General features: G+C 41.3%; 2 protein-coding genes across 7 annotated transcripts in view; one reads left to right on the top strand and one right to left on the bottom strand.

Moving 5' to 3' along the window:
• Nucleotides 1-75,870, top strand: part of SNX14 (sorting nexin 14) — an 82,921-nt gene extending 7,051 nt beyond the window's left edge. The window contains exons 2-29 of one of the 6 annotated variants that reach the window (XM_047760578.1): nucleotides 10,035-10,155; nucleotides 10,949-11,025; nucleotides 11,107-11,185; nucleotides 16,133-16,176; nucleotides 18,278-18,365; nucleotides 23,595-23,679; nucleotides 28,130-28,286; nucleotides 29,617-29,692; nucleotides 30,424-30,468; nucleotides 30,577-30,657; nucleotides 30,754-30,868; nucleotides 36,895-37,050; nucleotides 37,422-37,546; nucleotides 38,026-38,084; nucleotides 41,499-41,525; nucleotides 44,189-44,321; nucleotides 50,926-51,127; nucleotides 59,056-59,139; nucleotides 62,168-62,268; nucleotides 64,516-64,627; nucleotides 67,493-67,533; nucleotides 67,658-67,777; nucleotides 70,349-70,472; nucleotides 70,736-70,900; nucleotides 71,080-71,175; nucleotides 73,669-73,760; nucleotides 74,455-74,511; nucleotides 75,659-75,870. In XM_047760578.1, the coding sequence (XP_047616534.1) occupies nucleotides 10,035-10,155; nucleotides 10,949-11,025; nucleotides 11,107-11,185; nucleotides 16,133-16,176; nucleotides 18,278-18,365; nucleotides 23,595-23,679; nucleotides 28,130-28,286; nucleotides 29,617-29,692; nucleotides 30,424-30,468; nucleotides 30,577-30,657; nucleotides 30,754-30,868; nucleotides 36,895-37,050; nucleotides 37,422-37,546; nucleotides 38,026-38,084; nucleotides 41,499-41,525; nucleotides 44,189-44,321; nucleotides 50,926-51,127; nucleotides 59,056-59,139; nucleotides 62,168-62,268; nucleotides 64,516-64,627; nucleotides 67,493-67,533; nucleotides 67,658-67,777; nucleotides 70,349-70,472; nucleotides 70,736-70,900; nucleotides 71,080-71,175; nucleotides 73,669-73,760; nucleotides 74,455-74,511; nucleotides 75,659-75,697 (2,701 nt within the window). In that variant the 3' untranslated portion in view covers nucleotides 75,698-75,870. Of the gene's footprint in view, nucleotides 1-10,034; nucleotides 10,156-10,948; nucleotides 11,026-11,106; nucleotides 11,186-16,132; nucleotides 16,177-18,277; nucleotides 18,366-23,594; nucleotides 23,680-28,129; nucleotides 28,287-29,616; nucleotides 29,693-30,423; nucleotides 30,469-30,576; nucleotides 30,658-30,753; nucleotides 30,869-36,894; nucleotides 37,051-37,421; nucleotides 37,547-38,025; nucleotides 38,085-41,498; nucleotides 41,526-44,188; nucleotides 44,322-50,925; nucleotides 51,128-59,055; nucleotides 59,140-62,167; nucleotides 62,269-64,515; nucleotides 64,628-67,492; nucleotides 67,534-67,657; nucleotides 67,778-70,348; nucleotides 70,473-70,735; nucleotides 70,901-71,079; nucleotides 71,176-73,668; nucleotides 73,761-74,454; nucleotides 74,512-75,658 lie in introns of those variants that run through there. The other 5 variants (XM_047760548.1, XM_047760559.1, XM_047760587.1 and 2 more) reach the window with 5 other exon arrangements.
• A 12,304-nt stretch (nucleotides 75,871-88,174) lies between these two features.
• NT5E (5'-nucleotidase ecto) lies at nucleotides 88,175-136,540 on the bottom strand. Its single transcript, XM_047760532.1, has 9 exons — nucleotides 136,101-136,540; nucleotides 117,624-117,846; nucleotides 112,255-112,443; nucleotides 96,569-96,766; nucleotides 94,985-95,139; nucleotides 92,512-92,617; nucleotides 91,523-91,672; nucleotides 89,703-89,903; nucleotides 88,175-88,623 (listed from the first exon to the last, which is right to left on the bottom strand). Exons 1-9 carry the CDS (start codon nucleotides 136,437-136,439, stop codon nucleotides 88,460-88,462), a joined length of 1,725 nt encoding a protein of 574 aa, XP_047616488.1. The 5' UTR covers nucleotides 136,440-136,540; the 3' UTR covers nucleotides 88,175-88,459.
• Between the last annotated feature and the right edge of the window lie 7,639 nt (nucleotides 136,541-144,179).

Here is a 144,179-nt window from a genome sequence, read left to right as displayed (position 1 = left end):
CAGTATACACCATCCATAATGAATCTAACAGCTTTTCACAGTTAATCAAATGAGATCCAAGTATGGTCTTTTAATCTGAACATTGCCTTCCCTCTCCTCTCCCTTTTTTTAACCTTGTAATTTATTTGTTTAGAAAACTGGCTATTTGTTCTGTAGAGTTTTCTGCAATCTGGCTTTTACTGGTAGAATCCCTGTAGTGTTTTTGAACGTACTCCTTTCCCTCTGTGTTCCCTGTAAACTAGTAGTTAGGTCAGGAGGCTTCATTGTTTTGATTTTTCTTTTTCTCCTTTAGTTCACAATGGGTAGTTTAAAGATAATGAACTGTTTTAAAAATATGCCTTTCTTCTGGTATATTATTTATGATATTCTGCTACTTTTAGTTAACTATTTTTTAAAATTTAATTTTATTGAAATACAGGTGATTTAGTTAACTCATATTTTACTTAGTATGTAATATTTATATTCATAAGTACAATAGACTTAATGATTTACTTATGTTATTTTGATCTGGTTTGGGAATTAAAATAATATTAATGTTTTTTTTTTTTTTTTAGGACTGAACCTGCAGCATACGGGAGTTCCTAGGCTAGGGGTCGAATTGGAGCTGCAGCTGTCAGCCTATACCACAGCCACAGCAACACCAGATCTGAGCCACATCTGCATCCTACACATAGCTCACAGCAATGCCCTGTCCTTAACCCACTGAATGAGGCCAGGGATTGAATCCACATTCTCATGGATACTAGTTGGGTTTGTTTCCACTGAGTCACAACAGGAACTCCAATAATAGTCCTTTTAAGTTAACAGCTTTTTCTCATGTTCTCCCTCCTCCTAAGCAGTCTGTATAAAGTTGGGATTATCTGTTTTATGGAAATTTGGTAAAACCATTTGGACCAGTTCTTTTTTTTTTTTTTTTGTAGTCAGGTTTCTAATTATGTTTTGGTTCCTCTAATGACAATTCATCTATTCAAGTTATTTAGTTCTTCACTTACTGATTTCTAGCATTTTTGCCTTTTTCTAAAAATTTATGTCATAAGATTATCCAGTCATGAACGTATAGTTGTTTATAGTCCTCCTCTTCATTTCAGTTGTAGCTATGATTCTTTTTTATTCTTTGTTGTATATTTGTATCCTCTCTTTTTCTTTTATTCCCTGATCTGTCTTGCTTTAACTTTTGGTTCTGAAAATTTCCAAGCATGCACAGAATATAGCACAAGGCATCCATCACTTCAGTAACCATCAATATTAAAAAAAAATCAAACCTGGAATTTTCTAGTGAGCTAGCAGTTAAGGATCCAGCATTGGGTCACTGCTATGGCTTGGGTTTGATTCCTGGCTTGGGAACTTCTGCATGCCATAGGCATGGCCAAAAAAAAACCCCCCAAATCTAACCTTCCTCCCTTTAAAAAAAAATTTCTTCTACATAAAACTATAACATTACAAAATTAACAGTTGGTACAACCACTGTGGAAAACAGTGTGGAGGTACCTCAGAAAACTAAATATAGAACTGCCATTTGATCCAGCAATCCCACTCCCAGGCATATATCCAGACAAAACTTTCCTTGAAAAAGACACATGCACCCCTATGTGTATTGCAGCACTATGCACCATAGTCAAGACACAGAAACAATTTAAATGCCCGTTGACAGATGAATGGATTAAGAGGATGTGGAACATATATACAATGGAATACTACTCAGCCATAAAAAGAATTATGCCATTTGCAGCAATATGGATGGAACTAGAGGCTCTCATACTAAGTGAAGTGAGTCAGAAAGAGAAAGACAAATACCATATGATATCACTCATATCTGGAATCTGATATAGGGCACAAGTGAACCTATCTACAGAAAAGAAACGCTCATGGATATGGAGAACAGACTTGGAGGAGGGGGAGGGAGTGGGATGGACTGGGAGTTTGGGGTTGGAGTGGATAAGCAAAATGAGATCCTGTTGTATAGCATGGGCAACTATATCCAGTCACTTGTGATGGAACATGATGGAGGATAATGTGAAAAAAAGTGTGTATCTATGTATATATCTATGTATATCTATGTATGTGTATATATATATATATATATAAAAAACTGGGTAACTTTGCTGTACAGCAGAAATTGATAGAACATTGTAAATTAACTATAATAAAAATTAAAAAATAATGTAATTGTTAATGTCATCTAATAACCAGCCCATAATCAAATTTTCCTAAATCGTGTAAAAATTTGTAGTGCATTTGTTCTAATTAGGATCTGAACTAAGTCTACTCATTTTATTTGGTTGCTGCATCTCTTAAGCTTTCATAAATACCTTATAATCTAGAACAAGAGTTGGCAAACTTTTTCTGTAAAGGTGTCAGAGAGTAAATATCTTATGCTTGTGGGCTATGTCAGGTCTCTGTACCACATTCTTTTTTTTTTTTTTTTAACCATTCCCATGGCATGTGGAAATTGCTGAGCTGCTGCAGTGACAACACTGGATCCTTGACCCACTGCACCACAAAAGAACAGCTGTTCTGTATTCTTTTTTCAAAAGGACCTTTTACAAATGTAAAAAATCAGAGTTCCCATTGTGGCTCAGTGGGTTAAGAACCTGACATAAGTGTCCATGAGCACGTGGGTTCTATCCTTGGCCTCATTCAGTGGGCTAAGGATCCCTTGTTGCTGCAAGCTGCGGTGAAGGTCGCAGATGCTGCCTGGATCCTGCGTTGCTCTGGCTATGGTGTAGGCCAGCAGCTGCAGCTCCTATTTGACCCCTAGCCCAGGAATTTCCATATGCCACAAGTGCAGCCATAAAAGGAAAAAAAAAATGTAAAAATCCTTCTTAGCTTGAGGCCTGTACCATAAGGTGTAGTTGGACAACCCTAATCTAGAACATGCCTCCTCTTCTTCTCTTTTTTTCCCCTTGCTATTGACTTATTGAAGAAACTGGGTCATTTGTTCACATTTTGGATTTTGCTGATGGTTTCCTCATACTGTCTTTTTTTTCCCCCTCATCTTCATATTTTTGGTAGACAGGGAGTTAGATTTATTGGCTCAATTTGATTTATATTTTTAATTATCATTATTATTTTTTGGTGCAAGTGTCCTTCAGTGATGCTGTGTATATCCTGTTACATCCCCTCAGAGGATGACTCCACATTAGATGGAGTTGCTTCACTTTTTGTGGATTCAGGTAATGACAGGCGCCCAACAAACCTTCTCTTTGGTTTCACCATTTCTTTACTCCCTGAGAGTCACTTCATTATAGATTGCAACATGATTATTTTTCATTCTCTCTTTTCTTTTCATTTTTTTAGGGCCACACCCATGGCACATGGAGGTTCCCAGGCTAGGGGTCTAATCGGAGCTGTTGCTGCCAGCCTATGCCACAGCCACAGCAACACCAGATCCGAGCCGAGTCTGTGACCTATGTCACAGCTCACAACAATGCCAGATCCTTGACCCACTGACCGAGACCAGGGATCGAACCTAGTCAGGTTCGGTTCCACTGTGCCAAGACGGGAACTCCTCATTCTTTCATTTGAATGCTTTTGTGTGTGTATGTGTATGTGTGTGTGTGTGTGTGTGTAGAATTGCTTTACTCTATCCTCCATTAGGTCTATTTGGTTACAGTGAAGTAGCTCAAAATTGGAAAAGTAGGATAAATGCTTATACTTTTTCCTTAATTATCAGTTTTTAGAGTAATTATTGGTGCCTTAGTAACCTCCAGTTTTACTCATTTTATTAACTTTTTCAAAGAATGAGCTTATGTATTTTTTTCTCTTGTCATTGTTGTCTACTTCATTAATTTCTGTTCTTCTCTTTAGTGTTTCCTTCCTTTTTATGCATTTGGATTTGTGTTTTTCTCCCCCATTATTCTGAATGCTTAGTTTGTTAGTTTTTAGCATTTCTGTGTCTCTGGTTAATGCAGGGTTTCTAAATCTCAGCGTTAGTGATAATTTGGGTCAGATAATTCTTTGTTGTGCGAGGCTGTCGTGGGCATTGTAAGATTTTTTTTTTTCCCAAGGCTGCACCTGTGGTATATGGAAGTTCCTGGGCTAGGGATCAAATTGGAGCTGCAGCTGCTGGCCACAGCCACAGCAACTCCAGATCCGAGCCGTGTCTGCTCGGCTGTGACTTACACTGCAGCTCACAGCACCACCAGATCCTTAACCCACTGAGCAAGGCCAGGGATCAAACCCATGTCCTCATGGATACTAGTTGGGTTTATTACTGCTGGCCTACAGCGGGACCTCCCTCATTGTAAGGTATTTAGCAGAGCCTTGGCCTCTAGTTACTTGATGTAAGTACCATATTCCTGTCTTCCTTTCCCCACAGTTGGGACAATCAAAATGTCTCCAGATACTGCCAAATGTCCCCTGGTCGTGAGATCACTCCTTGTTGAGAACCACAGATTTAATGCATTTAATGCTATAGGTTTCCTTCTTAAATAATGCCGTCATTATTACTTGCCTTAGTTATAGCAATATACATATTGCATATAGTTTTTAATGTCAGTCAGTCTAAGTACAAGTCTACAATTCCTAATATGTAATTCTGGGATCAAAAAAACTCTGAATAAGTAACTTTTCCCTTAGGTTTGGCACCAGTTACATTTGGTGAAAAAACCTTACCTGAACAGACATGAGGCTACATATAGTATTTATTTCTGACTTATTTACTTATTGTTTATATGTTTTGCTGTAGAAATATTAATATCAGACTATGGAGTACTGTATCAGACCTCATATTATTTATGTTATTATGTCATGTTATTTATGAAATATATACTATGTAACTGTTCAAGAATCCTAAAAATTCTGAATTCTGAGTCATCTCTCTGGCTCAAAATAATTTTCAGTAAATGACTATGGACATGAATTTCATAATTTCCTCTGAATACCTCTATAACCCATTAAGGTATTTTCCAAATTTAAGGTTTTTTTTAAAGCTTGATGTCAATTATGCTATTGGTTGGAGTGAAGTTTGGTATAAAGGAATGGGAAGAAATAAGAGTAGAAGGGTGAGTTTGTCAGGTTCCTCTTCTCTGCACGGTCTCTCCCTCTCCCCCCCCTTTTCTAAACACAAGGATTTGGAGGTGCAGGCTGAGAAGCACTGTAGTGCTGGGATAGAGCCAGCAGGCTTCATGGCACAAGGATGGAGGCAGGCGGTCTGGTGGGAGGTTTTTGTGGGGAGGTGCTGTAGCAGCGTGGAGATAGACCCAGTGGTCTTGCCACACAGGGACAGAGGCAGGCTGTCACTCCAGGCAGGAAATATCAGCTCAGGAAGGGAGCAAGTGTGACAGCTCTGACCTGCGCTCTTTCAAGGAGCTGTTCGGGTCAGTCTGGAACTCGAAAAAGGCTCCTGCTGGTTGCCTTGGTCACAATCAAGAGTCAGGTAGCCATATACAGCAAGTTTTATTTATGCCCTCAGAGAGAACGGGCAGCCCTGGAAGTAGGAACTGGCCCTGGCTGCAACTGTGTATTTGCTTCTGTGTCCCTATATCTTGGACCTGTTTGGGGACCCCTATTCTCTTGCCCCAGGCCCACTAATTTCCTGTCCAACCCCCCTGCGCCTTGTGTTGTTTTGATCTCTGTATGGGGATCAGTTTTGATCCTCTGATTGGTTCCTTATTTGGTTAATAATTGGTTCCTTATTTGGTTAAATAAGGGGATGCCTTATTTGCATGGGAAAATGGTCATAGGGAAGTGCTCCAAAGAGCATTCCTCTGGTATCTGCAAGTGTCTTCATTGTTTGATCACAGCCCTCTTGTTTTTGGTAGTTATAAATGGCCTGTTTTGAATCACCCAAGTCCCTGTCCTATCCTTCCTAACAAGTTAGTTGGGGCCAGAATGAAAGGGACCACAAAGGTTTAAGGGGTTTGTGTTTTATTCTGCAGGCAAATTAAACCATAGCTGTTCTTTGAGTGAGTGATAACCATGTTTATATATTAAGTGTGGAGTGAGAACATTTAATAATAGGTATGTAGTGGATGTTTCTCAAGTATAGAATTGTTCTGGGATCCTGAAGACCAGGCAGTTCTGGTTGGGCAGCCTTTCTCTCACAGCTCTTGCACTTACTTGGTCACTGTCTGTAATACACCTTTAATCATCAATTTTCACCTCTTCTTACTACCCGGTACTTTAATCCCCAATCCCGAAATCCCTATCTTCACAATAACCCCTATCACTCATTCTGTTCCATGCTGCACTTAGGCAGTAGCCTCCAAAGAACTGGGATGAATATGTAACTCACTTCTGTGCTTCCCTTTTCTTAAAGGTTATGTTTCTGTATTTTCTATTGTCCGTGCCTAGAAACAGTTGACACATATGTTTTGTCTGGTTTTATAGTTGTTTATGGTGGAAAGGCAAGTCTGGTACCAGTTATTCTGTCAAGGAAGTAGAAGTCTTTTACGCCCTTGAAACATGCTGTCTGTCTGTTTTCTCATTGGTATCAAATCTCTAGGTCACTGCATTATAAGCTTCTGGATTATAGACTTTCCCTGTATTTTAAATCTTGCCATCATTCTGGGTAACTTTAATGTTTGTGTGAGTCCCATCAAATACTCTAGTCTATCTCGATGTGGCTCCTCTACAGTCTCCCACTTGGATCACCATATGGTGGCCCTTATTATCACCAGAAAGCATTCTACCTGTGCAGTCTTAAAAATCACATCCCACTTGCTGACCAATGCCTACTTCTTTCTTTTAGCCAGTTACACTGTACCTGCTTTTCTTTGCCTCCTGATTCCTCTGCTTTCTTGCTATCCGTTGTCCCTCTTCTGTTGTCACTTACTTTCCTGTGTAATTTAGAGTTAGTCTAGCCTGGATTCCCTGGACCATCACTTCTACCACTCAAATGCCGTTATCCTTAACTCTTTTTCCTTATATTCCGATCACCTGACAAAATCCAAATCTTGGGTCACTGATGCTGCTGGTTTTGTTTGTTTGTTTGTTTTTTACTGTTATATCCTGGTTACTTAATGCTGTTAGAGAAAATTCCACACCTGTGAATTTAACTGTTAAGCCTCAGTACTGCTCATCAGTTCCCTAGAATACACGTTTCTTTACTTCTCCCCAGCAACTGATTCAGAATTTCCCCAATCTTCTGGAGTTCCTGTCATGGCTCAGTGGTTAACGAACCTGACTAGTATCCATAAGGATGTGGGTTTGATCCCTGTCCTTGCTCAGTGAGTTAAGGATCTGGCGTTGCTGTGAGTTGTGGTGTAGGTCGCAGGCCCAGCTCGGATCCTTCATTGCTGTGGCTGTGGTGTAGGCCAGCAGCTGTAGCTCCGATTTGAACTCTAGCCTGGGAACCTCCATATACTGCAGGTGCAGCCCTAAAAAAGAAAAAAAGAATTTCCCCAGTCTTCTAAAACTTCCATTTGTGCTACCTTCATTCACCCTTTCTTCTCAGCATCTCCTGTTTCACTTAAAAGCTGTCACACGGCTTTGAATTTTATTACCAAATCTACAGGTTTAACTCCATTCTCATAAATCTATTCTTTCTCTCTGGTATTGGGGAGGGGTAGCTTTCCCTTTTATAACTATTTCTTCTGTTTTGGCTCTGAATCCCAGCTGTTATCTTCTCTAGGAGAAAATAATTCAATTACCTTTTTTTTCTCCTGCATCTTTCTCTATTTTCTCATATATATATATATATATATATATATATATATATTTCTCATATATATTTCTTTCTTTCTTTTTTTTTTGGTCTTTTTAGGGCTGTACCTATGGCATATGGGAGTTCCCAGGCTGGCCTACACCACAGCCACAGCAATGTGGGATCCGAGCGACGTCTACAACCTACATCACAGCTCATGGCAAGGCCAGATCCTTAATCTACCAAGCGAGGCCAGGAATTGAACTCATGTCCTCACAGATACTAGTTGGGTTCGTTACTGCTGAGTCACGATGGGAACTCCCCTCCTGTTAATATTTAAATATGATCAAGTTTTACTAGACACCTTTCCTCATTGTCCCTGTTGAAACAGTTTCTTTTTCTTTCTTTCTTTCTTTCTTTCTTTCTTTCTTTCTTTCTTTCTTTCTTTCTTTCTTTCTTTCTTTCTTTCTTTCTTTCTTTCTTTCTTTCTTTCTTTTCTTTCTTTTCTTTCTTTTCTTTCTTTTCTTTCTTTTCTTTCTTTCTTTTCTTTTCTTCCTTCCTTCCTTCCTTCCTTCCTTCCTTCCTTCCTTTCTTCCTTCCTTCCTTTCTCTTGACAGCCTTTATGACTTGACCCCTGGTTTTCTTCCCAACTCTTCTAACTACTTGTTTCCTTTATGGATTTCTCTTCTGCTTATTTCTTAAATATGTTACATTCTTTTCTTTTTTCACCCTGCAGCTTTTCCCTGGTCATGTCATTGATTCCCATGAGTTCAGTGATCTTAATGCTGATAATCCCCAAACCTCTATTCTTGGCCCATAATTCACTGCAGAAATTTAAACTACCCAGTTTTTGGCTGGTGGTGGAACATTTCTGCTTGGCATATCTTAAGATACCTGAAATTCAGCATGTCCAAAGGGGAACTGGTTTTTTACCTGTCCTTTCTTCTTATGTCTAACCAACTGCTTAGTCCTCTTAATTCTTCTTCCTAGATGTCTCAAAACAGCCAGCTTCTCTTTATTTCTAGTCTCTTCCTAGTACAAGCCATCTGTAGACTCTCCTGGATTAATTACTTCAGCACCTTTCTAATTAGTCTGCATGCTCTTAGTTTAGGCCATTACCCATATTGCAGCCAGAGTGGTTTTCTAATCAGACAATCTGATGATACTATTCTCCTTAAAACTTTAAAAAATTCTTAAAATATTTTTAAAACTCTTCATTGTCTTGTGTGTATTATTCACTAATCCTGATGGTAGGTGAAAGAAACTCAGCTCACACTGAGTTTGGCAAAGAGGGGAATCATTGGAAGGTTATGTAAGTGCAGAGAGAACTGGGGTGTGGCTGGGCCTCAGGGACATATAGGACTGGAATTTGGAATATTGCCAATACTTTGTTCCCCTCCTGGATTTTTCTCCTTCTCTCTGTAGATTGGCTTTATTCTCTTCTCACTCCATAGAGATTTGTGGACTGAAGAGCAAGCACCAAAGTTTGTACTGTATGCAGTTATTCACAGTTAATAAATATAAATGTGGTAATTAGAATTTTGAACTGTGCTGTTGGAGGGTTGGTTTTTTATAGAATGATGATAACTGAAATTTGTGTATATCAGAACTGCAGTGTGAGGACTGACTATATTGAGATGCCACAACATGACTTGTTATATGACACTGTATCATATGGTTTCTGCTTAGTTTTTTTAGATTCATCTCAAGGCCACTTCTTCCTTAGAACTATGCTCAGATCTTAGTCCACATAATTCTCTCAAGTTTGAATTTCTCTGCTTCTTATCCAGTCCCTCATTCCTCTCCCCTGTCCTCTTTTGTTGGTTTTCTCCTACTCACTCTTTAAGTTTTTCCATAAATACAACTGTCTCTGAAAAAAAAGCTTTTCTGTCCTTTCACATTGGGTTGTGTATTCTGCCTGAGGTGTCCTGGTATCATACGTCGTTTCTTGGTCATAATGTAGAACACATCATCACACTGTATTGTATTCATTTACTCACCTGTTAAACCTACCAGATTGTATTTTCCATGCAAATAGAGGCCATGGCAGTGCAGTTCCTTACTGTGTCCCCAGTACAGAATTGGCACTCAGTAAAATTTTGTTTTGATTTAATGATAATCAGAATTTTGGTGGGGTATGGATACTACATGATCATTAGAAGGTATTCTGGAAAAATGTAGTATTGGCTAGTTAAACATGACAACCTAGGTAACAATTTATGAAATATTGACAGTTTGTACCTCTTTATACTTTAAATGACATGTACATTTGATAGCATTCATTCTGTGATTCTTATAGTTAATAAATACATTACAGAAAATCATGACTGGAGAAATTGCTTCAACCTGATACAGCAGGTGCTTAACTAAATACTTAATAAATCAGTGTGAAGAGGCAAATTAGTTATTTTTTTTTTGGTTCTAATAATTATCTTCATTTATTTTTAAGGTATCTTCATGTTTTAATGATCTTCTGGTCATTTGTTGCTGGAGTTGTCACATTCTACTGTTCATTAGGACCTGATTCTCTCTTACCAAATATATTCTTCACGATAAAATATAAACCCAAGGTAAAATATGTGTTCTTACTTTCGAAAAAGTCAGTATGTGTGACCCAGTACTGTTCCATATTATTCGTGAAAGCATGTTAAAGCAGTGATTTCTAAAAAATACATCTGCTGTTATTTAATAATGGAGACATAAGAACATTTTCAAAGTGAAATTTGCATATTTGTATATTTTTAAAGTACATAGTTCTCCTAGGGGGAACTCTGAAAAGAAAATACAGAATTCTCAGAAAATTGGGATCCTCATTGAATTCAAAGTTTTTGAGAAATACAAAATAGTTTTTTTCTTACACCTTTCATTTTCAAATATAAATTGAAATTTTTTTAAATGTGAATGTAGCAGTTAATTTTATTTATTTATTTATTTATTTATTTCTGGCTACACCTGTGGCATAATGAAGTTCTTGGGCCAGGGATTGAATCTGAGCCACAGCTGTGACCCACCAGATTCTTTAAGCTACTGTGCTGGGCCAGGAATCAAACCTGCACCTCCACAGTGACCTAAGCTGTTGCAGTCAGGTTCTTAACCCACTGCGCCACAGTGGGAACTCCTAATTGGCCTTAACTTTAAGCTTGGAAATTTGGCTTAGTTATTGAAAGAGATTTCATTAGGTATTTTTTCTCTGTTCGCAGTTTGGTATAGCAAAGAATGGTTTCAGTGTTAAAGCATAAGTAATAATAATAATAAAATGTCCTCTGAATTCATACATTGATTAACAAGCTTTTGAGAAGTTGATTCTCTTTGGTAAATATGATATGTAATGTAAAGACAAATCTCCCCATTTCCCTTTTTTAGCAGTTAGGACTTCAAGAATTGTTTCCTCAAGGTCGTAGCTGTGCTGTTTGTGGTAAAGTGAAATGTAAACGACATAGGTAAGTTAAACACTTTTGATTTGTTGATCCTTCCAATTACAATTTGGATTTCAAGCAATTTAATTGTATGATTTTCTTCAGGCCTGCCTTGCTGCTTGAAAACTACCAGCCATGGCTAGACCTCAAAATTTCTTCCAAGGTTGATGCGTCTCTCTCAGAGGTAATTGATTTAATTAATATTGCCATACATACCTAAGCAGAAAATATTAAATACCTATGGAAAATTTAAACATGGAGCTTTTTAATGTATGCCACTTAATCAATTCTAGGCTGGGTAGTCGATTGTATATAACTTGAATGGTAAGCCAGAAATGTTTTTGGCTTCCATGTCAAATTTAAATGGGTATTTTAATCAAAGAACGTACTGTTTTAACTTAGTTATTGTTTACCTCTTTTAAAAACAGCCATTTTTACAAAAGGGAAATAACCATTTAGTAGAAATAACCATTTTGTAATTCTGGACCTGAGCTACCAGGAGCAAATGTATATCTTACTGAATTATGACCCCAGTTTTGACACTAACATAAGGGTAGGGCAGAGAATGGAATACATTTCACTGTTTCTGCATAATGTACAAATAGGAAGCTTTTTCTCCTGTCTTTGTTCCAGTCACATTTTATGTGTATCTTTTTGGTAACATAGCAATCTGTGATTTTGTTTTTAATTCTTAAGCCTTATGATCAGATACTTTACAAATCTGTGCTGACGGTATAGGTCGTCTATTTTAAACCTTCCAATGAGTTGGCAAAAGCACCATTACCATCATACATATTCAGTAGTTCTACAGTTGTGTTTTTGAATACCTGTTTAAAAGACAATCCTGAATTATAATAACCTGACTTTGTAAAGAATTCACAAAATTTGCTAACATATCTTATCACACTGAATTTTAAAAGCATCTGATCTTAAAGGTCATCTATAAAATGTGAGAGATGCTAAATATTCTTTATTTGATGCTGTACATAAACCACACTAAAATGCCTTTCAATATGTAAAAGAAGGTTTTTTAGATACAGAGGATTTTAATGAAATTGGCATAGTTAAGACCAAAAAGGAAAAGTGGACATTGTCAGTTTATCTTTAGCTCTTGCCTTAACAGGCTGGTGTATACAACTTGAAATCTTGCTCTGTTTTATGAGACAGTGAAGGGATCGTCTCAGTATTTAAATATATTAATATAACCAGTTATAGAAAGCTAAATATAAAACCAGTCTTCTATAGGTTTTGAGAAGATATTCACCATCTTCCTGAAAAGTTTAACATTCCGTTTTCATGTTTAATCATCTCTTTAGAAGGGGAAAACAGTGATAGTACTTGTTGAACTGAAATTACTACTGAAATTCAAAAAGCTGACCATATTCATTTAGCCACAAACCAATCTTATTTAAATCAGGACTGTCCAACAGAAACATTCCATCAGCCATACATGATCTGAATTCTAGTATATGAAATCAATTTAGATATGATACACACATAAAAGTCATGAGATATTTCGATCTTGTAATAAATAAGGCAGTGGTCAACTATTATTAGTAGCTTTTTTGAAATAAGCTACCAAGTCTTCCCTTTCTCCCTTCTTTTTTTTTTTTTTTGTCTTTTTGCCTCTTCTAGGGCTGCTCCCGCGGCATATGGAGATTCCCAGACTAGGGGTCTAATCAGGGGTCTACGCCAGAGCCACAGCAACGCGGGATCCGAGCAGAGCTGCATCTGTAACCTACACCACAGCTCACGGTAATGCTGGATTGTTAACCCCCTGAGCAAGGCCAGGGATTGAACCCACAACCTCATGGTTCCTAGTCAGGTTCGTTAACCACTGCGCCACGACAGGAACTCCCCCTTTCTCCCTTCTTAATGTCAGCAAAGATAATGTTTGTTCCAGGGATGTACTTCTTGGGATTCTCCAAGTACTCCATCAGTGTCTCCTCTCCTCAGGTGATGCCTTTGTTCTTGTTGGTATCTGTGTAAGTGAATCTAGGAGCCTGACCTGTCCTCGGTCCAAACAGACCATGGAGGTTTGGGCCAATCTTATGTTTGTCTCCCTTTTCAACAGTATGGTACTGGGCACACATCTGAACAAAAATCTTCTTGCCCATCTCAACATCACCCATTTTTAAATCGTTCTTTCATTGCACTTAATTTGGAGAATGCTGATTTGAGGTCTGCTGAAGATAAGACCTTTATGGAAAGTATTATTTGTAGTTGACATTTCATTTCTTCATTTCTTTTTAAAAATTGAAAGAAGTTATGTAAAATTCTTGGCCTAGTACCTGGCACATATTGGTGTGCAATAAATATTAGCTCTAATATTTAAAAGCATTTTTTGAGATCTTGCTGTAGGCAGGAACTAGACTAGGTCCTAGGAATAAAAAGAGAATAAGTATGGTTCTTCTAGGAACTTCAGTCTAGGAGAGGAGGTAGACATATAAACAGACTTATACAATATAATGTAATGCAGACAATAATGGAAGTAATGTACAAGGTGTATTGTTAGTACAGAGGAAGAAGTGCTTACCTGTTGAGTGGGACAATTAGGAAGTATAACTAGAAGTTTGCCAACCTGATAGTGTGGGATAGGGTATTTCAGGGTGTGGGAAGAGCTTTTGGAAGGAAAGAGAGACTTTGAAACAAGAGGGAGTGTTCAGTAAGCTGGAGGGTAAAATGTGAAGGAGGATGTGGACAATAAAGAGACCCTATTCTAGTCGCTGGTATTTATCAGTCACGTACTGTATAGCAGGTATTGTGTTAATCACTGTACTTGCATTATTCATGTAATCACACAAGCTGTGTATGAAGTAGGTGCTATTACTTGTGGTTTTACCAAAGTTAGAGTTTAGAGAGTTTTAGTAATTTTCTCAAGTATTGCAGCTGGTTGGTAGAGGGACTCAATCTAAAACCCAGGACTGCCTTAGTTCTTTATTTATTTATTTATTTATTTATTTATTTATTTAGTCTTTTCAGGGCTGCACCTGCAGCATATGGAGGTTCGTAGGCTAGCGGTCAAACTGGAGCTGTAGCTGCTGGCCTAGGCTACACCTCACGGCAATGCTGGATCCGTAACCCACTGAGCAAGGCCAGGGATCAAGTTCGCATCTTCACGAATACTAATTGGGTGCGTTAACCACTGGGCCATGACGGGAACTCCTGTTCTTAATTTTTATATGACCCTTTAGAAATTGATCATCAAAAGACTTGAAAGTCCAGGCCGAAGGACTTTAATTGATCATGGAAGGCAGTGATTTTCAAATTGTGTAACTAGAGTTTCCAGATGTGACTCACAGGATGCAGTGGGAGGTGAAAAGGAAATAGATGGTCACAGCTGCTGGCATGCAGCTTTCTCCTGCCCCTTCAAAATCAATGCAGCTCCACTTTTCTTACTTAGATATATTGTGGTTTGATATATTAAGAGTTTCATGCAAGAGAGTGATGTGGTCAGATGCATGTTTTAGATCACTTTGGCAACTTTATGGTGGATCGAGGGGAGCTTGCTTAGAGGAGGGAGACAAGTTTATTTATTTGATTTCATTTTATTTTATTTTTTGCTTTTTAGGGCTGCACCTGAGGCACATGGAAGTTCCCAGGCTAGGGGTTGAGTCAGAGCTGCAGCTGCCGGGCTACACTACAGCCACGGCAACAGCAACAGCAACAGCAACGCAGGATCTGAGCTGTGTCTGTGGGCTACACGATGGCTCATGGCAACACCAGATCCTTAATCCGTTGAGTGAGGCCAGCAATCAAACCCACATCCTCATGGATACTAGTCAAGTTCGTTTATGCTGCACCACAATGGGAACTCCCAAGAGGGAGACAAGTTTAGAGGCTACTGCTATATATAGGGGTGAGAAGATGAGAACCAGAACAATGGAACTGTAGAAAAGAGCTACTTAGGACCTAAAATCATTGGGATTTCTGATTGGATTTGGGGAATAAAGTAAGATCAAATGTTTAATGGTAAATTTTCTGGTCTTCTATCTGTGTCCTAACCCTGTCTCTATACATCTTATTTTTCTAGCTGATATCCCTAATGCTAGTTTTTGTAGTAAAAACTCCAAATCTTGTTGCCTTCATATTTAGAGAGTCCACAGTCTTTATTACTGCTGTAGAGCAGGTATATAGTCAGATTAGATTTGTTGTTTCATTCCTTCCCTAGCGCTTTTTAAAGTTAATGCCCATTGCTGCACATCCTTTTATAAATTAAACCACACTGCTACACTAAGGCTCAAGAAATGGAAGGTTTAACACCCAGGGTTTGTTTTGTTTTGTTGCTTTTTCACATACAATTTACATATTGATTTTAAATGTATAGCTGCAATTTCCACAAAGCTGGCATATCCATATAATCAGCACCCAGATCAAGAAACAAAAACGTTAGCCCCCAGAAGTCCCCCTCTATCTTCCTTTTAGAGATACTCACTGACATCTAATTTTGACCTTTTATATAAGTCTTATATATTTGTTTCTTCAATTTATTTGGGAATACTGACTTACAGAGTTAGAAGTGCAAAAGACTAGCCTATTATTATTATTATTTATTTATTTGTTTTTAGGGTAGCACCTCTGGCTTATGGACGTTCCCAGGCTAGGGGTCGAATCAGAGCTGCAGCTGCCAGCCTGTGCCACAGCCACAGCAACGCCATCAGAATGCTGAATCCTTAACCCACTGAGGGAAGCCAGGGATCGAATCTGCATCCTCATGGATAGTAGTTGGGTTTTTAACCCACTGAGCCACATTGGGATCTCCTAGCCTATTATTTTCCTTCTTTCCGTAAGACTTTTTAGGTTCAGTGAAGCTCCAGAGTCAAGAACAATTTAATTCTTTTACATTTTTCTAAAATTATGGGAATATTTAGAAATTTGTGTCATTCTAATAGTAACTTTTCTTTTTAATGGACTTTTATTTTTTTCAAAGTGTTTTCTCATATGTTCTCTTTCATCCTTAAAACCATGTAGAGTTGACATATACATTTTGTCATGTGAATGGGTGATATTAGATGTCAATATTTGGAATACTGAACTTGGTTTTTGGTAATATTATATGTTAGTAGACAGTTTATTTTCCTACAAATAGTTAATTAATTTGATTTTTCTTGAAAAAATAATTTTTATGCAGGTTCTTGAATTAGTGTTGGAAAACTTTGTTTACCCTTGGTACAGGTAAGTTTTTTCCATAAGACCCTTTTTCTTTAGTGTAGTGAATATCATTAAGTTAAGTGTACTAATGGTGCATTTTCAGGTATAGGCCAGGATTTCTCAGTTTTGGCACTATTGACATTTTAGCACAAGGTCTTTGTTTGGGGACCTGTGCTGTGCATTCATTATAGGATATTTAGCAGCACCCCTGGCTTTTTGCAGAGGATGCTAGTGACACCCCTTACTCTTCCTAGTTGTAACCACCAATAATGTCTTCAGAGAATGTTACCTGGGAGGCATAATGGTCCTAGTTAAGCACCATTGATATAGGCAGTCAATGAATAGTTTAGTGATAGCAAGGAGGAAATAAAACCCTATTCTGCTTTTTGAAAGAAAAGTGACTTGTGGCATTTCTCATAACTCGTAATTGTTGTGATTTACTACTTTGTATGCACTTTTTACACTTGAAATAGTTACGCACTTAGAGGAAAAACTTACATTCACGTATTTCATTACATTAAAAATTAATTTCAATAGAATTTTCCTACAAAATTAATGTTTTTTCAAAGTAACTTTGTTTTTGGTATGAATGTACAAGTGCTCTATGCTTAATTAGGAAGATACGGAAAATACTCTAGATCTGAAAAAAAATTTAGTTTGAAAATTAAAAATCCAGGTTATATCATTTAATAAATTCATGTTCCTTTATATAAGTATCATTATTTAATTATATATTTGAATACTTTCACCTATATGACTTATGCATGTAATATTTACTGACATCTACTCTAATTTTATATATATATTTTTCTTTTTAGGCTGCCTGCAGTATATGGAGTTCCTGGGCCAGGGTTCAGACCAGAGCCACAGCTTTGACCTAAGCCTGTGGCAATGCCATATCTGTAACCCACTGTGCCGGTCCTGGGATTGTACCTTCGTCCCTGTGCTCCCAAGACGCTGTCCATCCTATTGCACCACAGCAGAAACTCCATAATGTTATATTGATTTAGTATATTTTGAATTTCCTAATTTAAAAATGCTAGTAGTTGAATTGATCTATAGTATAGTAAAACAAATTTAATATCCAATTTTTATGTCATATTTTCCTTAAAAGCTTTTGTAAATTAATTTTTTACATTGGATTCTGTCTTAAATACGGGGCATTTGCCATTTAAGAAAGTTAAGAGTTGGAGTTCCCGTCATGGCACAGTGGTTAACAAATCCGACTAGGAACCATGAGGTTGCAGGTTCGGTCCTTGGCCTTGCTTGCGTGCGCACACACACACACACACACACACACACCCACCAACCCACACCCACACCCACACCCTTTTGTAAAATGTATCCTACTGACTCTCCCACCTGCCCTGTTATGGCTCTTCAGACGTAAAATCAGGCTGTATTTCTAAATGTTAAAGCTATATAGCTCTTGAAGCTATGATATCCCCTTCCTTGGAGTTAATGGTGGGAAGCATGGTTGCTACAGTTATCTTCCTTATTCCACCCAAGGGCTTAGCAGTTCACATTACCTTCAAGTTTGGGATATCACTATTATACATACCTTTCTTTCTTTGATTGAAAGTGTCCTAATTCGTCTAGGGACCTTAAGACTGCAGGAAAACTCAGGAGGTGGTTGTCAAATTTCTGTTTAAAAACTTTGAGTTTCAGTTTATTTTCTTTTGCAAATAGAACACATACTGTTTTTTTTTTAGCTTTTGGAATTAGTTTACATTACTAATTTGTAAATATTTTAAACTAATTTAAAATTTTGAATTTAATTCTGTTGCTTCTCAGAATTATTTTGTTCTGTTTCTTAGATATTTCTTTGATGATGTTCAGAAAATGGTCTTAAAAATCTTAAAAATATGACTATGTATGTATGAATGTCTGCAGGGAAATATATACTACAATTTCATTAATAGTAATTATGTCTTGGTACTAGAATTATGGGAGATTTTTATTTTTTTGTACATTTTAAAATTCTGTAATGTAATGCATTATTTGTTAAAAATAGCATAAGTAAAGCAAATAAAAGTAAGTTCTAGACTTTTCTTGGTTTCTAGAAGGTGAATCCATGTATTTTCTTGAACTTGTAAAAAATGCTTGCTTTTCTTCTCAATTGAAGGGATGTAACAGATGATGAGTCCTTTGTTGATGAACTGAGGATAATGTTACGGTTTTTTGCATCTGTCTTAATTCGAAGGATTCACAAGGTATATATTTTTAATGAAAAATTTGGGAATTTCAGGTTTTATCATTATTAAAGAGACTTTTTGAATCTTATTTTTACTTTATCCTATACTGTATGTATTTATTTTGTTCTTCAAAATTGTTGTTATTTTAATTTTTAAAAAAATGTTGAGCCATATTTTATGGTTGAGTCTTTTTCTATATGTACTTTACAGTATGTTAGCTGTAGATGCAAATGCTTGTCTACTGCCTTGTCAGTTCAGTAGAACTGAACATCTTGTCAAGAAATTGGTATATAATATTTCTGCCATTAGTAAAGATAAATCTTGTATTTCTATGTCTATTTGAGAAATGCATAATGCAGTTGATCTTTGTAGCAAAGATAAGAAAAAAATATGAATAAGTAGTTCACAAAAGAAAAATATAAAATGGCCAATGAATGTTTGAAAATATGTTGTCCTACTTGAAATAAATATACCCTCTTGATGAGATACTATTCTTCTGCTTATCACATTAGGAAGCATAAAAAAGAATGATAATGTATAGCAGTGGTGATTGAAGAGAAACAGGCAAAGCAAGTACAAATTCAAATTGGTGTAACTCTTACACTGGAAGGCAGTTTGGTAATCTTCACTTTTTAAAAAATTTATTTTAAAAATTTGAAAAAATTTTATGGCCATACCCACAGCATATGGAAGTTCCCGGGCCAGGGATTGGATCCGAGCTGAAGCTGCGACCTACACCACAGCTGTGACAACGCTAGATCCTTTAACCTACTGCACTAGCCGGGAGATTGAACATGGTCCTCTGCAGTGACCTGAGCCACTGCAGTTGGGTTCTTTTTTTTTTTTTTTTTTTTTTCTTCTTCTTTTAGTCCTTTTAGGGCCACACCCACAGCATATGGAAGTTCCCAGGCTAGGGGTCAAATCAGAGCTGCAGCTGCTGGCCTACACCACAGCCACAGCAACGTGGGGTCTGAGCCATGTCTGTGACCTACACCACAGCTCATTGCAATGCTGGATCCTTAACCCACTGAGTGAGGCCAGGAATAGAACCTGAGTCCTCACAGATACTAGTTGGGTTCATTACTGTTGAGCCACAATAGGAACTCCTGCAGTTGGATTCCTAACCCATTGGGCCACAGCAGGAGCTCCCTGGTAATCTTTATTAAAAGATTTAAAAGTATCTATACTCCCCAATTTTTTTTGCATTTTATGTAGTGTATTTTATTTTATTTATTTATTATTATTTTTTTAAGGGCTGCAGCTGTGGCATATGGAAGTTCCCAGGGTAGAGGTCAAATCAGAGCTGCAGCTGCCCACCCATGCCACAGACACAGCAACGTAGGATCAGAGCCGCATCTGTGACTTATGCTTCAGGCTGCAGCTATGCTGGATCCTTAACTCACTGAGCAAGGTCAGGGATTGAACCCACATCCTCATGGATACTAGTTGGGTTCTTAACCCACTGAACCACAGTGGGAACGCCTATGTAATATATTTTAAAGAAATAATCAGAGTGGTATGTAAAATTGTATATTCAAAGATTCATTGCAGTATACTTTATAATAGGGAGACTGACAGAATCCTTTCTGTAGTTTTTGTGATTGGCTGTTTTCACTTAGTACAGTGTTTTCAAGGTTCATCCATGTTGTCATGTTGTAGCATGTATCAGTACTTTTTTTAATGTCTGAATTATATTCCATTGTATGGATACAGCACTTTTTTTTTTTTGTCTTTTTGTCTTTTGTTGTTGTAGTTGTTGCTGCTGTTGCTATTTCTTGGGCTGCTCCCTCGGCATATGGAGGTTCCCAGGCTAGGGGTCCAATCGGAGCTGTAGCCACTGGCCTACGCCAGAGCCACAGCAACGCGGGATCCGAGCCGCATCTGCAACCTACACCACAGCTCACGGCAACGCCGGATCGTTAACCCACTGAGCAAGGGCAGGGACCGAACCCGCAACCTCATGGTTCCTAGTCGGATTCGTTAACCACTGCGCCACGACGGGAACTCCAGGATACAGCACATTTTGTTTATCCCTCCATCAGGTGATGGACATTTGGATTGCTTTCGCCTTTGGCTGTTATGAGTAATGCTGCCACAGCATTTGCATACAAGTTTTTTGGGGGGAGGGGTGCATGGAATATATGTTTTCATTTTTCTTGGGTTCACTTAGGAGTGTAATTATTGGGTCAGATGGTAACTCTATGTTTAAATTTTTGAGGAACTGCCAGACTATTTTCCAAAGTGACTGCACTATTTTGCATTCCCACCAGCAGTCCGAGGATTCTGATTTCTCCACATCCTTGCCAGAATCAGTTTTAAACTCCCCCGCCTCCTTTTTTTGAAGGGCTGCACTAGTGGCATATGGAGGTTCCCAGGCTAGGGATCCAATTGAAGCTGTGGCTGCCTGACTATGCCTACGCCACAGCCATGCCAGATCCAAGCTGTGTCTGTGACCTACACTATTGCTCATTGGAATGCTGGATCCTTAACCCATGATTACTAGTCAGATTCATTGCCACTGAGCCATGACAGGAACTCCCCCACTTTTTTATTCTAACCATTCTGGTGGATGTGAAGTGATATCCTGTGGCTTTGATTTGTGTTTTTGTATGACTAATGATGTTGAGTGTCTTTTCAGATAGTTATTGGCCATTTGTATATCTTTTTTTGAAGAAATGTGTTTTCAAATTTTTGCCTTTTTTAGAGTTCCCATTGTGGAAACGAATCCAACTAGGAATCGTGAGGTTGTGGGTTCAATCCCTAGCCTCACTCAGTGGGTTAAAGATCCGGTGTTGCTGTGAACTGTGGTGTAGGTCGCAGATGCGACTTGGATATGTTGTTGCTGTGGTTGTGGTCTAGGCCGGCAGCTGTACCTCTGATTAGACCCCTAGCCTGGGAACCTCCATAAGCTGCAGATGCGGCCCTAAAAAGCAAAAAGAAAAAATTAAAAAAAAAAGTTTTTTGCCTTTCTTTGTCTTTTTATTATTAGCATGTAAGGGTTCATTATCTATTCTGGATGTAGTTCCTTCATCAGAAATGTTTTGCAAATACATTTTTCCACATTTTGGATTCTTTTTATTTGCTTACTATCCTGGGATATAAATGGGTCATTACCATACTCATTTTATAGAAAGATAGCAATACTCTTTGTCAAAGTGTCAGAGGTAGTCACTGGTTAAAGGATTAGGCTTGGGTGATGTTATTCTAGTACAATGATCTGTCCTTGATACTGTTGCCTGAGCAATGTAAAATGGCAATTTGGAGATAATGAAAATAAACAAATATTTAAGGTCTACAGTGGTTTTTTGGGTTGTTTGTTTTTTTTAAAATCAAAATTTAGTGACAAACTCAGTATTTTACTGTTTTGTTTTTGCCCTGAAGTCTCTAAAATGGAACTTACAAATGAAAATTTTCATTAGTATTCTTAGAAGTTTCCATAAAACATTTGAAAACTAAAACATCTTGTTTATCTGATAAACATGAGACTATTATAATCATTGAACCAGGAGAGCAGGGATAAATGAGGAGTAATGTTATTTTTCAAAAAAGGCATACTGCTATAAAAAATATCCCCACTTACTGAGCATGTTTGATCTCATATAGCCAAAAGATAACTGCTCTGGGTTTTATTGGTAAATCACTGAAATTTGGGGGGTTTATGATCCATCAATCTTATTAGATTTATTAGCCTATGATTTTTTCCCCCTCTGCCTTAATGTGGAATTTTAAAAGAAAAGTTAACATAAAAACACTATTGATGCAGTCTTCTCATGCTTTTGATAGAGGGAGAATATAATGTGTTGAGTTTTGTGATGAAGATAAGCCTTGTTGAAGTGTAGTAACATGCTTTTTGGTGATTGACTTAATTTGCAGATTTTTTTTTTTTTTTTTGCCATTTCTAGGGCTGCACCCGCGGCATTTGGAGGTTCCCAGGCTAGGGGTCTAATCAGAGCTGTAGCTGCCAAGCCTACACCAGAGCCATAGCAACGTGGGATCTGAGCCGCATCTGCAACCTACACCACAGCTCATGGCAATGCCAGATCCTTAACCCACTGAGCAAGGCCAGGGATCAAACCCTCAACCTCATGGTTCCTAGTCAAATTCGTTAACCACTGAGCCACGACAGGAACTCCCAGATTTTTTTTTTAGTTATTTTATTTTATGCCTCTTTCATGTGTGTACTTGTAAGCCCCCATCCTCTCTCCCTAAACTGCCATAGTCACTATAGTCTCCAGCCTTTATTGTTTTTTATTTTTTCCTTTTTATTTCTGCACCTGAGGCATGTGGAAGTTCCTGAGCTAGGGTTCAGATCAGAGCTGCAGCTATTGGCCTACAACATAGCCATGGCAACATTGGATCCAAGCTGTATATCTTGTATATCTGTGACCTACACTGCAGCTTGCAGCAATGCTGGATCCTTAACCCGCAGAATGAGGCCAGGGATTGAACTTGCATCCTTATGGACCCTATGTCAGGTTACCCACTGACCCACAGTGGGAACTTCCAGTTTCTAGGCTTTCAATTGAAAAAATGTTTGTGGGGAATGATAAAACTTTAGGATGCTTCTGTATATCTTAATACCAGGATTTATCCTGTAAACTGAATGAAAAAGTTCATTTTCAAGCAACTTCAGGAAACACAAATTTGTAACTTCAAAGGGAGGATAAGTTACTTGAGGTTCTTTTTTCTTGAATACATTTAGAACAAACTCATTAAAGAAATAAGTCGAGAATAAAGATACTATTTTGTGAGAAAAATTTAGTGTATAGAGTATGCATATTAAGATAGAGTTTCATTACTATGGCAGAACAACTGTCTAAAGTTATAGTTAGTATGCTCTAGGAATGTAAAGTGCTTTTATATTATAAATATGTATGTGTGTGTATATATATATTTGCTTTTTTAGGGCCATACTCACAGCACATGGAAGGTCCTAGGCCAGGGGTCAAATCGAAGCTACAGCTTCCAGCCTATGCCACAGCCACAGAAACATGGGATCCAAACCTTGTCTGCGATCTACACCATAGCTCACTGCAACGCTGGATCCAGTAAGCGAGGCCAGGGACTGAACTTGCATCCTCTGTCCTCTGTGTACTAGTTGGATTCGTTGCCACTGAGCCACAATGGGAACTCCAATATTGCTAATTTTTAAGATCAAATATTACAATATCTTAAATATAGTGTTCCTGCTATTGAAACTTACTGATAATTATTTAAAAGTTTTATTTTAATGTTGAATTTTTTTAGGTGGATATTCCATCCATTATCACCAAGAAACTATTGAAAGCAGCAATGAAGCATATAGAAGTAATAGTTAAAGCCAGTCAGAAAGGTAATACAGTTTTCTGCTACAAAGTTTGAGGGATTCCGTTTTTATATACCAACTTTCACCTTAAATGTGTAAGTTTGAATACTGATACATTGACTGATATACTCACAAATGTTGTGATAGTATTCTTTACTTTTATTTATTTTTTATTTGCTTTATTTTTTTAGGGCTGCATGGGTGGCATATGGAGGTTCCCAGGCTAGGGCTCCAATCCAAGCTACAGCTGATGGCCTACACCATAGCCACAGCAACACCAGATCTCAGCTGCGTCTTCGACCTATAGCACAGCTCACAGCAACGCTGGATCCTTAACCCAGTGAGTGAGGCCAGGGATTGAACCCACAACCTCATGGTTTCTAGTTGGATTTGTTTCGGCTGTGCCATGATGGGAACTCCTTTTTTTCTTTTTTTAGGTTTATTTTATTTTTTTGTGAGAGTGTTCTTTATATATATATATATATATATATATATATATATATATATATTTATTTATTTATTTTTGTCTTTTCTAGGGCCACACATGCGGCATATGGAGGTTCCCAGGCTAGGGGTCTAATCGGAGCTGTAGCTGCCAGCCTATGCCAGAGCCACAGGAACACGGGATCTGAGCCACGTCTGCAACAGCTCACGGCAATGCCAGATCCTTAACCCACTGAGCAAGGCCAGGGATCAAACCTGCAACTCATAGTTCCTAGTCGGATTCGTTAACCATGGAGCCATGATGGGAACTCCTGTGAGAGTGTTCTTTTAAACTGAAATCCTTTTCAATAGTTTTTAACCATATAAGTGATTGTGAGAACTCAAGAATCTATTAAAATTAAAATACAGTTAGCTAATTTTTAAATATATTTTTGATTAGTCTTATTTTTTTTTTTTTCTTTTTGTCTTTTTAGGGCCACACCTGTGGCATATGGAAGTTCCCAGGTTAGGGGTTGAATCAGAGCTGTAGCTGCCCGCCTACACCACAGCCATAGCAACACAGGATCCAAGCCATGTTTGTGATCTCACCACAGCTCACAGCAATGCCGGATTCCTAACCCACTGAGTGAGGTCAGGGATCAAACCTTTGTCCTCATGGATGCTAGTCAGTTTCTGCTGAGTCATGATGGGAACTCTTTCTCTTTTTTTGAATGGTAGTCTGTTACCTTCATTACTTCCTCTGAGTTATCTTTCACATCTCTTCTCCCCCTTTTCCTTAATGATTTCAACAGTTTTAGCCTATCCTAGCCTAACATATATGTGCCACAATGTTATTTTCACAATGCTACAATTCTCGTGTTACCTTCCTACTAAAAAACATTAGTGACTCTGCTATAGAGTCAAAACTGTATTACATTTAAACCCTTTCCTATTTAGTCAAGTATTTTGGTCTATTCTCGTCCTTCATTATGTGTTACGTTTTAGCCAGGATGACCTTTTTGCAGTTTTTCATATGTGTCCTGGCCTCTATACTGTTACGAAACCCATTAGTATCCATGAGGATGTGGGTTTGATCCCTGGCCTTGCTCAGTGGGTTAAGGATCTGGCATTGCCGTGAGCTGTGGTGAGGACGCAGACATGGCTTGGATCTTGCGTTGCTATGGCTGTGGCATAGGCCGGCAGCTACAGCTCTGATTCGATCCCTAGCCTGGGACCTCCATAGGCCGTGGGTGGGGCCCTAAAAAGACGGAAAAAAAAAAAGGAAAAGGTCAGTAGTTGCTAAGGGTTCATGAATGAAAGAGAGAGAGATAAACAAGTGAAACACAAGGGACTCAGGAGGCAGTGAAACTATTCATTCTAGTACTGTGATGGTGGATACATGGCATCATGCATTTGTCAAAACGTATAGAATGCATAACACAAAGAGTAAAACTCTAATGAAAGTTATAGACTCTAGTTAATAATAATGTATCAGTATTGGCATATTGGAGTTCCTTGGTGACGCAGCAGGCTAAAGATCTGCCAGTGGCACTATAGTGGCTCAGGTCGCCAGTCTGGTGTGGGTTCAATCCCTAGCCTGGGAATGCTGCATGAGGCAGGTGAGGCCCCCTGCCCCCCCAAAAAAAGGAGTTCCCGTCATGGCTCAGTGGTTAACGAACCTGACTAGCATCCATGAGGGCTTGGGTTCAATCCCTGGCCTTGCTCAGTGGGTTAAGGATCTGGTGTTGCTGTGAGCTGTGATGTAGGTTGCAGACAAGGCTCAGATCCCATGTTGCTGTGGCTGTGGCGAAGGCTGGTGGCTACATCTCCAGTTCGACTCCTAGCCTGGGAACTTCCATATGCCAACGGTGCAGCCCTAAAAGAAAAAAAGACAACAACAACAAAAAAAGTGTATCAGTTGTAACAAATGTACCAAACCATGTAAGGTGTTAATAGTATGGAAACTGTATACTTTCCTTTCAGTTTTTCTGGAAACTTAAAACTGCTCCTACGTAATATTTACTGGAGTCCCTGTGGTGCAGTGCGTTAAGAATCCAACCAGAGGGGCTCCCGTTGCTGCAAAAGCACATGTTCTCTCCCTGACCTGGTGCAGTGGGGTAAAGGATCTGGTATTGCCACAGCTCCAGTGTAGGTCACGGCTGTGGCTTGGATTCAATCCTAGGCCCAAACATTTCAAAATGCCATGGATGCAGCCATAAAAAAGCAGAATTTACTAATAAAAAAATCCCACTTTTCCTTTTTTTTTATGACAGTAAAGTAGACATAACAAAATGGCTACAACATAGTTACTACCTACTTTCTGGTGTGTTTTTACTAATGACAAGACAATGATTTTGAAAGTTAATTTTTTTTATTTAACAATTTAATTACATATATTTAAACTCTTCCACTTTTTAACTATGTTGAAGGTGAAACTATTTTGTTATGATACTGTAAGATGAACACACAAAAAAATGTTAAATAAATTATATGACATCCTTCTCATTCCTGAGGAATTTTTCATACCAAAGGGCAAATTAACTTATAATTTAACTTCCACTCTACCTAGAACACAGTTTCCCCAAATATGCTCTAATTATATGAACTGAAATAAATGCCATTGAAATAGGGTAAAGATTCTCTTCACAGACTCCATGATTTTAAAATCTGGCCTAGCATGCTGATAGGGGAAAACATGCTTTATTTTTCTCCTACTCTTTTGAGGTCTATAAAAAGGACTGGCAATATTAATACTTTTAAGTTTTAAAATATTAGTTTAGTGCTTGGCCTTTTGAGAAAACTTTGTTAATATAACTTTTTTTTTTTTTTTGCTTTTTTGGGCTACGCCTGTGGCATATGGAAGTTCCTAGGCTAGGAGTCCAATTAGAGCTGCTGGCCTACGCCATAGCCACAGCCACAGCAGCATCTGAGCCATGTCTACGACCTACACCACAGCTCATGGCAATATGGGATCCTTAACCCACTGAGTGATGCCAGGGATTGAACCTGCATCCTCAAGGATACTAGTCAGGTTTGTAACCTACTAAGTCACAACAGGAACGCCTCTGTTAGTATAACTTCTGTCATCAGTTAATATTTATTAAGTAATCTAACTTCATGGACTTACACTGTAATACAATTCTGTACCACTTGTGTCCTATACCCTGGAGAGAAGATACTAAACTTAACCAAGGAAACCAGTTTCTATACTGTAATTACTTTAAAAGGTTACCTGAATGATTTTGATTGGAAAGAAGAGATAATAAAGTACTTTAAGAAGGATTTTATGTTTTGGCCATGCCTGTAACAGTTTGAAATTCCTGTGCCAGAGATTAAATCCACAGCAGTGACAACGCTGGGTCTAAGCAGGATTTTTTTTTATATTTGCAGAGGATGTAAATTAAATGTTACAAATGTAACATTTAAAAACAAAAGCTTTGTGTATGCTAGAAGATGTTTGCCATAGTTTTTACCACTTAAAACTTTTTGCTTTTATTTAACGTGTAATGATACGAGTTTAAATTTTTGTTTCCCCAGGGGTAGAGGGCCCTTTTATTATTTATTTCGAATAATTTAAAAACTTTTGGAAGTTCCCGTCCTGGCGCAGCGGAAATGAATCCGACTGGGAACCATGAGGTTTTGAGTTCAGTCCCTGGCCTCTCTCAGTGGGTTAAGGATCCCGCTTTGCTGTGAGCTGTGGTATAGGTTGCAGACATGGCTCGGATCTGGCATTGCTGTGGCTCCGGTGTAGGCTGGCGGCTACAGCTCTGATTAGACCCCTAGCCTGGGAGCCTCCTTATGCTGCGGATGCGGCCCTAAAAAGACAAAAAAAACCCCAAAAAACCCAAAACCAAAAACAAAACTTTCAGCAAAGAGGAAAATTACTTTCTTTATATCCCATTTGTGAAAAATTTCTCAGTAGAATGTGTACTGGAAAGAAAGGAAGGGTAAGAAAGGAGTGGTTATGTTAAATTATTTTCTATTTGTTTGTGGAATGGCTGAAGTTATTAAATGTTGCTTAACTTCTTCCAATATTTATTTCTTATCTTTATAGTAGAAAATACAGAGTTTTTACAGCAAGCTGCTTTAGAAGAATATGGGCCAGAACTTCATGTGGCTTTGAGGAGTCGAAGAGATGAATTACATTATTTAAGGAAACTTACTGAACTACTTTTCCCTTATATTTTGCCTCCTAAAGCAACAGACTGCAGGTATAAATAGATTGGAAAATGTCATAGCAGTATTTACATATCATGCCATATGTATATTTCTATTCTTTTTTTTTTTTTTTTTTTATGGTTGCACCTGAGGCATGTGGAATTTCCCCGGGCCAGGGATTGAATATGAGCTGTAGCTGTGACCCATGCTGCAGCTGTGGTCACACGAGATCCCTTACCCAACTGTGCCCAGCCAAGGAATGAACCTGTGCCTCCACAGTGATCCATGCCACTGCAGTTGGATTCTTGACTCACTGTGCCACAGCAAGAACTCCTATGTATTGCTACTCTTTTTTTGTTTTTTTTGGTCTTTTTTAGGGCTGCCCCAGCAGCATATGGAAGTTCCCAGGCTAGGGGTCGAATCAGAACTGCAGCTGCCGGTCTACACCCCATAGCCAAAGCAGTCCCAGATCCGAGCCTTGTCTTTGACTACACCGTAGCTCACCTCAGCTCAGGTTCCTTAACCCACTGAACGAGGACAGGGATTGAACCTTTGTCCTCATGGACACTAGTTGGGTTTGCTACTGCTGAGCCACAGCAGGAACTTCGTGGGTTATTTTTTAAAATAAATAAATGTATTTATTATTGAAGTATAGCTAGTTTACAATATATTAGCTTCAGGTGTACAACATAGTGATTCAGTTTTTTATAGATTATAGTCCATTTAAAGTTGTTACAAAATAATGACTGTATTTCCCTGTGCTGTGCAATATATTCAACTATGGCTTATTTTTAGTGATGCACTTTTTTTTTTTTGGCTGTGTCTGTGGCATGTGGATTCCCAGGCCAGGGATCAAAACCACACCACAGGAGTGACCTGAGCCACTGCAGTGACAATGTCAGGTCCTTAACCTGCTAAGCCACAAGAGAACTCCTTTAGTGATGTACTTTAAACATTACTTTATTTAAAATGTTTAATTTTAAAAATTTTAATATTTTAAATGTTTTAATTAAATATTTTAAACAAATTGTTTTATATTAAAATATTTATAATGAAGTAATTACACTGTTACAAGTATTATTTTTACATATTTATTTTATTTAAATTTTAATATTCTGAGACCTTGTTTTCTAATGCTTACTCAAGTTCCTCCTGCTGAAGAAATGCTTTTTCCATCTTAAATAGTATTCTCTTTTAGCCAATTAAAGGCTTCAAGTGTGGTCTTTGAACCAGTAACATGAGCATTACTTGGGGGCTTGTTAGAGATGGCAGAATCTCAGGGCTCACCTCAGACCTATTGAATCATAGTCTACATGTTAAAAAGATTTCCAGGTAAGGACTGAGGTAAATCACTAAATATATACATTATTGTTCCTTTTCCAGATCCCTGACCTTACTTTTAAGAGAGATCCTCTCTGGTTCAGTGTTCCTTCCTTCTTTGGATTTCCTAGCTGATCCAGTAAGACTTAAAAAAATTTTTTTCTTTAGTTGTGATAAAATACATCTAAAATTTACCACCTTAAATATTTTTTATGTACAATTCAGTGGTATTAAGTACAGTCATATTGTTGAGCAACCATCACTATTATCTATCTCCAGAACTCTTTATCTTCAAAACTGAAACTTCACCCATATAAACTAATTTTCTATTCTTCCTAGCCCCTGGTAACATTCCTTCCTAATTGTACTTTCTATGAATTTGACTACTCTGAGAACCTCACCTTAGTGGGATGATGCAACATTTGCTATATTTGGCTTATTTTATTTAGCGTAATGTCCTCAAGTTTCATCCATGTTGTAGCATATGTTAGAATTCTCTTTTCCAAGCTGAGTAATATTCCATTGTAGGTATATATCGCATTCTGTTCATTCATTCATCCATTGATAGATACTTGAGTTGCTTTTACTTTTGATCCAGTAAGATTTTGAAGAAATATAAATAATTTATAAATGTTTTAAATGCCAAAGTCAGAATAACTTTTCCCATTTTCACCTTTAAAGGTTGAGAACCCTGTATTACAGATTTTTTTAAAAAGTCCGTCTGTATTACATAAATGCAGATGCTTTACCACTGCTCCATTTGTTTCTTCATTTTTCTAGAAACTTTCATGATATGATAAAAGCTTTGAGAATTCTGGGCAGAATACAATAATGGAATTGTCTTGATGTCTGTTTATTATTTTCCATTAGGATGTTGTGAATCATTTGCTTATCATCTTCATAGATGACAGTCCAGTGAGTATCGAACATATTAGAAAATACTTTAGATTGCATTGAATTTTTATTCATATCTGTAAAACCAAATGACATGTTAATGACTTAATTAATTCTCTTTCTTTAAAGCCTGAAAAAGCAACTGAACCACCTTCCCCTTTGGTTCCATTCTTGCAGAAATTTGCAGAACCTAGAAATAAAAAACCATCTGTAAGTATTTTCAGGAATAACATTAATTTTGATATAAGCAATTTTATCACGTATTTATATAGCCTTAACTTATTCCTCCTCCTATATTGTATCAAGGTGCTGAAGTTAGAATTGAAGCAAATCCGAGAGCAACAAGATCTCTTATTTCGCTTTATGAACTTCCTGAAACAAGAAGGAGCGGTGCATGTGTTGCAGATTTGTCTGACTGTGGGTGAGGTTTACCTGTGTACTTTACTAAAGTCATTGTTAAAATTGTTCATTTATTTGAATATTTAGATCAGATCTGATGTTGTAGTTGTCATCTCTCATTGTACTAAGTTTCATTTACCAGATATTCTAAGAATACCTATAAATTGTCTCTCAAGTGTCCACTCCTTTCCACACTGGGATATAATCTGTAACTGACTTCAGCCAAATCCTATTAGCAGAAAAAACCTACTAAAAATTCAGAATAATGAAAATACATTAAAGACCCTTTCATTAGTGTTTTGTCACAGTTTTTGTTAAGTATTATTTTGATTAAATAATAAAATAGAAAATGTTTTACTTTATGATTTCTATAGCATCTTTTTTTTTTTTTTTTGTCTTTGTGCCTTTTCTAGGGCTGCTGCCGCGGCATTTGAAAGTTCCCAGGCTAGGGGTCTAATTGGAGCTGTTGCTGCAGGCCTGCACCACAGCCACAGCAACGCGGGATCCGAGCTGTGTCTGCAACCTATACCACAGCTTATGGCAATGCTGAATCCTCAACCCACTGAGCAAGGCCAGGGATTGAACCCGCAACCTCATGTTTCCTAGTCAGATTCATCAACCACTGAGCCATGAAGGGAACTCCTCTATAACATCTTATATGATTGGACTTAGAGACACTGGTATGGACTATCTGTGAAAAAATTAATTTTTATGCACCTAATTTCTTTTTAAAATATACATTTAAAAAAATTGAGGTATAATTTGCACTGTGAAACTCATGGAACTTAAATGTATATAGATTGATCAGTTTCAACAAATCTGCACATCTCTGTAACCTACACCTTTATTAAGATAAAGAACATTTCCATAACCCTAGGAAGTTCCATTAGGGCCCTTCCCAAAAGATCCACCCCTGCTTCCACTCCTGCCAGAGCACTCACTGGTCTCATTTCTCTTAGCACAGTTTTTTGCCGGTACAATTTCCTTATATGAATGGAATCTCATAGTATGTACTCTTCTGTGCCTGGCTTCATTGATTCAGGATAATGCATTTTAAGATTGATTCGTGTTGTTGTATAGATGAGTAGTTTGCTCTTTTTTACTGCTAAGTAGTAGTCTTTTGTTTGAGGGTACCACACTTTATATTATTCATTCTCTTTGTAGATGGATATCTGGACTGCTGTCACTTTTGGGTTATTATGAATTAAGCTACTGTGCACATTCTTGTACAGGGCTTTCTGTTGGGCATATATTTAATAACTGGAAGTAGAATTGGTGGGTCACAGAGTAGATACATGGTTAATTTTATAAGAAGCTGCCAAATTATTTTCCAAAGTGATTGTACTGTTTTATTCCCTGTGCAATGAGAGAGTGCCACATACTTACCAAAATTTGATAGTGTTTATTTTTTAATTTTAGCCATTTTAGGTGGTGTATGGTGGTATCTTGTTGTGCTTTTAATTTGCATTTCTCTAATAACTAACGGAGTTGAACACTTTATCATGTGCTTATTGGATTTAAATGTCTTTCTGTGGAATTGTCTTTTGTCTATTTTTTATTGAATTGTTTTTCTTTTTGTCATTAAATTATAGTAGTTCTTTATATATTCTATATACATGTCTTTTTGTCATAGATATAGATTATGAATATGAATTATGAAAAGTATTATGAATATTTTCTTCCAGATTATGTCTTGTCTTTTCATTTTCTGAGTAGTGTCTTTTGATGAACAGAACTGTTAAATTTTGATGAGCTTTAGTGTACCCATTTTTTGTTTGTTTTTTAGGGCTGCACCCATGGCATATGTAGGTTCCCAGGCTAGGGGTCTAATTGGAGCTATAGCTGCTGGCCTACGCTCCAGCCACAGCAATGCCAGACCTGAGCCTACACCACAGCTCATAGCAACGCTGGATCCTTAACCCTCTGAGCAAGGCTATGGATCGAACCTGCAGCCTCATGGTTCCTAGTTGGATTCGTTTCCACTGCACCATGATGGGAACTCCTAGTGTATTAATTTTTAATTTTATGGTTAGTGCTTTCTGAGACTTCCCTAATAAATCTTTGCCTATCCTAAGTCAAAGTGATATTTGCCTGTTTTTCTCTAGATGCATTGTAATATTATACCTTATATCCAGGTTTGTGATCTATTTTGAAATAATTTTTGAGTTGGTGTTAGGTAGGGTGAAAGTTCCTTTTTCCCCCATGTGGATATCCACTTTTTCCAATATTTTTGAGGAGACCTTTCCTTCCTATCTTGACAAAAGCATTTGACTATATATGCATGTGTCTATCTCTGGATTCTGTCCTTTTCCATTGATCTGTATGTCTGCTGTTTTTGGCCAATACCACAATCTTGATTACTTTGGCTATTAGTAAGTCTTGAAGTTAGGTGGTTTAAAGCCTCCCACTTCATTCTTTTTTAAGATTGTTTTAACTATTTTAGGTTCTTTGCACTTCCATATAAATTTTAGAATCATATTGCCAATGCCTTCTCCCTCCCTCAGCCTGCTTGATGTTTTGATTGGGGTTACATTGAACCTGTAGATCAACTTGGGGAGTAATGAGATTTTAACAGTGTTTAGGTTTCCAGTGCATGTACACAGTATATTTTTTTCATTCATTTCACCATTATTTAATTTCCATAAAAATGGTTTGTAGTTTTCAATGGGGCGTCTTTGTTTTTGGATTTATTTGCATGTGGCATTTAAAGTAATTTTTCGGGAGTTCCCGTCGTGGCGCAGTGGTTAACAAATCCAACTAGGAACCATGAGGTTGCGGGTTCGATCCCTGCACTTGCTCAGTGGGTTAACGATCCGGCGTTGCCGTGAGCTGTGGCGTAGGTTGCAGACGCGGCTCGGATCCCGCGTTGCTGTGGCTCTGGCGTAGGCCGGTGGCTACAGCTCCGATTTGACCCCTAGCCTGGGAATCTCCATATGCCGCGGGAGCGGCCCAAGAAATAGCAAAAAGACCAAAAAAATAAATAAATAAATAAAGTAATTTTTCGAATTGTTTGTTGCTAATATACAGAAATAGAATTAATTTCTTGCATCTTGACTTTGTATTCTATGATGTTGCTAAATTTACTTGTTAGTTCTAGTAGCTTTTTTGTAGATTTCCTTAGGGTTTCTACATGCACAGTCATGACATTTGCAAATACATAGTTTTATTTTTTCCTTTGTAATGTTTGTATCTTTTATTTCTTTTTCTTGCCTATTATAATGGCTAATACCTTCACTACAATGCTATATTGTGGCAGTGAGACTGACATTCTTGCTTTAGGGGGAAATCATTTAGTGTTATATCATTATGTATAATATTAGTCTGGGTTTTTTTTTGTTTGTTTGTTTGTTTGTTTTTATTTTGTAGATCCCCTTTATTAGATTGAGAATATTTCTTTCTGGCCATAATTGGCTGGCAATTTTTATCATGAATGGACAGTGGATTTTTGAAATGCTTCTTGTCTGTCTTTTTCAGCAAGTTATTCCTAATGTTCTCTTATTATGGAGCCTGTAGTGATGTCCCCTCTTTTTTTTTTTTTTTTTGTATTTTCCTAGGGCTGCACCCACGGTATATGGAGGTTCCCAGGCTAGGGGTCTAATCAGAGCTGTAGCCACCGGCCTACACCAGAGCCACAGCAACATGGGATCTGAGCCTTGTCTGCAGCCTACACCACAGCTCACAGCAATGCCAGATCCTTAGCCCACTGAGCGAGGCCAGGGATCGAACCTACAACGTCATGGTTCCTAGTCGCATTTGTTAACCACTAAGCCACGATGGGAACTCTGATGTCCCCTGTTTATTGGTAATTTGTACTTTCTTTTTTCTTAATCTATATTGATAGTGGTTTGTGAAATTTTGAAATACTTTTGATTTTCTAATTTTTAGCTTTCATCTTTTCAAATTTCTATTCTTTTGCTTACCTTGAGTTTAGTTCGCACCACTTTTGGTTTCTTAAGTTGGAAGCACTTAGGATTAATCTGTACGCATTTCTTCTTTCCTAATATAGGAACCTAAAACTATAAATTTCTCTCCATGAATTGCTATAACTGAATTCTAGGGTTTTTGGTAATGTTGTGTTTTTTATAGTCATTCAGTTTGAAATGGTTTTAGATTTCCTCGTGGCTTATTCTTTGACCCTTGGGTTATTTTGAAGTGTATTGTTAAATTTACAAAAACTTGGGGATTTTTGAGGTATCTTATGGTGATTGATTTCTAATTTAATACAGTTTTGATCAGACAGTATATTCTGTGTGATTTCAGTCCTTCGAAGTTTATTGAAACTTATGGCCTGTCCGCATAGTCTCCTCTATTGACTTTTTATTTATGTCTCCTCTTTTTTTTTTTCTGGTGATTATTCAATAATCATGATTACCTTCATCACAATCTTCATTTAAGAATTTCTTACTGTTTTAGGAACAATATAGGAGCTTCAGTGTGCCTCAGTTTACCTCCTTCTTGCCTGTCATGCATGTTATCATGTAGTTTAACTAGACTATGAAACCCACAGTACATTGTTATTTCTCCCTAAGTAATCAGCAGTCTACACACACACACACAAACATACACATACACATGCATGTACATTTTGGCATATTTGTTTTTCTGGTAGTCTTCATTTTTTTCTGTGGAACCAGTTTCTGTTATCTTTGTCCCTCTACTGAAATACAGCTTTTTTGCATTTCTTACAGTACTAATCTGCTGGAAGTAACTTCTTTTAGCTTTTGTCTGTCTGAAAAGATGTTTATTTTATATTCATTTAAAAAGGATATTTTCACCAAATATAGGGTTTTAGGTTGATAGGTTTTTTCTTTTAGCATTTTAAGTCTTTATTCCACTGTTTCTTGAATAGTGCCATGGTTTCTAAAGAGAATTTAGCTTCCATTCTTATGTTTGTTCCCCTGTATATATGTCCCTTTTCTCCCTAATTGGTTGTTCAATTTCCTCTTTATTTTTGGAGTTTTAGCAATTTGACTGTAATGTGTAGTTTTTTTAATTTTCTTTTTATTTATTCTGCTTGGACTTTGCTAAGAGTCTTGGATATGTTGAGTTGGTGTCTTTCATCATTTTTGAAAATTCTTGGCTGTTATCCCTTCAGATATTCTGCCTTATTTTCTCTCTCTCTCTCTCTCTTTTTTAAGATCCCAATTATATGAATTTACTGTCATCCCAAAGATATTATATATTCTGTTCAAGTTTTTTCTTTATTTAAAAAACTCCTTTCTTTCTTCTCTGTGTTTTGGTTTGGATAATTAAGAATTAAGGGGTAAGCTCCATGTTATCTCTTATAATGAAGAAAAGGCAGTCAGTATTTCTTTCCTATTGTCTGTCATTTTAGAAAAAAAGATTAATCTGATCTCATCTGTAACCTCCATGATGGATAGAAATATTGTTTAAAAATATTAATTGGGGAGTTCCCATCGTGGCTCAGTGGTTAATGAATCCGACTAGGAACCATGAGGTTGCGGGTTTGATCCCTGGCCTTGCTCAGCGGGTTAAAGATCTGGCATTGCCGTGAGCTGTGGTGTAGGCTGCAGACTCGGCTCGGATCCTGCGTTGCTGTGGCTCTGGTGTAGGCTGGTGGCTACAGCTCCGATTCAACCCCTAGCCTGGGAACCTCCATATGCTGCAGGAGCGGCCCAAGAAATAGCAAAAAAAAAAGACAAAAAAAAATATTGATTGGGACTTAAAAAAGCCTAGTTTTCACTGTTATTTAGTGAATCAGATTTCAAAATATTAAAGACCCTTGGTATAATAAATTAATTTTATGTTCTTTATAGGAAATTCTACAAATATCTTTACTAGTTTAAATTTTAGAAAATTTGTATGGCTATGCCAAGTTCTTACATATTTTATATTAGTATATAAAATATTTAATTGAGCTTCTCTTTCATCTGAATTCTATTCCCAATTCTTTTTAAAAAACTTAAAATGATGAGTAGATTGATGCTTTTAATATTGATTACAATTAGACTTGGAACATGAAGTTTTCATTGCATAGTTTTATTCATTGAAAATAATTCTTTTTTTTACTCTTTGTGAATTTGCTAGAGGAATTCAATGACAGGATTTTGCGGCCAGAGTTATCGAATGATGAAATGCTGTCTCTCCATGAGGAGTTGCAAAAGATTTATAAAACATATTGTTTGGATGAAAGTATTGACAAAATTCGATTTGATCCCTTCATTGTAGAAGAAATTCAAAAAAGTAAGTAAAAGATGACGATGAGAATGAATTTTTTAGCTCTTTTACTGTTTTCAGAGTTTTCTTATGTATTCTCTGCTTATTATTGCTACAGCTGTGTGAGATACACAGGCTGGCATTATCCTATTTTACTAACAAGATGAAAGCTTAAATGGAGGAACTTATTCACAATTCACATAACTAATACTTGCCAGAACTGGAGCTTGGTTGTTCTAATTCCTCATTCTAGTGTGATTTCTACACCTTAACAGTGGATTTTCTGCCAAATAGTTTTAGTATTGTTTGAATGTTCTTTCACTGTAATGAATTTTAAACTAGTATATAATGTATTTTTGCTTTTCATAAATAATTTTTACAATATAATTTTTTAACAGTTGCTGAAGGTCCATATATAGATGTTGTGAAACTTCAAACTATGAGATGTCTTTTTGAAGCATATGAACATGTACTTTCTCTCTTGGAAAATGTGTTTACTCCTATGTTCTGCCACAGTGATGAAGTAAGTCAAAATATTAATCTTATTTCAAAATTTATTAATGACTTTGCTATCATTAGATGAATAATTCAGATAACAAACAGAAAAATAAAGCATAGCTAATTAAGAAAATGAGTACAATTTTCCACTACATAACTTACTGGAGATGGAATTTGAGTATAAAAAAAGTTCTCAATACCAAAACCATGTTTGTGTATATGTGACTAGTAAATTCTGACTAAATTGATCTATCTGATTTGCCATATGCCTGAGTGGTTTTATAGTGGTAGTGCAGAGATCTCATTCTTCTTATATATATGTTATTTACAGACTTGTGCAAATCAGATAGCTTGAATATTTCCACTTACCGTATCTTAATCCTTACCATATTTTACTGATTGTATTTACGTAATTTAAGTAATTTACATAATTTAAGGTAGTAAGGGAAAATAGCATGTTTCAATATCAAATATTAGTTTAATAAATCATAATTATCTTTGAAGTATTTCAGACAACTTTTACGAGGTGCAGAATCACCAACACGCAATTCAAAATTCAACAGGTAGGTATATTCAGTCGTATATATGTTTCTTTTTTTTGCTTCTTGTTGATTCTTATTCATTGATAGCATCATTATCTTTATTAGCTTTTTTCTTTCAATATATGGTTTCATTTCCACATGAGTACACAAGACATTTTACTAAGGAATTGTAGAGCTCTACTACATATAATAATGTGAAAATGGCTGAAATTCTTTTTTTTTTTGTCTGAAATTCTTTTAGAAAAACTTAAGATACATACCATTGCCTTGTTGATCTGTAATTAATACATATTAGTGCTTGACCACCTGCTTTATTGGAGGTTGTGGACTGCATGAGTAAATTGAAATCCATAGACAACTCAGTTTTACGTAATTTTAATTTTAGTTTTTGCTTTTTAGAGCCGTACTTGCGGCATATGGAAGTTCCCAGGCTAAGGGTCCAATTGGAGCTGCAGCTGCTGGCCTATGCCACAGCCACAGCAACACAGGTTCCAAGCTGCCTCAGTGACCTATACCACAGCTCACTGCAACGCTGGATCCTTAACCCACCGAGCGAGGCCAGGGATTAAACCTGCATCCTATGGATACTCTTTGGGTTTGTAACCTACTGAGCCACAGTGGAACTCCTGTATTGCATTTTTTGGCATAATCTAGGGTTGTAGAAATAAGATTTGAATTTTTTTGAATGTTTAATATTAATTTTTACATAATGCCGCAATATAAGTTGTATACATACAGTAAGTTTTCTGAAAAGTGGAATATATCTTTACGATTCTTGGTTAAAATGTCACTCCTTTACTTTTTCCTAAGATTTTGTGTACCGCAGCCATGAAACAGTTAATTTACTGAACAAAAATTCCATTCATGCTATCTAAAATAGTACTCTTTATCCGATCCACATGCCTTCTTTCATTTGAATACTTTTTCAAGGCTTTTATCAAGTTTCCCAGCATCATTTGAGAAGCAGTGATGTAATTTATCTCTGCTATGGACTTAGGATGTTTGGAGTCTCATACTGATACTGAGCTGAGTCAGAATTCTTATATAGGACTTTTAAGAGGAAGTGGTTCTTTATTTTACAAGTATGCTGAGTAGCTAAATGTAAGTCACGGTCATAACCTCAGAGATAGAAAGCTTTCTTTGCTACTTTGAGAGCACTTAGCTATCTTCAACATATTAAGACACTAATTCTGCTAATTTTAAGATATGATATTAACAGGAAGAAAATATGGGTTGTTTTCATTTTAGGTACTGACTATGGTCTTTTAAAGTATGTTTTTCTTTATATTGACCTGACTCTAACATTAATTATCAGTCTTGTTAGGGCTCTGCTTCTGTGATACTTAACAATTCATTTATCTATTTGGAATAAGTAGAAGACTTTCTTAATATTCTTTCATTGAAAATTTAGAGTAGCATTGCTAAATTGCTGTTAGATGACCTAAATATGTAAAATATTTATTCCTACATTTTATGTCAACATTCTATTTAAATTGTATTTTAGAAGTAAATTTGTTTATTATTATGATGATGATTAAAGTATAGCTGATTTACAGTGTTTCATCAAGTTCTCTTGTACAACAAAGTGACCCAATCACATACATTTCCCTGTGCTATACAGTAGGATCCCATTGCCCATCCATTCCAAATATGACAGTTTGCATCCCTAAACCCCCAAAATGTCCATCCATCCCACTCCCCACCCAGCCCCAAGTCTGCTCTTTTTGACCATGATCTGTTTCTGTTTATTGTTTGTTTGTTATTTTTAGGTAGGATTATCTGTTCCATATTTTAGATTCCATAAATAAGTGATATCATATGGTATTTGTTTCTTTAAAAGTAGAACTTTAATGCATATAATTTAATATACTATTTTGTTTCATTCTATTCTTAAGGCATAACTTTAAAAACCTATTAGGGATCTTTTGTTAACTTTGCTTCCTAGCTTAAAACAGTAACTTTTAAAAATACTCAAACTGAAAACGTGGAGCATGCACAATTATATCTAATACAGGCATGAATTCCATGTTAGCAAATACAAGTATGTTTTCTGTGCCAAGTTTTTGGTTGCTTAGTCTCTGAATACTTTCCACTGTATCAAACAAACATTCTAAATGAGGGCAAAAATACAGAATTATTTCCTGACATACTGAGTTTTAAAGAACTTTAAAAGAAAATGATGTACAAAAAAGGCAACAACCCAATGGAAAAATGAGCAAAAGATCATTCAGGATATACAACCCCATGGAAGAATGAGCAAAAGACCATTCAGGATATACAGACCATTCTGTATATACAGAAGATATACAGGTGGCCAACAAGCTCATGAAAAAATGCTTAACATCACTGATTATTAGAGAAATGCAAATCAAAACTACAGTGAGGTACCACGTCACACCAGTCAGAATGGCCATCATTAATAAGTCCACAAATAACAAATGCTGAAGAGGGTATGGAGAAAAGGGACCCCTCCCGCACTGTTGGTGGGAATGTAAATTGGTACAACCACTATGGAAAACAGTATGGTGGTACCTTCAAAAACTATATGTAGAACTACCATATGACCCAGCAATCCCACTCCTGGGCATATATCCAGACAAAACTCTCCTTGAAAAAGCCACATGCGCCTGTATGTTCATTGCAGCACTATTCACAATAGCCAAGTCATGCAAACAGCTTAAATGTCCATCGACAGATGATTGGCTTAAGAAGATTTGGTATATATACACAATGGAATACTGCCCAGCCTTAAAAAAGAACAGCATAATGCCATTTGCAGCAACATGGATGGAACTAGAGAATCTCATCCTGAGTGAAATGAGCCAGAAAGACAAAGACAAATACCATAAGATATCACTTATAACTGAAATCTAATATCCAGCACAAATGAACATCTCCTCAGAAAAGAAACTCATGGACATGGAGAACAGACTTGTGAATGCCAAGGGGAGGAGGAGGGAGTGGGAGGGACTGGGAATCTGGGGTTAATAGATGCAACCTATTGCCTTTGGAATGGATAACCAGTGAGATCCTGCTTTATAGCACTGGGAGCTATATCTAGTCACTTATGATGTAGCATGATAATGTGAGAAAAAGAATGTATATATGCATGTGTGACTGGGTCACCCTGCTGTACAGTATAAAATTGACAGAACACTGTAAACCAGATATGATGGAAAAAATAAAAATCGTTAAAAAAAATGATGTAGAATACAGACCCCAACCCCGCCCAGAACAGCCATTGTGTTTTGTTTCTCTTTCCTTTATTATGTTATTCATGAGAACTCCTTTCCTTTGTGAAGGTGAATGCTATCCATCTGCGTAACTTTTAAAGCTTTTAAATTTTGTTTTATGTTCTGAAGTGAAACTTGTTTAATATCTGGGCTTTTTCTCTTTCTCTTTTCCTTATATAATTTCATATATCTGTTATTGCAGAGGTAGCCTAAGTTTGGATGATTTTCGGTAAGTCTTGAGACAGCATGTGATTCTTTCCTGTATAAATTATCTGTTTAACTCCAAAAAGTTTACCTAAAACAACCTAAGTACAACTAAAAATGAAAAAAATGAGGCATTGTGCTCTTACTGCCTTTGTGCCTATTTGGGATATTCCAAAGTTAACCTCTACTTCGATTCTAGATGTCTCCTTTTTGAAATACCATGATATATATCATCATAAAATAAAAATGTCAGTATAAAATTAAAAGGAAAAAACCAATATTTTGCTTTTCAAGTGCTCTTGACTTTTTTTTTTGATTTTGCTGAATTACTTTTTAGAATTATTTGTGATTAAAGAACTTTTTCTTTTTCTTTCTTTTTCTTTTCTTTTTTTTTTTTTTTTGTCTTTTCAAGGGCCGCACCTGCAGCATATGGAGGTTCCCAGGCTAGGGGTCTAATCGGAGCTGTTGCTGCCAGCCTGCACCAGAGCCACAGCAATGGCCAGATCTGAGCCTCATCTGTGACCTACACCTCAGCTCATGGCAACGCCGGATCCTTAACCCACTGAGCAAGGCCAGGGATGGCACCTGCAACCTCATGGTTCCTAGTTGGATTCATAACCACTGAGCCACGAAGGGAACTCCAAAGAACTTTTTTTAAAAGCAAGAAGTACAGTTCAACATTCCTGGGCATAATCACAAGTGAGATATTTTAAAAATACATCATATTTCAAAAAGCCCAATTGTTTTATAATCTATCTAGTTCCTAGAGACTAGAATAATCTATCTAGATTCTAGAGATTTTAATTTTCGTCAACATTTTCATATTTCTTTCTGGAAACATTTTTTATGTCAGAGAGAGCAGTGTTTACAATGCTGGATTTAAAAGAACTAATTGCATGCTTCTTTAAAGTATTCTATTTAAGTACCATTTTTACTCCTTACTACTTATTAATAGAGTTTTTCCAGTTTCGAAATACGTTTTACTCGCTCCTTGAACACGTATAAAATATATGTCACATACATCTGGTACATTTGAAACTTATCAGCTAACTTTTATTTCTGTAATTGTTGCATTATTTTAACAATGCATTTTCTTGTAGGAATAATAGCTATTCATTTGGGCATTCAGACAAACTTTCTTGGTGTTTTTTTTTTTTTTTGTCTTTTTAGAGCTGCACCCACGGTATATGGAGGTTCCCAGGTTAGGGGTCAAATCAGAGGCACAGCTGCCGGCCTACACCACAGCCACAGCAACGCCAGATCTGAGCTGCATCTGCAACTTAAATCACAGTTCACCGCAACTCAGGATCCTTAACCCACCAAGTGAGGCCAGGGATCAAACCTGTGTCCTCATGCGTCTGTGACCTACACCACAGCTCATGACAATGCCAGATCTTTAACCCACTGAGCAAAGCCAGGGATCAAACCTGCGACCTCAAGGTTCCTAGTTGGATTTGTTAACCACTGAGCCATTACGGGAACTTCCAAAATAGTCGTTTTTATTTGGGCATCTGTTGTGAGGGTAGTATTACCTAGTGAGCATGAGGATTTTTTTTTTTTTTTTTAATTTGGTTACTCCTGTGGCATGTGGAAATTCCTGAGCAAGGGATCAAACCCATGCCACAGCCATGACAGCCACAGCAATGACGAGAATCCTTAACTACTAGGTTACCAGGGAACTCTGAGCATGTGTTGGATAAAAGTTATGTTTTTATTTCTTGAAACATGAGGCAGTAGGCTTGTAATGGAGGAAATTTTTTGCTGCTTTTTGGCATATTTTTGTTGTTGCTTTCAGCTGTTTCTGCCTTTAGAAATTCACTTTTGAAAAAAGTGTAAAACCCTTATTTAATATATATATATATATGGCAAAACAGGCTTCTTCCTTTAGGCTGCATTAGCTTTTATCCTTATGTTCATTGCTAACTCTTCCCTTTGATATTTTATCTTTTCTTGTTATTACTTTGAAGTTATGTAAGGTGCATTTTATACCTTAGTCATTTGAGTATTTATATATGATTATAAAGTTGAAGTTTGCTTAAAAATTTTCAGACATTTTTGTTGTTAAATTCCACCTGAAAATGAAGTACTGAGGTCATAGTTTTTTTTTTTTTTCTTCTGTCACATTGTGAATCTGTTTTAAACATTAGTTTTTACCACATTTTAAATCTTATTTCAAAAAACATGTGGCAGGAGTTACCTGGTAGCCTAAGAGGTTAAGGATTCAGTGCTGTCATTGCTGTGGCTCAGGTTTGATCCCTGGCCCAGGAACTTCCACACGCTGTGGATACAGCTGAAAAACAGGGCTTTTTAAAAATTCAGAAAATGTTTACAAAAAACCCCTCAAAACAAAAAAAGTATGGCAGTAAGAAGGATATACCATTAGGGGGCTCTCATCTTTTATACTTAGTTAAATGTTTTAAAGTTAAATAGAAGGTGAATTTCAAATGTTTGTTAATAAATATGTCTCATTTATTCATCCTCCCAAATTTAAACTTTAAATGTTCTGTTACTTTTGGCTTTTGAGATGTTGAGACTTAATCAGTGACTGGAAAATTCCAAAAAGTTTTGTTTAGCTATACCTTCAGTTTACTCTTTTCAAAACTACTTTTTATTATTATTTACAGAAAACTGGACTGTTTGATAATTTAATAATTTACTGTGTTCTTGGTACTTTTTTTTAATGTTTAGGAGCACACAGAAAAGAGGAGAATCATTTGGAATCAGCAGAATAGGTAGCAAAATTAAAGGAGTATTCAAGAGCACAACAATGGAGGGAGCTATGTTGCCTAATTATGGTTTAGCTGAAGGTGAAGATGACTTTGTAAGTAAAAATTCTTCAATTTTATATATGTATAACTTCAGACTTAAATGGCATAGGAAATTGAATATGCTTACTTGCTATTTTCTCTTTTTTATCTTACTTCACACTTGCTCTGTATTTCCCTTTCTTTCATTAGTTATTACTAATGTTATAAGGTTCATGGTGCTAATCTAACTTAAAATACCTTCCATCATCTCACTTTCAATTTGTGTGTGTCCCTAGAAGTGATGTGGGTCTCTTGAAGACAGCATATATATGGATCTTGTTTTTGTATCCATTCAGCTAGTCTGTGTCTTTTGGTTGGGGCGTTTAGTCCATTAACATTTAAGGTACTTATTGATATGTATGTTCTTAATGCCATTTTATTAATTGCTTTGGGTTTGTTTTTGTTGCTCTTTTTTCTTTCCTTCTTCTCTTGTTCTCTCCTCTTGTGGTTTGATGACTCTCTTTGGTGTTGTATTTGAGTTGATTTTTTTATTTGTTTGTGTATCAATTGTACATATTTGGTTTTCAGTTACTCTGAAGTTTTGATATGAGTCTATATATATATATACGAGATTGTTTTAAGTTGTTGGTCTCTTAATTGCAAGTGCATCTCCAGTGTCCTGCATTTGTACTCTCGTCTTCTCATGATTTCTGATTTTGGTGGCATAATTTATGTGGATGATTTCGTATCTTTACGAAATACCTTTGCTGGTGAGCCTTGTCATTTGTGGTATTTTTGTTTCCGGTTGCAGCCTTTTCTTTTCTGCCTAGAGAAGTTCCTTTAGTATTTGTTGTAAGGCTGGTTTAGTGTTGCTGAATTCTCTCAGCTTTTACTTATCTGTGAAGCTTTTGATTTCTCCTTCAAATCTGAATGAGAGCCTTGCTGGGTAAAGTAATCTTGGTTGGAGGTTTTGTCCTTTCATCACATTAAGTATATCATGCCACTCCCTCCTGGCCTGCAGAGTTTCTGCTGAAAAATCTGCTGATAACCTTATTGGGGTTTCCTTGTATGTCATTTGTTTCTTTTCCCTAGCCACTTTCAGGATTTTCTCTGTCTTTAATTTTGGTTAGTTTGATTAATATGTGTCTCAGTGTATTCCTCCTTGGGTTTATTTTATATGGTACTCATTGTGCTTCCTGGATTTGAGTGAGTGGTTCCTTTCCCGTGTTAGGGACATTTTCAGCTATTATCTCTTGGAATATTTTTTCTGTCCCCTTCTCTCTCTCTTCTCCTTCTGGCACCCCTATAATACAGATGTTGTTGTGTTTCACGTTGTCCCAGAGTTCTCTGAGACTCTCTTCATTCGTTTTCAATCTTTTTTCTCTTTCCTGTTCTGCATCTGCAATTTCTACTAATCTGTCCTCCACCTCGCTTATTCGTTCTTCTACCTCCTGTATTCTTCTGTTAGTTGCTTCTAGTGAATTTTTTATTTCAGTTATTGTATTTTGCATCTCTTCTTGTTTAGGTTTTATATCTTGTATCTCTTTGGTCAGTGTTTCCTGTAAGTTATCCATCTTTGCCTCCAGTTTATTTCCAATGTTTTGCATCATCTTCAGCATCAACAGTGTAACGTCTTTTTCCTGGAGACTGAGAATCTCCTGATCGCTTAGCTGATTTTCTGGGGTTTTTTCTTTCTCCCTCATCTGAGTTATAGTTCTCTGTCTTTTCATTTTTATAGGTTTTTGGTGTGGTGATCTTTTTACAGATAATAGGGTTGTAGCCTCTCTTACTTCTGGTGTCTGCCCCCCTTGTGGCTGAAGATGGTAGCGGGGCTTGCTATAGGCTTCCTAATGGGAGGGACCGATGCCTACCCACTGGTAGGTGGGTCTGATTCCTACCCCTCTGGTGGGTGGGGCTTAGTCTCTGGATGAGATTAGAGGCAGCTGTGTGACTGGGGGTCTTTAGGCAGCCTGAGGGGCAGGGCTGTGATCCCACCTGGCTTGTTGTTTGGCCTGGGGCTTCTCAGGTCTGATGGGTGAGGCCAGATTTTCCCAAAATGGCCACCTCCAGAGAAATGGCCATGCTGATGAATACTCCAGAGAGCTTTGCTTCCAATGCCTTCTATTTCTTCCAAGTCCTTTTATTCTGCCATCTTAATCCCATCTCTCTAACTTTTAAAGTTCTTGAGCACAATGTTACTGCTTACTAAGGCCAGAAGGGTTTCTGTTAAGTTGATATACTTCTAATAGTCAAATAATTTACCATGTTTTGATTAAGTTTTTATTTCATATCTCTTTCCAGACATATGGGCAGGCATATGGAGTTGTGTTAGTAGATGCCCTACCTAATCCCTTGATATTCAAACCGTGATCTATGGATCAACAGCATAGGCATAACCTAGGAGCTTGTTATCATAGAATCTCAGACTTCATCCTAAACCTTTGAATCATAAGTGACATTTTATGAGGATCCCTAATTGATTTATAAGAGTATTACACCCTGCATGCTATTTTATTTCTCTTTATCTTTTCACATGATGTTTTGCTTGAAATGCCTTTTTTTCCCCCTTTATTTATCTAGAAAATTCATACTTACCATGCATAATCTAGTGGATTCCTGTAAGACCTTATCACGATCCCCAAGCAGAACTTTCGTTGCTCCTATTAGATCATATGTTAAAACACGTACCATATTGTGTTTGAAATTATGGTTTAATTTATGTATTTGAAAATATGTTCATGATTGTCTTCCCTACCAATTAGTGAGTTGCATAAAGGCAGATGTTGTCTCATTTGTATTTTGTATTTGGTTAACAAATCTTTTTTTTTTTTTGCTTTTTACAGTCACATTTGTGGCATATGGAAATTTCCAGGCTAGGGTTTGGATTGGAGTTGTACCAGCCAGCCAGCCTACACCATAGCCACAGCAATGCCAGATCCTTAACCTACTGAGCAGGGCCACGGATTGAACCTGTGTCCTCATGGATACTATTTGGGTTTGTTACCACGGAGTCATGACAGGAACTCCTACTTAACAAATGTTTATTGAACAGAGATCTTGAATCTTCATTTGTCTTTTAATATCTGTGCACACTGGAGATAAAAAGGTGATTAGGACTTAGATTTTGGTGGAGGGAGGGGGATGGACTGGGAGTTTGGGGTTAGTAGATATAAATTGTTACATTTAAAATGGATAAGCAGTGGAACCTACTGTATAGCACAGGGAACTCTATCCAATCTTTTGGGATAGAACATGATGGAAAATAATATGAGAAAAAGAATGTATATATAAGTATACATATATATATGTACAACTGGATAACTTTGCTTTTAGCAGAAAACGGTACAACATTGTAAATCACCTGTACCTTAATAATAATTTTAAAAAAAATCTGGATTTTGCTCTTAAGAAATTCACTTACCTGAGTAGATAAGAGATGAATGTTAGTGATTGGATTGGTAATGATCAAGAAGGAACTTGGGAGCGAAGGGTAAATAAACCCATTTTTCCTGTTTCCCCCTTCCTTTCAACCTTTGTCGCATCGCATCATGACTTGTTAAACAGATTCACTGTTTCTTCACAATAATTTGAATGGAAGAAAATCTTACTTAATTCTTTTTTTCTTTTTAGATAATCCAAATACAGCATTTTTTTCTCCTACGCTTTAAAAGTATGTGTAGAAGAAAGATGGTAGACCAGAGAAGGGAGTCTTAAAAAAATAATGTTTGTTATGTTTTTAGATTTTAAGCATATTATAGTCTCGATTTCTTAATAATATTGAAATGTAGAAAAAAATTTAAAATAACACCATAATTCTACTCCCCAATAAACACGTCAATGAACATTTTGGTGATTCTGTTTTTAACAATACCTTTCCTTTCTCACCTGCATAAACTAGGCTGTATTATTCATAAAATTTGCTATCCTACTCTCTCTGCATTTAAGATTGTAACAAAAACATTTACCCATGTTATTGGGAACTTTTGGAAATATAACTTTTTTTTTTTTGTCTTTTTGCCATTTCTTGGGCCCCTCCCACGGCATATGGAGGTTCCCAGGCTAGGGGTCGAATCGGAGCCGCACCCGCCGGCTTAGGCCAGAGCCACAGCAACACAGGATCTGAGCCGCATCTGTGACCTACATCACAGCTTACGGCAGCACCGGATCTTTTAACCCACTGAGCAAGGCCAGGGATCGAACCCGCAACCTCATGGTTCCTAGTCGGATTCTCTAACCACTGAGCCACGACAGGAACTCTGGAAACATATATTTTTTTTTTTTTCTTTTTGCTATTTCTTTGGGCCGCTCCCTCGGCATATGGAGGTTCCCAGGCTAGGGGTTGAATCGGAGCTGTAGCCACCGGCCTACGCCAGAGCCACAGCAATGCGGGATCCGAGCCGCGTCTGCAACCTACACCACAGCTCACGGCAACGCTGGATCGTTAACCCACTGAGCAAGGACAGGGACTGAACCCGTAACCTCATGGTTCCTAGTCGGATTCGTTAACCACTGCGCCACGACAGGAACTCCTGGAAACATAATTTTTATAGGGGAAGATGTACTGTTTATTTTTTTGTTCTCAGTTACTTGAAATACAAGCTGTGTTTTTGCTTCAGGAATAGGAAGCTATCTTTACAAAGCTGAGAATGTTTGTTCTTTTTCATATTGGACCAGGAGAATGGAAATTCTTGATTGGAAGCAAAGATAATAATAATAGAAGTAGGAGAAGAGGACAAACTAATCACTAATAATCTGAAGAGAGGAGGAAGTGGTAGATAGGATGTTAACCCTATATGCAGACCAATACAGTGTTACTTACGATTTACCATGTAGATAGTGCTAGTTCTAAACTGTGAGGCCTCAGGGAAATCTTCTTTGCCTTGTTTAGGAAGATTGGGGAAAGGGGAATTGCCAGTCTCACTGCCAGGGCTAAAATTGGGCTGGCAGCTACAGCTGTGATATGACCCCTACCCTGGGAACTTGCTGGGGGATCATTTTGGTGGCAGTGCCTCTTTGCTATATGACCTTGGGTAAATTGCTTAATTTTATTTTGATTTAATTTCCTCACATGTGAAATGGGGATAATAGTATCTAGCTTATATAGCAGTATTGTGGGGATTGAACAAGTAATATACATGAAGCGCTTAGAACAGTGTCTAGCACATAATAAGCACAGTGAGTACTATACAATGTTATAATACCATCAGATTATCGATTAAGTTGGCATATGTATTCTGACCTGGGAACCAGAGTCTGCTGTGTGAGATTGCGTCTATCTGAAAATACATATCTGTCCAAGTTCAGAACTGGTTTACAAATAAACTTCTGGTATATAATATGCCCATTGGTATATTGGTAGTTATCTCTACATAGGAAAAGGTAATAATGAGTAAAATTAGTATTTCTCAAGGAAATAGGGGAACATCTCTTTGCCTTTTATTCTCTCTTTGCTTTATTCTCCATCTTCTTTATAGAGGGAACAACTGTTTGAAAATGAAAATCTTGGTTATTTCAAATAATATTGAAGGGATTCCTGCAAATTCTTAGGGAAGTATTGCCCTATAGATTTTTCATCTGACTTTTTTGAAATAAACACCATATGGTAACAGTAATATGACATGAAACTTTGTCCTTTATCTTTTGTATATATTTTTATGTTGCTGAGAATTTCGTTCTGTTTTCTTAGACTGATTTCGTGGAACTTCTTTTTATTTAAGAATATTCATTTTTTGGCTTTTTAGTCTTCTTGTTAAACAACTTTTCTGTCATTTTAGGAATCATTTTTACCATCTCTTCTTAGAAGCCAAATCCATTAACAAAGTTACAGTTATAATAACCATGGAAAATGCTGCCCTGTACCCCTCAGGCTCTAAGCAGTGGAGTGGATGTTTCCCTCACACATGCTTCTCTGTTTTTCTTTCAGGTATATAAGGAGATAGCCTTGTCCCAAAAAGTTAAAAGCAAACACCTATTGTCTGTTTTTATTTTTTAGGCCTAGAAGACTTTTGTTTTCAATAGAGCATTAAAGAAGTCCTCCAAGGAGGTCCCATTGTGAACCCAGCTAGTATCCCTGAGGATTTTTATTTTATTTTATTTTTTGCTTTTTAGGGCCGTTCCTGTGGCACATGGAGGTTCCCAGGCTAGGGTCGAATCAGAGCTGTGGCCGAGGGCCCATACCACAGCCACAGCAACGCAGGATCTAAGCCGCCTCTGCGACCTGCACCACAGCTCACGGCAATGCCGGATCCTTAACCCAATGAGCAAGGCCAGGAATCGAACCTGCAACCTCATGGTTCCTAGTCAGATTCGTTAACCACTGAGCCACGACAGGAACTCCAAAATTTTACATTCCTAAATTAAAAATATCAGTATAGTAATCTCTGCTTGTTATTTCTGTATTTGTATATTTTTAATGTCTTTTCTAGTAATTCCTGAAGTGTCTATTTTCTATTGAATTTTCGTATATAGGTAATGTAACATAACCTGGAGTTGATGCTAGTAACTTGTTAGTTTTAGTTTTTTATATTTCATTTTCAGTATAAAATTTGATACACCTTATTTAAAAAGTATTAAAACAATTATAGACTTTACATGGTCATATTACTTTCTATTGTATCTCATATGCTAAGGCATAAAGTTCCTGGAAATTTTAAATGTTTTCTGATGATTTTTTTCCAGATTGAAGAAGGTATTGTTGTAATGGAAGATGATTCTCCAATGGAAGCTGTGAACACACCTAATACTCCCCGAAACCTTGCTGCATGGAAAATTAGTATTCCTTATGTAGACTTTTTTGAAGATACATCCTCTGAAAGAAAGGAGAAAAAGGAGAGAATACCTGTGTTTTGTATTGATGTTGAAAGAAATGATAGAAGAGCAGGTGGGAAACCCTATATAAGTTCCTTTCTTTCTTTCTTTTTTTTTTTTTGTCTTTTGTCTTTTGTCTTTTTTGTTGTCGTTGTTGTTGCTATTTCTTGGGCCGCTCCTGCGGCTTATGGAGGTTCCCAGGCTAGGGGTCGAATCGGAGCTGTAGCCACTGGCCTACGCCAGAGCCACAGCAATGCAGGATCCGAGCCGCATCTGCAACCTACACCACAGCTCACGGCAATGCCGGATCGTCAACCCACCGAGCAAGGGCAGGGACCGAACCCGCAACCTCATGGTTCCTAGTTGGATTCGTTAACCACTGCGCCACGACGGGAACTCCAAGTTCCTTTCTTAAAAGATGCCCATTAGCAAACTTTCCAATCAAAAAAAAAAGATGCCCATTAATTAGTCTGTATTTATCAGAAATGATAAAAATTTTGCCAGTTCTAACTATTGAATATGATTGCAGATATAGAAGATAAGTGTAAAGAACATAAAATTGAACAAACGCTAAGGATATTCTATGTTACCTCTATTACTAGTTAATTAATTTACTTATTGAGTAGATGCCTGTGAGACACCTGACAGTCTGGCAGGGCATTTTATATTATGTTCTTTTAATTGTTTTGCTGCTATCATCATTTGCCATAATACTTAATTGATTATTATTAATGCATAGAACACTATGTCAAGTGTAAAACCAGTTTAATTAAGATAGCATTTCTCCTCCTCCATTGTTGTGGGTTAAATACGATTGATAAAAGTATGATCAAACACAGTTGTACATTTTTTTTGGTGTGTGTGTGTGTGTGTGTGTGTGTGTGTGTTTTGCTGTGTTTTTGCTTTTGCTTATTTCAGCTGTGAGTTGTCGTAGAGATAAGGTTACAGTATCCACAGAGGGATAGTCAGCATCCTGGGCTTTGTCCAAGAGAGGGGACAGTCTCTATAAGTGAAAGTACATCAAAGTTGTGTACATTTGGGGAATGATGAGAGAAAAATAAAGTCAACCTCAGGAAGAGGGAACTATCTGTGAGAAAGAAGGACAAAAGTGGCAGTGTTAGAAAATGTTTTCGAGAGAGGAGTTGCTAAGTGACTGTATAAAGGTCAGGTTTGTTAATTCCCCTTATTTATTTTTCAAGAAGTATTAGGTATTTGAATTTTCTCAGAAGCAGTGGCTCGGGTCATTGCTGTAATGTGGGTTTGATCTCTGGCCTGGAAACTTCCATATACCATGAGTGTGTCCAAAAAAAGAAGAGTCTTGGGGAGTTCCCTGGTGGCTCTGAAGTCAAGGACACTTGATTCCCCTAGCTCTGTTCTTTCTCAAGATTGTTTTCGCTATTTGGGGGTCTCTTGATTTCTCCCTTTAGGTCTGTTAATATTTACTTTATACATTTTGGTGTACTTGTGTTGAGGCATTTATATTTATAAATGTTATATATCTTCTTGCTGGATCGACTTCTTTTTTTTTTTTTTTTGGCTACACCTGCAGCATATTAAAGTTCATGGACCAGGGATTGAACCCATGCCACAGCAGTTACCTGAGCCACAGCAGTAACAACACTGGATCCTTAACCCACTAGGCGACCAGAGAACTCCCTGCATTGACTTCTTTATCAGTGTGGAATATCCCTGTCTTGTATGACAGTCTTTGTTTTAAAGTCCATTTTTTCTGATATGAGTATAGCTACACCAGCTTTCCTTCATTTCCATTTGTGTGGGATGTCTTTTTCTATCCTTTCACTCACAGTCTATGTGTGTCCTTATTTGTGAGGTCCTTATTCTTGTAGGCAGTATATAGATGTATCTTATTTTTTAAATTTGTTCAACCTCTCTGTCTTTAATTGTAGAGTTTTTTTTTTTTTTTTTTGTCTTTTTGCTATTTCTTTGGGCCGCTCCCTCGGCATATGGAGGTTCCCAGGCTAGGGGTCGAATTGGAGCTGTAGCCACCGGCTTACGCCAGAGCCACAGCAACTTGGGATCCGAGCCGAGTCTGCAACCTACACCACAGCTCACTGCAACGCCGGATCGTTAACCCACTGAGTAAGGGCAGGGACCGAACCCGCAACCTCATGGTTCCCAGTCGGATTCGTTAACCACTGTGCCACGACGGGAACTCCTAATTGTAGAGTTTAATCTATTTACACTTAAAGTAGTTATTGATAGGTGTGTATTTATTGCCATTTTGTTGTTTTCTGGCTGTTTTTGTAGTTCCTCTTCATTTCTTTCTTTTCTTTCTCTCGTGATTTGATGACTTTCTGTAGTGTTTAGATTTCTTTCTCATTTTCTTCTGTGTAGTTACTATTAGTTTTACTTTGTCGTTACCTTGAGATTTACATATCTCATCCTATGTATATAACAGTCTTATTTTACTGTGATAAACCATAATGGAAAAGAATATTTAGAAAAGGATATATATATATATATCGGAATCATTTTGCTGTACAACAGAAATTAACACATTATAAATCAACTGTACTTCAATAAAAAGCAAAACAAAAAACACCAAAACAACCTATTTTAAGTTAATATCAACTTAAATTAGAACACATTAAAAAATTCTACATTTTTACCCCCTTCCCCACATGTTATGTTTTTGCTTTATATTTTACCTCTTTTATTTTATGGAAATTAACAAATATTATAGCATTAGCTAATTTTACTACTTTTATCTTTTAACCTTCATAATTTGTTATATAAGTGATTAATCCACCACCTTTAGTAAATAGTTATCTTTTCCAGCGAAATTTTTACTTTGATATATTTTCCTGTTATTAATTAGGCCTTTTTTTTTTGTTTTCAATCTTAAAGAATTCTCATTTTTTTGGAAGGTCAGTTTATTATTATTATTTTTTTTTTGTCTTTTTGCTATTTCTTGGGCCACTCCTGCGGCAAGGAAGGTCAGTTTAGTAGTGTATGAATTATTTAGTTTTTACATGTCTGGAAAACCTTTAGCTCCTTCGAATATAAATAATAACTTTGCTGGGTAGAATTTCTTGGTTGGAAATTTTTTCCTTTTAGCACTTTGAATATGCAGTACCATTCATTTCTGGTCTGCAGAATTTATGCTGAGAAATCTGTTGATAGTCTGTCTTATGGGGTTTCCCTTGCATATAACAATTTTTCTCTCGATGCTTTTAATATTCTCTATCTTTAGCTTTTGACATTTTAATTATATATGTGTCCTAGTGTGAATCTCTTTGGGTTCATCTTATTTGGAACTCTCCGGGATTTCTGGACCTGGATGTCTGTTTCTTTCCCACAGTTAAGGAAGTTTTCAGCTATTATTTCTTCAGATAACTTTTATACCTCTTTTCCTCTCTTCTTCTTTTGGGACCCCTTGAATACAAGTGTTATTTCAGTTGATGTTATCCCTATAGGTCCCACAAGTTATCTTCATTTTTTAAAATTCCTTTTTCTTTTTGTTGCTCTTTTGGGGTGAATTTCATTGCTTTGCCTTCCTATTTGCTGATCAGTTCTTTCCTTCATCCATTCTGCTGTTGAATCCCTCTAGGATATCTCAGTTTAGATGTTGTATTCTTCAGCTCTCTGACTTCTCTTTGCTACTTTCTTAAATTTTTCTGTTTCTGTGTTGAAGTTCTCATTGTGTTTATCTGTTCTTCTCTCAAGTTTGGTTAACATTTTTATGACCATTAATTTTTTTATCCATAGACCACATATCTCTCTATCAATCTGAGATTTTTGTCTTGTGCTTTTATTTCAAATTTATTTCTCTGTTTCCTCATTTTATATGACTGTTCATTCTGTGTGAGTGGAAGAAAAACTTACGTCTCTCAGTCTTGAAGAGTGGCCTGGGGGCAATTAGCTTTCTCATTCAAGCTTACCCCTAGGTCTTGTTTGTCTCTTGGACCTTTGTGATTGTGTAAACTGCCTGATTTATTACTTTTTGGTCTTTTTAGGGCTGCACCTGCAGCATATAGAGGTTCCCAGGCTACGGGTTGAATCATAACTGTAGCTGCCAGTCTACACCATAGCCACAGCAGTGCCAGATCTGAGCTGCTTCTGCAACCTACACCACAGCTCATGGCAATGCCGGATCCTTAACCCACTGAGCGAGGCCAGGGATTGATCCTGCATCCTCATGGATACCAGTCAGATTCGTTTCTGCTGAGCCACGATGGGAAGCCCTGATTTATTCTTAATATGTACCTGTTATTGAAGGTGTGCCAAGACCTGTCAGTGTTCCAGAGGAAGGAATCTCATTTAGCACATAGTTTCAGGCTGATTGGAAGACGGACGCTTAGGCAGCAGCTTTTAAAGTGTGTAGATATATATAGTCCCATGGGGCCACAATCATAATCCCTTCCTGGCTCCATTCCAGGAGATCTGGAGGTGTTCCCTGGGCATACACCTGCAAAATTTGGGGCTCTAGATGAGTGTGTGAGCCTCTTTCTGAGAGTTCTCGTTGAGCTGCAGCACAGCCATGGGGATACACAGGAATGCTGTCTCCCTACTTATGTTTCCTGGGAGTACCTCCTTAGTGCCTAGATGTGTGGGAAATCTGAAGCCTTTGCCTCTGTCTGAAGCTCTAGGCTAAGTCACTAGGTCTTTTTCACAGGAAGTCTGGGGTTGTATTTAGTTGGCTGTCTGTGAAGGGCCTGGGGTGGGGGATGTGTCTTTCCAAGAACTGTCTTTCTAATTGTTACAGTCCCATGGAGCTCAGTATTGACAGCCCCCTTAGCCATCAGGGCCAGATGATCAAGGGGGTGTCCTCTCTGTGGACTGGGCACACATGCTGGCTTTAACAAAGAGGAGGCAGGGCATTCTGGCCAGCGTCAGAAAGACAACAGGAAAATATCTTGACTGTGTGTGTGCCTGCAGATTTCAGCAGTGCCGTGGGAGAGTGCCTTGCCTGTATGAGTGAGCTGGCTATAGGCTGGGAGTCAACGAATGCTGCTGCTCATGCTTGCCAGCCCCAGCCAGGGAATAGGGAGTGCTGCATCTGCCGTGTTCTCTGGCCTTTGTAAGGCAGCAGGATAGTGCTGTGACTACTTACCTGTGCCTGTCTTAGCAAGGGTGTGGGTGGGTACCATTTATCATGTCTGCCTGTGCTCGCAGAGTAAGTGGGGAATGCAGTGCCGGCGCCTTGTCTCAGGGATAGTTTCAGCTGTCTCCTGACCTTCCAGCACATGCTTTTGGATTAGCAAAAATTTGAGTTGTCTTACATACAGACTAGGCACTTTTCAAACTGCTATTTTCCGCTTGGGTTTGGGACAAGTAAGACCCCACAGGAGCCATTTAAAATGAGAATCTCAGTTTCCTATAGCATATTAGGCCCCTTGAACATCAATCCCATTGGTTTTCTAAGCCAGATGTTTTGGGGGCTCATTTCCCTGGTGCACATCCCAGGGATTGGGGTGGCTGTAGTAGGGCACCAACCCCTTACTTTTCTGGAAGAAATGCCTGACTGTGAGATCCCTCACTGAGGATAAGGTTTTTACCAAGGTCGTGACTCTGCCTTTCTTACCTGGCTTGATGCGGTCCTTTTATCCTTTGTTGTGGAGAAGCAGTGCATTTAGCTTTTACATCATTTACAGAGGGAAATTGATCTTGGAGTAGGGGTGCCACAGAGCGTGGTGGCTTGAAGTGGGGATCTTAATTCCCCAAATGGGAATCGTACCTTGGCCACAGTGGTGAAAGCACTGAATCCTAGCCATAGGACTATGAGGGCCGGTGGGCTTGATGCAGAACTTCAGTTTTTGTCTTCTTTATAATTCAGCAAGGAGATAAAGGATAGTGAAGCAGGTACAACTTTTATTAGGAGAAAAGTACATGTGGAAAGACACGGTTAGACTTGCAGCGTGAGTCCCACTCTTTTGGGGTGGCTTAAATTGTTTATATGGGGGCAGTTTTATGGGTTCCCTTTCCAATTATCGTGCTTCATCTTGCTTCGTACCCATATTTGATCTGATCCAGGGCCCTCTGTATGTTTGCATTCATCTTTTAGCCAAGGTAAGTTGTAGTGTGAGTATTTCTGGGAGGTTGGCAGGACATATTGTGGGCTAACACATCCTCACTTTTTTGACCCCTGAGGAACTTTTTTGTGCATGTATAGTCAGGGAGGTCTCCTTGACCTCAAGAATAAAAAATGTGGTCATCTTATCTTTTTACTCAAGAGCTCAGCTCTTCTGTGCTCCTGCTTTATCTTTACCGTGAGGTGCCAGCAAGAGACATGCTCCAGCTGTTCAGCCTGGGTTCCACCTGTCTCGGCTCAAAAGGATCCATTTTTGATTTTGGTGTGTTGATTTTGTAGATTTGGTGTGTCTGTTGGAGGTACTGAGTCTAGCATCTGCGTTCATTGACATCTTGGACTCATCCCTGAATATAAGTAAATTTATGTAGATACGTAGAAACCTTTATCTCCTTTTGACAGTTTTACATATGATGTAATTTAAAATATTTTGAGAGTATACTTTTGTTTTGCCTTTTGGACAACCAACTTTAATTTTTCTGCTTTATTTTTAAAAGTTCGGCTTAATTTAATGTAAAGTTAAAATGAAAATTTTTATTAATTTATTTGCTTTTTAGGGCTGCACCCATGGCACGTGGAGGTTCCCAGGCTAGGGGTCTAATTGGAGCTATAGCTGTTGGCCTACACCACAGCCACAGCAATGAAGGATCTGAGCCATGTTTGCAACCTGCACCACAGTTCACGGCAATGCCAGGTCCTTAACCCACTGAGCGAGGCCAGAAATGGAACCCACAACCTCATGGTTCCTAGTCTAATTTGTCTCTGCTGCACCACAATTGGGACTTCATAAAATGAAAATATTTTAAAACTTATTTTCTAAGGTAATTTTTGTCAGCAGTGCTGCAGACTTGTCCTGTCAGTGTAATGTGCTCTTAGGAAGCCATGCCCTGTGAGGGAAAAAAAAAGTGTATCATTTAAATGCTACAGTTAATTTCATATGTATAGCAAAGTAGCAATTTTAGGATTTTAAAAACTAAAACCAAATGTAATATAGATCTTTTAAGGTAAGTAACTAAGAAAGAAGAAAAATAGGATTTGCTTTATAGGTTGTAACTATATTAGGTTGGTTTTTCTGAAAACAAGTGTTATTTTTGAGTTGTGCATTTAGTTCACTTGATCCATTGCATTTCCAAATTTCTGCTAGAATGGCATGAGATGCTAATGATAGCTGTTAACATTTTGGGGGTGCTTACTCTGTGTTATGCACCATACAAAAAGTGGTGGAGGTGGATTATTTAATGTAATAGGTATAATTATTTTTATTATAAGCAAACTTAAAGCACAGTGAGGTTGTGTTTGTTCAAGTTCACATAGTTGCTAAATGGGGGAACTGGGATTGAAATAGGCAATGTGACCCTACTCATTCTTTAAATCATTACTTTGTGCTGTCCAATTTTGTAGTCATTAGCCACTTGTGGCAATTAATGTTAAAGTAATACTTTAATTTTAGTTCCTTAAACGAGCCACATTTCAGGAGATCAATAGGAATATGTGGCTAATAGCTACTGTGTTAGTATAGATACTATAGAACATTTTTACAGTTGTAGAAAGTTCTGTTGGATAGTGCTGTCCTGTACTGGACTAGATTAGGGCAATTGTTAAGTATTTGAGAACTCTTAAATTGATTATAAATTTTTATTAAGTGCATAATTTTTGTGATGTTTAAAAATTAAGCATAATGGCATAATTTTTGAAGTTTCTGTAAACTTTCTGATTCTGTTGTGGGAAAATATATGTATTATTGCAATAACTTCATAAAGAGGTAAAACTTATCAATTTCTTTTAAGTAACTTAAATATGGGATAAAATAATGATGTGATTCCAAGAAATAATAAATTACTAAGACTGGAACAGTTTCTAGCTTTGTATACCTAATGTTTTGAATAGTGTATCCTTTTAGTAGTAGTTTGTAAAATTATTTATTTCTCAGTGTGTATTCATTCATTTTGCAGTTGGGCATGAGCCTGAACATTGGTCTGTATATAGAAGATATCTTGAATTCTATGTACTTGAATCAAAACTAACAGAATTTCATGGTATGTTGTCCTTTTTGTATACAACATTGCATTTCAACGTTAGCCTTCTTGAAAACTGTTGAATCAGATTAATTTCCTAATTTTAAGTAATTGTACTAAGGATATGTAACAGTAACACTTGTATGCACTATTGATAATAGGAATGTACTGTTTTTTATCTTATTTTTGCATATTTATATTTTAAAAGTTTTTATAATGTATTTCTTTTTATGTAATAATGATGTTGAAATGTAAAAGACAGCAATTCTTTAAGTATTAGAACCTTAGGAAGAGTTCTCTTTCTAGTTTATTTATTTATTTATTTACTTTTGCTGAACCTGTGGCATATGGAGATGCCTGGGCCAGGGATTGAATTTGAGCCATAGCTGTGACCTGTGCTACAGTTGCAGCAATGCCAGATCCTTATTAACCTGTGGCCTCAGGCCAGGGTTCAAACCCATGCCTCAGCAGTGACCTGGGCCACTGGATCCTTAACCTACTGCATTATAGCGGGAACTCCTCTCCAGTTTAATTTTTATTTATGTTGATATGCAGAGAATTTAAACCAGGCATTTCAGAGTTGCTCTGTTCTTTTGCCATCAACTTCTGTGGTAAACACGTTTTTCATACAACATGGCAAATGTTTTGATTTAGCTCTTAGATTTAGATATGGGAAAAAACCCTGTTATAGTTGAATGCTCCTTTTAAGGATAGATAATCAGAAAAGGAAAACACTCTAGTTTTTTCTCTCACTTCTCAGTCTCTCTTAACTGTCCACTTATTTTAGTTAATATTAGGTTTATAGTCATGAAGTATTTCTAGTTATTTTGTGTGTAGAGTGTTGAGTTTGAATTGCGTTTTTTTGTTGTTGTTGTTGTTGTCTTTTTGCCATTTCTTGGGCTGCTCCTGTGGCATATGGAGGTTCCCAGGCTAGGGGTCTAAGCAGAGCTATAGCCACCAGTCTACACCAGAGCCACAGCAACTCGGGATCTGAGCCGCGTCTGCAACCTACACGTCTGCAACCTACACCACAGCTCACAGCAATGCCAGATCCTTAACTCACTGAGCAAGGCCAGGGATCGAATCCACAACCTCATGGTTCCTAGTCAGATTCGTTAACCACTGAGCCACTATGGGAACTCCTGAATTGTGTATTTTGGAAAAGCTCTGTGCAATGTTCCCTGATCCAAATACAGGTTGGTCCTGAATTAGAATAGCAGGGAAACTTCCTTACCCTACTATAAGAACAAGACCCACAATAAGGAGATTTTAGAAAGATAAGACAGGGTCTCACTCCATACTTTATTACCTAGATTTTGAGATCATACTTGTCCTTAAATAGTTTTGTCTTTGTCTTTGCTAATCTGGTGCAATACCATTTTTACCTTAATCCTTCCTTGAGACTTTTCCTTTTGGTTTAGAGCTAGAGAATATCATTTTTCTCCATAACTTAAAATCCTGGATCAACCAAAGTTGGTTGGATTCCTAACAATATTTGTCCTTTTTGGTACTAAAATTTCCAAAGTCGGCCGTATCTGAGAAAATGTGTCTGTGTTTTTTTTTTTTTTTTTTTTGTCTTTTCGCCTTTTCCTGGGCTGCTCCCCGAGGCTAGGGGTTGAATCGGAGCTGTAGCCACCGGCCTATGCCAGAGCCACAGCAACTCGGGATCCGAGCCACGTCTGCAACCCACACCACAGCTCATGGCAACACCGGATCGTTAACCCACTGATCAAGGCCAGGGAGCAAATCCGCAACCTCATGGTTCTTAAGTTGGATTCGTTAACCACTGTGCCACAACGGGAACTCCTGTGGTTTTTAAATTAATTTTTAAACTTACATAGTATTGGCAAAATGCTCCCTTTTTTTTTTTTTCCTGTGAGAGAATAGGTATTTCTTTTTGTTTGTTTGTTTTTTTGTTTTTTTTGTCTTTTTGTCTTTTGTTGTTGTAGTTGTTGTTGTTGATATTTCTTGGGCCGCTCCCGCGGCATATGGAGGTTCCCAGGCTAGGGGTTGAATCGGAGCTGTAGCCACTGGCCTACGCCAGAGCCACAGCAACTCGGGATCTGAGCCGCGTCTGCAACCTACACCACAGCTCACGGCAACGCCGGATCGTTAACCCACTGAGCAAGGGCAGGGACCGAACCCGCAACCTCATGGTTCCTAGTCGGATTCGTTAACCACTGCGCCACGACGGGAACTCCGAGAATAGGTATTTCTTAGTAATATTTTGTCTAATAGAATCACACCGATTTCAATATAATCTCATGATAACTTTTTTTTCTTTTTGTCTTTTTGCCTTTTCTAGGGCCGCTCCCACGGCGTATGGAGGTTCCCAGGCTGGGGGTCTAATCGGAGCTGTTGCTGCTGGCCTGCTCCAGAGCCACAGCAACGTGGGATCCAAGCCGTGTCTGTGACCTACACCACAGCTCACGGCAATGCCGGATCCTTAACCCACTGAGCAAGGCCAGGGATCGAATCCGAAACCTCATGGTTCCTAGTCGGATTCATTAACCACTGCACCATGACGGGAACTCCACCTTTTTTTTTTTTAACCTATATAGAAGGCTAAATACATCTGTGTCAGTGAAGGGTGGTGATATTTTGGGTATCAGTAGATTCAAGTTCTTTGGTCTTCTGACTTGAAGCTCTCTTATTTTGTCAAGATTATTTAAAGAATAATGCCACATCTCTACAAGACAGCATTGTGAATCTGAATTGCTATGGTAAATTATAAGTAAGGTTTTTTAAACAGTAGCAGAACATAGTAATTGCTTTCTTTTTTTCTTTTTACGGCTGCACTTGCATATGGAAGTTCTTGGGCCAGGGGTCAAAATGGAGCCATAGCTCCAGCCCTTTGCCACACCCACAGAAATACCAGATCTGAACTGCATCTGTGACCTACACTGCAGCTTGCAGCAATGCTAGATCCTTAACCTATTGAGTGGAGCCAGGGATCAAGCCTGCATCCTCACAGGAACTACCTTGGGTTCTTAAACCCTTTGAGCCACAATGGGAACTCCTAGTAATTACCTTCATATATTAATTTCAGGCACATTTCCTGATGCCCAGCTTCCTTCCAAGAGGATCATTGGCCCCAAAAATTATGAATTCTTAAAGTCTAAGAGAGAAGAGTTTCAGGAGTACTTACAGGTATAGTACTAATGTCATTTAAAAATCCACTAATTTGTCTCTTTTTTTCTTGTACATATATATGTATTTTGCCTTACAAATACTTGTCAATGTGGATTTCTAGAATTATTTCATTAAAATTTTTTTCCCAATGTGGAAATGCATTATTATCATTATTATTTTTTGTCTTTTTAGGGCTGCATCTGCAGCATGTGGAAGTTCCCAGGCTAGAGACTGAATCAGAGCTGCAGCTGCTGGCCTACACCATAGCCACTGCAATGCAGGATCTGAGCCACGTCTGTGACCTATACCACAGCTCACAGCAATGCCAGATCCTTAATCCACTGAGTGAGGCCAAGGATCAAACCTGTGTCCTCATGGTGGATACTAGTTGGGTTCATTACCACTGAGCCACGACAGAAACTCCAGAAATGAGTTATTATCAAGAGTGTACTTTTAAAAAAGAATTGATAACCAATGAAATACCAGATAATTTCTTAGATTAAAACTTTTGGTGTGAGGGAGTTCCCGTTGTGGCTCAGTGGTTAATGAATCCAACTAGGAACCATGAGGTTTTGGGTTTGATCCTCGCTCAGTGGGTTAAGGATCTGGTGTTGCCATGAGCTGTGGTGTAGGTTGCAGACACGGCTCAGATCCCATGTTGCTGTGGCTCTGGCAAAGGCTGGCAGTTACAGCTCCGACTCGACCCCTGGCCTGGGAACCTCCATGTGCTGCGGGTGCGGCCCTAGAAAAGACAAAAAAAAAAAAACCAAAAAGAAACCAAAAAACTTTAGGTGGGAGAAGTTAGAAAAAAGGGAGAGTGAAAGAAAAACTTGTGGTGTAAAAGGTTAGATGTGTTCTAAGAATACGGAGTAGTTTTTGTTATTTTTGTCTTATTTTTTTGTTTGATTTTGTGATTAGCACTTTCTGAACTCTGGAATTTCCCCTCTTGTTTTATTTCTCTAAAAAATTAATTTTTTTTTGCAATTGTGGATGTTTTTCCAATTTCTTGGGATCGCCTGACTCTCTACCATTCACCACTTGGAAGTAAATTCTGATTTTCTTTGTGCACATTGTGTTATGAAAACAGTGTAATTGATGTATTATCCATTGTTTGGTATAGTCTACTTAAAAGTTGCTTACTGGAGACTTCCTTAAAATTAATGACTGTTTTTCTTTAATCAAGTGAATAAGACCGAAGAGTGAGTGGATAATTTTGTTTTATTAAAAAAAAGTCATTTATTTGGACATGAGGTTTTATACTTTGAATTGTTAATTCAGTTAAATTTGGATGCCTTTTAGCCAACAATAAGTACTTTTTAATATTAAAAATATTTTATTTGTTGAAATAAAGGGGTGTTTACATTTTATTTTCTATATTTTAGCCAGTGAATACCTCAACTCAGAAAGTATTTTTTGTATAATTTTTTGGTGGTGTGAAAATTGAAATGTGTGAAATAACTATTACAAGGCTATTTGAACACAGCATATGCTAGTGTTGATCTGTGTCTTTGTTATCATTAACCTATTATTTGAACCAACTAATTCTAAGAACTGGAGAATCTCATTCTAGAAGAAATATTATCTGGTAATATGGAGTTAAATGTTGTAATACTGATATTTTATTTATATAGATTTCTGCTTATAGAGTTTTGTAACTGTTTCATAGTTACAGAACTGAATATTAGCTAAGACTGGGTTAAATTTGGCATTAAAACGTCAGTTTATCTTGTAAGAAAATAGTGTTGCAAGAACAGATAATAGCGTCTCCAAGTTATTTCACATTTCCATGTTTAATTCTCTGCAAAACCCTTTGTAGAAACTTCCTTCATCAAGAAAGTTGTATGATATTGTAATACTTATTTTACAGTTGAGAAACAGAAATAATATTAACTAATGTTTAATCTTCCTTCCTGTGTATCAGATTCTGTGCTAAATGCCTTGTCTAACAACACTATAATTAGGTAGTGTTATCTTTCTTCTACACATGAGGAAACTGACTCTTGGGCAACATAGGAACTTTTCTAGGGACACTTAGCTAGCAAATGGAAGAGCAGAATTCAGACTCATTCAGCTCTCATTATAGAGGTCTTACCTGTTATGTGATACTGTTCTTTCCATAAATGTGTTTTGTTTTTATTATGAATATAAAAGAGCTTTTAAGGATTTAAAATTTTCTTGGTTAAAACAAATTTTAATGTAGTTTTCATCACTCTTAGATTTTTAAAACTCCCTGCCACTTTTTTTTTTCTGTTTTTATTCTTCCAGAAACTTCTGCAGCATCCAGAATTAAGTAATAGTCAACTTCTGGCAGATTTTCTCTCCCCAAATGGTGGGGAAACACAATTTCTTGATAAGATACTACCAGACGTAAACCTTGGTAAGTCAGTTTAAAGAACTATAGAGAAGATAAACTGAAAAGAAAAGCAGCATTTTCAGATTAATTTAGAAAAATAGTTTATATAGTGAAGCCATGTATCAAAACTCCAGACTTCTTATACACTGTTGTGGAAACCACTTATAACTTTGAATGGAGTGTATATAATCTATAAAAATATTGAATTGTACACCTGAAAGTAATATAATATTGTAAATTAATTGTATTTGAATTTAAGAAAAGTTGGAAAACCACTTGGAAAAACAGTGTGATAGAAAATTGAATCACCGGAGTTCCCATCGTGGCTCAGTGGAAACAAACCCGACTGATATCCATGAGATCACGGGTTTGATCCCTGGCCTAACTCAGTGGGTTAAGGATCTGGTGTTGCTGTGAGCTGCGGTGTAGGATGTAGATATGGCTCAGATCTTGTGTTGCTGTGGCTGTGGTGTAGGCTGGCAGCTATATCTTTGATTCGACCCCTAGCCTGGGAACTTACATATGCTGTGGGTGAGGCCCTAAACAGACAAAATAAATAAATAAATAAAAGAAGATAAAATAAAATAAAATAGAATGACCCAGCAGTTCCTCTCTGTGAGATATATACTTGAGAGAATCTTGTATTCATATTTAAGAATGTTATTAGCAGCATTGTCAAAAGTTGAAATAAGGCACATTTTCATGAGCAATAGAGTAGACAGGTAAATTGCAGAAGAGTCACAAAATGAATACTTAGAGTAATGAATACCTATAGCATGAACTGTTTGGAAAATGGGTGCTGATAGCTTAAAAATATGATGTTGAATGAAAGAAGGAAGGCATAAAAGAATAGATATAGCATAATTCCGTTTATATAAAGTTCAGTACAGACTAAGCAATACATTAAACCGAAAAAGTTTGAATAAAATTGTTAAAGATTTTATGGAAGAAAAGCTGTATTTCTAAATATATTTTATGTAATCTAATCTTAAATATATAGAACTAAGTGAATGAATTAAATATTACAAGTGGGCATTTGACTTTCATCTGTATCTCTCCAAATTAATATATATATAGTTGGAGGTAGAATATTTTGTGTTTGTGGGTCTTCTTATCAAGGGAAAATGAGAACATTTTATTTGTGATTATATAAAACATTTCAGAGATAGAACCTCTTTACTGACTAGGTTTGACTAAAGGAGAAGAAATGATCAAAGATGATCCTTGTTTCTGTTTAAACAACTAGATGAATACTGTCACTTGCTGAGATAGAGAATAGATTTAAAGTAGTTATGAACTTTTTGAGTTTGTAGAATCCGGTTAAAGACGTTTCATAAGGAGAAGAAGTCATAAGACAGGCATGGAGTAGGAATTTGAATGTTATTTGAAATCAGAACAAGCAAGTAATTTCCCTCAGGAAGAACATGTAGAAGAGAGAAGCAAAGGATGAGAGGGCTGGAGGTTTGCATGTTGTAAAACAATCTCTGTTTTTATTTTTCATTATATCTTTGCCATTGCCATTTGAGTATCCTTTTTTCCCTAAACTGGACTGAGAGAAATTTAAGTTACATTTATCAATCTGACTAATTTTTGCAGTCGTTTCTAAATGCTTGAGAAAATCTCATGGTGTTTTATTTTTATATTTTATTTCTTGGAAATAAGATCAAGAAAAAATTCTGGAAAATAGGGTTAGAATATATATTCTTAAACTAAAATTCAGAATATAAACTAATCCGATAGCCAATTTATTTTTTTCTTTCTTTCTTTCTTTCTTTTTTTTTTCTTTTCTTTTCTTTTTTTTTTCTTTTTAGGGCCATACCCGCGGCATATGAAGTTCCCAGGCTAGGGGTCAAATCAGAGCTGCAGGCGCAGGCCTATGTCACAGCCACAGCAATGCTAGATCCAAGCCACATCTGCAACCTTCGCTGTAGCTTGGGACAGCATTGGATCCTTAAGCCACTGAGCAAGGTTTGGGATTGAATTTGCATTGTCATAGATACTAGTTGAGTTCTTAACCGATGAGCCAGGATGGGAACTCCTAGATTACGGTTTTAAATGTGGCAACAATTTAGAACGTTTTTGACTTACTTTTGCATACTTTTTAGATATCTTTATATATTCACTATTGCTTAAAGTCTTTTTAAAAACAAAGTTTAAATTTATTTTTTTTTAATCTTTTGTTTTTTTCTTTTTTGGCCACCCTGAGGTATATGGAGTTTCCTGGGCCAGGGATCAGATCTGAGCTGCAGTTGCGACCTATGCCACAGCGGCCAGATCCTTTAACACTGTGTCTGACTGGAGATTGAACCTGCATCCCAACGCTGCAGAGATGTTGCCAGTCCCATTGTGCCATAATGGGAACTCCTGCCTAAGATCTTTTGAAAATATTTCTTATGGAAAATTTCAAATATACATGAAAGTAGTGAAATTTATGTTATGAACTCCTTACACCTTTAACAGTTATCAACACTAGGCTTGTTCCAAACCTTCCCTTACCTCCCACCCTACTGGATGATGATGATGATGATGATGATGATTTTGGGCTGTGCCCAAGGCATGTGGAAGTTCCCAGGCCACAGATAGAACCTGTACCATAGCAGTGACCCAAGCTATAGCAGTGACAATATTGGATCCTTTAAATGCTAGGCCACTATGGAGCTCTCCGTGGGATTATTTGAAAGTATCTGACATGTTTTATCTATATACCATTTAGAATACCATATTTATTGTAAACTTCTATTATGTGAGATGGTCAGTTACAAACATTTCTTATCATTTTACTTTTTACTTGGCTCTTTAATATTTAAGATCACCTAGTATATTATTTGTATGAGCAATTATGAGATACAGTATGCCTTCATAAGATTAATATTTTACTTTTAATTGCAGGGAAAATTATAAAGTCTGTTCCTGGAAAACTAATGAAAGAGGTATATAACTAATTTAAGTGCATTCTCTAAAATGATACTTATAAGCATATTTAAAATATCAATACATTTTAATGGCTGAAAATCATAATTTTGATTTTTGATTTTTATACCATTATCTCCACAGAAAGGTCAGCATTTGGAACCTTTCATCATGAATTTCATTAATTCTTGTGAATCTCCGAAGCCTAAACCAAGTAAACCAGAACTGACCATTCTCAGCCCTACTTCAGAAAACAATAAGAAGGTATTGTGCATTGGCTCGAAGGGCCTTTAAGTTTGAAGTTGTCCTACTTGAGATGACTTTTCCATCATAGGGAGAATCCTATGTTAATTAAATGGATGGGACTTTATATTTTATATTCTTTATATGGAAATCAACTGTACAGTATAAGGAGGGTATTGTATGTAGTTGCTTGGTTCTTTGCTTTAGTGGAGTAGGAATTTCTTTAGAAACTATATTTGCAAACTTGGACCATTTCTGTATTTTAGGAAATTTTTTAAAGAGGTTTTTTCCTTAGATTGTAAAGCACCAACCTCCAGTAGTCAAGGAATTAATTGTTGTAATGTATTTGTTTTTATTTGATGATAGTATATAATTTTAACGGCTTATAAAATATTCATCCATTCATTAAACAAGTATTTTATTATTGCCTATTTATTATTATTTCCTACTATTTATTATTATTGCCTTTATTATTACCTACTGTTGCTTGCTGGACACTGGGAATATAAATATATATTCCATGTCTGCAGGAAGGACAATTTAGTTTCAGAATTAGTACCCAGCATGTGGAGCTATGTGAGCTCAAAGAACAGTCCTCCCCATCTCCCTCAAAAAAACCCCAAAGACTTTTTTTTAAAAATGTCTGTAAATGGTATCTTTAATTTTTTTTTGCTTTTTAAGTTTATTGTTGGTAAATAGAAATGCATTGATTGTGTATTGATTTTTAATTAAATAATCTTGCTAGACTTGTATTAATTTTAGTAGTATATTTGTTAATTCTTTTAAATTTACATACTTATCTGCAAATGGTGGCAATAGTTTTTCATTCATGGCTAGGACCTATTATAGAGGGAATGATTGCAGTGTTTCACCATTAAATAGTAGAGTGTAGCTTTTTTTGAAGACATCCTTTATGTGGTTAAGGAAATTTACATCCATGTTTGTGGGTGCACCTGCTTATAATTTTTCTTTCTCATTATATCCTTCCTTATAAGGTTATATTAACTTTTTTCTCTTTGCTGGCAGAGTTATAATTGGAATGATTAGTGCTTTAAGAAAGTGATAACTTGTTGGTAAAGTTATCAGGGCCTCAAGTTTTGTTTGTAGGAAAGCTTTTTTTTAAACAACCAATTTAATTTATTTTATGACTATAATATTTTGATTTATTTTTTTGTGAGTTAGATTTTGTTAGGTTATATTTTTAAGCAAATTCTCTATCTTATCTAAATTTGAAAACTTTTTGGGCTGAAGATGTCAATAATATCCTCTTTTCATTTTCTCTCACACTTGTAGTTATGTCCCCTTTTATTCTTGACATTCTCTGTGTCTTCTTTTTCTTTCCTTTTTCTTTTTTGCTTAATCTTGTCAAAGTTTTTGTCCATTTTATCATTGGTTTTGTTCTTCTCTATCAGTTTTTTTTTAAGTTCATTAATTTCTGTTATTTGATTATTATAAATGATAATAAATTCTTTTTTGCATATTATTTGGGATAAATAAGGCTGAAATTTAGTTGTATTTTGTCATTTTTTGCTGTAAGTAATTCTTCATATCTTTTTTTTTTTTTTTTCACATGTATTAGGCCTTTCTGAGCTTTGGCTGTTATTGTCCAAATAAGCTTTCTTTAAAGCTTAATGTTCCCCTCTAAAGATTCTTTGATTAAATAGTAATTTATAGGAGTTCCCCAGTGATGCAGAGGGTTAAGGATCTGGCATTGTCACTGTTCTGGCTCAGGTTGCTGCTGTGGTGTGGGTTTGATCCCTGGCCTCAGATATTTGTATAATCTTTAAAATCATGTTAGATTTTTTTTGTTTAGTTTTTTATTTATTTTTCTTTTCTGGCCATGCCTGTGGCATGTGTAAGCTCTTGGGCTAGGGATTGAACTAGAGCCACAACAGTGACAACGAGTCATAGGAACAACACCAAGTCCTTAACCACTAGGCCACCAGGAAACTTGTATTAGACTTCAATTTAGCTAGTATTAATGTTTTTATACATCTTTATATGTTCATTTGCTCCTTTTGTGTAAAAAATCAGAGAAGTTCTTTATGCATAATGAATTATCTGTTGTGTCTAAAATAAATGTAGACTTTTATGTAATACTTCGGTGCCCCCAAATATTGTATTTTTAAATTCAGTTTTGAATATAAATGTGGACTTTTGGAAGCAGATCTTAACCTTTCTGATGTTTTTTTAAAAACTTTTCTTTCTTTTTTTTTTTTTTGGTCTTTTTGCCTTTTCTAGGGCTGCTCCTGCGGCATATGGAGATTCCCTGGCTAGGGGTCTAATCTGAGCTGTAGCTGCTGACCTACGCCAGAGCCACAGCAACGTGGGATCCAAGCCGTGTCTGTGACCTACACCACAGCTCATGGCAACACCGGATCCTTAACTCACTGAGCAAGTCCAGGAATTGAACCCGCAGCCTCATGGGTCCTAGTGAGATTTGTTAACCACTGAACCACGACGTGAACTCCTAAAAACTGTTTTGATTGGAAAAAGTTTAAATTCCTTTGCTCTGTATCACCTTACCTTAAGTAATTATTATCAGCCGGTATAATAAACTGTGTGTTTTTATTATTTCAATTTTTACTTTAGCTTTTCAATGATCTGTTTAAGAATAATGCAAACCGTGCTGAGAATACAGAAAGAAAGCAAAATCAGAATTATTTTATGGAGATGATGACTGTAGAAGGAGTCTATGATTACCTGATGTATGTAGGTAAGATCTCTGTGGTTACTGTTAAAACTTGGTATTGCATTTCTGCTGTGATGAACATTAATGCTCTTGAGTTTTGTCACACTGTAAATTTTTTAAAAATTGAAGGTACTTTTTAAGTAAGAATTCAATATTTATAATTGGTCTTGAGCATATTAAAGTTATTAGTGCTTATAAATAAAATATTGACCATTCGTGTTTTTTATGTTAGAAAATGTTTAAATATCTTTTTGCCTTATCAAAGTGTTTCATGTGCTCCTTCTCAGGACGGGTGGTTTTCCAAGTTCCTGACTGGCTTCATCATCTTTTAATGGGAACTCGAATCCTCTTTAAAAACACCCTGGAAATGTATACTGACTATTATATTAATTGTAAACTAGAACAGCTATTTCAGGAGCACCGTTTGGTTTCACTCATAACGCTTCTCAGAGGTTTGTATTTTCCTTGTGTGTTTGTTTCATGTTTTGTGTACTCTCAAAGGCTTCAATTGGATCTAAAAGAGCGAGCAGTCTTGTTTTTCTTTGGTTTATTAGTATTTCTACCATGGGGAAATATTTGTATATAATAGGTGAAAATTCCAGCAAATGTTTCTTTTTGTCTCTTTTTTTAGATGCTGTGTTCTGTGAAAACACAGAACCTCGTTCTCTCCAAGATAAGCAAAAACGAGCAAAACAGACTTTTGAAGAAATGATGAATTACATTCCAGGTATAATATTTAAAAAGTAGTTTAATATAGATTAGGATTCCTTTGAGGTCACAATATTACTATTCCTTTAAGGCTAATTTTTACCATTAGTTTTTATTTTAGAAACAGTTATAAGAACCAATTAGAATTAACTCATTAGTGAAATAAAATTTGGTTTTTATGATGTTAGCAGTGACAAGGCTGTTTCTCCTCACACAATGATCAGATTTGTTCAGTAATGACTTAGCATCCAACTGATCAAAGTGATGTGTTTTGTGGGACAGTTGGAGTCCTACTGCTCACTTCACCATGAGAAGAGCTTCACTAGGGTGTGTAAGATCAGAATTTATCCATTCATTCCAAGTTTATTGGGCACCGTCCATGTGCCAGGACTGTGTAGAGCGCAAGGCATATAAAGAGACATGTAAAAATAGTACTTGGGTAGCTCAGTCTGGAAGGAAGAGCTCAGTCATACAAACAAAACATTTGCATGGTAGTAGAGACATGTTCAAGTTACATAGTATCTCACAGGAGGAGGGCGACCACCTCTCCTATAAAGGAGGTAGACTTGGGGCACTAAGTGAATGTCAGTAACTTCTTAAGGTGGGAAATATGAGGAAAAAACATCAAAGAGTCAAAGCAGAGAAGACTTAGTTAACGACATTTTGAATGTGAAATGTCTATACATTATTCAGGAGGAAATGTGTAGTAAGTGATTAAATATCTAGGTTTGGAAATTGGAGGAGTGATGGTATAGGATGGAGATGCAGTGGTCATGTAGGAGTGGGTATTAATGCCCAGGTTGAAAATATAGAGTAAGAATTGAAGAGGGTGTAGGACTGGACCTTAGGAAATTCTCATCATTGAAAAATGAGTCCTAGAATGGTCCTGCAGCTCTATGTGAAGACAGTTAAGTTCAATCTGTGATCTGCATGTGAAAATGAACTAAAGCTATTTTTGAGTAAATCTTCTGTAGGTACATGGTAAAGAAATTTCTTACTGTTTTGTAATATGGTGACCTTGAGCATTCATGGTTTTAACAGTCCTAGGTTTTTTTTTGGAGGGGGGGGTCTTTTAGGACCACACCTGCAGCATACGGAAGTTCCCAGGCTAGGGGTTTTAATTGGAGTGGCAGCAGCCGGCCTACACCACAGCCACAGCAACACAGGATCCTTAACCCACTGAGCCAGACTAGGGGTCTAACCTGAGTCCTCATGGATACTGTTGGGTTCATTACTGTTGAGCCACAATGGGAACTCCAACAGTCCCAGTTCTGATATTCAGGAACAACATGGAAAGCCAGTAATCATTTGTTATTTTGCCAGGCACAAATTTGAATCCCATTTATTTGAGGACTTCTATTTGGAAGAAGTAACTTAGCTAGTGAGGAAGCTTAGCCTTTCTGTTGTCCTCTACTCATTTCTCCCTTAGTGACTCCAAAGGTTCTGAAAAGATTGCTTATTTTTGTCCATTATGCTTCATGCATGCTAATTGGAAAATTCTGTGTAACATTGGTGAATTAGAGGATTCACAGAGATACATATTGAGCCATATATCTTGAAAGTACCAAGGATCTACTGTGCTTATTCTAAATTGAATTTGGCTTTGACCTCTTAGGGCTTAGACTTATCCCATATAAGCAGACATAAAAGGAGAGTTTTCCATGATCAACATTAAGAGTTTCATGATTGGGGGAAGAAAGGGCACATATTTGGGCATCTTGTTTACTTAAGAATAATTTTCCTATTTGAAGGAAAAGATTCTGCAGAGATTTTAGTAAGGACTGACTCTGTGGTAACAGGAATGATATATGACAGCTGTGTGGTCAAACATGAATTGGAACTTTTGGGACCCTAAATTTGTGTTTAAATATTTTTTCCAAAAGAGTTTTCTGTAAGATGGTTAATACTAATTATGCAAAAAGCACAGAAATAAATTAAAGGGGTCATATTCATTGAAGGGAGTCTGTGTTCACCATAAAATCAAATTAAACTTTTAAAAATATTAGCATGTTCAAACATTATGAAAAAATAGAGAGTAAAGCAGAAGCCATCCTGTCCCTACTGTGCAGAAGTAGCCATGTGCTCTCACTTGGTTAATCCTCACAGATGGTTTTTATCTGTCTCTGTACATGTATGTACAAATATGTGTACATCATTTTATGGTTTTATTTTGTTTGTTTTACTTGATTGGGATAATAAAATAGATACTGTTTTCCAACTATCTTTTATCACCTAGTAGTATAAGCAGATTTCTTCACTGTAACATTCCCCAGAGCTTGCAGTATGCTTTGTGTGTTGTTAATCTCCAAAAGAAGGATACACGATACTACATTTCTTAGCTTGACCACAGAACTCTTTTGTTCAAGAGCCTCTTGCAGGAACACTGGTTTAGGAAATCTGATTTACAGTTTTTGCATAATACCCTGAAACAGGGTGGGGATTTTGCTTTATGATCCAGTAAATGATGAATCATATAATGTAAAATTGTTTCACATGTAGCTTTCTTGTTTAGATCTGATAGTCAAGTGTATTGGTGAAGAAGCCAAGTACAAAAGCATCAGACTTCTATTTGATGGTTTACAGCAGCCAGTTCTCAACAAGCAGGTAAAAATTCATTAAAGCAGGTTATCTAGTCTTGGCTAAGCTTGATAAATGACACAGTAGAGTGTCTGCTATATTATTACCTGGGAAGTGATACTGTACTAAATTGAGGCAATGGATAGAAAAAAGCATGTTTTGTTCTCTTTTTTGCTGATTATTTTTTTCTTTATAACGTGAATTATTTTGATTTAAAATATATATTCATTGTAGAAAATTTGGAGTATACTGAGAATTCATGAAATAAAGTAAAAATTTAAATATCAAGAATTACATAATTCAGGAGTTCCCATTGTGGCTCAGTGGAAATGAATCTGACTAGTATCCATGAGGACGCAGGTTCGATCCTTGGCCTTGATCCAGTGGGTTAAGGATCTGGTATTGCCGAAAGCTGCTGCGTAGGTCACAGATGAGGATTATATCCTACATTGCTGTGGCTGTAGGCCTTAAGTACAGCTCCAGCTCCAATTCGACCCCTAGCCCGGGAACTTCCATATGCCACAAGAGTGGTCCTAAAAAGGGAAAAAAAAAAAAGAATGGAACATTATGGATACTATTAAAGCTATTTTTATGCTTGTTTTGTATTGTCAGTTTTATTCCCTGCCTTCTCTATAGAGGTAACCATAGTCCTGAATTTTGTGTATATTGTTTTTATGATTTTTTTGTTTAATGCCTTAAATTTTTTTTTTTGATGTTTTAGCTGACTTATGTTTTGTTGGACATTGTGATACAAGAACTGTTTCCAGAGCTTAATAAGGTACCTAAAAAGCAGCTATTTTATTATTTATTTTTTAATGCTATGCTGAAATTTATTTTAATTAGGGACACAGAAATTAAGGAAATCCTTATGTTTCTGATCATCTTAAAAATGAACAGTCTTGGGATTCTCTCTGTGGCACAGTGGGTTAAAAATCTGACTGAAGCAGCTCAAATAACTTCAGAGGTTCAATCCCCGGTCTGGCGCAGTGGGTTAAAGGATCTGGCATTGCCACAGTTGCAGTATATCATAGTTGCAGCTCAGATTCAATCCCTGGCCCAGGAATTTCCATATGCTATTGGTGTGGCCATAAAATAATAATGATAAAAAGAACAATCTTAACAAATGGCTCTTTATATTTTCTTCATTTAGCAAACTCAAACATAGAGTGGATTTTGGGAGATAGTAGCTGAGTAGCCTTTGCCTTGACTTCCTCCCTTCCTGATCACAATCAGATAGGGACATTATATCCCATAGATTCTTTTCAGGGGAAGGTGAGTTTACATGCTAGCACTAGAATGAGTCAAGCTCTGCAGGCTGCCATCTGCAACAATGAATGCTGTATAAATCAGACTTGAGCAATTTTCAAGCAGTTGAGTTTATATGAACCCAAGAGTACAAAATGAATTGAAATTGAAGGATGGTAATATTATTATTATTATATTGAATCTTCAGGGCCTTGAGTTTTGAGTATTGCTTTTTGCTGTTTTTATTTTTTGGTGGGATGAAATAAGCTACTCTTTAAGATTGTGGTAGAGCAATGAAATGTCAAGTTTTTTAGAGAAAACCAGATTAGGTCTGTTTACCTATTGAATACAAGTTTTCAAGTCATAGCAATACTAAATGTATATTACATGTGTATAAAACAGGATGGCATTTGTGGACATCTTGTGTTCACTTTACCTAGGATTTAGTACCAGCTCTCTGTTTGAGAATTTATAAGGTCTGTCACTATATCATAACCATTTTTCTCATCTCTGAAACAAATATTATCTGTGGCATGTTCCAGCTAATTTCTTGTGTGTTTTAATAAAAAAAATATAAATATGCCTTGTGTATGAATTTTAATGCACTGGAACTAGGCAGTTCATAAATGAACCCTGTTTTGTTTTTTGTCTTCTATTAAATAGATTTATTTTTACTTTAGGTACAAAAGGAAGTTACCTCTGTGACATCTTGGATATAAATATTTGAGTTTGGGATAGCATAACCAGCTGAAATTTTTGCTGTGCTAGTATAGTAGATATGTATTGTTTTTTTCGTTTACTTTTGTATATTTCTTGTATATATCATGTAATTCAGTGTCTGAAATTTTGATTTTTTTTGTTTTAATAAAGACTAACACAGACTTAATAATGATTGGGTCTCATAGCCTTTCATTTTACATCTGTTATCCAAATTTTTTTTTTTAATTTTTTGTCTTTTTGCCTTTTTCTAGGGCCACACCTGCAGCATGTGGAGGTTCCCAGGTTAGGGGTCTAATCGGAGCTGTAGCCGCTGGCCTACGCCAGAGCCATAGCAACTCGGGATCCGAGCTGCGTCTGCGACCTACACCACAGCTCACGGCAATGCCGTGTCCTCAACCCACTGAGCAAGGGCAGGGATCGAACCCGCAACCTCATGGTTCCTAGTTGGATTCGTTAACCACTGCGCCACGACGGGAACTCCTGTTATCCAAATTTTATTAGACATGTATCATTTGTTATTGCTGTTTTTCTTTTTTTTTCTCTTTTTACGGCTGTACCTGCAGCATATGAAAGTTCCTAGGCTAGGGGTTGGATAGGAGCTGTAGCTGCTAGCCCACACTACAGCCATGGCAACACCAGATCTGAGCTGCATCTGTGACCTATGCTGCAGCATGCAGCAGTGCTGAATCCTTAACCCACTGAGTGAGTCAAGGGATTGTACCCTCATTCTCACAGATACTATGTCAGGTTCTTAAGCCGTTGAGCCACAACGGGGACTCCGTATTGCTGTTTTTTAAAGAGATAATTCATAATCTTCTTGGGGCAAATAGCTAAGACTGATAACCTCTTGTATTATATCACTTTGAAAATAATTTTAGTGTGGAGAAACAGGAGTAAGATCTGGCTTACTTTCTTATTTAGAGTTAATACATTTTAGTAGATTTATTTTCCTCTTTTTTCATTTTCTACATAGTTAGCTGTGTGTCTATAAAGAAGACATTCTTTATGAGTTTTTTAGATAGCAAACAAGAGACTTCTTACTCTTGCTGAATGATTGACAGGTTACCTTTTGGATGTGATATTTGTGATTGTGTGGTTACGAATACATTTCATTGAATGTATGTAGCTATAGACCCAAAGTTTGTATAAACAATTTAGTCAGGTAGATTTTTGGTTTATGTTGTCTCTCCAAAGGAAAAAATATGCATTAACTGTATTCCTTGAGGAAAGTTAACCTAAATGATTATTTTTAAAGATTCATTATTTAGAATTCTACTTATAATTTCTTCTCGTGCTATGCTTTTCTCCTTGAAACACATTTCTTTCAAAATTAGACATTTTGTGTTTGCTTCTTGACTGCAGTGTTCACTCAGAATATACTTATTGAGTTCCAACCATGTATCAGGCACTGATAATGTGGGAACTCTAAATGTAATTTGGAAAACTAGCCCATTTAATAATACTATTCACTTATTTTTTCCAAGGTTTTAAAAAAATGGTCATTGGGTATTACAATTTTTTGTTTTGACAGTTTTATTATCTTTTTAATTGCTTAAAAACTCTAGAATACATGTCAGTTTCTGTAAATCAGTGCTTTAATAATAAGCCCTAAACATATCCTAATTTTAATTTCTCAGGGACAGGTGGAAATAATCAGGCTAACTTTTCACATTTAAATCCGTGGCATTTTGAAAATTACTATTTAAAATATCGTGGTGGGGAGTTCCGTCGTGGCGCAGCAGAAACGAATCCGACTAGGAACCATGAGGTTGCAGGTTCAATCCCTGGCTCGTGAACTGGTGTTGCCGTGAACTGTGGCGTATGTGGCAGATGCGGCTCAGATCTGGCGTTGCTGTGGCTGTGGCGTAGGCTGGCAGCTGCAGCTCCGATTTGACCCCTAGCCTAGGACTCTCCATATGCCGCAGGTGCAGCCCTCAAAGGACAAAAAAATAAATAAATAAATAAATAAAATTTCATGGCGAACAGGAAAAATAAAATATTTTTTAGATTCTTTTATACCATTCTTACCCACTTTCCTAAAAATTGTGGTATTTTGCTTATTTAAATGAGAGAAATTGTTATGGATTTATCAGTTGGCTTGGGCTACCATGATAAAATACCATAGATGGGGTGACTAAGCCCATTTTTTTAACCTCTTAATTTGGTTCTCACAATTTTGGGGGCTAGTTAGTCCAAAATCAAGGTGCCTGCAAGTAGGTTTCATTCTGAGACCGCTTCTCTTGGTGTGTAGATGGCTGCCTTTTTCCATGTGCTCACACGAACTCTTTGTGTGGGTACGCAGGAAGAAAAAGATCTTTCTCTCTCTTTTTCTTCTTATAAAGCCATTAAAGCTTTTAGGTTGAGCCTTATGACTTGATTTAACCTTCATTACCTCCTGAAGGCCTCATCTCCAAATATAGTCACACTGAGGTTTAGGGTTTCAACATATGACTTTTAGGAGGACATATTTAACTCCACAGAAGTGGGTAAGCTCTGTTTCAAGAAAATGTGATGTGTAAAAATCTACACATACAAAATTAACCACTTGCATTATAAAAGGAAAGGAACTAGATGTAGTCTCTCTTGGCCAGGCATTCTGTATCATCAGCTGTAACTGTCAGGTGGAATTTTCCTCTTTTTATTTATTTATTTATTTTACTTTATTTATTTATTTATTTATTTATTTATTTATTTATTTATTTATTGTCTTTCTGCCATTTCTAGGGCTGCGCCCTCGGCACGTGGAGGTTCTCAAGCTAGGGGTCTAATTGGAGCTGTATCCACCAGTCTACACCAGAGTCACAGCAACACGGGATGTGAGCTGCACCTGCAACCTACACCGCAGCTCACGGCAACATTGGATCCTTCCACCGAGGAAGGCCAGGGATCAAACCCACAACCTCATCGTTCCTAGTCGGATTCATTAACCACTGAGCCATGATGGGAACTCCTCGTCTGCTCCCTTAGCAGGGCTTTGAAAGTTGTAAAGAACATTTTAACTTTGTGTTGTAAATATAACCATTTAGCCATAGATATCAGAAGATTTTGAGAAATGGTTGAAAGCAAACACTTAAGTTATCATTTATTGACTTACCAAAAACCATTAGACATTACAGTAGGAGTACTAACAGAAGTCTCATTTGCCACTGTTCTCTGCAGAGTTTTGTAATACTATATATACAAATTATAATTTCAGATATGGTCAACATTAGAATAAAAATGACTGAATGAACAAACCAATAGCTCTTGCTGGTCCACTCCACTTCCATTTCAAAGAATATGTTCTCTTTTATGTATCCAGTAAGCGCTTCAACAATGCCAGATACATGAGGAGAAATCTTTAACCTGAGGCCTTTGGGCCCCTTGAAGATTGTTAAAGCCATTGTGATAACTCACTTTTATTTGAGGTGTGATGGGAAGATATTGAACAAGTTAGCGACATGATCTTGCTAATACTGTGATAGAATCACTTTGGTTACTGTATTGAGATCATTGAGAACAGGCTAAAGTGGAGCAAAATTTGAGACAAGGAGCTCATTTAGGAGGTCGTTAATGTGATTCAGTTGAAATCTCAGTGATTTGAATCAGGGTAGAGTTTTCGAGAAGTTAGTCTTTTTTTTTTTTTTTGTCCTTTTTTCCAAAGTTAGACAACAGAATTTACCAATGTGAGTTTGAGGAAAAGGGAGCAGCTAAGGATGACCCCAAGCTTCAGTCTAAGCATAGGAATGATGAAGGGCCCATTAAATGAGATGGAGACTGTGACTGGAACACGTTTTGAGGGAAAGACCAGGAATTGACTTTTGAACACGTTCAATTTGGGATGCATCTTAACCATCTCAACTAGGAATGTCAAGTAGGCAGTTGTGTTGATGAGTCCTGAATCCATGGGAGAAATCTAGGCTACAGATATAGATTTGAGAGTCACCAGCATCAAGATGTAAAACTGGAGGGAGTTCCTGTCCTGGTTCAGTGGTTAACGAATCTGACTAGTAACCATGAGGTTGCGGGTTCGATCCCTGGCCTCGTTCAGTGGGTTAAGGATCCGGCTGTGGTGTATGTGGCAGATGCGGCTCAGATCTGGCGTTGCTGTGGCTGTGGCGTAGGCTGGCAGCTGCAGCTCCTATTAGACCCCTAGCCTGGGAACCTCCGTATGCCACAGGTACGGCCCTAGAAAAAAAAGGCCCCCCCCCCCCGCAAAAAAAAAGGTGTAAAACTGGATAAGAGCACCAAAAGATTAAGTGTCAATAGAGGAGAAAAGCCATCTGGGGACTGTGTCTAGGGGTCTCCAGTGCTTAACAGTAAGGGAGCTGAAGAGGAATCTCCAAAAGGACTCCCAAGTGATTGGCTTGGTTGATGCTTCTTCTTCTTCCTTTTTTTTTGTCTTAGTGCTGCACCTACGACACATGGAGGTTCCCAGGCTAGGGGTCAAATTGGAGCTGTAGCCGCTGGCCTACGCCACAGCCACAGCAACGCGGGATCCGAGCCATGTCTGTGACCTGCGCCAGAGCTCACGGCAATGCCGGATCCTTAACCCACTGAGTGAGGCCAGGGATTGAACCCACATCCTCATGGATACGGGTTCATTAACCACCGAGCCACAACGGGGACTCCTGGTCGATCCTTCTGAGGAGCATTGATATCTCACCTTGAGTTGTAAGTTTTCTTCTTCATTGTAGTACCTCCACTTAGGCCCACTTACTAAAGCTTTGTTTTAACACTTCATCATAACGTTAGCTGCTCTTGGGAGTGAAGGGAATGTTGTATTTTTGGACAATATAAGGTGGAGAAAACTGGTCCAGCAAGGAGAGGTGATACTGTGGTTACCTGAAGAAATTGAGAACCCTTGAGCAGCCTAGAGCAATATTTAGCAACTGGGACATGTAATCAGGTTCTAGGAACTTTCACAAGTAGGGAGGAGGTTGCCATGTTATTTTACTTGGAGACTTAATTTTTTATAAGTGGCTCAAAATCTGAAAAAGTGGGCGACATTGAAATTTCTTTATAAGGAAATGTGTGTTAGGTAATTTTCTAAAGTTTGTTACATCCATTTTAGTAGTGCAAGAATGAAAACTGCGTAATTTTCCCTGAGGGATTTTACACATGTTACTTAATGTCTGGACTGTTCTTATTTAACCTCACTTCCTCCTCACCACATGCACAGGTGCTCAGGGAAGCATTTTGACATTTTCTCCCAGTGTGGGCTACTTTAAGCTCTTGATTGCAAATGACAGGACTCAAAGTCAACTTTGCTTTAGAAAAAAGAGAAATAAACATATCTGATCACGTGCCCCAAGTACAGAAAGGGAGTAATGGAGTTGTCCTCAGTATGATTCACCCAGCACTTGAACAGAATCAGGACTCTGTGGACATATGTTCATTTCTTGTTTCTGTCTGTTCTCTTAGTTGTCATCCTTGTGGATGCCTTCATGTGGGGGAGGATATTTAAACAAACTATGGAACTGCATGATCCAGAGGGGCAAAATGCGAGTTTGACTCTCTCTACATCTATACAATAAAAACTTGTGGAAGGATTCTTATTGTCTTGGCTTGCCTATCCCTGGACCAGCAACTCAACCCAAGGTGATTGAATTGGGAGGCCTAGGTCGTATTCTTCTACCAGGGCTAGGAGATTACTTCTCTAATTAACCATCCCTACCAGAACTACCTGGGACAGGAGAGGTGTAGTGTCTTCCAAAGAGTGAGGGATCTTCCCAGGAGTAGGGAGAGATGCTCTTTGATTAGGTTTCATTTGTTTATTTTTCTGTTTGTTTCTGTTGCCTTGGGAGACCGATCTAAGAAACATTTGTATGGCTTATGTCAGAGAATGTTTTGCCTATGTTCTCTTCTAGGAGTTTTATGGTGTCATGCCTCATGTTTAAGTCTTTAAGCCATTTTGAGTTTATTTTTGTACGTGGTGTGAGGGTGTGTTCTAATTTCATTGATTTACATGCGGCTGTCCAGTTTCCCAGCACCACTTGCCAAAGAGACTTTTTCCCATTTTATAGTCTTGCCTCCTTTGTTGAAGATTGACCATAGGTGTGTGGGTTTACTTCTGGGATCTCTCCTGTTTCATTGACCCACATACCTGTTTTTATGAAGAAGGTGATGGTTACATAAAGGCTAGTTTGTGAGGGGTGGTGAGGTAAGTTGAAGTAGAATCTACGTGAAGGATGTTATGAGGCCGAGATGTGGCTTGTGATCTAGGTTCCTCACCTCTTTTATGACTGTTCCCAGAGTGACAGATGTGTTGAAATCAGGGCAAATGCCTCTCCATCTGTGACCCTGAACCATTGCCACAGGTAAGGTAGTCATGTCAGCTAACCTCAGGGTACTGGTGACTTGCACGCCAACTCCCAGATTTCTGAATCAGGTAAATAAAGAAGTATTTCAAGAGAAGAAGGAAGCAGAGAGAGGTGATGGAGAGAAAGAGCTGTTGTAGAGGTCTAATTGCTGAGCAGTTACAAAGGAGCATGAAGACTGATGTTGGTTTTTAACCCAAATAACCACAAGAACAAGAAAAGTTATACTGAACACAGCCAAAATATTGAATAATTAAAAGAAGTTAAGTATCTAAATGGTAAAGCTGTGTGGACACCAACAGATACAGCTAAGTTGAGGGTGGCGCGTGAGTTGACCACCAGAGGGAAGAAAAATGGTCCTGCCAAAACATTGCAGTCTGTTGAGTTGCACCAAGTACTCAGTTACTTTTTAAATTTTCTATATTGATGAAGAGTTTAAAGATATTCATGTGGTCTCATAATAAATAGATTAGTGATCTTTCATAAATGATGTGAGCTTGTGTTAATTTTTACAATCTGTTAATATTTCTAATAGTTGTACACTCTTCTCCCTCTGTTAAGGGTCCTCTGGCATTAAGCTTATGGGTGGTATCTGGTGAAGATTATTAGCATTTTGTCTCAGCTCTAGTATAGAGCCCACTGGTGTCTCTCAATTAGTTTTGAAGGGAATGACTAGTAATTTATTAGAGTGAGTAGAATTTAAGTACTAAAGTTACTGTGTGATTTTTTTTTCTCTATTTATATTTTAAATGTGAATTATATTGGCCCCCGTGTTAGCTCTGTCATGCCATATCATTCACTTGCATTGTGGGCTTTCCTGATTGGGATAGGGAGGGGTAGGTTAAGCAGTGATCAGATAGTTAAGAAGCCAGCAGCCTACTTATCTGTGTGTCCTTCTAGAGAACAGTAATGACTGAGGTGACATTATGACTTGTTCTGTAGTATTGTCTGGGACCTCTGATCTTACAGTCCCATCTTTTCACTTCTACCTAAAGATAGCTATTCAGTAAGGAATAATGCAAGGCTCCATGAAGAAAATTTGAGTAAAATAGTAATGCGTCTGTTGTAGATAAGCGGGTATGATACTGTAACCATTTCTTAATTATGACACGAGTTAACACAGAATCAGCTCCACAAGATGATATGTCAGTGAAATTTTTAGAAACTATACATATCAATGGTAATATATAAAGTCAATACATTGTGATTTTACTAGTAAAATAAGATGTGTTTATTTTTTAAATGCATGCATTTCCTTCATCTGTATAGGTCTGGAAAAAATCAACATCACATTAAAAACTTCAAGCTCAATTAGAAATTTGATGAGCCATATTTATTTTCCTTTATAAAATAACATCAACACATCTTAGGGGCTGCTTTCATTACTGGTATGCTTACCAATTATTTAGTGATTATCTTATTGAAAACAAGTTGTAGCGGGAAGTTCCCATATGGCTCAGTGGGTTAAGGATCTGGCATTGTCATTGCAATGGCTTGGGTCAACTGCTCTTGTGTGCGTTTGATCCCTGGCCTGGGAGCTTCCACATGCCATGGGCATGGAAAAAAAATGTTGTAAAGTTGTAGGTTGTTTACTTTTAGAATGTTTTTGGCTTTCACAAAAATCTGGATATCACACTTGTGAATGTACATTATTGGAGAGGAAGTTAGGAACTTAGTATAGGGGAGTTCCCATTGTGGTGCATCTGAAACGAATCCAACTAGTATCCATGAGGTTGCAGGTTTGATCCCTGGCCTTTCTCAGTGAGTCGGTGATCTGGCGTTGCTGTGAGCTATGGTGTAGGTTGTAGATTTGGCTCAGATCCTGCATTGCTGTGGCTGTGATTTAGACCGGAGTCTGTAGCTCCGATTTGATCCCTCGCATCTATAAGCCTGGGAACTTCCATGTGCCTTGGGTGTGGCCTTTAAAAAAAAGGAACCCAGTATAGTTTTCAAGACGGACTTAGAAGGTGTATATTAGGAAATTCCCAAGTGTATTCATAGAAGCTCTTTCTCATTTTTGGTTGTCCAGAATTGGAACATCTTTTTTTTGGGGGGGGGGGACGGGGGCTGTGCCTATGGCATGTAGAAGTTCCCAGGCAAGGGATTGAACTCATGCCACTACAGTAACTAGAGCCACTGCAGTGACAGCACTGGATCCTTAACCCACTGAGCCACAAGGAAACTCCTTATGCTGAGAAAGGGTGTTGAGGTCTTAGAGTGAAAGATATCAGCATGCGTTTGAAGCATCTCTTTTTTCTTTTTTGTCTTTTCTAGGGCTGCACCCACAGCATATGGAGGTTCCCAGGCTAGGGGTCTAATCGGAGCTGTAGCCGCCGGCCTATGCCAGAGCCACAGCAACACGGGATCCGAGCCAAGTCTGCGGCCTACAGCACAGCTCAGGGCACCACCAGATCCTTGACCCACTGAGCGAGGCCAGGGATTGAACCTCAACCCCATGGTTCCTAGTCGGATTTGTTAACCACTGAGCCATGACGGGAACTCCTGAAGCATCTCTTTGCTCACAGTTTTAGTTCCCCTCTTTTGTATATAGGGAGAAAAAGCTACAATTATTTTGGTGCTCACCAAGATATAAATTATTATGAGCAGTAGTGTTAATCCTATTCTCTTAAGGTCACTTCTTGGAACTGTGCTGCTCCAGTACTGCTCCAGATGGAGCAGTTTATGCCATGGCTACAGTCTGGTCTTCACACACTTAGCTTTTTCCCTCTGGTGGCAGTTAGAGTATCAAAACAATTCAGGAATGTACATCAGACACAGTCTGTGGTTGTGTCCTAATCTTTAACTACTTGAGCCTGCCTTTTGTGATTCAGGGAGGCCTGGGAGATTTCAGCTTTTCTACAAACAAGAGGCAGGGGACATGGAGGGAGCCTTTGTACGTTGGGAGGATGTGGGAGCAGGGGAAGACAGGATTCTGATCAATTGCACCGGACCCTGTGAATATGACCTTATTTGGAAATAGATTTCTTGTAGATGATTAAAATGAAGTCATTAAAGTGGGCCCTATCCAGTATGACTGTGTCTTTATAAAAGGGGAAATTTGGACCCAGAGACAAACATGTAGAGGGAAAAGGATGTGAAAACCTAGGGAGAATACATCTATAAGCAAGGAATGCCTGAGGCTCCCAGAGCTGAGAGAGGCCTGGAAAATATTCTCCCTCCCAGCCCTCAGAAGGAACCAGCCCTGCCGACTTGACTTCAGACTTTAAGATTCCAGAACTGGTAGTTCCTGTTGTGGCTCAACGGGTTGAGAACCAGACTAGTATCCATGAAGATGCGGGTTCCATCCCTGGCCTCACTGAGCTGTGGTGTAGGTTGCAGATTTGGCTCAGATCCTATATTGCTGTGGCTGTGGTGTAGGCTGGCAGCTGCAGCTCCAATTCAACCCCTAGCCTAGGAACTTCCATGTGCTGCAGGTGTGGCTCTGGGTTAAAAAAAAAAAAAAAAAAAAAGATTCCACAACTGAGGTGATGAATTTCTGTTGTTTAAGCCCCCCAGTTTGTGGCACTTTGTAACAGCAGCCCCAGGGAGCTAAATCAGGGACCTATTAAATTTGGGCAAGCCTGGTCATATATCCACATTGCTACTTTACTCCCTGAAGGAGCTTATTTACTCTTTGTTACAAACTGCTGAAGGCAGCTCTGCCACAAAGTGGATTTAGTGTGTCTGATTGATCAAGGCGTAACAGCTCTGCCACAAAGTGGATTTAGTGTGTCTGATTGATCAAGGCATAACAACTGGTCTGTTGTGTTACCCTTATTAATGGAGGAAGATTCTGAGATGCACAACAATTAGATAAATTAATAAAAATCCTTAACTCTGTATAACTTGAACAGTTATTTCAATGGTTATTTTCAGTAGTTTCATTTTTAGGAAACCAATACTGGCCTCAAAAAAGATTTCTGTACATAAAAGTCATAAAATTTACTAGTCCAACTTTAAATACACTTTACCGTTTTCCTACCTTAAAGTTGCATGCATTTTTCTTATTTTTTGGGTGAGAAAGGGGCTAGAGAGGGTTATCAGATGGCAAGGGGCTTATAATCAAGGGAAATGATAACTAGTGATAAATTGTCAGAATTTTCCTTCAGTCATACTGTTTTAGATTATAGGCGTTTGCTTGAGAAGAGAAATAACTATCAATGACAAGAAGCATATCTTCAGTTTATTGTTTGGAACTTATAACTGCAGTGTTTTTAGGTCATTTCTTAAACCACTAAATAATACATGCATGCATGTTTAGAAGACTTACAAAAATGTTCTATAAAAATGTAGTCTCCAATAGGATTTACCCAGTTGTATTGGCCAAGCATAAAAAATATACCCCAAATGCACCTTTCTTCAGTTTTAGTCTTACTGACATTTGTTTATTTCTAGCCAATCTGTATATACGTAGAACCTAAGGCATTATTTTACTGCAACAACCTTCATAAAGTTGAAATTTAAAAGTGTATTTTGTATCAAGAATACATACTATTTGTAAACATTAAGAAACAATCATACTCTCTCTTCAAACCTTTAGCTGTTTGCTCACTCTTTTTTTAAGCTGAAGTTTCCCATTTCTTGTTGAACCATTTATACAATGATGAGCAGGCTCACATGGTTTCATTATCCCTTTTTAGTATTAGTCCTTTGTACGTAAATCATTGATTTCACCAGCTGGGTATTTCTTTCTTTCTTTTTCTTTTTTTTTGTCTTTTTGCCATTTCTTGGGCTGCTTCTGTGGCACATGGAGGTTCCCAGGCTAGGGGTTGAATTGGAGCTGTAGCCACCGACCTACGCCAGAGCCACAGAAACATGGGATCCGAACTGCGTCTGCAACCTACACCACGGCAATGCCGGATCCTTAACCCACTGAGCAAGGCCAGGGATCGAACCCGCAACCTCATGGTTCCTAGTTGGATTTGTTAACCATTGCGCCATGATGGGAACTCCACCAGCTGGGTATTTCTTGAGCACCCACTTAGAGGGGCCCACTCTCAGGCAGAAGATCTCATATCTGTGCTTGAGAATGACTTAGAGTAACTGTTCAGATTGAGAGGCAGAGTTGACCTCAAAGTTATGTATAGAACTTTAAGAAGGCAGCCTTGTCCCCCTGCTGGATTTTTCCATGCCTGGGGGAGGGGGTGGAGTGTGCATGTGTGTGTGTGTGTTTGAAGGGAGGGGGGCTGGAAGGAGAGAGACTAGAATAACAGAGCTGGTATCTTGCTGGGGAGAGACAGGTACGGGTTTAGAATTACACCTTTTCTTAGAAGAGTCTCTTCTTACAACACCTTCACATTGGGAAGAAGGGAGGAAGGAACACAGTGGGAGACCTGATAGAATCTCATAAAATTACTAGCTAACACCATGTGTCAGGCTATCTGCTGCTGCTCCTTGGCAGACATCTATTTAACAAGTATAAATGCTCTTTAGCTCTTTCTCTTCTAGAATATAAATCGGTCCTGGACATCCTGGTCTTTCCTTCTCTTTCTCCCTGTCCCTTGACTGCCTTTTGCAGCTCCTGGCCTTTTGCATTATCTGCTGTACCGTTTGTCCCCTGACTCCTCAAACAGAGGCACACAGGTGGTGTAAGAGAGAACACCACCCTTTGTTTAGTTTCTTAAACTCACTAAAATAACATGAGCTAAAAAGGAAAAGAAAAAAAGAGACCAGTAATAAAACAGAGACTTGTTCATCCATCAGTTTGGGGCTATTGGTAATTACAAGACCATTAAGTATCATCCTGAACAGCAAATGGATACAGTTGAAAGAGTGCTGGACCAAGGTCAGAAGGCCTGGTTGTGGGTCTAGGATCTGTCACTTTTAGCTCTGTGGCCTCAACCTAGTCAATTCTTTTTGAGCTTTAATTTCCTTATCTGTAATTTGGGAAAAACAACACCTGTCTTACCCACCAAAGAAAGTTATGGGCATCAAGTAAGATAACGTGCTTAAGGAGTTCTCTTGTGGCGCAGCAGATCAAAGATGCTGAGTTGTCATCGCAGCGGCTTGGGTCCCTGCTGAAGTATTCCATCTGTGGCCCAGGAACTTCCACATGCCATGGGCATGGCCAAAAAAATGAAGATAATGTGCTGAAAACGCTCTTGTAGATGATAGAGTTCTATGTAAACATAAGTTGTTTGATGGATTAGAGTGGACATAAAGGAGAAAAATGATGGCTTAAAATTAATAAAATTTTATTATTAAAATTTGCACCTGTAGACTAAGAGCGGCTGGCCTTCTCCTCACAGGGACCATTTTCATTTCTTTTCCTGTGTGTTCCGTAAGTTGCCGATCCGGAGCGATGATGTTCGTGTCTTCATTTATGACCCTCTAAGCTCAGCTTCTAGGAGACGCCAAGAATGGTCTGAACTGTCGCAGAGCCAGTTCCTGAAAGTCAGGCTTAAATCTCACTTGAGAAAAAAAAAAAAATGCAGTTCCATCAATGGCAAGGACAGTTTTTGGCTAATGGTATAAAGCAATGGTCACTGCCAAAAGTGAAAGAAATAGTAGAGAAAAACTTCCATGGCATTGACTTCCTGCAGAAAATTGGATCCGACCTTCAACTGCTGGATAAATGACTCTCATTTTTAAGATGTATCCAGAAACCACGTTGATATCTTGGTCACCTAGAAAAATGTATACATTATTTTAACTTCAGAAAAAATATTTATGTGTTAATAGTTACAGGGGGAAAACCAATGTATTTCCCTTTGTAATTATAAAAGGGAAGATACTCCTTTCATAAGTGGTGACAGGAGTTTCCATCGTGGCTCAGCAGAAACGAATCTGACTAGCATCCATGAGGACGCAGGTTCGATCCCTGGCCTCAGTGGGTTAAGGATCTGGCGCTGGCATGAGCTGTAGCGTAGGTTGCAGATGCGGCTCGAACCTGGTGTTGCTGTGGCTGTGGTGTAGGCTGGCGGCTGTAGCTCTGATTCAACCCCCAGCCTGGGACCCTCCATATGCTTTGGGTGCAGCACTAAAAAGAGGAAAAAAAAATTAAGTGGTGATAAAGTGTCACAGAAGACAAGAACCATGGTGATCCTAAGTGCAAAGAATTTGATTGCTTTGTCATGTTTCAGATAGGAAATGTGCCCACTGTCCAGTATTGGAAAATTAGGGGGAACAGAGTCGGGTCTGCTCTGAGATGGCTCAAGAGAGAGGCTGTTGGCATCAATGCCTCCGAACCACTCTGGAACAAGGGCATCAGGGAACTGGGTCAAGATCAGTTAGTTGAGACATAAAAGTGGCTTGTTTTCTTCTGGCCTGCCCAGGAATCTTTTTCACATAATTGATGGGGAGACAATGGAGGCTTCATTTCCAAAAGAGAGAATTGCCAAAGCAATTACCTGTAACTACAAACCTACAGGGTCCTGACAGAATTTTATTTTAAAAATACTCGTTTATATTTCACAGTTTAAACAGCTGTTTCTATGCACTTAAAAGACTTTTAAAACATTTTTTATGTAAAAATGGTATTTCCCCCCCGGGGCTTGGATGGATGGATACGTGTGTTGTGCTGGGGACAGGACAGGATTCCCCCAGGCTGCGCTGCTGTTTGCCAACAAAGCAGGAAGGAGTCAGCAGTGTGGGAGCAAGTCTGGTTTCTGGCTCTGCCCTCTTGGCATCATCAGCAGAGCTCCCCTCTCTGGACAAGTTCTTTCTGTATCTTTGGGATGGGAGGGGAAGAGACACTTGCACTTACCAGAGTCATGTTTTAATGCCTCTTCTTTTATCATCCGGAATCCATCCCCACCACTGGCGAGGAAGCTGGGGAGGATCACCTTGTACACCTCATCCGTCCTGAGGGGCTCATAACTGGGCACGCGACACTGGGTGCAAAGAACATCTAATTTGACCACTCTGTCCCCGGGATTTCGGGAGAGATCGTACGTCACGTGAATTCCTAGAAAACAAACCAGTCTATGTTTTCACTGGATCCAAAGGGAAATTTCTGTTTTCTAAGAAAGAGTTTTTGCCCCAGATCTGGAATTAGGGCACTGGGTTTAGTTTTCACTGAGCTTAAGTGAAATTTCAGCAAGAGAGTTGAGTGACATCACAGCTACCCTATCTTGGTTAGCTTTATCTGTGAGTCCTGGGAGGTCTGAGAACTCCTGGCAGGAAAATTGGCCCTGGCCCAGAAAGGCCCAGGGGTGACTCTGCAGGGAGAAACCATGCCTTTTAAATGTCCTGAATTAACTGGTCCAGCAACTTGGTTTAGTGGCTTTGGAAAATGAGAAACAGGTGAGAGGTGCAGAACGTTTGTTACCATTATAATGACATTATAATAAATGTGAATAATTTGGGCTTGGGCCAGTGTCACAAAGCATACAACTACTGGGCACTGTGCTGGAGCATCAAAGTTCTGCTCTTCCTTGCACTCTCTCCTGGAAGATGCAGAGTATCTGGGCTACCCCACAGGCAGCTGGCTCAGGCCCCACCACCCTCTGCAGCCCCTCCATCCCAACAGCAGGTGCTCTGCAGAGGGAAGACCTGACAAAGCAGTCACGCCCTTCACACAGGGCCACCACCTACAGTCCAAACCACAGGGCCACCACCTACAGTCCAAACAGGGCCAGAATATGGTGTAAGAATCAAATAAGATCATTCATATTAATTTAAAGATTCAGGAGTTCCCTTCGTAGCTCAGTGGCTAATGAATCTGACAAGGAACCATGAGGTTGCGGGTTTGATCCCTGGCCTCGCTCAGTGGGTTAAGGAGCAGGCATTGCCATGAGCTGTGGTGTAGGTCGCAGACACAGTTCAGATCCCACGTTGCTGTGGCTCTAGTGTAGGCTTGGCAGCTACATCTCCGATTGGACCCCTAGCCTGGGAACCTCCATATGCCGTGGGTACGGCCCTAAAAAGAAAAAAAAAAAAAAATTAAAGACTCATTCCTTGCACTGTGGAATTAATTACTGATGAAAGCATTTTCTAAGCTCTTGGCAACTTGGGAAGCATTTATTTTTCTTCTGTTTTGACTGCAATCTGTCAGATACACAGGGAGGTTTTCACACCATGCTCTGAGAGGTTGAAGACTTGCCCTAGGTCATGGTGGAACCAGAAGCAGGTTTCCGGGTCTCGTCCAGGCTTCCCCTCCCAGAAATTGTCCTTGTTAATACTTACTGGACACTGCATTCAACTGAACCTCTATGCAGTTCCCAGGCGATTATGAATAGAGCAGAAAAAGGTGTCTTTTTTTTTTTTTTTTAATAAAGAATGTTGAATGTTAAACCACTAAGACTTTAATAGAAACTAGACCTCTAGGCAGCTGACCTGCTTGAGTTTGGAGGGCCAGCTTCCGCAGAGAATCATCTGGTGTCCAAATCAGACTTGGCAAATGCTGCTGCTTTTAAGGACCTGGGGTCTTTGACCCTGACAGTGGTCTGGGAGTCCATGGCCATTGGAAGACTATGCATTGGTGGTGGGTGTGGGAAAAGCCAAACAAGCCTGGCCAGGAGGGCTCGGTAAGGAGGGCGCTATTCCAACCAGCTCGGCCCCACCTCCCCTTGGAAGGTGACTTACCGCCCACCTGCAGGAACTCCCCAGTGGACTGGCCATAGCGGTACACGCTGTGCTCAAAGGCCTTCTTCAGGGTGGAGCCTTTTAACTGGACCAGGTCGAAGGTGCCTCCAAAGGGCAACACGGCAGCCAGGTTCTCCCAGGTTATCGTGCCTGAGGGCAGTCAGAGGAAGGAAGAAGGAAAACAGCTTGAGAAGAAGCCCACCCTAAGACCAGTGTCTTTTAGGGGGAAGTGAAGAGGCAGGGCCCCCAGGGGGCTGTTAGGACAGCACAGCTGCATCTCAGTGGTCCTGACACAGGGACAGAAGGGAATCAGGAGGCCTCCGGCCGGGCTCTCCACCACAGCAGGATGGCGGGAGCTTCTAACTAGCCGTGGCTCCCTTGTGCTCTGCTCTGGAGCATCTGGCTTGGGGCTGGGTCTTCAGTGGGTGTGAGCTCTGCTCAGCTTCTCCAGACAGGCGGTGTGTCCCTGTCACCTGATTCTGTTTGACAGCGAGGCCAGCTTGGGGCTCACCCTGAGACTGACCAGTTTCCGCAGAACATCTGGGAGAACTGCAAGAATGCTTGCCTATCTGTCTGGTTGGTTTTGTTTTACCATATGCTATATTCCTGTCTATCTGTAAATGCACTAAAAGGATTTATCCAGTGGCATGTTTTTCCCAGTGAATAAGGTGGGCAATTTGGTCCTCCTCTTTCAGAGAGCAAGGTGGAAGCTGTCAATATTTGGCATAAATCAGAAACAATGAGTGTTTTGCTTTGGGAGTCAGAGGTTTAGTTACATTAGCTTGGTTCTGCTAACCCTAGCTACGGCCTCTGTGTGCAAATGCATCTGAGAACGCACAGCGTGTGTGGCTCGTTGGGTGGGGCACGGTCTTGAGTGGTGAAGGGTCTAGCACGGAGGGTCAGGGCTGCTGGCAGAGATGGGCTGAGGCTGCCTGGGGGTTTGGTCAGAAAGACACACACTGAGCTGAGGCCCCTCAGCAGGAACATACCATTGTTCCGCTCGTCAATGGGTGACCGAATGCCACCTCCGTTTAAAATGCACATGGACACGTGGTTCCAGGACATCTCATCCGGGTGTCTGAGGTTGTTGTTGATCTGCCAAAGGAGATGCATTTACACTTATTATTCTGGGTCTTCTTCCTCAGGGTCAGTTCCAGGAATTTGGTTAGCACCACAGAGGAAACAGCTGTGTCTCTCCTGCTCCTGTGCGCCCAGAGCTCTCAAGTGTAATTCGTCAGAACTAGTTTTATGCTTTAAGAAGCAAAAGTAAGATATTATGACCCCCGTCATATGTCAGACTCTAGGTAGCCAGTAACTCTGAGCACCACCCTGGCCCCTGCCTCTGCCCCCTGCACTCCTCAGGCCATGGGCCTTAGCAAAGCCAGCCCTAACCCACGACCCCTGACCCCAGGGCAGGTCCCACGCTTGCTTTTGAGGCCAGAACCCCAAAGCCCTTCAATCTGGACCAGAGACCATCAAGAACTCTGGCTCCCATGTCTAGGTCCGCAGCCAGTTCCCAGGTTGGCAGTTTTAGAGACACAGAGACAGCCCCTGCACCAGGGAGGGAATCGGTTTCATTCTTATTTTTCTTTTTATGACATCTGTGTTTAGTAACAAGAAATAGAATGAACACATTCTCATTTGGAAAAAAAATACATGCAAAAGATGGATGGAACTAGAGATTCTCATACGAAGTGAAGTCAGAAAGACAAATACCATATGATATCACTTCTATGTGGAATCTAATATAGGGCACAAATGAGCCTATCTACAGAAAATAAACTAACTCGTGCACATGGAGAACAGACTTGTGGTTGCCAAGGGGGAGTGGAGAGGGAGTGGGATGAACTGGGAGTTTGGGGTTAGTAGATGCAAACTATTGCATTCGGACTGGATAAGCAATGAGATCCTGCTGTTCAGCACAGGGAACTATATCCAATCACTTGTGATGGAACATGATGGAGGAGAATGTGAGAAAAAGAATGTACATATATGTATAACTGGGTCACTCCGCTGTACAGCAGAAATTGACAGAACACTTTAAATTAACTGTAATGAAAAATTTTAAAAAACAGTGCAAAAGCAAAAGTTTTCTTTCCTTCGCTCCAGCCTCTGCCTGTGAAGTAAGTACTGCTAAGAGCCTGGGCTGTTTCCTTCCAGACCTTCTTCTATTCATTCCCACTCTGGCTTCCCTTGAGCTGCTTTTCCTGCACTGACTGTGTGGTGCTGAGGAGCCAGCCCTGGCCCCGCCTTGGAAAGCGTGAATGTTGTCATTTCCTTGGCAGACATTCATTGAGTGTGGCTACATCCCAGGCACCGGGTGCCTGGCGCCAAGCCGAGCACCAACGAAGAAATGGCCCCCTGGGTGCCCATGGGTGCAGTGAGTCAGACTTGAGACCTTGGCTCAGCATGGTCCTGGAGGGCTGCCACAGCCAGTCTGCCCGCAGACAGGTGCACAGAAGGCGCTCATCGCGTGTGATCCTGCTCAGCCACAGGGTGACTGTTTTCACTACAGCTGCGTGTCGTCATCCTCTGCTCGAGAAGGCGGTTCACACAAATGCCCTGGGGCCGAGAGGACAGATCAAGGAAACACAGTCCCACCTCCTTAAGCCCAGGTGGATGTGTTCTGTCTACTGTGTGCCGCTTCAGGGTAGCAGAGTTTGTGGATGCAGATCCTCATACAAAAGGAAAGCCACATCCAAGATTCAGACACCTAAGATGAGCCCCATGAAATAAAGGCTTCTGTCCTTGTTAAGCAATAAAGTGATGATGGTCTGCTGGTCTGGTTCGGGCCCCTTCCCCAGGTGTGAATCCACGCCAAGCTTTTATCTGGATGCTCATTTTTATTTAAAATTTTTCTTTATTTTAGTTTTTTGCTTTTTAGGGCCGTACCTATGGCATATGGAAGTTTCCAGGCTATGGGTCCAATTGGAGCTATAGCTGCCAGCCTACAGCAGAGCCACAGTCCCAGCAATGCTGGATCCGGAGTTCCCGTTGTCGCTCAGTGGTTAACGAATCTCACTAGGAACCATGAGGTTGCGGGTTTGATCCCTGGCCTTGCTCAGTGGGTTAAGGATCCGGCGTTGCCGTGAGCTGTGGTGTAGGTCACAGACTCGGCTCGGATCCCACGTTGCCCCAATTAGATCCCTAGTCTGGGAACTTCCAAATGCTGCAGGTGCAGCCCTAGAAAAGACAAAAAAACAAAAACAAAAAAACCCCCCACAACCCAGCAATGCTGGATCCGAGCTGCAGCTCACGGCAACACCAGATCCCCAGCCCACTGAGCCGTGAGGCCAGGAATCAAACCCGCATCCTCATGGATACTAGTAGGATTGTTTCCACTGCACCACAACAGGAACACCTTTCTTTATTTGCTTTTAAAAGTTCTCAGCTCTATCAGGTGGTCTCTCCATCCCTCTTTCCATCTCCCCCGCCCCAGGCGTGACTCTGGGAACCACTTACCATAGCATCGCAGATCAGGTTGCCCATGTTGCATTCCCGAAAGCGGCAGGACTGAGTGGTGCCATCCAGGTAGACGATTGTTTTCCCCAGCTCCTGGGTCGAATAATTATCCAATTTTACCCTCCAGTTGTTGATGTCCGCTTTTATGGTTGGATCTAGAAGAAAACAAGCAAACAAACAAATCAGCCTGTACTTAAAGCAGATCTCACACTGGCTGAAACGTTGGAGAAAGATTCAAACGTATTCAGCTTCCCTGGTATAAGCATGCATTTCTTTACCATATTTGTGTAGATTTTGGTTTTGACAGGGAAATTCTGTAGGAACCTCTATTTTGTTTCCCGGAATAAGACCCAGGATGGATTGTTTTTTCTTTTTAGGGCTGCACCTATGGCGTATGGAGGTTCCCAGGCTAGGGGCTGAATCAGAGCTGCAGGTGCTGGGCTCTGCCACAGCCATGGCAACACCAGATCCAAGCTACACCTGTGACCTATGAAGTAGCTTGCGGCAATGCTGGATCCTCAACCCACTGAACGAGGCCAGGGATTGAACCTGAATCCTCATGGATACCATGTCAGGTTCTCAACCCAATGAGCCACAACGGGAACTTAACCAGGATGCATCTTAAAAATGTGCCAGGTAAACCAGCATCAACTCATCACATCTGAATGAGTACCAGCTGGCCCACCTGGAACTGCATTGTTGGGCCGGTACAAAAGGCCGAGAGGTCCTGCTGTGGAGTCCTGGCCCCTCCCTCTGGCTGTCAGGGACTCTGTGCTGTGAGCTGGGCTCTTCTGGGCCCCTTGCTACCCGTCCTTCCCTCTCTGATCACGGTAAGTAGGAAAGGACAGGTGAGAGAGCAGCACAGGAGTGTGTTCCCCAATGGATGACACCAAATATATTACTACTTTGGTGCCCAGACAAAAAAGTAAGAAAGACACATGCTCATTTGATCAACTGAGGCCCGTGGAGACCAGGCAACTTGCCCCCTGCACACTTCTGTTGGTGGTGGGGCCAGGGTGGAGCCCTGCTCTCCTGCTTTGAACGCCCTTTGCTCCCATAATCAGCTCACCCCTGGCCAGGGGCTGAGAGAGGCTTTCCCAAGCCAGGGTAAAGCCGGAGAAGGCACAGAAGCAGCAACACAGTGTCTGATGCTGAGAGGGCCTGGACAAGCAAATGGGGTGTGTGTGTGCTTTCTTTTTAGGCACCCATGGCATATGGAAGTTCCCGGGCTAGGGGTCAAATTGGAGCTGCAGCTCAGGTCATAGGCATGGCAACACTGGATCTGAGCCACCTCTGCGACCTACACCATAGTCTGTGGCAACACCAGATCCTTAACCCACTGAATGAGGCCAGGGATCGAACCAACATCTTCAGAGAGACAGCATCAGGTTCTTAACCCACTGAGCCACAATGGGAACTCCTGGGGTGTATTTTAAATCTTATCCTTGAAGGGGGTAGGGTAAACTCGAGGGAGCAGCTTAATTCTTCAATTTTTGTTCTGAAACATTAACCAAAGAGAGAGAGAAGAGAAATCCAGCTATCTAATCTCTAAATTGGTGGATCACTGCCCTGAATTTCACGTACCTTCAGGAATGCTGCTGTTGAGAAGAATGGGATTTCCATGTGAAGTGATGACATTTCCTTTTTCATCAAACTCCACCTTCAAGTAGCCCAGGTATTTGCCAAAAGCATAGGCCTGGACCACAGGAACCTTCCGGCCGTCATCAGAGGTGACTATGAATGGGTACTGCCCCTCTGGCACCTCTTTGGAAGGTGGGTTGCCTGCAAGGAAAGATCCAAAGCTGATCAAGTTGGCCCCTGTTCCCGGCTGGCTGTGGGCCCGTGGGCTCTGGCGGTGACAGCAAGTTCTGAATGGATGATGCGCCAGCTGCTGCTTCACATAGCTGGTCTTTCAGAGCCTTGCTGGGCATCTGCCCCTATTTCCGAATGTGCCCTTTTGGCACATAAATCCTTCCATTCTCAACTCAGCAGACACTTGCAAGGCTCTTTCTAAGTCCGGGGCCCTGTGCCCAGTCCTGTGCAGCAGAGAGATGCAACCCTGCTCAGCTATCCTCCTCCATCCGGACCCGGCTCCATCCTCAGCCAGGGAGGATCCTCAAGCCACTTCCCTTCCCTGTACTTGGGGCTTCCTCACTTGCAAAATGGGCAAAAAGCAGTTCCTCCTTCACAGGGCTGTTGAGAGGGTTACACGTCCAAGCTCCCTCACATAGTGCCTGGCACATAGTAGATATTCAATAAATGTGTATGCCTTTCCCTTATGAGGGGATGGTAACCTCCAGAAACCCTAGACACATGCTCCAGAGCTTAGACTCTAAAGTTCCTGGGCCAGGGATCGAACCTGTTTTACAGCAGTGATGCAAGCCACAGCAGTGACAACGCTGGATCCTTAGCCCACTGAGCTACAAGAGAACGTTCAGAGCTTAGCCTCTTTAACGGAAAATGAGCAGAAATGACAAATTACTGTTGTTAGTCTTGGCTGCTGAGTTCTCATGGAAGAGCCACATTCATCCTGGTGGCCAACTCGCCCACACACCACCTGCCTTGTCCAGACCGCACACCCCCCAGGTTCTGCCGAGTTCTGTCTCCAAGGGGGGTGCCTGGGGAGAGCTTGGGGGCTACTCAGCAGCCAGAAGCTGAGACCCACCCCTCCACGGTCTCCTGCTTATATGAGCCCTGGGCTCTGATCACCTGGCACATTTCAGTTCTGTAGCTGCACCCCCTCTCCCCAGGAACATTGCACTTTGTATCTCACCTCCACAGAGACCGCCTGTGACCTGTTTGGGCTGTTCTGGGTCGAAGACTATAGAACAGATGGCTTTGACTCACTACTGTTTTTGTTACCTCCCTTGCCACACACCCACCACCAGTGCTTCCTATTAGATATTTACAGAGGGCCCAGGGAAACTCAAGCCTGTGTTGGATGCTCACTGGACCAGTTACAAGAGTCGACTGGGAGCTAGGCCCTGGGCTACATCTCTCTTAATCCTCCAGGCATCCCATGAGGTAGCTCCTATTATTATTGGCTGTACCTGCAGCATGCAGAAGTTCCCAGGCTAGGGATCGAACCTCTGCCACAGCAGTGAGAACATTAGATCCTTAACTGCTGTGCCACCAGGGAACTCCAAGGCAGCTCCTATTACTATCCGCATTGTACAGACTAGAACACTGATTGTCCCGGCAAGGTGCCCCAGGTCATGCAGCTGGTGTGTAAAGGAGGGTGGGTTGAAAAGCAGGGCTGCGGAGGCTTATGTTCTCTCCACTCCCCAGCACAGCCTCCACTGTGCTGTTCTCAGCCTGCAAGAGCTGGTTTCCCAAGGTCACTCAGCAAAGCAGGTGCAAGCCCAGGAGCTGCACCTTTGTGCCCCACGCTGTGTCTGGGGTTCCCTTTTCACCAAAGGCAAACTGAATGTTATGAAAAAGCCAATCCTGCCTTGCTCCAAAGCCAAGAGCAGCCCCTTCAGCTCAGTAACCACAGAGCAGAAGTGTTGCAAATACCAACACTTCACAAGCAGGAAACTATTGCCAACCTTACGTTCCCACTTTCTTGCTCCCTCTGGAAAAAGAAAAAAGAAAGCTTTGGAACTTTATCTTTACAAAAGCACCTGACTTGAGATCCAGAACAGGCCCTGTCCACCTGCAGTGCACAGCCTCACAGGCGATAGGTGGATAGTGACTATGACTGTTGTAGGTGGTTGATGCATTCATTGCTCGGTAGCAGGGAAGGCGAATGCTTGCATCCTCCTCATTGCGTTCTGTGGTGGTCCTTCTTTGGGCAAGCTTGGAGCCTGGTCTTTACTTCAGGGGACCAGAGTGTGGCAGCCCCCGCCCCGCCCCGCTTCTCAGCTGGGAAGGGTTTGAGAAGGTGGTTCCTCCTCTGAGCCCCAAGAAACTTGGCAAGTTGCAGTTCTCACTATGTCCACCAGGTGGCGCAGAACGCCCCATCCAGGAGGAAAAGGTACTAAGTCTATTTTAGGAAAGAGGCTGCCTTTATTTTCCTGCCTTCCATAAATATATTTGAATTTAAATAGATTGTAAAACAATTAAAAAATAAAAAGGGAGTTCCCATTGTGGCACAGCAGAAACGAATCCAACTAGTATCCATGAGGATGCAGGTTCGATTTCTGGCCTTGCTCCGTGGGTTAAGGATCCCGCATTGCCCTGAGCTGTAGGTTGCAGATATGGCTCTGATCTTGGGTTGCTGTGGCTGTGGTGTAGGCCAGCAGCTGTAGCTCTGATTTGACCCCTAGTCTAGGAACTTCCATATGCCAAGGGTGCGGCCCTAAAAATCGAAAAAAGTAAAAGAATGTAAAAGTTAGGAATCTATCTGGACAAATGCCTCATCAGATCAGCTTGCTCTTTACAAACAGGAGTTACTAACCCCAGCTCCTGCAGGCTGACGATTTTCTCCAGCTCTGAAAGGCCTTGATATTCCTTTCGTTAGAACAAATGACGTGTCATCTGTATTTTAAACAGACTTAATTAGGAACAACGAGGAGGCTTCCCCGTGGCTGAGGCAATGCTGGTTCAGTTTGGCTTAGGTCTGCCTCCTCCACAGCTCAGCCCTCTCTGCTTCCCCTCCACGCGGCAACCCCAGAAAACCACTGGCAGGGAAAGCAGGTCAGGGCTTCACATTTTCCACAGCACTCTTCAGCCAAAGATGCTCATGCCCTAAAAATTCTCTCCAGACCGAGCCACACATCTGCCTTTAGAAACCCAGATGGTCCTCTCAGCAGGGGAGAAACTGTTTACCAGAACTCAGCTCCAGCCATCTAGCACCGAAATAGTCTTGGCACCAAGCCTGGCGGAGCCCTGAGTTGTGGCTGCCACTTTGAGTTGGTAACCTGGCATTTCCTTACACAGCAAGGGTGTCCAACGTAACCTAACAGCAGCCCCAGTGACAGCCCCTCAGGACGGTGGGGGTTCCCTGTGCGTGTCGGGACATGTGCCTGTCCAGTGGCCAGAAGGCGGAGAGGATGGATCCCATGGTGACCAAGAGGTGCCAGAAAGTGAGCCTGAACATGATCACTTGGCTGAATGAATTACAGACTGTTTTAAGGCAGTCCACGTGATGATACTTAATGTCTCATGGAACAGGTTTAAGAACTTCAGAACTTCCTTTAAAGGGACTGCATGGGAGTTCCCGTCGTGGCTCAGTGGTTAACGAATCTGACTAGGAACCATGAGGTTCCGGGTTCGATCCCTCGCCTTGCTCAGTGGGTTAAGGATCTGGCGTTGCTGTGAGCTGTGGTGTAGGTTGCAGACGTGGCTTGGATCCCGTGTTGCTGTGGCTCTGGAGTAGGCTGGAGGCTACAGCTCCGATTTGACCCCTAGCCTGGGAACTTCCATAAGCTGCAGGAGCAGCCCTAGAAAAGGCAAAAAAGGACCAAAAAAATAAATAAATAAATAAATAAATAAAGAGACTGCATGAAAGTATTTGGCGATTCATCTACTGCACATCAAGACTTTGAAGGGACTTGAGTTTCTCATTTATCTATTCACTTCTTTTTTTTTTTTTTTGTCTTTTTGCTATTTCTTTGGGCCGCACCCGCGGCATATGGAGGTTCCCAGGCTAGGGGTCGAATCAGAGCTGTAGCCACTGGCCTACGCCAGAGCCACAGCAACGCGGGATCCGAGCCACGTCTGCGACCTACACCACAGCTCACGGCAACGCCGGATCGTTAACCCACTGAGCAAGGGCAGGGACCGAACCCGAAACCTCATGGTTCCTAGTCAGATTCGTTAACCACTGCACCATGACGGGAACTCTCTATTTATTCACTTCTTTATTGTCTTTTTAGGGCTGCACCTGTGGCATATGGAAGTTCCTAGGCTAGGGGTTGAATCTGAATTACAGCCGCCAGCCTACACCACAGCTACAGCAGCATGGGATCCGAGTCTTGCCGGCCACCTCACCACAGCTTGTGGCAATGCCAATCCCTGACCCGCTGATCAAGGCTAGGGATTGAACCTGCATCCTCATGGATACTAGTCAGATTCGTTTCTGCTGTGCCACAACAGGAACTCCTTGGATGTATTTCTGATTTTAACCCAATGCCAATTCCTCAGGAGAACACTCTCTGCTGATCTTCCAGGCTGGCTCAGGTCCTCCTGAATCTGCTCTCCTAGCATTATATGCTTCTCTTTTTGTAGCACTCTCTGTAATTATATATAATAGGACTGATTTCTCTGCATACTTCAAAAAATATGATCAGGGTTAATATCCCTTTCAAGACAGTAAATTCCATGAGTGCATGGGCTGCTGTGTCTCTGGGGTTGGCCTAGGACATAGTAGGCAGTCGATAAATGTTTGTTGAATGACTAAGCTTAAGTGGGTTAGCCAACACTCTCCACAGATGAGTAGATGCTTTTCCTGTGGAGGAACCCCTAGGTCCAAGGGAGCCAGGCCCCATCCTCCAGCTCCCCTCAATTCAATTTCCTCAACTGATAGGCTGGGTGGAGCTCTTAAAGCAGAACTTGAGACACCAACATCAAATGCTATCACTTATATGTGGAATCTGAAAAAAGGACACAATCAACTTCTTTGCAGAACAGATATTGACTCACAGACTTTGAAAAACTTATGGTTTCCAAAGGAGACAGGTTGGGGGGTGGGGGATAGGCTGGGGGTTTGGGATAGAAATGCTATAAAATTAGGTTGTGATGATCATTGTACAACTATAAATATAATAAATTCATTGAGTAATATAAAAAATAAAAAAATAAAAATCAAATTAAATTAAAAAAAAAAAAGAACTTGAGCTGCTTGTCCAGGGAATGGGTTTTGGTGCCAGCTCACTTTCAGTCTGGTGTCATGACCTTGGCAGTGACTTTTAGCTCCTGAGACCAAAATTTATTTCCTGTATTTGTAAAACAAGAGATCTGATTAGTGGTTTAAACTAAAAGTGGTTTAACCTTTTCCCTAAGCTACAAGCATCTTGCGCATGCATGAAGTCTGGCATTGAGTCATGAAGCAGGCTGGCCACGATACCCTCCACACCCGGGCAGTCAGGCCAGCAGATGTTGAGAGGTGATCAGCAATCAGAGGTACAGGTCACTGTCTCCTCAGCCATCTCTGTACCAACCCTGCCCACTCGCCATCATGTCTCCTCCAGGGAGCTTACGGCCCCAACAGTCTCCATATTGGGACTGTGTCCCTGTTTTGTACACACTTCAATCTGCTGCCCAAATTCTTGCTCTTGGACACACGGTGACAACTGGGAGGTCTAAAAGAGATGGTGCGTCTCTGAGTAGGACCTGGAGTGGGCACAAACCTCCGTGAGTCTGGCCCTGACTGGCTGGGGCAAATAAGGGGGCCCTGCAGGGTGGGAAAGGGCTCACACATTCACTCACTCCACAAACATCCCCCAGCTGCAACACGTGCCCAGTGTGCTGGACTCCACTGCCCGCGGGGCCAGGCCTGAGGGCTTGGCTCCATCCTTCTGAGGCTCAGAGAGGCTACTCCGTAGGGATGGGGCAGGGGATGCAGTGATACCCGCTGTCCATCGCCCTCTTCTCTTCACAGAGGACCTAAGCCATGGCTGAGCATCCTTCCAGATGCCAGGGTTCCCATTCACTTTTGTCACAAGAGAACAGGGTTTCACCTAAAAATAAAAAGCCTGGAGTTCCTGTCGTGGCTCAGTGGTTAATGAACCCAACTAGCATCCATGAGGATGCAGGTTTGGTCCCTGGCCCCGCTCTGGCGTTGCCGTGAGATATGGTGTAGGTTGTAGCCATGGCTCAGCTCCTGCGTTGCTGTGGCTGTGGTGTAGGCTGGCAGCTACAGCTCTGATTGGACCCCTAGCCTGGAAACCTCCAATATGCTGAGGGTTTGGCCCCAAAAAGAAAAAGAAAAAAAAAAGAAAAGAAAAGCCCCACTCTGGTTCTATCACTACTGCCTGTTACAAAGCAGAGTCCAGAGGAATGGGAAGGGGAGGGACTGATGTTCATCCTAACAGGCCTTGTAGTTCTGCTTACCAACAGTGCTTGGTAAAAAGGAGGTACACGTGACCATGAATTGATCTAAACCTGATGTACCATTTCAGAGAAAACCAGCACTCAGCTGGAGAAGGCCTTCCAGGTAGTTCTGCTCACTGGGAAATGCTGGGTGTTTGGATTTCTTGGGGGTCCGAGGAGCAGATCACCACAAATCATTAGCTTCTGCCACACACTGAGCAGTGGACACAGGATGCACAACTCAAATGAACTCATCTCGGAACCTGGGGGACTCCTTGCGGACGCCCCAAACTCTACTTCCACAGCATGACAGAGGGTTTGGTAGTTTCCTAACAGATGAGCCATCAAAATGGACAATATGAGTTCTAGGCTTGGGGTAAATTTTTAACTGAGGACCAGAGATCTGAGTGAAACACAGCCAGGCTGCTTGGGACAAAGCACCACACTTCCAGTGTCTTATCTTTTAAAGGTAAGAAGACACATTTGTATATTTAGCTCAGATTCTCCAATTGAGTCTATCTCTCTCTCTCTTTTTTTAATGGGCTCATCCATGGCCTACGGAAATTCCCTGGCCAGGTATTGAATCTGAGCTACAGCTGTGACCTATGCTGCAACTGCGGCAGCGCTGGATCCTTTAACCCACAGCACTTGGCCAGGGGTCAAACCTCACCTTGGCAGTGACCTGAGCCACTGCAGTCAGATTCTATCAGATTCTTAACCCACTGCGCCACAGACGGAACTCCCTGTATCAATCCCCCCCTTTTATTTTTTTGCTTTTTAGAGCCGCACCCTCGGCGTATGAAGTTCCCAAGCTAGAGGTCGAATAGGAGCTGCTGGCCTACACCATAGCCACAGCAACTTGGGATCCGAGCCATGTCTGCGACCTACACACCACAGCTCGTGGCAACGCCAGCTCCCCAACCCACTGAAAGAAGCCAGGGATCAAACCCACATCCTCATGGATACTAGTGAGATTCACTTCCGCTGAGCTACAATGGAAACTCCCTATGTCTCCTTTTTTAAAACAACATTTAACACAAATACTTCTGTAAACGTTCCACTTGTTAAAGTAACCAGATCAGGCCCAAGAAGGAGCTACTAAGCTAAGCTCACCATCAGCAAATCAGAATTCCACTATGCTTCTGCATGCTCCCCCAGAAAACGGCAGGCCCGGGCCCCCCAGTCAGTGCTGCCCGAACAGCACACATTCCAAGACCCCCCTTCGCTCCAGGAAGGCAGGGCGCCCTGCTTTAACCTCCAGAAATGCCAGGGCAACTTCCTTGTTCCTGCTCCTTCCCTAGGCCCCTTTCTCTCTGCCAGACAGGATGCTGCTCTATCCATGAATCACTGCGGAAAAGCCTATGGAGCAGTCAATTGTCTGTGGAAAGTTTTCTTTTAACAAACTTTGGGATTAATGGCTCAGTGTATAGGGTTCAGAGAGGTTAAAAAGTCCATTTTTCCCCCAAAAAGTAAAACTAGCAAGACAGAGTGTTTGGCACACAGAGAAGGAAAAAACATGCAGTCCCATCACCACTGGTGGCATCTCTGCAGCGCTGGGATGCAGGTTCGATCCCTGCCCTGACACAGTGGGTTAAAGGATCCTACATTGCCACAGCTGCGGTGCAGGTCGTAACTGCGGCTTGGATCTAGTCACTGGCCTGGGAATTCCATATGCTGTGGGGCATCCAAAGGAAAAAAGATATTCTACAGAGTTCCCTGGTGGCTCAAGTGGGTCCAGAATCTTGGTGTTGTTTCTGCTGTGGCTTAGGTCACTGCTGTGGTGCAGGAACTTCTGCATGCTGCGTGCATGGCCAAAAAAAATTGTATGTATGGATAACAGTGGATGGCAGAATCCATTCAAAGGAGAAACCATTTTCTGTTTAGTAAACACCTGTGAGAGGACAAGGGTCTGACAGGGACACAGGGGAGCAGACTCCTCTAATGATAGTCTCAGCTGTTCCTGTCTTCTTCCCCAGAAGGAGGTGAGGCAGACATTTGGGTCTGGTTGTTTGCATAAAAATAGTGGAAGAAAAACTATTTCAGGGGTAGCCTTGGATAAAGGGGGTGTGGACAGGAAGGAGAGTGGGCTGAGGAAAAAGTCAGCCTGGGAGTGGGGTGGGGAGGTGGGGGGTTGTTGGAAGGCAGAGTCATTCCTTGTCACAGGTGTGCTGCACAGCGGTGGTCCCCTGCCATGCTGGGCAGACCGAAAAGGAAGCTGCCTTTTGTGGATGGAATCCTGGGAGATCCAGAAGAAATGTCACTTCCATATTTGGGTCTGTGCTGTGTGAATGAGACTAATGATTTGAAAGCGGCAAGAACAGAAGTGACTGAGAATTCAACATGAGTAAGAATTAGGACCAAGAGGATCAGGAAAAATATAGGCACCCCAAAGAATGATCAGACTTGGGGGGAAGTGGGTGAGAAGAGCTCTAGTGTTTCCCAAATTTTGTAAGATAAAGAGTCTTTTCATTTATTAAAGGGAGGAGTGAGTGACCCATTGAATTCGCTTGGATTTGTGAGTGTCAAGTGACTACAATCTGGATAAAATATGTTTGTATAACTGTCAAAGAAAACATTTTGTATCTTCCTCTTTTTCATTTCAAATTATATGCATTATTTTCCCATGTTGCAGAATATTAGAGAATTCATGTATTTTTTTGTTTGTTTGTTTGTCTTTTTAGGACTGCACCTGTGGCATATGGAAGTTCCCAGGCTAGGGGTCGAATCGGAGCTGCAGCTGCCCCCGTATGCCACAGCTTCAGCAACGCAGGATCTGAGCCATGTCTGAGACCTACACCACAGCCACAGCAACGTGGATCCTTAACCCACTGAGCGAGGCCAGGGATCCTCATGGATACTAGGCAGGTTAGTTACCACAGAGCCACGATGGGAACTCCAAGAATTGATGTATTTTTCTTGGACCTATGATGCTCCAGGGCCGAGTTCTGTTCACATATCACCCCACTGAATTCCTATAACACTCTCTGAGGTATCGTATCATTGTGATCATTTGTTAAAATAAAAAGCTGAAGCTCAGAGGAGTTGAGTAATGTGTCCGAAGTTGGACAGCCAACAGTGACCAACCCTGGGGGGGAAGTCATGTCTGTCACAGTGCAAAGCCCTCTCCACGACCCTGTGCTACTTCCTGGTGAGGTCGGAGGAATGGGAACCTTCTCAAAGACCATCGGGGGCAAAATCAGGGCAACGCAAACCGTGGTCCTGGGAAGACAGGAATGGGCTTTCAATTTCACCATACGGAGCTGGCCATCCGCCTTCCTGACAGCTCAACCCTGCCAAATGACTCGATCGTGTTTTACAGCTGTTCTTTTCACATTTGGGGTTTGGCTCGTCCCACTTTGCCTGGGAAAGCAGTTTCATGAGACGTAACTAACGAGGATCAGTGTTACATGGCTGCAGAAATGGTTAACCAGGGGGCTCTGGCTTTGCTCCATGCAGGAAGCCAGTGCTGAGGCTGGGCTATGACTGGAAGCTGACGGAGAGGTCCCGAGTTGTGACCTCTGGAATGAGGGAGTCCCTGGACCACCCGGGACAGCATCTTTGCAGCTGCCAGCCACGCCTCTGCCCTTTGGCTGAGTCTCCCAGCGCATTCAAAACCCCCACGTCAGCAGTCCTACTGATGCCCAAAGGAAGTGGCTGTTTGTTGGAGAGAAGTTCCCTGTCCTGTGGATGCAGTAAACAATGAGACCATTTTCTTGTTTTAAAAGACAAGATTATTTCAACAAGAGTGAAAATCCCTGAGACACCTGCACGCCCTTTACCACTTTTTTTCTCCAAGGGCAACAGCAATGGACCAGTTCATAACTCTAGGAATTTAATGCCTTTAGAGAAGACACCTGCCTCCTAGTCCTCTTCCTTACAGCTTTCCAAGCCTGGTGGGGGAAGTCTGCTCCTCTTTATTTCCATGTGAGAATGTCAGGCAATGCCAGGGTTGTCTGCACGTGCACAGCAGCTGTAATCCAGAGGACCTGCCATGGCTTCAATATTTGGAGGGGAAACATTCATGCCATGCTTTGGTCATGCCTCGTTTAAAACTGAGTTTTTAAAAATATGGACTGGCTACAAGATGATGAAGCTTATTCAACAGGGGGTCACTAGCATCTAAAAAAAAAAAATTAAATAACAGAAAATATCAGGTGCAGCCAGATGCTTTGTGACATTTTCTTTCAGGTGAGTGTGTATGTGTGTGTGTGTGTGTTGGGTCCTGTGTTTGTGCTGAAATGGTTCTCAGCAAGACTGAAGATTCTAAAAGATGTATTCTTTTAACTCTCATTTTATTAATCAATCATATTTAACTTCGTGTTAATTCCAAACGCAATTCAGGAGAAGGTTGTTTGTTGTTTGTTTTGTTTTTTAAGGCTGGGAAAATTTATTTAAACAAGAAAATATGCCTGGTACATGGAAAGGAACCTTAAAAAATTGTATAAAAATAAATTTTAGAAAAAGCCTCACTCCCCACTGTGTCCTGAAATTACCTTTTTTGGGGGAATTATCTTTAATTGCTAATTTCATTCCTCAAAATAATGAGTATTAAAATTGAATATTTTCATGCAAACAAGTTTAATCCTGGTCAGCAATCATGAAATGTGAGATAAATGATGGATAGTCTGCAGGGAGTTTTTTCCAGAAACTGTAATTATCTACTGCAAGGTTTATGGATAAGTAAGTTTAATTTTCATCCCCAAATCTTCCTTCCATCCAGTCATTCATCATTCACTAAACCCATCTCCTTAGCAAAAGGCACATTCTGTTTAGCAGGATTTCATTGGCTGGAACCAAAGTGACAGGAACAAATGCACAGGCTGCAGAATTCATGGGAGGTTGGGCACAGCCACTGAGCCTCTTCAGGCCCCGCATGGCGCACTGACCGATGGCGAGGGCCACACACCAAGGCTGCACAGGGCAGCGGGGAGCTGTGAGGAGGGCATCAACTCAGAGGGTGTAAAGACAAGTCAGCATCTGAGAGGAGGTGTTGGTCCTTTAATTGTTCAGGCACTGTTTTGGACATGGGTCATGAAAGCTGAGCTGTGCAATGAGATCCCGCTGTGTAGCCCTGGAAACTATGTCTGGTCACTTATGATGGAGCATGATAACATGAGAAAAAAGAATGCATACATGTATGTGTAACTGGGTCACCATGCTGTACAGCAGAAAATTGACAGAACATTGTAAACCAGCTATAATGGAAAAAAATAAAAATCATAAAAAAATATATGGCCTGGCTAACATATGAGGAAATTGATTGAGTGATAAAGGGGCACTTAAAAAATGAAACAGTAGAGCAGAAAATATCAGGGTGCATCTCAGGTGCTTTAGGAGACATTTCATTTAGTGTGTGTGTGTGTGTGTGTGTGTGTGTGTGTGTGTGTGTGTGTGTCCCCGTCCGCACTTGTATTGGGCCCTCATGAACAACGCCTTACTATTCATCACAGTTTGAAACCACTGCTCTCAAGGACTAGGATGCAGACACCTCACTGCTACTGTGTGTCCTGGGTTCTGACGCTGTCTTGGAGGAAAGCGAAGAAAAAGCCCGGGAGGGTGTCTTATCCGCAGAGCTGGGACATACCTGAAGTTAAGACAGGCTATCGTTCCAGGCCCTTCACTCCATCCACTCATCGCACACAGGGAGTCACAATGATGCTTTCTGACAAACCCTCATTCTACAGATGAGGGAGATCCGGCCGGGACACCCTAGTGGCCCAGCCTGTCCACACCAGAGTCTGAACCTCCACCCAGAGCTGCCTGCTAACATGCTCCAGTCTTGGTGCCCTCAGTCCAGCGATTCCCCCGAGTTCTGTCAGCAGCTCTCAGATTCTTGATGGCCATGTCACCTGCACCAAGGAAGTTCACATCCTCAACATCCTTGGGGTTCCCACCATTTTGCACCCACCCACTTCATAAATCAATACATATATATCCCCATACGAGGAATGTCAGGGCCGCATCTATTTTAATCTGGTCTGTTAAAAACCAAACCTGTTTTTTTAAACCACTATATTGATTTTGCAACCATGCATGGATGTAATCCAGTTTGATATTAGTCTCTAGCCTGTGTATACTAAGAGGGAAAATACTTCGAAGGGATTGAATCCCTAAGGAACTGAATGCAGATACTGAAGTGAAGGGCAGCCCCACCCTGTGGCGGCGTCCCCAACATCCCTGCTTTGTTGGCACATCTGCTGGCGGGCAGCCCCACTCCACTACACACCAGACATGGTTACGTACAGTCCATCAGGGTCTTTGACAGACACCATCTCATGTAATTTTCATGACAATGAGGCACTTGGAACATTGTCATCCCCATTCTGAAGAGAAGCTAAGAGGTCCAGAGGCGATGAAGGACCTACAAGGTCCTTCAGGTGAGTCAGGAATGAGAACTCTGACCCAATACTGCGTGTGTTTCTTTCTTCTTTTCTCCCATCCTTCTTTTTGCTTTTTAGGGCCGCATCGACAGCATATGGAAGTTCCCAGGCTAGGGGGCGAATCCAAGCAGTAGCTGCCGGCCTAGTCACAGGCACAGGAATGCAGGATCTGAGCTGTGTCTGCAACCTACACCACTGTTCACAGCAACACTGGATCCCTAACTCACTGATCGAGGCCTGGGATCAAACCCGCATCCTCGTGGATACTAGTCGGACTCATTTCCGATGAGCCACAATGGGAACTCCCTGTGTTTCTTTTCTTTTTATAATTTGTGTGTCTTTGTGATTGCAAAAGTAACACGCAGGAGTTCCTGTCGTAGCTCAGTGGTTAACGAATCCAACTAGGAACCATGAGGTTGCGGGTTCGATCCCTGGCCTTGCTCAGTGGGTTAAGGATCCAGCATTGCCGTGAGCTGTGGTGTAGATGGCAGACATGGCTCAGATCCCACGTTGCTGTGGCTCTGGCGTAGGCCGGCGGCTACAGCTCCGATTTGACCCCTAGCCTGGGAACCTCCATATGCCGTGGGAGCGGCCCAAGAAAATGGCAAAAATAGACCAAAAAAAAAAAAAAGTAACATGCATTTATTTGAAAATACTCAAAGGTGCTAACAAGAAAGTAAAAATTACCCATATGCTCTTCTTAGTGATAACTCCTTTTAACATGTTTGGGCAATTCTTACTGTTTGGGGTGTTTTTTATTTTTGCTTTTATAAATTAGGATCACCTTAGCTAGCTCAAATAGACATGGGTGAAGCATCAACCGGTCCAAGGGGGGCTGGTCCCCAGCAAAGCTTGCCTTCCCACTGCTGCTAAAAGTCAGTTCCAGCCAGGCCCACCTCCTCACCTTCCTTTTCTTAAATAAACTGCACAGAGTTACCGTCGTGGCACAGTGGAAGTGAATCCAACTAGGAACCATGAGGTTGTGGGTTTGAAACCCAGCCTCATTCAGTGGGTTAAGGATCCGGCATTGCCGTGAGCTGTGGTGTAGGTCGAAGATGAGGCTTGGATCTGGTGTTGCTGTGGCTGTGGTGTAGGCCAGCAGCTGTATCTCGGATTAGACCCCTAGCCTGGGAACCTCCATATGCCCAGGTGCGCCCCTAAAAAGCAAAAAAAAAAAAAAAATTCTGCGAAGCTCCATGAAGCGGTGGTGGGTGGGGGGAACAAGGTTGGGAAGACTCATTGAGGCAAACCCAGAAGTTTTGGAACATTATAGGTTCAAATGGAAAAAGAAGTTAAGAGTTTTTCTAGCTAAAACTACCTAAGACCAAAGACAGGGAAAGAGAGGGAGGACAGAAGAGAGACAGTGCTCTCAAGAGGGCGGGGGCCTGTGGCTCCAGGACACTCTAGTCCTAGGATGCAGCAGGGTCAGGACTTGAGCCCAGAGTTCCAACTTCTGGCACCTGTGAACCTACCAATCAAGTTTGCCCCCTTGAGCTGTGACGGCCTTATTTACATTATTTTGTTTATGCTTAAAATTTTTATATGACATGCTGTTTTTGTTTTTTTTTTCCTTTTCGACCACACCTGTGGCATATGGAAGTTTCCAGGGCCAGGACTCGAATCTGAGCCACAGCTGCAACCTGCGCCATAGCTGCTGCAATGCTGGATCCCTAACCCACTCTGCCTGGCTGGAGATTGAACCTGCACCGCATCAGAGACTATGCCGGATTCTTAACCCACAGCACCACAGTGGGAACTCCAACACGCTGCTTTTTGACATACACTGACTTTTGCTTGGGACTCAGTAAATTTACTGTTATACACATATATTTTTATGCATATGTTATATATATATATATATTTATAATGTACATAAATGAATAGAACTGACATAACTATGAAACCATTTAATTATTCTCAGTAATTTGTCTTTGCATGGAAGCAACCAAAGTGTCTATTGACATATGAATGGATAAAGCAGATGTGCTACCTATACTCAATGGAATACTACTCAGCCATAAAAAAGAATGAAATAATGCCATTTGCAGCAACATAGATGGACCTAGAGATTATCATATTAGGTGAAAGTAAGCTAGACAGAGAAAGACAAACACCATATGATATCACTTATAATGTGGAATCTAAAAAAATGATACGAATGAACTTATTTACTAAATGGAAAGACTCACAGACATAGGAAACAAACTTATGGTTACCAAAGGGGAAGGGAGGGAGGCATAAATTAGGAGTTTGGGATTAGCGGATATATACTGCTATGTATAAAATAGATAATCAACATGGAACTACTGTATAGCACAAGGAATTATGCTCCATATCTTGTAAAACCTATAATGGAAAAGACTCTAAAACAAAAAAATATATATACATAAAACATTCCTTTATATTATATTCTTTTTTTTTTTTTGTCTTCTTGCCTTTTCTAGGCCCACTCCTGCAGCATACGGAGGTTCCCAGGCTAGGGGTCTAATAGGAGCTATAGCCACTGGCCTACGCCAGAGCCACAGCAACCCAGAATTTGAGCCGCATCTGCAACCTACACCACAGCTCATGGCAACGCCGGATCCCTAACCCACTGAGTGAGGCCAGGGATCGAACCCACAACCTCATAGTTCCTAGTTGGATTCGTTAACCACTGAGCCACGACGGGAACTCCAATATACATATACTCTTATATTCTTCTGTAATATATATGTATAACTGAATTACTGCACTATGTACCTGAAACTAATACAACATGGTAAATCAACCGCATTGCAATAAAACTTCTAAAGAAATGTCTCTTCGAGCAAAATTTACATGTTAGCCCTTAGTGTGTGCATCATATATATACATGACTGCCTGTATAGGTTATAATGTATCTGCAACATACATCACCCAACCCTCCTCAGCTTTTACCTGTGTAAAGAAACGTGTTGGAGTGTCCTCCCACCACCACGTCCACGCCCTTCACCTTCTGAGCGATGAGTTTATCCATTTCAAAACCAGAATGTCCCAGTGCAATAATTTTGTTCACATTTAGAGTTTTTAGCTTGTCGACTTCGGGTTGCAGTGCAGCGATTTCATCTTCAAATACTAAATTTGTTCCTAAGGAAGAAAATAAATATAGACATTTACTAACAGTCATTTTTATGGTATGGCTTATTATAGAGGCATACCAAGTAAAAACACCTTAACCTCCTACAGCTCTTAAATTACTGAGACCAAAACTTATTTATAAATTCAATATAAAATCCTTACAAAGCCAATACAAACTCTCATCAATATCCTCAGTCAATATATTTGCTTAATATGTTGCATTGGTTTAAGGTTACGGATATTATGTTGCTTAAATTCAATCTGAAACTATGAGGAGGCTCCAACATGGAATCTATTTACTTTTTAAGTCTATTTTTACATTTAGACTACCGTCATGCCCATGCAGAGTGTGCCTGACCATGTAAGCATGATGTTGTGGATGCCAAGTCATTGCGTTGCTGGATGTCAACCAGATCTCAGGAAAACTGACACAAAACCAAACAAACCAGAAAACAAAACAAAACAGACAGATTAGCTACTCTACACCTTCGTTTGCAACTTCAGCATAATCAGTCTTCAAACTTGAAATTCTTGGCAGCCACTTGTCGTTGCATGCCACTCTGAGGACGCTGCTGACCACTTTGTTCCGTCCACTTGATAAGTCAGCGCTGGAGCATCACCCGGCTGCGTTCAGAATCTGATCTCATCCGAGGACTGGTTCTGAGGGCATGTGCATCCTTTGGTTGCTCACTGCCCCCATGCAGTGGTGATCGAAGCTGGTCTACTGGTGCGGTTAATGAGTGCGCGTGTGGCTGCACAGCCCGGACGCTCCATGCGCTGTGGGCACCTGGAACCCAGTGTGGCAAGGCTGCCAGGCTCTCTCTCTGTCCCTGTGGCCAAACCCCAGCTGACTGGCGCAGAGGTGACTACAAACACAGATGCACTGCCCTGAAGTCACGTCCAGCAGTCTGTGACTTGGGATCCTCTAGATAGTCCAGATTCCCTTATGCTAATATCCCAGAACCATCACTAAAATGAAAATGCCAAAGCATGATCTCGATCTTGTAAAGACCTTTCAAAACCCAGGAGTCTGCCATCTCTAGTCCGCAAAGTATTCATCTTTCTTTCTTTTTTTTTTTCTTTTGTCTTTTTGTCTTTTCTAGGGCCGCACCCACGGCATATGGAGGTTCCCAGGCTAGGGGTCTAATCGGAGCTGTACCCACTGACCTATGCCAGAGCCACAGCAACTGGGGATCCGAGCCGTGTGTGCAACTTACACCACAGCTCACAGCAACGCCGGATCCTTAACCCACTGAGTGAGGCCAAGGATCGAACCTGCAACCTCATGGTTCCTAGTTGGATTCGTTAATCACCGAGCCACTATGGGAACTCCATTTTTTTTTTTTTTTGGTATTCATCTTTCTAAGGAGCTACAAGACTGTTAGAAACTTCCCTTGTGATGCTGTGGTGTTTGGGAGTCTCTGCTCCAGGTAGGGGAGCTCTGGAGTCCCCTGCAGTAGTTAACCCAACATGTGCAAAAGAAGGGTGAAAAATGAACAGCTCCACTGACTGCAAAGCCCTGGGGGGAACTCAGATGGAGAGCCTGAAAACCAGCGGCTCGAAGATGTGTTAGCTGGGACCCGCAGTGCTGTCCCAGTAACTCACAGGTAACATTTAAAAATCAGCAGTTGTAACAGTTTGGCCACCACTATCTGCCATGAGGACATCACAAATAATCTGCTTTTTTTTTTTTTTTTTGCCAGTCATCCCAAGAATCCCAGAGCTCCTGGGTCACCCTCAGCACCATGTCATCATCTCTGTGAGCCTCTCCTTGAATCTCCCCTTAAGATGATTAGATGCTCCCTCCCCCATGACACGCATGCCTCTCCCCCCACTGCTTAATTTCTCTCTATGCCATTTACCACCTTCTGATGCACCAAACACTTTACTCATTTATTTGTTCTCTCACTAACTGTGTTAGCTCCAGCGGGCAGGGCTTTTTGGGGTTAGTATCCCTGGGACCTAGAACAGCACCTGGCACATAGGCACATAGGCAGGAAGCCTGAATGAATGAAACCGAATGAACGTTTGCTGATTCTTTCAAAGAAGACTACCATCCTCTGCTTCAGTGTGGCTGGCAAGAAGGAGCAAAAAGTTCAGAGAAAGGTCTCTGAGGACAAAGGAATGTATTCATCTAACACATCAGAAATCTCACGGGCTCATCATCCCACAGAGAGAAAGCATGGGCTGTATCTCAGGATCTCATGGGGGAGCTAGAAGTATTTCATCATCTAGTGAAAATAAATGTGCTACAAACACAAACTATACCTGTGGGCACCCAGGCCACCAGGATTGGAGGAATAAGGCTGGATATGGGGCCAGAGATCCTCCGGATGAACCAGGCTTCTGGACCTGTGGTCTTGGGAGAAGCAAGTGTCCCCAGATTCACTGCTCCATCCCTGCCCAGCTCGGCACTGTCCCTGCAGGCAGGGTCCAGCCTTCTCTCCAGGGAGCTGCTGGAAAGAGCATGGCCTCTTGAGACCCCCCGTCTTTTATAACCTGGTAAAGAACTCTAACGGGGTGCTGTCAGAGTCCCAGCAAGGGTGGTCTGATTTCTGGAGTCCCCGTCTCTTTACTGCCCCCTTTTATCTTTTTTTTTTTTTTTGCTTTTTAGGGCCAAACTTGCAGCATATGGAAGTTCCCAGGCTAGGGGTCGAATCAGAGCTACCGCTGCCAGTCTACGCCACAGCCATGCGGGATCCGAGCCATGTCTGTGAGCTAAACCACAGCTCATGGCAATGCTGGAACTCCAACCCACTGAGGGAGGCCAGGGATCGAACTCACATCCTCATGGATACTAGTCTGGATTTGTTTCCACTACTCCACGAAGGGAACTCCCCTTTTATCTTTTTATTGGTGACTGTTAAAGAAATGGTAATGCTTTTCTCCAAATCATGCTGAAGTCCTCAGCCTAACTGTGCAATCCTCACCCCACTTTCTAGCTTTCCCTATTTAGAACCCTTCTTCCGGGACAGTGAACACCCTGGCCCCACACCTCCCTGCTCTCTCAGGTTCATTCCAGCAATACTCACTGAGAACCTTCCGTGCTGACACCAAGCAGGTCCTAGACCTCAGGAGCCTGTGTCCTGGCAGGTGCCTCAGACTTCACTTCTGGAATATCCTTTGCCCCAGGATGCTCTGCACACCCCTGAAGGGGCCAAGTCTACCCAACCCCCCCACCCAGCCTGCCATCATGCCTTTCACTCACCGGACCTCCTCCCCCCTCTCTGACTTTGTTTATGACTGTTTCATGGCATTTCATTACATTCTACTCTAAGGGAACTCAAAACTCCCCTAGATGGAATGGAAATTACAGAGACACATAATTATTCAGTTATTCAACATGTCCACATCTTCATCCAAAGATCCTCAGCTCTGTTAGGTTCCAGATATTCCTCAGAGGAGACCCAGCTCTGTCCTTAGGCTGCTCCGGTTATGTAAGAGGCCGGCATCAAGGGCAAATGTGATAAAGGGGAGGTGTTTTTTGGGGCTGCTAGGCTGAGGGGGACCTGCGGCCAGCCTGGGCCATGTCACCCCAGCTCTATTCTCGTCAGTGACTGGTTTGCTCTGTAATCTCCACCCTCTTCTGGGCAGCAAAGCCCAAGGTGGCCCAGAGGGGCAGCATCCCCTGAGCCCTGGGGAAGATCTGAGCAGGCTGAGCAGCGCTGTCTGCAGGGCTGGGGAAGGACTGAGGTCTGGCCGGGCCGTAGAAAGCAGCCTGAGGCATCAAAAAGTCCCTCTGGTGGGACCACATCCCTTTTAGTCAGAAGAGCATTCTTAAAACACTTCAAAAGCTCATCACATCCACAACCGCCCTTTGTGGTTTCACAGTGAGCTCAGTCACAGCTATTGACTGTGTGCAGAGGCTTGGTCACCGTGGGGCAGATGCCCAACTGCTGCCTGGGTTGCTGACAGGCCCCACATCTCCACCAGCAAAGAGTGACCAAGCCCTGCTGCCAAGCCCTGTAGGATCCTCTCCCCGCTGGGGCTGCTCAGGGTCAAGTTGACCTTTTTGTTGTTTCTGATGGCCTGCACCTATTTTAACAACAATATATATGACTTTTCCAACTGTTAAATAATTAGATGTACTTAATTGGGTAATTCTAAATGAAAACCTTGTTTCTGTTAGCTACTAGTTTCTTTTTTTTTTCTTCAAATGTGGAAAGAAAATTGATTTGGATAATTTAGAAAAAAATGTATTTTTGGTCTCACTGCCAAACTGTTCTGCAAAAGTGGCTCCAAAATGTTTCCTGAATGGCCTCAGGGTCATATATGTGTGTATGTATATATAAAGCATATATCGGAAGGAGTTCTGGTCGTGGCTCAGGGGAAATGAATCTGACTAGTATCCATGAGGACACAGGTTTGATCCCTGGCCTCACATAGTGAGTTAAGGAGCTGGTGTTGCTATGAGCTGTGGTGTAGGTCGCAGATGCAGCCTGGATCTGGCGTGGCTGTGGCTATGTTGTAGGCCAGCAGCTACAGCTCTGATTTGACTCTTAGCCTGGGAACCTCCATACATGCCAAGGGGGCGGCCCTAAAAAGACAAAAAAAAAGCACATATATACATAATATATTATCTATCTATCTATATATATATATCTATATCTATCTATATATCTATCTATATATATAAGACTATTCAGGAATATATATATATTTTTTTTTCCCAGAAAGCCAGATATAACAGAGTCATTAAAACTACAAGAGATAAACAATGAAGAAGGGAGAGAGGAGCGTTGACTAGACATGGAAAGGAAAGGAAAAGATGAAGGAAAGAGACTAGAAAAGGAAAGATGAAGGAAATTGAGGTAAAACCCTGGCTCTGGGCTCCCTGGCTCCAGAGGGCATGAGTCACATGGCTCTCATTCTCCAGTGAGGGACTTTGTCATGTTTAGCACTGGATAGAAACGGCCTTCTCATCCAATTCTGAATGCACTCAATTAAACAAAGATATTGATTGTGTCAACAAAGAAGTTCGCCGAGCAGGAAGGAGAGTGAGTATCTTTCAGAAGTAGCTCAGGACAACTGGAAGCCACTGGATTGGTTTTTATCAACATCATCTAAGTCCCCACGCGTCCAACACTACACATTGTTCCTACTTTAACCAACGGTCCCTAAAAATAAGCCCAAGTTCCCATTTAGTGCATCTATTTTCAAGCAGTGAGGGCTATAAAAGAAGAAAATACCTGGATTTGAGAGAAAAGGGGTTTCTTTTGAAGTGTATCCGACAATTCCCACGACTTCATTACCAACAGGAAGAATTTTATAGGGCGAATAAAGTCCTGAAATCTGAGATGCTAGCGGCCCCTTGGCTTTAATGTTTGCACTCAGAATTGGAAATTTGGCCTCTTTGAGGAGTGGATCAATCAGTCCTTCTACACCATTATCAAATTCATGATTTCCCAGGGCCTAGTAGAAAAGGAAAAGAAAAAAAGAATTAGGTACTCCGGAATTGCCAATAAAAGCATACTTTAAAGAATATTACCTTAGCCTGGGGGCCCCCAGACCTGGCAGAGCCCTACGAAGCCAACTGCATGACCACTATCCTCCTCACGCCCAGAGGTTTTACTCCAGGGCCCCGGGGTTGGGTCCAGGAGCAGCCAGGTCATCTGGCTTAAGTGCTCCCCAGACCCCGCTGCACCTGCTGAGGGTGACATCAATGCGTGCAGGAGTCATGTGGAGACCCTGCTGGACATCCACTGTCCTGCCATTGCCAGGTCTGAGAGCCTGCATTTACCAGGCTCTGCCCAGCCATTTCATGCTGTTCTCTCTCACGAGCCCATCTTTCACTCCAGCAGCCCAATCCTTCCAACCCCATTTGACGGGGGGAACAACACGACTTCAGCCAAAGGGTCTGGGAACATGTTGCAGACATCAGGGGCGTCCCCTCCCCACTGCAGCTCAGCATCTCCTGGACCATGATGTCATTATGTTCTCATAGCCCTTTCTTCCCAAGGACTCTGTGGTCCTCTTGTCTTCTGGAACACGAGGCTCCCCAAGGGTAAGGCAACGATCGTACTTGACAGTGGGCCATTGGTTTCTGCCTCCAGTTAGCATGGGGCCACCCTGTGTTTCATTCCCAGCAGCTTCACCTCTGAGAATGAGGAAGAGCAGGGTGGCGAAACCATCACGGGCCCTTGGGGTTCTGGACTGGTCCCAGAGCCAGGGCTTGGGGAGGAGCTGGCACAGTTTAATGCAACCCCTGCTCCCAGCTTCTCTACTCACCTGAGTTCCTCTCTGCTCTGGGACTGGCTATGAGGCAGGGGACGGGGGAGCAAAGCAACCACTCTGATGTCTGGCTGCTTCCCCTGAGGTGATGCTGACAAAAATGCCATGTGCCAGCCACTTCCCAGAAAGCTTCCCCGCCCTTCTCCACAGGCCTCTTGGAAGAAGCCCATTTCCTCTCGGCACCCACCACCTGCTCTGGCTGCCAAGGCCAACTTGCTAGCTTAGTATGTGAACCCGTGAGTCTCAAACTTTCTAAACACTGCACCCAATTTCGCTTCGCTCTGAGGGTCATCCTGGAACAGGCCTGGAGTGTTGGCCTGTGACTCCTCCACCTAAATTAGATTCCCCCCCCACCTCATTCTCTCACTGTCCCCGTCCTCCTCCTTCCTACACCCACCACTGCTCAGCATCTTATTCTGCATGTTCCTGGAGTCCTCCTACTCGAGTGCTCCCTGAGCCACTGCATCTGCCACCTCCGCCCTGCTGGGCGCCAGAGCCCCTCGCCTCCCCTGAGCACCTGCGCTCAGAGGGCCACGTGCATCGTGTTCTCCAGTGCAGGTGTTTACACAGAGAGAGCAGCAGTGTCTTCATGTTCCCATCTGTCTCCCCGATTCAACTCAGAATTGCTGAACGTGCCTTTCCTCCCATCTCTGAGTATCCACTCATTTGTACTTCTTTCTCTTACCTAATGCTTCCTTCCTAAAGGCTGACCTAGTTAAAGGTTCTCCCAGTCTTGGGCAATTGTGTTTTTCTCTCTTCTCTTAGAACATCATGGTTTCTTCCTGTGGTGAAATAAGTCTGCTTTATGAGATTACAATAACTATCTTGCTTAACTGTAAAGTTTGTGTTTTTTTTTGGTGGTGCCCACGGCATGCAGAAGTTCTGGGGCCAGGGATTGAACCTGCAGTGACAAGGCCAGATCTTTAACTTGCTGAACCACCAGAGAACTAAAGGTTTTTTTTTTTTTTTAAAGGAATGTTTCTACAGCTCTTAATGAAGGATTATTCAATGTGGTGGCTGTCTTGCACTTTACCAACAGCATTTTACTGCTCGCACTCAGCCACAGCTGGAGTTGCTGCTTTATTTGTTTTGCTTGCTGTCTCCTCCCTGGACTTAAGTGTAATGTTCCAAAAGTGGGGACGTTGGTTGCCTTTTCACCTCTCTGCCTGGCGGGTGGCTGGGCGTGGAGCCCTGATGTGGGTGTGGGGTGCTGGACATGGCTTGCCTGAACGATCTCACTTGCACCCATACCTTCAAGTCCAAACTGAGCATCTGCATCCTTGACTTTCCTCCTGACTCTGCTTCAGTATGTCTGACTACAATGTGGACACTGCCCCCCAGCATCTCCTAAGCATCTCAAGCTTATCATGATTAAAGCCCCTGCCTCTGGGATTCCTGTTTTGTTCCAAGGTGGCCAGTCAGTGAAGCCAGGAGCCCCGGAGCAGATTTATCTCTCACCCCGATTGCTCCCTTTCCCTCATCTCCCAGAAGCATCCCTTGCTTTTGCCCAAATGCTCTTGTTCAGCCCACCCCGTTGCTACCACCTGCATGTGGTCCTGCCCATTCTCTCCACAACAGCTTCCTAACTGGCTTCCAACCCCCTTTCCTCACTCTCCTCCCCCTGCCATTCCCTTATCTAAATCATCCTGTATATTGCTGCCAGAATCATCTTTCTAAAATGCAAATCTGAACTTGTCCGTCTGGACCTTAAGGTCCCACAGAGGCTCCTCCCATCTCTGTGATCAAGTTCAATATCTTGAGCTCTTTGACATCTGGTCTGGCCTTGCCCTCCAGCTCCCTCTGACACCCACCCCCAGGCAGTGGGCAGCGGGCAGGCCTGGCTCCATCACTCATAAGCAATGACCTGGGCACATTTCTAAACTCCAACTTCCTCTTGAAGGGCAGTCAATGAATAAAACAAAAGTTGTAATGAAGGTGAGCCAGCACTTGCTAATGTGATGATGCCACAGGCCAGCATCAGGCAAGGTGCTTGTGTGGAGAAAACCTGCTTTCCTGCTGTGATGTTGGTATTATTACTACACTCATGTTACAGAGGAGAAAAACTGAGATCTAGAGACATTAAATGAACCATTCAAGGTCACACCATGACGAAGTGGTACAGCTGGGACCAGAGATACTTCTGTTTGACTCCAACCTTCTTCTTTTTTTAGAGTTTTATTTTTTATCAATTTTTTTTATTATAGTTGATTTACAATGTTCTGTCAATTTCTGCTGTAGAGCAAAGGGACCCAGTTACACATTTATATACACTCTTTTTCTCACATTCTCCTCCATTATGTCCCATCACAAGTGGTTGGATATAGTTCCCTGTGCTGAACAGCAGGATCTCATTGCTTATCCAGTCCAAATGCAATAGTTTGCATCTGCTAACCCCAAACTCCCAGTTCATCCCACTCCCTCTCCACTCCCCCTTGGCAACCACAAGTCTGTTCTCCATGTGCATGAGTTAGTTTCTTTTCTGTAGATAGGCTCATTTGTGCCCTATATTAGATTCCACATAGAAGTGATATCATATGGTATTTGTCTTTCTCTTTCTGACTTACTTCACTTAGTATGAGAGTCTCTAGTTCCATCCATGGTGCTGCAAATGGGCTCCAACCTTCTTAATCTCTATGCTTGGACATAACAGGGTTTGCAGAAGGCCTAGTACAGAGTGAGCACTCTAAATAAAATCCTGACTACTTGCAGTTCTTTGTATTCTCATGTATCTTTGTCCCTCTGCATAAGATAGACATCTGGTGATCAACCTATTAATGCATAAATAGGGAGACAGACCAGTCCTTTCTCATGCCAGGCCTTTCTGACCTTATTTAACTAATGGCTTCAGCTTCTGAAGGCTGATGGTCCTTCCAGAAGAGAGATATCCCTAAACCCTCATGGCCCTCCCAGAGTAAGCTGTCCCTCCTCTGCTCTGACGGTTCCCTGGTGCAGCCCTGGCAGACTATGCGCCTGCCCACCGAGTCCCTGTATTGCCCAGCACAGTCCCTGGAGCACAGTAAGATGTTGTATAGGATGAATAAATGAGTAAGCAGAAAAATTTCAATCAAATTTCTTTCTTCTACACACACTCTTCCTACAAAAATCAGTCCCCAACAACCCCCTTGTAAACACATATTTAGAAGCTCATGTTCCATTTCTTCACCTTGACCTTCCCCTGGGTTCTCCTCTTCCCTTGCACTTATCAGAGCACCACCACTCCTCTGCTCTGCAGAAGGACAGACAGTGCAGGCTCACCCTCGCTCCCACCCTCCCTGCTGGTGCAGCAGGCACTCAAGACATTTTCTTTTTTTTTTTTTTGTCATTCTGCCATTTCTTGGGCTGTTCCTGCAGCATATGGAGGTTCCCAGGCTAGGGATCTAATTGGAGCTGTAGCCACCGGCCTATGCCAGATCCAAGCCGTGTCTGCAGCCTACACCACAGCTCACGGCAAAGCCAGATCCTTAACCCACTGAGCAAGGGCAGGGGTTGAACCCGCAACCTCATGGTTCCTAGTCGGATTCATTAGCCACTGAGCCACGACGGGAACTCCAAGAAATGTGTTAAATACGTTACTTATTCATTCATTTCTACTGTTTTTATAAATAAAGTGAGGTATTTATTAATACCTCAGGAAGAGTTTGGTGCAATAAAAGAGAGCCAAGCATCTTTCCCTGTTCCTTTAACCCTACACAGCATTTGTAGCACAACTGTAGACTGACATTTGAGATGAACTTGTTTTCATGCCTGCACTAATAATTACAAGGGTGGAATCTATGGGCCTGTAATAGCAGTAAGATACGTTTGCAGGGAGCAACTCATGCTGAAGGCAATACTTTCAAACCCCTTCTGACTTTTCGCTATTATGCTTATTCCACAAAGTGTGTGGATGGAATCTGCAACCAAATTCAGTCATGCCGCACCCTGACCTCACTGTCCTCTGAGCCCTCATGCCCATGTCCAGGTTTTTTTCTTTCCCAAAGCTTTTCCTAGGAGGAGCTGCCATTTCTTCATAGCCTCCCTTCACCCATAAACACACACTCCCAGTGATATCAGTGAATGAATGGACAGAATAAATAATAAGAATACCCCTCAGGGTGACAGTGAAATAAAAGCACTTGGCCTGAGTGGGTGGGCACTGGGGGCTGACACAGGGGGCTTAAGTCCAAGGCCTGAGTCTTGATGCTTCTATTTCTTGCTCTGCAGGAGGGGACACAAGCCATCTGCTGGCCTTCTATGAAGACCTCTCATTATGCTGGAGTATTTTGTTTTTATGGAGAAATCCTCCACTTTCTGGATTCTCTAGTTACAGCAGATTAAGCAAAGCCATTTCTTCCTTGTTATTAAAGAATATGCATTAATCGGCTCCCACAATCCATTTAAAATATACTTAACACAGAAGAAATGCTTGGGAAATATTTACTGGATGAATGAACAATAAATAATTGGTGAGAGGGAGGAAAAAAAGAAACAGAGAGTGAGTTCCCAAGGCTGAGGTCCTTAGCCCCTGGGCCCTGCAGCCTCTTCCCTGTAATCTGGAATTCTGTGCCAGTGTCAGCCTGTCCACTGTGCTGTGATGGGAACAAGGTTCAGACACAGTTGCTCTGGCCTCTGGCACAAAACTGATAAAGAGATCTGTTCTGAAAGCCTCTGATGGGTGGACACAGCAGTCACAGAGTGATAATTTCAGCAGGAAATGGGGCCACCAAAAGCAAGCGTGCAGCAAAAGTCCCGAGAGATGAAAGAGCCTCACAGGTCAAGAACCTTCTAGGTTTCCCCAAATAAATCAAGCTGTGAGGCGGTCACGCTGGCCCAGCGCCTCACGCAGCAACCTTGGCTGGTTTGCCTCTACCTACAGCAGAGTTTCATTCCAAGTGTCATCAGAAAATTTAGGGGTTTTTTACAAGTTTGAAATGACCACCCATCCTTCCATTTCAGGCCTGCGCGCCTTGATCCCAGGCAAGGGGGTTACCGTTACTGAAAATGGGCCTGCTCGGGAGGGGACCAATGGGCAGAGACCTGGGCCTCCTGCCTGTTGCAGGAGATGCTAGGTGCAGTTGCCTGGGAATGAGCTGGTCCTCACGGCCCTCTCCTCCACCCTCCCCGCTCCCTCCAGCTGTTGGCCAGGGAGTCCCCGGCCATCGACCACCAGCAGAAGGACACCAGGGCTCAGTAACCCAGGGAATGAGACACCTGGAAGGAGCACGTGGTACCAGGTGTTGGGAAAGAGTCTCAACCCCAGAGAAACACCCAGAAAAGCAGTGCTGTACTCGGCCAGCCCTTGCCTCCCCCTCGGGCCTCCACTCATGGCCAACCAGCCTCATCCTGTTGCTTCTGCACTATCCCCTCCTGGGGTCCCCACCTCCGCACGCTCCCTCTGCCCCACTCTGCCTCATCGCTTTCTCACCCTGACCTTTCCAGAGTCTTCTAGCCGATCTCTGGGTCATGAGGTGCACACGGCTCCTGTCCACTCACCACGGGCCACTGGAATGCACTTCCCCAAACACCTGACCCACTGCTCCTGGCCCTGCTGTGTCTCTGCAAAGGCCTCCCACTTCCTGCTGAAATCCCAGTCCTGACCCCCCTGCCCCACGCTGCCTGCCAGAGCCCCTCCCTCATCCACTTCACTTTTCCTGCCAGACCAGGGGCCCTCGGTTCCAGGAACACGAAACCACCCACATGCAATGAGCTGCCTTAGATACAGCTCAGGTGTGACTTCCGTGGCGCCTCCATTGCCAACAGCCCTCCTGCTGCAACTGTCATACTTGCTGCCGCTCTTGATGTGTCTTTCTCTTTGAGGCATGAACGGTGATGATCTTCCCAGTGTCCTCAGTGACACCAGCGAGCACCTGGCACCAGTGCCCAGCAGAGGTTTATTGAATGAATAATAACACCACCCACTCCACCTGCTCCTTTCTCTCTCTCTCTCTCTTTTTTTGCTTTTTAGGGCAGCACCTGCGGCATATGGATGTTCCCAGGAGAGGGGTCAAATGGGAGCTATAGCCGCTGGCCTAGGTCACAGCCATAGCAATACCAGATCCGCATGTGGGGAGCTGCATCTGCGACCTACGCCACAGCTCACAGCAATGCTGGATTCCTGACCCACTGAGCGAGGCCAGGGATCGAACCCACATCCTTATGGATACTAGTTGGATTCGTTTCCACTGTGCCACAACAGGAACTCGCATCTGCTCCTTTCAAATGGCTCCATTTCACTCTATGATTTGGCATGTGAGCTATTAAAACTTTTCAGAGAAGGCAAGATAGAAACACACACCTGTAAACAGTAGTTAAGCAATACTTTAGCTGTAAAACAAGAGACGTCAAAGGAAGCAGGTGAACCTGCCAGTAAGCTTAGCCAAATGCATCACAACTCATGGCCTGGTTTTCTTATTCCATTGCCTGTGTTGTAATTAGTATTGCTATTAATATCTTATTTGCACTTGTTTGTGAATAAAACAAATTTTTTAAAAAAGTGTTCTGAACTCTTCTGGTCTTGGGTGTATACACCTGAACATTATATAGATTTCATGACGGTACTTAGTGAGAAAATGGGACTTTCTGAGGTTTCTTTCTATTGGAAATCTGCTAAGGAGACCAACTCTTTGGTCTGTCAAAGGATAACTATACAGTATCTGAATTAGAAAGGAGATATTTCATAGCCTCGGCTTTGTCACAAAGGACTGTGAAAATGACCAGTGAAGCTGACATAAGGGAATTTTAAAAAAGAGAGAAAATTAATTAATTTTTGTCTTTTGTCTTTTGAGGGCCACACCCGTGGCATATGGAGATTCCCAGGCCAGGGGTCCAATCGAAGCTGTAGCTGCTGGCCTACACGACAGCCACGGCAACGCCAGATCCGAGCTGCGTCTGTGACCTACACCACAGCTCATGGCAATGCCAGGTCCTTAACCCACTGAGTGAGGCCAGGGATCGAACCTGCAACCTCCTGATTCCTAGTCAGATTCATTTCCGCTGTGCCATGACGGGAGCTCTGAAGAAAGAGAAAAAATTTAAAAGACAAAAAACTTGATAAAAAGAAATATTAGTTAAGACTTTCATGCTACATGGCCAAGCTCTGGTCACATATTAACTTGTTCAGTCCTTACAACGCTATGAGGCAGGTGCTATTATCTGTCCTTTACACAGATGGGGAAATCAAGGCCTGGGGCTTCCATAACTAGCAGGTGGCAGAGCTGGGATTTGAACAAAGTGAGGCTTTAGCATCTGGGACTTAGCTACTCTGCCAAGCTGCCACTAATGCAAGCACCTGGAAGGGATGAGCGTCATTCAGCAACCCACTAGTTTCTTCCAGGGGTCTAGAGTGCCAAGTGCCAAGGCCCTGGTCTTTGTCCTCAGGAAGGGTGGGGCAGCCAGGGAGAGAGTGGGACATGAGCTCATGCATCCATGCAGCAAGTGGGAATCACAGAGAGGGACGTGTGTGGCAAAGATGCAGGCACACCCTGCCAGTTAAGGATGGTCGGGGATCCAGGTGTGAGCTTGGATGTATCCCCTGGGCAGGTACATCCACCCCAATGTTCACTGCAGCACTATTCACAATAGCCAAGACATGAAAGCAACCTAAGTGTCCATCAACAGAGGAATGTCCAGGCAAAGGACATCAGCTGTATTAACAAATGAGGGGATGAAGACGTGACAGCTGAGACAGTCAAACCTGTCCCAAGTGAAGATGGGAGGCTTAGACCCAAGTAGAAGAAAAACAAAGGAAGAAGTAAGAGCAGTGTGGCATGCATGATACGGAAGAAAAGAATTTCTGTTTTAATCCACAGAAAGCAACGTCAAAAAGTCATATATCAGAAACGTGGAACACAAGAATTTAGTCATTTAGACACTAGCTCATGCCACAAAGGATTGGAGGCTGCAGGACATGCTATAATTTGAGGGGAGGAACCTGGTCTATGACACAATGGGGCTCAGATGCCAATCACTCCAGGAAGCAGCAACAACTGTAATAGGGGAGGATTACAAGTTAGGTTTGGTTTGGTCGGTACATGTCTGGCATTGAGGCCACTTGTGATGTTGGGTTGTGCTCCACAACCTCAGTCTTAGGCTCTGGCAGGTGTATTTTGGCATCTGATTGAATGGCAGAAAAGATCCCCAGGCTCAACCCAGCTCACCTGTACCTCAGTGTTTGTTGAATGAATGAATGACCAAGAACTGAACAGACAGCATTTCACATTTGCCATATAAGCTCTCTACATGCAAAATACCCATATCGATGTTACATTTAGAATTATCTGCTCAACTAACTGGGTCCCAGGAAGGTTTATCTCTATCTCTGAGGAGGTAGAAGACCGTAGCTAATGCTTGGATTCTACATAGGACCAATTATTCCGGTGAGGGAAAAGAAGTGTCAAGAGGATTTTCAGGTTCTCTTACATAGTTGAAGAACACAGACAGGGAAGGGGTTTACACACCATCCAGACGTATTTGTGAGTGAAGTATGGAAAGCTGCCTATCTGCTGTGTAATTTGTTTAGTTCTTTCCCATTTCCAGTTAAGAAATCACAGATGCTAGGACAAAATGAGCTAAGAAGTTGTCTCTGCTTCTTTCCCTCCATACCTGAGGCTGGTCTTACCCAGCTTAGCCCTGATGTGGAATCCAGCCTGAAAGAGAGGAAGCAGAGGTCCAGGACCTTAGCCACAGGATGGGGTGGGAACTGCTTTCAACACTGAGGTCCGAGGACCCACAACCCACCAGACACGTACAACTTCCAAAGTCTGAGCTCTAGAAGTGACTACCAACTTTCTTTGCTTAAAAATAAATACCACTGGCTACATATCACATATACAATGGAATACTACTCAACCATAAATAATGAATAATGCTGTTTGTAGCAGCATGGATGCAACTAGAGATTCTCATACTAAGTGAAGTAAGTCAGAAAGAGAAAGACAATATCGTATGAGATCACTTATATATGGAATCTAAAATATGGTACAAATGAACCTACATACAGAAGAGAAACAGACTCACAGACACAGAGAATAGACCTGTGGTTGCCGAGGTGGGGGGTAGTGGGACAGACAGGGAGCAGGAAAATAAGGTCCAACTGCATAGCACAAGGAGCTATATATATCTAATCTCCTGGGATAGACCGCAGTGGAAAATAATATTAAAAAAAGAATATATATATATATATATATATGAGCAGGTTACTTTGCTGTATAGCAGAAATTGGCACAACATTGTGAATCAACTATACTTTGATAAAAAAAAAATACCACTGCCATCAGGTATCACTTTCAAGCTTCCCAAACCAGCACTGCTGATCTGTCTTCCCGGAACATCACTGCTTTTTATTAAAGATAATGTGATTAAAAGTTTCTGGGAACCATCTTACACCCTTGGTGGAAATGTTAATTGGTGCAACCACTATGGAAAACAGCATGGAGGTTCCTCAGAAAACTAAAAATAGAACTACCATGATCCAGCAATCCCACCCCTGGGCATCTATCTGGAGAAAACCATAATTTGAAAAGCTATATCCACCCCAATATTCACTGCAGCACTATTCACAATAGTGAGGACATGGAAGCAACCTAAGGGTCCATCAACAGAGGAATGGATAAAGCCCTAAAAAAGAATGAAATAATGCTATTTGTGGCAACATGGATGGACCTAGAAACTATCATACTAAGTGAATTAATCAAGACAGTGAAAGATAAACATCATATGGTATCACTTATATGTGAAATCTAAAAAAAAGGATAAAAATGAACCTTTTTGGAGAAGAGAAAGACTCACGGACTTTGAAAAACTTATGAATACGAAAGGGGACAGGTGATGGTGGGGGAAGGGATGGACTGGGGGCTTGGGATTGGCATATGCACACTGAGGTATATGGAATGATAGGCCAACAGGGACCTGCAGTATAGCACAGAGAACTCTACCCAATATTCTGTGATAATCCATGTGGGAAAAGAATCTGAAAGAGAATGGATGTGTGTACATGTATAACTGAATTGCTTGGTTGTGCAGTAGAAATTGTCACAACCTTGTAAATCAACTATACTTCAATACAACTTTTAAAAATTAAAAAAAAAGTTTCCTGGATATGAGAGACTTTTTAAGCACTTCTCTTTGCTTAGGGAGAGGGGAAACTGCCCACTGTCAATTTGGCACACACGGTACCTGGCCATTGTCTTCTGCAGACCAGATCTTTAGCTGGAGAATCCCTTAGCACAGATGTTAGAATTTCAGTCATTTTTACTTTACTTCACTTCTCCCCCTGACCCCCTGCATAGGTCTTACCCCGCCTCTAGATGTGGTTAAAAAGGGCTCAAAAGGTCACGGTCCCATCTACTGAAGAATAATTTCATCCTGGCAGGTCTTGGTCATGTCCAAAGCACTGAGCACAGAGCTGGGCACAGGCTCGTGCCCAGTCAAGATTGGTGGGCTGATGGAGTTCCCGTCGTGGCTCAGTGGTTAATGAATCCGACTAGGAACCTTGAGGTTGCCTGCCCTTGCTCAGTGGGTTAAAGATCCAGCGTTGCCGTGAGCTGTGGTGTAGGTTGCAGACTTGGCTCAGATCCCGTGTTGCTGTGGCTCTGGCGTAGGCCTGTGACTACAGCTCCGATTTTGACCCCTAGCCTGGGAACTTCCATAGGCCATGGGAGTGACCCAAGAAAATGGCAAAAAGGCCAAAAAAAAAAAAAAAAAGATTGGTGGGCTGAGCGAATACATGCACCTCACAGACAACAGGCGTGAAACTAGGCTCTTCATCCTCCTGTTTGGCCACTGTTTTCTATTGCTATTTATATTATTAGAGTTACTAAGAGAGTAACTCCCCATTCAAAACCCTGGGAGCCTCCTTGTCTGGAAGCACTGACCCACTGGAGGTTCCTGGAAGAAGACCCAGGAAGCCATCTCCCTATAAGGAAAGAGCTGCCACGAAAGGAACTATGAAGGAGAAAGAGGAGCTGTTAGGCAAACTTAGACTTATGTGTAAAATTAAGTCCCGGGACAAACCAAGCTATGTTGGCAGATGAGAAGCAAGACAGAGGGCTAAGCAGAAGCCGAGGACCTGAGAAGCCACATGGACAGACCACCTTCTCCAATGTCTTACAGATGAGGATTCCGCTGCCTGAGCTCATACAGCTGAGCTGGAAAAGCCAAGAAGTAAAACCTGCGTGCCTTGAGAGCCTGTCCAAATCTCTTTCCACTGCTCCTGTCTGCCACAAACCCACAGGGTACAATCATGTCCAGTAAGTCCAGGAAAAGCCTTTAGATGGCATTTCTGTGCTGGAAATAGTAGGCTTCAGCTGTCAGGGGTGGGTGGGTAAACTTAGGTAGAAGAGTCTGCACGCCTGAGGTGCTGTGTCAAACACTGCTGACTCTCTCTGTGTCCCTGGCTTGAACCCTCTTAGTCATCTTTTGATAATACCCTCTCCTGAGCCACCCCTGCTCAGAAGGTGAGCACGGCCAGTGCTTACTGACCCTGACTGTGGCCAGCACCGTGCAAAGCACTTTTACCTGCATTATCATCTCCTTTCCACCCTACAACCACCCACAGCGGGGGCAGGGGGTGGGGTGGGGAGAAGATTGCCACTGTACCCACATTACACAAGATTCAAGAATCTGCTCATGGTCCACAGATTTTAAGTGGCTGAGAGGGGACCTGATCCCCGACAGTCACCTTGAGCTCACCCTTAAGCCCTGTGCCAGGTGCTTGCCTACCGAAACTGGTCTCATAGATTCAGCCTGTCTTTCCCTGTCATCACAGTTCTGAAACAGAGTCCCCCTGAAACTGAGTTCCCTGACCAAGTTTACGATTAATCTCTACTCAAAACTTTATTCTCTGTCTTGTCCTCTCTGTCCTCAACCACGTGCTAACTGAACAGTAATCAACCAGAGTCAGAGGCGGCTGTAGGAGCGATCATCATTAACCTACAAACTCAGCTTGTTCTCCTAACAGACCCCTGAGCCATGGACCACTTGGCCAGAGAATGGAAAACTGGAGACATCCTGACTCCTGAAACTGTGATTAAGAAATGTCACGTGATGATGATGAAGCCCAGCCTCTTCGTTCTTCCCCCTTTAACAACATTCCCAACTTGAAGACGAAGCTGGAGTGGATCTGAGGCTCATCTCCCACTGCCTTGCTTGACGCCCCGCAATAAACCCTTACTTTGATGCAAACTCCTGCCGTCAGAGTTTGGCTTTCTGCCCTTTACCCTGTTATATACAGGCCCCATCATCTCAAGCCTAGACTGCCGTCCCGCCTCTCTCTTCTCCCATCCTCTTCTCTGGTGGCTTTGCCCTCCCATCCATTTCTGCTCATCTTCCCAAGCTACAATCTCCCTCTGTCGCTGAGAGGTATCTTCTCCATCAACCAATTCTCTGCTGTTACCAACTGGGTGCCCAATAACTGCATTCCATTCCGCCTCTGTCTACCTGGGGTGAGCAGCAGGGGCTCAGAGCCGCAAGCCTGCACCCATTTCAGATGCCAGCTGCAATTCTTGGGTCACCCGCACTTCTGACCTACCAGCTATAAAGCAGGGGTTCTCACGAGACCCTCCACAGGTCAGATAATTTGCTAGAACAACTCACAGCACTCAAGGAAGTGCTTTGGTTACTGTTACCGCTGTACTATAATGATACAATTCTGGAACAGCCAAATGGAAGACATACATGGGCCAAAGTGTGTGTGTGTGGGGGGAGGGGGGTGCAAAGTGCTTCCACGCCCTTCTCTGGGCACACCACCCTCCCAGCACTTCAGTGTGTTCACCAACCCAGAAGCTCTCTGAACCCCATCCTTAGAGGTTTTTATGGAGGTTTCATCACACAGAAACGATTAATTAAATCACCAGCCATTGGAGATTAGCTCAACCCCTGGGCCCCTCCCCTGCCCCCTGGAGGTAGAAAGTTCCTACCCTCTAATCATGGCTTGGTCTTTCTAGCCACCAGCCCTGATTCTGAAGCTGCCTAGGGCTCCCCAGCCATCAGTCATCTCATTAGCATACAAAAGATACGCGTCTCTCAGAGATTCCAATAGTTTGGGGCTCTATATGCCAGGAACTGCAGACAAAGACAAAATATTTCTTTTCTTTTCTTTCTTTCTTTTTTTTTTTATTAACCACAACTGCCCTCTACTCAGAAGCCTCCAGTGGTTCCCTATGACAATAGAGGAGCACCCACACTTTTCAGGGTGGCCTGTAAGCCGTCCACAATCCCATCTCCCTGATTCCTGCTGCCTAGCTCTGGTCCAGGCTGGTCCATCTTGCAGATTCCTGCCTCTGCACCTCATTCAATCCTGCCCCTTCACTGAACCGAAATGGAATCAAAGTATTTCTTAGGATGCCATTGCTTTGGAGATATGAAGAACCTCAGATTTTACAGATGAGTACCTGGTGACCAAGAGAGCTGAATGGCATATTCCTAGATTTATAGATTCATTACCTTGCAAAAGGAAGAAAGAACAGTATCCATTTCTGAGTCCTGATGACAAGGACTGAGGATGACAAGCCCTCATGTAAATTTTCAAAAGCACAAACCACAAGGCAAAAAACAAAAATTAATTTGATTATACCAAGTGAAGGATTTCTGTTCATTGAAAAAATACTATGGACAAAATTAACAGACAAAATAGAAGCTATCTGCAATGTCTAAAATTGATTACAGGTCAATACTTAGAACTCCTGAAAATCAAGAAAACTAGAGGAGACCTAATTTTAAACAAAGAGCGAGGGATGTGAACATACAATTAAGGAAGAGAAAACTTCGAAAGTTTACAAACATATCAAATTCATATCAAATTTCTATTAGAAAAAGAGAAGATCAAAAAATGAGATGTCATTTTACACCTCCTGGAAAGCTGGAGAATGCTGCAAAGCGAGGGTCACATCCACCTGGAGGTGGATGGGTTGAGTAGAGGGCTCCAGAAAAGCAATCTGACATTCCTTAGAGTAAGTGTACACGTCCCTACAGTGGGCCATCTGGGGCAGCCTGTTTGTAGAACTGCAGTGAGACGTGTGCGATCTCCGAGCTCATCACTCACAGGGAAGCAGATGGTAAAACACGTAGAGGTCTCCATGTATGTGCATGGTAGACACAGAGTGACACTGACCAATGGTAAAAGCAACCAGTTTAGGGCAAAAGTAAAAAACAGAATGAGCTGAGTAACAGGACCAGTTACCTAATTCAAAAGTACAAGCACCTAAATAATAATAAAGGTTCTGCAAGTGCACATAGAACTATACAAAGTATGAACGTCAACCCATTAGCAACAATGGCATGAGTTATACTGTAGGACATGGGACGTTCTCAACACATTAGAAAGGTTGTCTACAGGTAAGATGGGAAGTAAGGTCTGTGGACAAAAGGGTATCTACTGGCCCTGGGTGAGTTAAAGGCAGGGATCATGGTCCCACCCAAGCTGCTGGTTCAGGCATCTGAAAGCAATTTGCTCAGGCTAAGGCTGCCATCCTTTGAACAGAAAGTGGGCTTAGGGGCCAGGACCCTAGAAGCAGGGCCTTTTCTACTGAAGCTGCCTTCCCTGCAGCCCACCCCGATGGTGTCAGTCCCACCTCTGGAGATGAATCTCTTTGATCCTTTACTTTGGGGGACTTCCTAAGTCCACTCATTGAATAAACACTAAGAACACTTCAGGCAATGGGACTGAGAAAAGAAGGTGGAGGAAGCGGAGGAGGGTGGTAGATTGTGCGGGGTTGTCAGAATCACATAAAGTGAAAACTGAAAACCCAAACCTCCCTTCCTCACGTTTTATTTTGGCAGAGCCCATGGAACCAACCTGTGCTGAGTATTTACACTGAGCCAGCAGGATGCTGGGATTTTTACCTTTATTACCTCATGAATGGCTACACAGCTGGGTGGGGGTGATCCCTCATGTTTTATAGTTGGGACAGAACGACCAACCCACCAAGCTATCTGTCTCCCTCCGCCAACGTACTATACCAACTAGGCTTCTCCCATCCTCCCTCTAGAGTTTTCTGCCTACAGGTGGGTCCAGGGGGTCTCCAGGCTCACTCTGGGGCTCCAGAAGCCCTCCTCGGGACACGAAGGCCTAGCAGGTCTGAGGAATTCCTGGGGTTAAGCTAGATTCTAGAAGCTTCCTCTTTACCTTCCATAGCTGCAGGTTCTTAAATACAGCTCTGCTAAACAGGTCCAGTTTCCACAGAACTGGAGACACCCTTCCACAACTGTTTTCAACCTGCTCTAAATCTCCAGCTTCCTGAGAGTTCATATATGGCAGCAGGTGGGTGGGGTGGGGGAAACGTGGACGGCAGAACAGCAATAAAATTCCCTGACAGCAGTATCAGCAAAATGACAGTGAAAAACCTCTGTAAAACAAGAATGTAAAGCTTTATCCCATGTTTCATAAAAACAAGAGCTTTATCCCACGCGAAAGCATCACAAGAACTAGGATTTTATGCAGGTCAAATCATGTTTGCCAAAGCCCAGAAGTGCACAGAGTAAGTCTCATGAGATGTTATCAGGAACCTGGCCATCGGCTTCACTGTTGGCTCTCCTCCCGCTCCTTACCCCCTGCCAACATTATATAACTTTCCCATTTTGCCTCAGGCCCCAGTCCAACTATTTTAGGTGAAATTTAAAAGAAAGTCATTCCATCCAATAAAAAGTATTATAAACAGTCCCTGTGGCGACGGGCTGTAACTTGCAGCCGAATGCTTCAGCCTTACCCAGAGTCCGGTCATACACACTTGATGTGATGGTTAACACTGAGCCTTATTTGATTAAAGAGGAAAACATTATTTTTATTAGGGAAAACGAGGAATTATTCATTTTTCCCCCACCAAAAGTGTGGAGAAAAGAGTGTCACAAAAAGAAGGGTTGACAAAGTTGCGGTTTAAATACAAAATCTAATCTTCTGGGAAGAAATGGAGACATTCACTAGTCTATTCTATTATACATGTATTTATGCATTCTATTATACATGTATTTAATCTGTCATTACTGAGGACAAAGCATCAGGCAGGTGGAGCTGTGGAGATAAGAATGCTCAGAGGCCACACACAGAATTCTTGAGACCCACAATTCCTCTGTGGATTCCAGATGCTGATGAGGCCCCCAGATAAACTCCTGGGGTTCAGGGGTCCCTTTGAACTGCTGCTGCTTTGAGCATCCCTGATAACCTTGACACCAACAATCAGAAGGGAGAGGTGCTCTCTGCCCACCTCATCTCTCTACAATGAGCATTCTTGGAAAAGTACCTCCACTAAACAACTCTACCCTCTTATCATCTTTTTCTGTCCTCTTCTCTCCAAGTTTCCAGGGGAAAAATTACAGCACTGTGCTTTGCTAACCTCTGCGCTTTTCTGATACAAAGTGTGCCCTCTGTGTCCCAGCTTGGAATTCACAGATTTCCCTGGACCCTTCCTCTGTCCTTCCTCTTCTAAAGCTCCTAGGAGTTCTTGCCCAAGTTTCTCCACAAAATTTTTTTACTCTAGGATTTTATACAGGGTTGAACTTGGGTGGTGGCTTGATTTAAGAGATCATACTTATTTATTCCTGTGTAACTCCTCTCTGCTCCTTTTCTAGAATCTAGTCCAACAAATAAGGCATCGCCTTTAACAGAGCACTGGGGAACAAGGACTTAAACTTTGGCACAAGTTTTAAGAGCCTCTCCTCTCTTAAGTTGGACTCTCTAAAAAAAAACCCTGGAAACTGGTTTTATTGAAGTGCTTTGAAATCCAGTGTTTCCAGCATTTTGGTCCTCTCTGGAAGTTGCTTTCTTTCTGTTTGTAAATCTATACAGTAGTGTCGGTAATAGTGAGAACTAACATTTAAAGAGGTCATACAATGTGCCAGGCAAGCCTCTGAAATAGATATTATTACTCCTGTTTTATAGAGGCAGGAACTGAGGCACAGAGAAAGTCCATAGCACACAGAAGGCGCCCAGCCTGGATTCTCCCCAAGGCTGCGAGCTTAACTATGCTTAAGCTCCGAGGTCAAAGGGATCTGGAGTTCATTCTTATCCTGTCTCCCTCTCCTTGAGCTGGTGACCTAAATAATGTACTCAACCTTTTTGACCCTGAGTTGTTTCCCTTCTAATTAAATCTCGTTAAAGCATTCTTCGAAAGACCAAGCAGTAAATGAGAGGTTTGTGATGGGTCTATCTTGGTCCTAGGCTTTGGAAAATTGGGGTACCATGCACCCCGGCTGAAACCCTTCATAAGCAGGCTCCTTATGAAGGGTCTGGCTCCTCGAAGTGCCCCATCTCATGGTGGGGGTCCCACGATATCAATCCACTTAGGACGTATCATCCAGGGGACTTCTATATCCCTGTCCACCTGGCACGCTGACCAGAGTCTCGCTTTCTACCCACATCGCTCTGCGTCTCGAGTCCAGGCTCGCCACCCGTGCCCCGGAGGCCTCCCTCCCGGTCCAGGGCTCCTCCCCGGGGACTCCGGAGCCTCCCAGGCTCGGCGTCTTACCATGGCATCGTAACCCAGGGCGTTCATGAAGTGCGCCACCTCGGCGCCCTTATACACGGTGAACCAGATGGTGCCCTGGTACTGGTCGCCGGCGTCGAGCAGCAGCACGTGGGGTTCCGCCCGGCGGATCTGGCGCACCTTGGTAGAGAGTCGCGCCACGCCGCCCACGCAGAGGCTCGCGTTGACGCACTTGCTCGAATCGGCGCTCGTCTGCTCCAGGCGGCTGTGCACGTCGTTGGTGTGCAGGATGGTGAGCTCCCAGGCGCCGGCGGCGGGCCACAGCAGAGCGCCCAGCGTTAGGAGCCGCAGGGCCGGGGCGCGTGCGGCTCGGGGGCACATGGCTGCCGCTGGTGGAGAGGACGCGAGCGTGGGTGAGTGCGGGCGAGCCGGGCGGGTGGCGGCGAGCGCGGCGGGCGCGGGAGTTAGGCGCCCCGGCCGGCTGGCGGGCTGGCGGGCGGGCGGGGCGGGGCCGGGGCGGGCTCTCCTGCCTCCCGGAGGCAGGCCCCAAGGCCAGGCGCACGCCCGCGCGGTCACCCGATCCGACCCTGGCCCGCGGGGCAGTCCGGGCGCGGCTCGCGGCTGGCACTCGCTCTGGGCGGGAACAGTGGGGAGGTTGTTCCCGGCGGGGGGCGGACACGGGCCACAGTCCCGGCCCGACCCGGGAGCCGGGGTTCCACTGAGGGTGGGCTGCTCTTCCCGGGGTGCGAGGGAGGAATTGGAGGGTCCACCCCGCTTCCAGGTCTTTGCTGACCCTCGCCTCTTAATTTTTCTGAGGGGTGATGCGCTGCTTGTGTGGGCTGGTGGTGGCGCGAGCTCATCACTTGAAAGAATGAAAGAGGGAAGAACGAGGACGTAGAAGGGGAGAGTAGCGAAACGAGGGAGAGGTGTGAGCTTTGTGCTTTGCGGAGCGAAAGACGGACCGCCAGATGAGACTGTTCGCTTTCCAGTTTAAGAACACACCAAGTCCGCGTTGTTTAGATGTAGAATCTCAGAAGCTGCAAGTCTTTCGAATCCAGTCCCACATTTATGGATGAATATAACCATAGCGATAGAACAGCAGCAGTGCGTGGATAGCTAAAATGGACAGTGCGGAGTGAAACCAGTGCGGGTGCCTTCGGTTGCTTTTCTGGGCATTTTTTTCCTCTTATTTTTGAGGTTTTAATATTTTAAGAATGGTGTGTGTGTGTGTGTATTAAACGCACAGCTTTTGGCAAGGAAGGCAATAACAGTAGGGATGCATGCAATAAACCATAATTATAGCCGAATTTAATCTTGCTGCAGAATTTGCCTCTGTTTAACGGATTGATTCCTAAGTGCAGTTGTTAATCTAATTGAGAAGGGAAGGAGATGGGAATTAGTTTGGAGCTCCTACTAGGAGTCTCCTTGTTTATGTTTTACAGAACAGAGTATGTAGTCTTTACACTTTTCCAAAATGCATCAGGCGAGTCCTGTTTTATTTTTTTTAAAGCTTGGGGGGGGGGCTAAATATACATGATATAATTTATCATTTTAACTATTTTAAGTGTACAGTTGAGTGGCATCAAGTACATTCACATTGTTGTGCAGCTGATCTCAGAGAGACAGCAGTGAATGATGGCTTGAAGCGAGATCTTCTCTGCTCAGGAATTGAATCTGGGCAGCCTGGGTGAAATCCAGGAATCCTAGCCATTAGACAAGCTAGAGGTTAGAATTGCCCTGATTCTTGCCCCCTGTTGAAAGCAAGAATGTTTCAAGGAGGCAAAGACTGAAAACAAGTATAAAGTTTGTTATTTTAGATACAGTGCAAAACGTGGGAGAGCACACAGAGAAGTAGTTTTTATTTAAGATGGAAGCAAAACAGTAATACACACCCAAAAGAGGAGTGTGGGTGTGGGCTTCCTCCTCAATGAGGATTGAGCCATAGGTGATTTAAATCACTTATATAGGACAGTTCTTCCAGGTCTTTGTTTTTCTTTGGCCAATTATCTTGTTTTATTTCTCAGCCCTCAATGGACCCAAGGCCCTCCCTGATATGCATGGGCATCTTTTGGTCAAGATGGATTCCAGAGCAAAGGGTGTTGGGACAGATTCAGGACTTATTATGCCCTGCCCCTCCCACTTTTGACCCCCTAGGAGTCTTTCTGCACGTGTGTAACTGGGGAGGCCTCCTTGACCCCAGGAGTGATTGAGGTAGTTATCTTTTCACTCCAGCTGAGCTCAGCTCCTGCTATTAACTTTCTCCTTGAGGTGTCAAAGAGAAGCCAGGCCTAATTTGCTCATCCTAACCGGTCCCAGCTGTTCTCAGCCCAGGGGCCCAGCTACTTGGTGTCTCACAACCATCACCACCATCCCTCTCCAGAACTTTTTTGTTTTCCCAAACCAAAACTCCATATCCATAAAATAATAACTTTCCATCCCTCTCTTCTCTCAGCCCTTGGCAACGACCATTCTACCCTCTGTGTCTATGAATTTGAGTACTCTAGCTCATGCAAGTGGAATCAAACACTTTGTCCTTTTGTGACTTATTTCACTGAGTATAATGTCAAGGTTCAAACATGTTGTAGAATGTATCAGAACTTTCTTTTTAAGGCTGAATAATACTCCATTGTATGTGTAGGTCACATTTTGTTTATCCATTCATCCATTGATGGGCACGGGATGTTTCCACCTTTTGGCTATTGGGAATAATGCTGTTATGAATGAAGTGTACAAATACCTGTTTGAGTCTCTGCCTTCACTTCTTTTGGGTGTATACCTAAAAGTGGAGTTGCTGGATCATATGTTGTTCTATGGTTAATTTTTTGAGGAACTGTATACTTTCTTCTATAATGGCTGCACCATTTTGCATTGCCATCAGCAATGCACAAGGGCTCGAATTTCTCTTTATGCTTACCAAGACTTATTTTCTGTTTTTGATAATAGCCATCCTAAGGGATTTGAAGTAGTATCTCATCGTGGTTGGATTTGCATTTCCTTAATGACTTTTTTTTTCTTTTTGCTTTTTAGGGCCGCATTCTCGGCATTTGGAGGTTCCCAGGCTAGGGGTCAAATTGGAACTACAGCTGCTGGCCTGCACCGCAGCCACAGCAACACCAGATCCTTAACCCACTGAGTGAGTTCAGGGATCAAAGCCGCAACCTCATGATTCCCAGTCAGATTCGTTTCCGCTGTGCCATGATGGAAACTCCCATCTCCTTCATGATAAATGATGCTGAGCATCTTCTTATGTGCTTATTGGTCATTTGTGCATCTTACTTGGAGAAATGTCTATTCAAGTCCTTTGCCTGTGTTTTAATAGAATTACTAGGTGGTTTTGTCATTGAGTTGTAGCAGTCTTTATATATTCAGGGTATTAATCCCTTGTCAGATACATGATTTGTGAATATTTTCTCCCATTCTGTGGGTTGTCTTTTTACTTTGATGATGGTGTCCTTTAATGCACAAATTTTTATATTTTGATGAAATCTGATTTTTCTTTGTTGTTTGTGTCATATCCAAGAAATCATTGACTAATCTGATGTCCTGAAGCTTTTCCCCCCGTATTTTCTTTCTAGAAGTTTTATGGTTTTAATTTTTAGGTTTAGGTCTTTGCTCTATTTTGAGTTAATTTTTGTGTATGGTGTAAGATAAGGGTGCGGATTCATTCTTTTGCATGTGGATAGCCTGTTTTCCCAGCACCAAAAGGATGGATATTTATTTATTTATCATAAGGTATTATCTCATGGGATTATGGCTAAGTCCCATGATCTGCCATTTGCAAGCTGGAGACCCAGGAAAGCTGGCGATGCAGCCCGGAAGCCTGAGAGCTGGAGAGCCAGTGCTGTAGATTCCTGTCTGGGTGTGATGCCTGAGAACCAGGAGAACAGAGGATGGAAGATGGATGGCCCAGCTCAGCAGTCAGGCAGAGAGGGACTTTAACCATCTTCTCTGTTTCTTCTACTCAGGCCCCCCTGTGGATTGGATGGAGGGGGGTCCACCTGCTTTCCTCAGTCCACCTATTCAAATGCTAATCTCCTCAGGAAAAATCCTCATTGACACACTGAGAAATACTGTTTACTCAGTTAAATGGGCATCCTGTGGCCCAGTCAAGTGGACACATAAAATTAACCAGCAGGGAGAGTGTAAATCATTTGTCCAGGAAAAGCCAGATTGGGAGCCACAGAGCCTGGAGCCATACGCAATCCCTTCCCCTGAAATTCATGTTTTGCATGGTTTGCCCATTTGGCCAAAAAGTAGAGGGACTGGTAGTTTTTTTTTTTTTTTTTTTCAACAAAAAGTTAATTTTAGGAGTTCCTGTTGTGGCTCAGTGGGTTAAGAGCTTGACATAGTGTCCATGAGGGTGCAGGTTCGATCCCTGGCCTCACTCAGTGGGTTAAGGATCTGGCGTTGCTGCAGGCTGTAGCATAGGTGGCAGATGTGGCTCAGATCCTGCATTGCTGTGGCTGTGGTGTGGGCCGGCAGCTGCAGCTCTGATTGGACCCCTACCTAGCCTGAGAACCTCCGTATGCTGTGCTTGTGGCTGTAAAAGAAAAAAAAAAGAAAAAAAATTAATTTTAGACTTACAAAAAAGTGCCAAAGATAATACAGAGAGCTCCCACATGCCCTTCACCAATCTGCTAACAGTTTATATAACCATCAGAACTAAAAAAATAACATTGAATCAAAACTGTGAACTAGGTTGCTGATTTTTTTTGTTATTTCACCAGTTATTCCTCCATGACTTTTCTGTGCTAGGATCCAGTCCAGGGTACCACACTTAGTCCTTTGTTTTTGGTCTCCTCTAATCTGTGAGTTTCTTGGTCTTCTGTCTCTTATGACCTTGATACTTTTTGAAGAGCACTGGTTTTGCTATATTTCCCCTCAGTTTGAGCTTGATATTTTCTCCTGATCAGACAGAGGTTATGGATTTGTGGGGAGAATGCCGCAGAGGTGAGGTCCCTTTTCATCATGTCATATCTGGGGGTGCATGATATCAACATGGCTTATCAATGACTACTTAGGAACTAATGCTTTATAGTTCCTTGCTTCTTAAACCTGGCCCTTTGCCATGGCCTCCAAAATCCCTGTCCTGGGGCTGCCACCAGACTTCTGCTCCAACATCACTCCTCTGTCATTTGTTTGCACGTGAGAATAAAAATTGCTTTGATTGCTTATTGGATCAAATTCAAACTTTCCAACCTGGCCTTTTAAACATTCACTTTATCTATCCAGCTTTACCTTCTACAGTCCCTCACCCGCCATCCATGTTTCTTCTTCCCTTCCCTCCGAAACACCATTCCCAGCCTGCCCTCAGGCCAGGGCCCAGGTTCCCTTTAGGGTCTAGTTCAAGGCCCCATGAAATTTATTTCACTACTGCAGACAGCAGTGAACTTTCTCTTCTTTAAATTCATTGTCTATTTTTATAATCTCTCTTTGTGTGGTTTTGCTTTTCCCGTGCAGATGTTTGATGTGTGTGTCTTATCATTCCTCCCAGTGCCAGACACAGAGTGCCTGCTTCAGTAGTGTGATTCAGGTAGCACCCACCGAAAATCTACTTAGTGATCATTCAACCAGAAGGTGGCAGAGAGATTTCAAATAAAATCGTATGCTAACACTCAGGTTACATGGTAGGGTCCTTAACTGTTAAGGGGTAGATGTTATCACTCCCCTTTTATAGGTAATAACATTGAGGTTCTACATGTTAAATTAATTGCCCAAGATCCCACGGGTGGACCTTTATCTTTTATGTATGTGACTGTATTTCACACAAATTCTCTGTCCACTCACAGTGTTTATATCCTGGCATTTCTGACATGCAGGGAGTGGGTCTTGGGGATTTCTGAGGCCCTCAAGAAGCTTGGTATCATCTCCTGCAGCTTTTGCTGTGGTCTCTTTGTGGCCACAGCAGGACGGTCAAGCTGCCCCTTTCATAAACCATAAGTAATGGAGTGGATGGGGTCTGAGTCAGTCCAGGACACATAGGCTGTACGTGTTCAGGGGCAGCGAACAGGGCCTGAGGACACAGGCTCTCCTGCCCATTCACCCTCTCCGTATCTCCTTTTCCAGCATCTTGGAGGCAGACAGATACTGGATCTGCAGCCTCTTTGTCACAGCCCACTCAACCTTCCCACCCTATCCGAGCCTGCCTTCTTCACAACAGTGGAGGTCCTCCCTCTCTCAGCCTCCATCAGAAGTGACATGGAGTGTGGGTCTTTATCCCTCCAGGTGGGATTGTGGTGCTTTTCCCACAGACAGGAGAACCTATGACTCTCCTGGGACAGAATCCTTTATGCTCCTGAGTGGACAGGTTTGAGTATACGTGTTGCTGCTAAGCCCCCCTTCTGCATCTACGTTTTGTAGAACCGTCTTGCTGGATTCAGAGTCCAAAGAATTAAAATACATCATTCTGTAAGATCCCACCCGGTCACCAGGAAGAGAAAGAAAGGTGCACAGAAAAATGTAAATCCTGATTCCATTTTATACCAGAGGATCAACTTGAGAGCTACTGAAGTCCTTAAAGGGAGAACTCTGGGAGCCTTGTTCTCTGGTTAGCAGGGAACAACTTAAGAACTGCTTTTGCTCAGCCATCCCATTTACCATGAGCCCTAGATATTTATTACTAGTTCTTCATAAAAACTTCTAAAATGTTTGCTTTCACATGAAATGCTTAACATGCTGGGGTAAAAACTAATTTTTGTTTCAAATTCTTGTAACATAACTTGGTTTCTGTTTCCCAAGTATGCAGGCACTCATGTTTAGAATTAGGGAGACTTCCAAACAGAATTGTTAATATCTTTTTTTTGTTTTGTTTTGACTGCATCCGTGGCATGCAAACTTTCCCAGGTCAGGGGTTGAGCCCTGCCACAGCAGTTACAGCACTGAATCCTTAATCTTTAGGCTACCAGGAAACTCCCAGAATTGTTAATATCTTGAATAACACATAAAATCATATCCAGTGCTTTGTCTGTAGCATGTACAGGGTTCATATTTTATGTGATTTGAGAGAAGTCTGAAGAAATTGGTATTGGTACCTATTTGTTCATGTATTCCGCAAATACTTATTGAACGCTTAGTATGTGACAGGTATCAGTGGAGCTCGGGGGGCCAAAATGGGTAACAGGACAGACCTGTTCTTAAAGCACTTACTGTTCAGAGGAGGCCAAAATGTTGTGGGTTGAATTGCATCCTGCCCCCACCAATAAGATATGTTGACTTTCTGATTCCCAGTACCTCAGAATGTGACCTTATTTGGAAATAAGGTCTTTATAGAAGTATGAAGATAAAACAAAGTTATTAGAATTGGGCCCTAATCCACTATGGCTGGTGTACTTATAAAGGGAAATTTGGACACGGAGATAGAAGGAAGGAAGATGATGTGAAGACTGTTGAAACGGAAAACAAGCTCTCAATGGAGTCACTTATGCTGAGGCCCATATCACCAAACCAAGACTTAATTACAGTTTTGGCTCTCCTGGAAATGGCATCGTATACCAGTCAACCAGGAATTGCCTGAACAGCAGTCAGACAATCTGCTTGATAGATCCCCGCCATGCCCTGTAAGGAAAGCAATCTTGCAATAACCAATCTGCTTTTTTGCCTTGTATAACTGCTTTTTTGTATTCCTGTCTGCCTGTAAAATCCCTTGCTTTTCCATCTGTGGGATCCTTTCCATCTATAGACTTAGATTGGATGCTGCCTGATTCATGAATCTTTGAGTAGAACCAGTAAGATCTTTCAAATTTACTCAGTTTAAGTTTATTTTATTTTTTAACGAGACAAACACAGGAAGAATATCACATAAGCCTGAAGGCACATAGCAAGAGGATGCTTCTATGAGCCAAGGAACACCCAAGATTGCCTGCAAACCATCAGAAGCTAGGAGAGAGGCACGGAACAAATTCTCTTCCATGACAGCCCACAGAGAGAACCAGCTCTGCTGACGCCTTGATTCCATTCTAGTCCCAGAAACGTGAGCCAGTGAATCGCTGTTGTTTAAGCCACTAAGCTTGTGGTACTTTGTTATGGCGGCCTTAGGAAACTAATACATTAAGGCAAAATGGAGCAGTCACAGAACTGTGTGACATGATGGATGGGGCTGTATGTGATCCCGCAGGGGTGGGC

The sequence above is a fragment of the Phacochoerus africanus genome, chromosome 2 (assembly GCF_016906955.1).
Source record: "Phacochoerus africanus isolate WHEZ1 chromosome 2, ROS_Pafr_v1, whole genome shotgun sequence".
NCBI classification, from domain to species: Eukaryota; Metazoa; Chordata; class Mammalia; order Artiodactyla; family Suidae; genus Phacochoerus; species Phacochoerus africanus.
This window is presented reverse-complemented; position numbering and strand designations above follow the sequence as displayed.

Coding starts and splice junctions, on each gene's coding strand:
- NT5E (XM_047760532.1), bottom strand. CDS start 136,439: ATGTGCCCCCGAGCCGCACGCGCCCCGGCCCTGCGGCTCCTAACGCTG. Junction 96,767..112,254: donor CAACACGTTTCTTTACACAG/GTAAAAGCTGAG, acceptor CTTTCCTTGCAG/GCAACCCACCTTCCAAAGAG. Junction 89,904..91,522: donor GGAGTTCCTGCAGGTGGGCG/GTAAGTCACCTT, acceptor TTTGTTTTCTAG/GAATTCACGTGACGTACGAT.